This window comes from Ahaetulla prasina, chromosome 3, assembly GCF_028640845.1.
Source record: "Ahaetulla prasina isolate Xishuangbanna chromosome 3, ASM2864084v1, whole genome shotgun sequence".
Lineage (NCBI taxonomy): Eukaryota > Metazoa > Chordata > Lepidosauria > Squamata > Colubridae > Ahaetulla > Ahaetulla prasina.
Genome location: NC_080541.1, coordinates 19,403,800 through 19,514,434, shown reverse-complemented (window position 1 = coordinate 19,514,434; position 110,635 = coordinate 19,403,800). Strand labels below are relative to the sequence as shown.

General features: G+C 41.6%; 4 protein-coding genes and 1 non-coding gene across 10 annotated transcripts in view; 1 reads left to right on the top strand and 4 right to left on the bottom strand.

Moving 5' to 3' along the window:
• TBC1D31 (TBC1 domain family member 31) overlaps positions 1-19,283 on the top strand; it is a 41,034-nt gene extending 21,751 nt beyond the window's left edge. Inside the window, exons 15-23 of one of the 2 annotated variants that reach the window (XR_009154276.1) lie at positions 270-422; positions 1,999-2,134; positions 3,366-3,458; positions 3,580-3,720; positions 6,792-6,986; positions 15,834-15,984; positions 16,977-17,102; positions 18,400-18,731; positions 18,949-19,085. Coding sequence is in view for 1 of the 2 variants with exons in the window: in XM_058175977.1 (XP_058031960.1) it covers positions 270-422; positions 1,999-2,134; positions 3,366-3,458; positions 3,580-3,720; positions 6,792-6,986; positions 15,834-15,984; positions 16,977-17,102; positions 18,949-19,091 (1,138 nt within the window). In the remaining variant the exon portion in view is untranslated. Of the gene's footprint in view, positions 1-269; positions 423-1,998; positions 2,135-3,365; positions 3,459-3,579; positions 3,721-6,791; positions 6,987-15,833; positions 15,985-16,976; positions 17,103-18,399; positions 18,732-18,948 lie in introns of both variants that reach the window. The other variant, XM_058175977.1, reaches the window with a different exon arrangement.
• Positions 19,284-21,576: 2,293 nt separating this feature from the next.
• TRNAM-CAU (transfer RNA methionine (anticodon CAU)) lies at positions 21,577-21,649 on the bottom strand. The gene has a single exon. It is a non-coding gene; the product is annotated as a tRNA-Met (tRNA).
• Positions 21,650-28,133: 6,484 nt separating this feature from the next.
• Positions 28,134-41,403, bottom strand: C3H8orf76 (chromosome 3 C8orf76 homolog). Its single transcript, XM_058175983.1, has 6 exons — positions 41,100-41,403; positions 39,065-39,160; positions 37,719-37,862; positions 36,226-36,725; positions 32,815-32,947; positions 28,134-30,080 (listed from the first exon to the last, which is right to left on the bottom strand). Exons 1-6 carry the CDS (start codon positions 41,217-41,219, stop codon positions 29,907-29,909), a joined length of 1,167 nt encoding a protein of 388 aa, XP_058031966.1. The 5' UTR covers positions 41,220-41,403; the 3' UTR covers positions 28,134-29,906.
• A 6,335-nt stretch (positions 41,404-47,738) lies between these two features.
• On the bottom strand, positions 47,739-63,327 carry ZHX1 (zinc fingers and homeoboxes 1). Of its 4 annotated transcripts, XM_058175980.1 has the most exons (5): positions 63,205-63,327; positions 59,736-59,888; positions 56,210-56,323; positions 55,959-56,096; positions 47,739-51,540 (listed from the first exon to the last, which is right to left on the bottom strand). In XM_058175980.1, exon 5 carries the CDS (start codon positions 51,330-51,332, stop codon positions 48,729-48,731), a length of 2,604 nt encoding a protein of 867 aa, XP_058031963.1. In that variant the 5' UTR covers positions 51,333-51,540; positions 55,959-56,096; positions 56,210-56,323; positions 59,736-59,888; positions 63,205-63,327; the 3' UTR covers positions 47,739-48,728. The 4 variants fall into 4 exon arrangements, with proteins under 4 accessions (XP_058031963.1, XP_058031962.1, XP_058031964.1 ...); XM_058175979.1 differs by lacking the exon at positions 56,210-56,323; XM_058175981.1 differs by lacking the exon at positions 59,736-59,888 and having other exon boundaries at positions 63,205-63,294.
• Positions 63,328-68,191: 4,864 nt separating this feature from the next.
• Positions 68,192-108,837, bottom strand: ATAD2 (ATPase family AAA domain containing 2). 2 transcript variants are annotated; one of them, XM_058175975.1, is made up of 28 exons: positions 108,368-108,837; positions 103,704-103,855; positions 102,967-103,016; positions 101,255-101,423; positions 99,811-99,907; positions 99,279-99,363; positions 98,510-98,620; positions 97,193-97,310; positions 96,382-96,489; positions 95,978-96,086; positions 95,605-95,720; positions 92,821-92,995; positions 92,657-92,745; positions 91,914-92,073; positions 90,389-90,479; positions 87,871-88,185; positions 84,528-84,651; positions 83,750-83,936; positions 82,566-82,751; positions 81,972-82,107; positions 81,687-81,883; positions 78,298-78,457; positions 77,536-77,658; positions 76,871-77,023; positions 73,405-73,791; positions 71,594-71,727; positions 70,143-70,271; positions 68,192-68,855 (listed from the first exon to the last, which is right to left on the bottom strand). In XM_058175975.1, the coding sequence occupies exons 1-28, from the start codon at positions 108,584-108,586 to the stop codon at positions 68,805-68,807; spliced, it is 4,131 nt and encodes a 1,376-aa protein (XP_058031958.1). In that variant the 5' UTR covers positions 108,587-108,837; the 3' UTR covers positions 68,192-68,804. The 2 variants fall into 2 exon arrangements, with proteins under 2 accessions (XP_058031958.1, XP_058031959.1); XM_058175976.1 differs by lacking the exons at positions 101,255-101,423; positions 108,368-108,837 and having other exon boundaries at positions 103,704-103,779.
• Between the last annotated feature and the right edge of the window lie 1,798 nt (positions 108,838-110,635).

Here is a 110,635-nt window from a genome sequence, read left to right as displayed (position 1 = left end):
AGAAGAAAGTGTTTGGGTGGATTATTGTCAGAAAGAAAACGAGTATCACTCCCCATGCGTGCTATGAATTGCTTCGGTCAATGTTCTCCAGTGTGGAGAAAGTTGGCTTTGACCCTGTGACCCAAATATGTATCATGTGGATCAGATGAAGCATGAGTTATTCATGAGTAGCTGAAAACGATTAACCTCCTTTCCCTGCTCAGTCTGGAGAGGGCCACATGCAGCAGAACCTTGCAGCAGAACAACACCGATTAAATGCTTCCTTGCAGGCAGATGCTGCATGAAATGGAAGCCAAAGCAATCGAGCACCGAGTAGAAGATGAAACATGGTATCGGAAGCAGGAGCTGCTTCAAGAAGCTGAGGAGCAAAGGAGGAAGATTCTCCTCACCGAAGAAGAAAAACTAGCGGAACAGAGGCGGCGGTAAGGTTCAGGGTTACATTTTTTTTGCTCCTTGTGGTAGTTGTCCGGAAACTGAATGCTGAACTTCAGGGGAAACAACAACAACAACAACAACCCTGTTTCAGATAGTCCTCAACTTACAACCGGTCGCTTAGCAACCATTCTAAGTTCAGATTCTGAGCTCAGCATGGCAAGATTCACTGGGTAACCGAGGCCCAACAGGCACACACAAAGTCCAAGAAAGCAGTCCATGATTCAGAGAGGACAGGATACATGGCACGAGCACACAAGGCAACGTTCAAGTCCCTCGCGGCAGGATTAAGTAGGCGACGCCTGTGCAGCCATTCATGAGAGGCGAGGTTGCCTCCTCATGAGTACTCTAGCTCAGGGGTCTCCAACCTTGGCAACTTTAAGACGTATGGACTTCAACTCCCAGAATTCCTCAGCCAGCTTTGCCAAGTTGAAGTCCACACATTGAAGTCCAAATTGAAGTCCACACGTCTTAAAGTTGCCAAGGTTGGAGGCCCCTGCTTTAACTGACCAGTGTTCTGCCTGTCCTTGAATCGGGAGAAGGTGTGGATTCCTCATTGCAACTGCTCCCGGTCATTTTTGGAGCCAACTCAATGCAGCTGCAGCTCCCCTTCCTCAGCCTCAGCCTGTTGGTCGTCTGATCCACCCAGCTGAAGTTGCTCTGTCAGGCTAGCACTCTCCGAGCCCCAGGCCGTCACTTGGCTCTGCTCTTTCCTCCGCTGACTCAAACTCCTCCTCCTCCGAACTCATGTCTGGAGAGGGGTCCGGGTGCAGACCTATGCAGATCTGCATTTTTAGCTGTCTCAGTAACGTCATCAGCATGGGTTCATGATGTTTCTTCCTCCGATTTTAAAACCAAGACAGAACGCTCCTCAATTATAGTTCACTGGAGCACATGATCATTTATTTTTATTTTGTGTTTGATTGTATTTGCATCATCTCGTCAGCATGACTTTGGGCAGCAAACAAATTTAAAAACAAGAGTATAAATTTAAAAAAAAAGACAAAATCACACAGAGCAGAAGAATGCCCACCAAAGGTAATCTCCCGAACAGTAATAACTGGGCCCTGCTAACTCGGAACAAATGGCCAGCAATATCAGATCCCATTTGATTTCATGAGATAGGTGCTTCCAAAGGGCAGGCACCATGGCTAAAAATGTCCCCTGCTAGATGGCATTCTTGAATCAGTGGAATGCCCCCACTCCTGCTGGAACTCATGCATGTGTAGAGACAACTTCCTGGAGGCAGGCAGTCCCTCAAATCTGGCCCCAACTCATGAAGGGCTTGTACAACCAACACCACCTGTAGTTGCACCTGGAAGCTTAATGGGAGGGCAGTTTACGAAACCAAAGTGTAAATCAAGAGCGAGATTTATTGTCTTCCTTCTTCTTCTCTCTAGCATTCTCAGAAATCTGATTGGCCACTAACAGAATGGAGGATCATGTGGGTCTTTTGCCTCCTCCAACGGAGCTAACTTAGGATGAGCTGCCCAAAATTTGTATCCATCCATCCATCCATGTGTTCCTGACCTTCTCAACTCCCTCTTTTCTGTTTGGCCCATGAAGGTTAGCTGCCGTCAAGAGAGAACTGAAAGTGAAGGAGCTGCAGTTGGTGGAAACCGCACGGAGACGCTTCCTAAAATACCAACAAAATCAGCGGGAAATGGAGGTTAAAAGACTCGACGATGAAATTGCAAGAAAGGTAACCTGTCCCACTTGTAACTTGTAACCTGTAACCCAACCTGTAAGCAAGAGAACAGGGACACCTGCAGTTCTGGCATTTTTGTTTGACCGGCTTCCTTCGTTCCTCCCAGAGAACAAGTCGAGATCACATTTTCCCTGTTCCTGGATTCTTCCAGGCTTATTAGACCACAGCTCCGATCATTGGCCATGCCTGCAGGGAGTTGGAATCCAACAGATCTCAAAAATGTTAACCAAAGGTTTTAGGATTTTTTTCCATAGGTCCTCCAGGAAGCTGAAGGGTGGTGTAGTTTAAGGACAGATTAAAATGATACTACTTAACACCATCCATAGAGAAATTCTGACATTCATTGAAATGAGTGATGAGCAATTTGCCTGGCATTCAACAAGGGGCAAATTAAATTCCTAGTTGACAGGTGAGTGGCCATGATGGCTAGATACAAATTTCCAGTGTCACGGAGTGGAGAATAAGAGCAGGAAGATGTGATTATATTTCTGTCTAGCTGGTCATTTCTAGGACTCCTGATAATTATTCTAGATTAAAAAAAAGTGGACCACAAAGATTTTCATCTGATACCCCAGGACATTTCTTAGGGGTTTTGGGCATCAGTTTCTAGTTGCAGACTGTCTACTTTATTTGGCTTCCTCTTATTCACAACTCTAAAGCAGGGGTCTCCAACCTTGGTCCCTTTAAGACTTGAGGACTTCAACTCTGGGAGTTGAAGTCCTCAAGTCTTAAAGGGACCAAGGTTGGAGACCCTTGCTCTAAAGTGAATATTTTTTTGACCCAAGCTGACATTCAGCCACAGAATTTAACTTTGAATTCTGTGGAATATCGAGCAGCCGGAAGAGGTGAGTGGCGACAGGCCGGGCATGGGTAAGGCCAAGGAGGGGTAATTACTACCGGTTCAGCAAACTGATGCCCATAATCCCTAGCGGTCTGCCCGAACCGGTCTGTAGACGTAGGATTTCACCCCTGGTTAATATACATACACAAAGCTGCCCACGTGCATTGTGAGTCACACGCCTGTGAATAACAAACTTCCACCTCCATTCCTGGTTTAGAAATGGTGAAAAAACGTGTGGCGAAATACTTTTCACAAGAGGCAAGAATGCAACTCCCGCCATTTTTAATATTTTTCTACCGGAAAAATGAGACAGGGTAGAAAAAAAAAGTAGAAAAGGGTAAACAATGTTGCTTGCTTTGGTGTGACCACCTGCGTTTGCTGTAGGCGTCCATGCGAGAAGAAGAAACAGCAGCTACCATTCGAGACGTCGAGGTGCGGCAGATGGAGCTCGAAACTCAACGGCGACTTTTTGAACAGGTATGTGACCAGAACGTAGGTGTTCCAGAGGTCAAATAACCATTTGGGGGGGCGGGAGTATCTTTTTAGTTTTGATTTGTAGTTCGTTATCCCACTACTGTCTTTTTTTTTTTTTAATCAGAAACTTGTCAAAGAGCAGGAAGCCATGACACAAGAAGTCAAAGGGGAGATGGACACCAGCCGGAGGAAAGCAGATCTTGAAGAACGTTTATTTCAGAGGTTGATTGAAGCAGAACAAGGAGGAAACCAGAAAGCTCATGAAGTAAGGGCCTCATGCATATTGAATACGCTCCAGATATTTGGGGCTTCTGTTCCTAAATTCACTGACCATTGGCCCAGGGGTGAAATCCAGCAGGTTCTGACAGGTTCTGGAGAACCAGTAGAGGAAATTTTGAGCAGTTCAGAGAACCGGCAAATACCACCTCTGGCTGGCCCCAGAGTGGGGTGGGAATGTGGATTTTGCAGTATCCTTCCCCTGGAGTGGGGAGGAATGGGGATTTTACAGTATCCTTCACCCTCCATGCCCACCAAGCAACACCACGCCCACCACGCCCACGGTAGTAAAAAAATTTGAATTCCACCACTGCGATTGGCCCCACCAGGCAGGATGAATAGGAATTCAGAGATCTTTGCTGTCTTCATTTGCAGGAGGAATTATTTTCATTATTGGCATAGGATTATCTTGTACAGGTAGTCCTCAATTAACGACCATATCTAAGCCCAGATTTACAGTTATAAGTGGTGGTCATTAAGCAGGTCACCATGTAACTGCCCAATTTTATGATATGTTTTGCGGCAGTTGTTAAGCCAATGCCGCAATCATTAAGTGACTGCCGCAGTTCTTAAACAAACTTCATTTTCTTTAGTGGATGTTTTTTTTGCCAGACACCAGAAGTAAATGCTGGAAACCAACAAAAACTGGAAAAATAGAATAGAATAGAATAGAATAGAATTTTTTATTGGCCAAGTGTGATTGGACACACAAGGAATTTGTCTTGGTGCATATGCTCTCAGTGTACATAAAAGAAAAGATACCTTCATCAAGGTACAACATTTACAACACAATTGATGATCAATATATCAATATAAATCATAAGGATTGCCAGCAACAAGTTATAGTCATACAGTCATAAGTGGAAAGAGATTGGTGATGGGAACTATGAAACGATTAATAGTAGTGCAGATTCAGTAAATAGTCTGACAGTGTTGAGGGAATTATTTGTTTAGCAGAGTGATGGCCTTCGGGAAAAAACTGTTCTTGTGTCTAGTTGTTCTGGTGTGCAGTGCTCTATAGCGTCGTTTTGAGGGTAGGAGTTGAAACAGTTTATGTCCAGGATGCGAGGGATCTGCAAATATTTTCACGGCCCTCTTCTTGATTCGTGCAGTATACAGGTCCTCAATGGAAGGCAAGTTGGTAGCAATTATTTTTTCTGCAGTTCTAATTATCCTCTGAAGTCTGTGTTTTTCTTGTTGGGTTGCAGAACCGAACCAGACAGTTATAGAGGTGCAAATGACAGACTCAATAATTCCTCTGTAGAATTGGATCAGCAGCAAATCATGGTGACATGACTGCGGAGTGCGGCAAACAGCCATAAATGAGAGCCTTGCTCCCATAAATGTGAGCTTTGCACTGGTCCCACTTGTCAGAACTCCAGAACCAGGCCATAATTAGCTCTGGGGAAATCTATCATAACTTTGAACATTTGCTAAGCGACCTGTCATTAAGTGAGGACTACTTGTAGCTCTGTGTGGTACTTTGGCTTTAAAAGCAAAAAAAAGTTCTTCAGAGAATGTGGGGAGCATTCACACAAACCTTATATGCAGTTCCTTCAAGCCGAAGCAACATTTTAGCCGAAATTCCTGCATATCCAAACTAGTTTCTCACTCACTTTCCTTGAATATTCTTATAAATATCTCCTATGATGGGAAAATGATTGTTGTCTGTCTCAGTCTCACAAAATACCCAGTAACTATCATCTCCCAGGTTTTTTTTTTAGACCATGCCAGGCTACGGAAATAATTTGTAGATAAACTAATTCTTCTTGATCACGTGAGGCAGGTCACAGACGATCGAACAATTGGCAGTTCATAAGCATGATGTCCTGCTGGTAGGAATCCCAAAGGTTCTTTTTCAAGAAGCAACTGGGCTTTCTGGTTTCTCTTTGAAGACATTTCTCTTCTCACCCAAGGAGCTTCTTCAGTTCTGACTGGAAGGTGGGGAATGGAAGGATGCAGACAGCTGGTCATTTGCATTCTTTTAGAGCAGGGGTGTCAAATTCGATTTTATTGAGGGCCGCATCAGGGTCGTGTTTGACCTCATGGGGCCGGGGTGGGCGTGGCCAGCTCAATGTCACTCGTGTCAGGGGTGCCTGTGGCTGCCTGAGTGCTCTGTCAGCAAAAACAGGCTCCCAAGCTCTGTTTTTGCCTGCGATGGCCTCCTGCAACCCTCTGCCAGCAAAAACAGAGCTCAGGAGGGCCGCCTGTGGCCCTCCCGAGCTCCATTTTCGCTGGCTGAGGCACTGCAAGCTGGTCTTTCGCTGTTTCCAGGGCGGCCCTGCTGGCCAGATATAAGCACCCTGCAAGCTGGATCCGGCCCCCAGGCCTTGAGTTTAACACCCCTGTTTTAAAGAGTCATTGATGCCACTTGGAGATTTATCTGTGTCCTCAGGGCCACCTGAGTGGTGTAAATTGGTGTGGATCCTTCTTGGAACTGTTGAAAGGACTGTGTTGTAGACTGGAGATAGATGATGTCGTATCCCCCCCCCCCTCTGTTGAGAAAGGGCTGTTCAATTTTGACAGAAATGGCCTCTTTGACCCTTCTTTCAAACCAGCGGTCCTTTGTCCAAAATGTGGACTTTGCTCTCTTCAAAAGAGTGGCCTTTGTCTTTTAAATGCAGATGGACTGCTGAATCTTGCCCTGATGGGTTTGTCCTCTTATGTTGTACCATGCATTTGTGAAGTACCGTGTTTCCCCAAAAATTAGACCCTGTCTTATTTATTTATTTTTTAACCCTGAAATAAGCGCTTGGTGTTATTGCCATGCGCTCAAAAGCCCAATTGGGCTTATTATCAGGGGATGTCATATTTTGGGTGGAAACAGGGTAGTTATGAAGAATCCTTCCATTCCACACCATCCAGTCAGAGTTGAAGAAGCTTCTTGGAGGTGAAGCGAAATGTCTTCACAGAAAAACCAGAAAGTCCAGTTGCCTCTCGAAAAACCACCTTTGGGAAAACCATGACTTGGGTGAACTGAGAATCTCCGTAGACATTTGCTCGAAGGAAGATGTGCAGCTTCATGTCTGGTGCTCTCCGACACGATTTGTGTCATTTTAGGTGCTTGAAGAATCTTTGGCTAGAGCCCATCAAGAAAACATTGACGTGAATTGGCAAGCGGAGCTCCTCCACAAGCGAATCTGTGACGACATGGACCGGGACCAGCGATACCAAGAGGTGGCCGAACTCCTTCACAAGACCAGAATGGCGGAGGTTAAGCTGCTTGAGGCAATGAAGGAAGAGTTGACCGAAAAGGTGAGTGGCTAAAAGTCTTCTACAAATTGGCCTCTGCTGTTCTGTCCGCAGCAGGGTGAAAGGATGAGAACCTAAAATCTGAGGGGGTCCTTGGTGGTCTCAGAGCTTGGTTGTTTTCTTGCAGACAGTTCATTACCCAAACTAGGTAACATCATCAGTGTTGGTAATGTTAGTGATAGCAGACTAGCACGGATGTGGTAGTTAGTCTTCAACTTATGACAGTTCATTTACTAACCGCTCAAAGTTACGACAGCACTGAAAAAAGTGACATGGCCATTTTTCACAGTGGCAACTCTTGCAGCATTCCTCTGGTCACATGATCAAAATTCAGCCTCTTGGCAACAGCTTTCATCTTTATGACGGTTGCAGTGTTCCAGGGTCACGTGATCAGTTTTTTTTGCGACCTTCGGACAAGCAAAGTCAATGGGGAATCCAGATTCACTTAACAATCTGGTTACTAACTTAACAAATGCAATGATTTGTTCTTTATAGAAATGGCTTGTTTATATTATTATGAAAAAGCCAAAAGTTGTGATTTGATGTTAATGCAAATCACAAGTAAGATAATACAGTTTTCTTACTGTAACAGAGAGAGTCGGAAGTTAATGCATTTTCTTTTTCTTTTTTTTTTTCTTATCTTTCCTCACTTCTTCTTCCCCTTCCCATCCACCCCCTACTGCTTTCCTATTTACTTTGTATTTTGTATTTTACATTGCTTTATAACTCAATTAAAATATTAATGGGGAACAAATGCTTAACAACCATGGCAAAAAAAAAGTCCTAAAATGGGACAAAACTCACAACAAATGTTACACTTAGCAACATCAATTTTGGGCTGTATTCTGGTCGTAACTCAAGGACTACCTGAACTTAGTTTGGGTAATGAAACATCTGCAAGAAAACAAGCAAGGACCCTTCATTTCAACCCTGAGCTACAAATATTCTCCTTTATTGGCACCTGAACTCTTCTCCACTGCTACTATGGTGTTTGACGAAATCCATGAGGCCAGTTCACATACAACCTCAAAGGAACTTGTGGCTTTCATTTTGGGGTGTTGTAGTTAACTGTGTGATTAAACAAGATTTGGGTTGCTCTGTCCCCCAAGCAAATGAGTACTTGGCCTTGTTCGTTTCTTTCTTCTTCCTCATCTGATGCCAAGTGACCCGGCTATGAGTTGGATCAATTGGGTATCTGCCTGCTACACTCCCACTGATGATAGGTTTTGAATATTCCAAGGAGGCAACTGGACTTTCTTGGGGTTTTTTTCTTTGAAGAAGACAGATTAATAGAGTTGCAAGGTACCTAATAGGTCATATAGTTCAAACCCATGCTCAAGCAGGAGACCCTATACCATTTCTGACAAATGGCAGTCCAATCTTTTCTTGAAAGTCTCAAGTGATGAAGCTCCCACAGCTTCTGAAGGCAACTTCTGTTCCATTAGTTGATTGTTTTCACTGTCAGAAAGTTCCTCTTCATTTCTAGGTTGAATCTCTCATTGGTCAGTTTCCATCCATTATTCCTTGTCTGGCTTTCGGGTGCTTTGGAAAATAGCTTGACCCCTTCCTCTCTGTGGTAGCCCCTCAAGTATTGCAAGATGGCTATCATGTCTCTCCTGGTCCTTCTCTTCACTAGACTAGCCATGCCCGCTTCATGTAATTGTTCTTCTTATGTTTCGTTCTCCAGTCCCCTAATCATCCTGATTGCTCTCCTCTGCACTTTTTCTAGAGTCTCAACATCTTTTTTATAGTGTGGTGACTAAAACTGGATGCAATATTCTAGGTGTGGTCTTACTAGGGCTTTATAGAGTGGTATTAGTATTTATTTATTTATTTATTATTTTATTTATTTTATTTGTCACAAGAGTATATATAAGCATAAGCATGAAAATAACTATATAATATATAAGCATATATATGAGCATAAGTACCGTATATACTCGAGTATAAGCCGATCCGAATATAAGCCGAGGTACCTAATTTTACCACAAAAACTGGGAAAAACTATTGACTCGAGTATAAGCCGAGGGTGGGAAATGAGGCAGCTACTGGTCAATGTAAAAAATAAAGATAGAGCCAAGTAAAATAACATGAATATTTATTTGAACGAAAAACAATAAAAGTGCAAAAGGGGGTCCCCAAAAAGAATATGGTATCAAAAATACAGTATCTTTAAAAGTAACAGCAACCAAGCTAACGAGAGCTAAAATGCCTGAAAACTGGAGTTCTCCTCCTCATCATCTGTTTGTCCAAACAGAGCTTCAGCTACTTCAGCTTCTGTGATGTTATCCGCATATCGTTGTCGTCATCACTGAGTTCACAGTCGTCATCATCACTGCTGTCACTCTCATACAATGCGCTGTCTTCACTGCCATCCATAGCATTACTAATGCCACATTTCTTGAAGGCACGTTGCACCATGTCCTCTGGAATATCTTCCCATGCATCACGAACCCACTGTGCTATTAGTTCTATGTCTGGCTTTCTCAGATTTCCAACTTTTGTCAGACGAGCTTGACCAGATGTCATCCATTCATGCCACATCCTTCGCACATGGTCCTTGAAAGGTTTATTTAAACTGACATCTAGGGGCTGCAATACAGATGTAAGCCCACCTGGAATAACGGCCAAAGTGACTTGAGATGACTTTGCCAATTTTTATGTCATCAGATGTGTGGGCTCTGAACATATCCCAAACTAACAGTGATCTTCTAGTCCAGTCCCCACTCCTCAAGCAAGAGATCCTATACTGTTTCAGACAAAGGATTGTCCAGTCTGTTCTTTAAAAACCCTCCAGGAATGAAGTGTCCAATAAGGTTCAAATTGCAAGTACCGGTAGTTCTCAATTTAAGACTGCAATTGAGCCCCAAACATTGTTTTGTTATTTTCCCTAACCGTGTATGTATCCCCTGCCCCCATTTCGTCAGGCTGCCATCAAAGTAAGCACGGCTGAATATTATTATTATTATTATTATTATTATTATTATTATTATTATTATTATTATTATTATTATTATTATCATTATCATTATTATCATCATCATCATCATCATCATTATTATTATTATTATTATCATTATCATTATTATCATTATCATCATCATCATTATTATTATTATTATTATCATTATCATTATTATCATTATCATCATCATTATTATTATTATTATTATTATTATTATTATCATTATCATTATTATCATCATCATCATTATTATTATTATTATTATCATTATTATTATTATTATATGATGATGATGATTTTTTTGCATTGGACAGAGCGAGCTTCAGTTTACCAAACTTTGTATCTTTTAATGAAACGTGTTAGTCTGGAAGGGACTGTTTGAACTCACAAAACACTTGCAACTTTTAGTTCCGTGCTGAGGATTTTTGGAAAGCAGCCCAGCAATATTTATTTATTGCTCGGACTGCTCTTATTTTCACTCCCCCTTTTCTTTTCCTTCCCTCCCTCCCTCCTTCTCTGCCTCTCTTTCGTCCCCCACCTCCCGGGATCCTTGCGGGTCGAAGGTTCTGCCCTGCCTTACACCAGCCGCCCACCTATGCCAAGGTCTCCCTGGCTCTTTCGCTCTCTGTAAGCAGCGGCTTCTCGGCAGCGTCGCCCCCCTCCCCTCCATGGATCGGCTCCTTCCCCAGCACTGAAGGCATCCTTAGGAATACACCTCCACCTCCAGGAAAATAAAAAGAGGCAGAGAAGGTAAATCGCCCGCCCCGTTCGGAAAGGAAGGGGAGAGGACTCCAATGGAAGAAGGGAGAGGAGAATTACCAATAACAAACACAAAGCGCTGGGTTAGAGGTGCCTTGTCATGTACAAGGAGATCAGAGAGGGCAACCACCGCGAAACAATAATCAGACTCAAAACGGGCTGCTTATTTGCCATTTGCTCTGGGTAGAACGGGTTTTTTTTAAAAAAAAAAATTGGTTTGGAGAAGGAAAGCTAATTTGCTGATCTGCGCGAGGGTCGGTTTCTTTTGCCTCCCTTCTTCTTCCTCCTCCTTCTTCCCACCCTAGCTTGCAATGCCCCCATCTCTCCTCCTCCTCCTCCTCCTGCCCCCCTCTCGGGGGGGAGAAATTGTTTGTTCTTGCCGTATTTCTCCGCTTTCCAAGAGGCTTTTCTTTTTCACCTCTTTCTCCCCACCTCCCCAATTTCCATAGGGGGGAAAAAAAACCCTGGGGAAAACTTGGCAAAAAATAAAATAAAATAAAAAGTACTGAGTGCAAATGTTTTTTTTTTATACTGTAGTTGGAGTTTTCCACGTTTCTTTCACATTCAAGGCAGCATTCTCCCCATCCTCGCTGCTTTTCCAAAACATGCTTTGAAACCTTTGCATTTTATTGGGATGTATTCAGGACAACGCCCCTCCGCCTCCGAGGCGAGAGGAGGCAGTAAGAGGAGGCGAGTGACAAACAAATAAAGAGAGTTCTTCGCCTTGGCGTTGACACCTCGCCCTCCTCTCCGGCCGAAATTGAGTGCGGCGGCAGTGGGGGTGGGTGGGTGGGTGGGGAGGCCGCCGTGAAGTGCCGGCTGGGGAGCCGGGATTGAAGTGCCGGCATGCTTTGCCAGCTCGGCCGGCTCGTTTTGGGCGGCGGCTGGCCTCCGGCGTTTTCTTCCGCCGCTTTTGATGGCGGCGGCGGCGGTGGTCGGCGGAGGGGCGTTCGACATTTCGCCCCTCTCACTCGTCCTCCTCTTGCCCGCGGTGGGGGCGGAGGCGTTGTCACCTCGCCTCCTCTCCGAAAGCCGAAATTGAGTGCGGCGGCAGTGGGGGTGGGTGGGTGGGTGGGGAGGCCGCCGTGAAGTGCCGGCTGGGGAGCCGGGATTGAAGTGCCGGCATGCTTTGCCAGCTCGGCCGGCTCGTTTTGGGCGGCGGCTGGCCTCCGGCGTTTTCTTCCGCCGCTTTTGATGGCGGCGGTGGTCGGCGGAGGGGCGTTCGACATTTTCGCCTCTCACTCGCCCTCCTCTTGCCCGCGGTGGGGGCGGAGGCGTTGTCACCTCGCCTCCTCTCCGGCGAAATTGAGTGCGGCGGCAGTGGGGGTGGGTGGGTGGGGAGGCCGCCGTGAAGTGCCGGCTGGGGAGCCCAGGAGCCAATCCCGGCCCCCAGCCGGCACTTCACGGCGGCCTCCCCACCCCCACTGCCGCCGCACTCAATTTCGGCTCGGAGAGGAGGGCGAGGTGACAAACGCCTCCGCCTCCGAGGCGAGAGGAGGCGAGAGTGACAAACAGAGTTCTTCTCGCCTTGGCGTTTGTCACCCTCGCCTCCTCTCCGGCGAAATTGAGTGCGGCGGCAGTGGGGGTGGGGAGGCCGTGAAGTGCCGGCTGGGGAGCCCAGGAGCCAATCCCGGCCCCCAGCCGGCACTTCACGCGGCCTCCCCACCCCCACCGCCGCCCGCACTCAATTTCGGCCGGAGAGGAGGGCGAGGTGACAAACGCCAAGGGCGAAGAACTCTATTTGTTTGTCACTCGCCCTCCTCTTGCCCGCGGTGGGGGCGGAGGCGTTGTCACCTCGCCTCCTCTCCGAAAGCCGAAATTGAGTGCGGCGGCAGTGGGGGTGGGGAGGCCGCCGTGAAGTGCCAGCTGGGGAGCCGGGATTGGCCCGGCCCCCAGCCGGCACTTCACGGCGGCCTCCCCACCCACCCACCCCACCGCCGCCCGCACTCAATTTCGGCCGGAGAGGAGGGCGAGGTGACAACGCCTCCGCCTCCGAGGCGAGAGGAGGGCGAGTGACAAACAAATAAAGAGAGTTCTTCGCCTTGGCGTTGTCACCTCGCCCTCCTCTCCGAAAGCCGAAATTGAGTGCGGCGGCAGTGGGGGTGGGGAGGCCGTGAAGTGCCGGCTGGGGAGCCGGGATTGGCTCCTGGGCTCCCCAGCCGGCACTTCACGGCGGCCTCACCCACCCACCCCCACTGCCGCCGCACTCAATTTCGGCTGGAGAGGAGGGCGAGGTGACAACGCCTCCGCCCCCACCGCGGGCAAGAGGAGGACGAGTGAGAGGGGGGCGAAAATGTCGAACGCCCCCTCCGCCCCCCGCCCCCTCCGCCGACCACCGCCGCCGCCGCCATCAAAAAGCGGCGGAAGAAAACGCCGGGGGCCAGCCGCCGCCCCCAAACGGGCCGGCCGGGCTGGGAAAGGATGCCGGCAGCATTTGCTCGCCCTGCCGCCCAGCTGTCCCCGAGGGCAAAAAACCCTCTCCCTGGGTCGGCTCTGCAAGGGTAGACTCGAGTATAAGCCGAGGGGGCGTTTTTCAGCACAAAAAACGTGCCGAAAAACTCGGCTTATACTCGAGTATATACGGTATGTGATAACTGTATTAATTGGATTTAATGAAAGGAAACATTAAGACAGGAACGGTAGGCACGTTTGTGCTCTTATGCACGCCTCTTATAGATCTCTTAGAATGGAGTGAGGTCAGTAGTAGAGAGTTTTTGGTTAAAACTTTGGAGATTTTGAGAAGCACTAATAACTCTGTTACAGAAGTCATATTTTCTGTAATCAAGATTGAAACGATTAACATTGAGTTTAAATCTATTGTTTGCTCTTGTATTGTTATGATTGAAGCTGAAGTAGTCTTCAACAGGAAGGACATTGCAATAGATGATTCTATGAGTTAAACACAGGTCCTGTCGAAGGCGGCGGAGTTCTAAGTTTTCTAAATTCAAGATTTCAAGTCTGGTGGCATAAGGTATTTTGTTGTATTCAGAGGAGTGGAGAACTCTTCTTGTAAAATATTTCTGGACACGTTCAATTGCATTGATGTCTGAAATGTGGTATGGGTTCCAGACAGGCGAGCTGTATTCAAGAATTGGTCTAGCAAATGATTTATAAACTCTGGTTAGTAGTGTAGTGTTTCTGGAGAAGAAGCTCACTTCTTCTCCAGAAACTTACTTCACTTGAAATCAAGTACCTCACTTGATCTTGATTGTATCTCTCTCTGTTAATGCAGTTTAGGATTGCATTGGCTTTTTTGGCTGCTGCAGCACACTGCTGGCTCATATATAGCTGATTGTCCACTAAGACGCCAAGATCCCTCTAACAATCACTGCTATTAAGCCTGGTTTCCCTCAGTTGATATGTGTGCTTTTGGTTTTTCTTACCTAAGTGTAAGACTTTACTTTTCTCTACATTGAATTTCATTTTGTTAGATAGGGCCTGGTGTTCAAGTCTGTCAAGATCCCTCTGGATCTTGAGCCTGTCTTCTAGGGTGTTAACTATTCCTGCCATCTTAGTATCATCTGCAAATTTGATGAGTTCCCCTTCTAGTCCCTCATCTAAGTCATTTATGAAGATATTGAAGAGTATTGGGCCGAAAATGGAACCTTGTGACACCCCACTGCTTACTTCTCTCCATGTAGACTTAGACCCATTAAGGACTACCGTATTTTTTGGAGTATAAGACACACCTTTTTCCCCAAAAAAAGAGGGTGAAAATCTGGGTGCGTCTTATACTCTGAATGTAGCCCCACCCAGCTTCTCAAACGGAGGTTTCAGAAGTTTCAGAAAAGAAGCTCCCAAACAGAGCTTCAGAGGCTTTTTTTCTGAAGTTCTGTTTTGGAGGCTTTCAGAGGCAGAAAAAAGTTTTTTCTGAAACAGAGTTTCAGAGGCAGAAAAAAAAAAGCAAGGCACAGAGCTCACAACCAAGGAACCTGTTGCTAAAATTCATCTCTGGGAACAGCTGATTGGTGGTATTCCGGGAGGCCAATCTATCTGCCCATCAGCTTTTTTCTTATTTTCCTCCCCAAAAACTAAGGTGCGTCTCCGGTGCATCTTATACTCTGAAAAATACAGTACTCGTTGAGAATGGATGAGAAGACATTTGGCTTCTCATCCATGAAGCTTCTTCAGATCTGACTGGATGATGGGGAATGGCAGGATTTATATTCCTTGCAGACAGCTCGTCATTTGCATTCTTTTTAAAGAGTTTTAAGCAGAGTTGGGCTTGTTACTCCCAAAATTCCCAAGCTGTGTTTCCATTGGAGAATTCTCGGAGTTGATCACAACATGCTGGAGCAAATTGTTGTGTTGGTAGCCCTTGACTTACGACCACAGTTGAGCCCAAAATTTCTCTTGCTCAATGAGGCATTTGTTAAGTGCATTTTGCCACATTTTTTATGACTTTTCTTGTCACAATTGTTAAATGAATCATTGCAGTTGTTAAGTTAGTATCACGGTCGTTAAGCGAATCTGGCTTCCCCATTGACTTTGGTTGCCCCCCCCCCAAAAAAAATCACAAAAGGTTATCGCATCACCCTGGAACACTGCAGCCGTCATAAAAATGAGTCAGTTGCCAAGCGTCCGTATTTTGATCACGCAACCATGGGGATACTGCAACAGTCAGTAGCGTTGGAACTCGGTCACTAAATGAATTGTTGTAAATCAAGGACTACTTGTGCTCCTCTTTTTTTCCCAAAGAGGAGGCAACAAAATGTACTCCCAGTTTTGAGTTTATCAAATATTTCTGGTCTAAAGATCTAATATGTGTTTCTTGTAAACAGATAATGTCATTTTTAAATTTTAAATTTAAATTTTTAATGTCATTTTTAAATTTTAAATACATTTAAAACATTTAAATCATTTTTAAATTTTAAATAATGTCATTTTTAAATTTTAAATACAGAAGAGAAGGAAATACTTTCCTTCTCTTCTGTAGTGAATTAATTCACGACTATTTGTGCTCCTCTTGAGTCATGGTCACATTTCTTGTGTCCTTTTTTTTTTTTTTCCCTCATACGACGACGACGGTGTCACTTTGAGGGGCTTTTAGTTATGGAGAGAACCCTTCTCTCTTCCTGCTTTCTCCTTTTCTAATGGAAATCTCCTGCTTTTCTATCCCATTTTAGCTGGATGAAACCATGGGGAAAAAAGAGCAGCTGACAGCACAGCAGGATATCGCTGCTGCTTTGGATGCCAACAGGAAGCAGTTTCTGAACCAAGAAATGAATGATGCCATAGAACTGGCAGTAAAGCTTCAGGACGGAGATGGCTATTTTGGTGAGTGGAGGAGCTGTTTGTACATGGCAGAACAGAACTACAGAAATCTCTATGATTTTTTTCGTGAGGCATATATTACGGCCGCTGGGACTTCTGGGAGTTGAGGTCCACCCATCTTAAACTTGCCAAGGCTGAGAAACACTGCCCTGAAGGCAACCTGATGGCCGTGGCCCACTACCAGGCCATGGGCTATTCACAACCGGGCTGTGTGAACCACAGGCTGGCACGTACTCGCAACCCCGCTTGCACAAGCTTCCAGCGCACCTGGTCCTCACACGCAACCTTCCTCCCCTCCCCCCATGTTGGACCGCCAGTCCAGAAAGATTGGGGAACGCTGCTTTAGAGAGAACAATCCTCCCCCTCACTTTTGCTACATTCACATTACAATGGGTAGCATCATGGGTTTTTTTAACTACATCTTGCCAAACATTATAGCTATTTGAGAGGGTATTAGAACCATGATGGTGAATCTATGCCAGAGGTGGCCCGCAGCGCCCTCTCTGTGGGCATGCAAGCCGTCGCCCCAGTTCAGCTCTGCCGCGCATGCGCGCGCGCCTCCTGCAGACCAGCTGGTTTTCAGGTCTCTGCTGTGCATGTGCGGGGAGAGCGTGGCACATGCGGGGGGCGCGTGCATGTGGGGAGGCGCGTGCAGGGGGCAGGGCACATGCACGGGGTGAGCGCGTGTGCAGGGCAGCACACGCATTGTATTTTGGAAGTTCGGGGGGGGGCTGCACACATGCACGCACTTTGGGCACTCGGTTTGGAAAAGATTAGCCATCACTGTATTGGAACCTTTAAACAAATACTTAATAAATTTATTACGGCCGCCTACTCCAGAAGATTTTAGGGCAGCTTATGTATTATGAATTAAATTGGGGTTTTTTTTTAAAAAAATAAGTGGTTTATAAGCCAACCCAAGGACTCCCCTATACATAAAAATCCAAAGTACATTATCTGGCCGAACGTATTTCAAACGCGTCCGCTTTCTACAGAGCGACTGCGGGATCTGAGAACCTCCAAGACTCCCGAAGGTTCAGAATGGCATCGGGAACCTCGGAAGACGCAACATGGCAACGCCTGTTTAAACGAATCCTCTGGGGCAGATTCCTCCATCCACTGTAAGTGGCAAAATGTGGGTTTCTTTTGAAGGAGAAAATATTGAAGCGTGGCAGTCTGCTCTTGCACCTAGTTGTTGTTGGTAGCCATAAATAGGGCTTGCAATCAAATAGCTTGCTGAAGGTGGAAAGATGTAGACCAAATTAGGAATCATCCCCTCAGGAAGGTTAAAGCTATTTTTTATTGAGAGGAGCTGTAATAAGAGATCTGATTGGGGGTTGTACTTCCGCCCCTTCTTATACTCATGTGAATTAGGGGAGTGTCTCTCTGAGCCTCTGCCACATAATTTCTGCTTCTTCTGAACTTAAATTCTCCATCAGGGCCATCTTCCTGATTCTCTGCAAAGAAAAACAAGATTGAAACCAGGGTGTAGTCAGTTTCCCCACCCTGGTGCCGTTCACATGCACTGGGATTACAAAGGCTACAGCGCCTCAGATCCAGATGTGACGCAAGCTTCTGAATCAACAATGGAAGGGGAAAACAGTGATTTAATTTTTTTTAAAACCGGCCCTGAATAAATGTATAAATTTCCCTTGCCTTCTAGCGTCCATTTGGATGGTTAAGTTCTGTTTGCTTTTACTTTATTTATTTATTATATACTCATTTATATGGCCGCCTAACACACATACAGGTAGCTCCAGGCGGTTTACAACATTAAAAACCCACAAAAATAAAAACCCATAAAACCTCCCCCTCTTCTTGCCATGGTAGCAATCACACAATGAAATCAACCAGCTGATCAGCTCCATCTCCCTTTGGGGCCTCAAGCCCATTGACAAAAACCACATCTTTGGAAAAGTAACAAGGTGGGGGCCAATCATAGCTTGGGGGGGAATGATCTTTCATAGAGAAGGTACACCCCACTGAGAAAGCCCTTTTTCGTGATCCCACTAGTTGTACATCCATAACAGATGAGAACCCACAATATACCCTAAATCACCTCAGCTGTGAGATGGGCAGCAAATAACTATAAATAAATAAATAAATATCCTACCTTATAGAACCCTTATAGGCAGTGATGGGATTCAAATTTTTTTTACTACCTGTTCTGTGGGCGTGGCATGGTTTGGGCGTGACAAGGGAAGGATACTGTAAAATCTCCATTCCCATCCCACTCATGGGGAAGGTTACTGCAAAATCCCCATTTCCTCCTGATCAGCTGGGACTCGAGAGGCAGAGAATAGATGGGGACGGGGCCAGTCAGAGGTGGTATTTACCAGTTCTCCGAACTACTCAAAATTTTTACTACCAGTTCTCCAGAGCTGATCAGAACCTGCTGAAACCAACCTCTGCTTATAGGGATTGCCTATAGCCGTGATGGCGAACCTATGGCACATGTGCCGGAAGTAGCACACAGAGCCATTTCTCCGGGCACGTGAGCCATCGCCCGTTGCTCTTCCGGGTTTTGGTGCACCGGCCAGCTGATCTTCACACATGCAGGAGCGCTGGAAACCGGAAGAACAGCCGCATGCACCCGCCAGGAAGATGATCTTCCCGTTTCCAGTGTGCACATGTATTCTCCCGTTTCGGCACACAGTGCCAAAAAGGCTCGCCAACACTGGCCTATAGAATCCCTAGGGACATTTGTCCTCTCAGAATAAAACCGCTGGCTGCTTCTTGGATCTTCAAAGGTATCTTCACTGAGCTTGTGATGCTGATGTTGTAACCCAGGGGTCTCCAACCTTGGCTACTTTAAGACTTGTGGACTTCAACTCCCAGAATTCCTCAGCCAGCAAAGCTGGCTGAGGAATTCTGGGAGTTAAAGTCCACAAGTCTTAAAGTTGTCAAGGTTGGAGACTCCTATTGTAACCGATCATTTTTTTAAAAGGTCTCCTTTTACCTTTCCAGTCTCTTTAGACCGAGGACGGCAGGAGCTGGAATCGAAAGAACGGGAAATAATGGCTGAAGTTAGACAACTCAGAAAGAAGCTCATGTCCCACGCTCGGGGGGAAGGAAAGTTTACCAGCAGAAGCCCAGTGAAAGAGAGCTGAAGAGGCCCCGATCCGGCTCTCCATGGACTTGTTCAATGAGATTCCAACAAAAAAAGCTTGATTTTGCATCATGTTTTCAAAATACCTTTTTAGAATTATTTTTGTATATAAAAATAAAAGCTTTGAACAAAAATTGGACCTTTTAAACTTTTAGCCAGTATTTCAAATACATTTTAAATAAAGAGTTGCAACTTATCTTCAGAATCGCAAAATTGTTGGTGAGCAGGAGCTGAAAAAGCAACGGATGGGGGTGGGTGGGGTGTTCCTTCATAGGGAGCCACAGCAGAGGGCCCAAAGAGCCACATACGGCTCCAGAGCTGCAGTTGCTGACACACGGTGTAGGGTCTCCTGCTTGGCTGGGGGTGGGGAGGGCTGAACTAGATGACCTACAACAGGGTTAGTCAACCTTTTTATACCTACCGCCAACTTTTGTATCTCTGTTAGTAGTAAAATTTTCTAACCGCCCATCGGTTCCACAGTAATGCGCCGTGTATCGTCGTCTGCGCATGCCTCTCGCGCATTGTGGATTGGGTTGGGGGGGGGGCGCCGGCTACCAGCTCTGCTTGTCTGTTACAACTGGATGGTGTGGGGGGAGATGCGCGAGCTATTCTGGGACGAGGCTCTTTTGTTTGCGGTCGCACTATAGCGCCATTTAGTTTCACTTACGTAATGTCAACTAAACTTACGCACGGGCTATACAAATAATATATTTTCAGAAATTTAAATTGTCACGGGGAATTTTATGAAAATCTAATGAAAATGTTTTTAAATAATGCTATGAATTTTTTTAAAAAAAGTCAATTAAATTAAAAAAAAGGAAAGTGCTTCAGTATCGGACAAAACCCCTACTGTCCACCTTGAAAGCTGGAACGCCCACTAGTGGGCGGTAGGGACCAGATTGACTACCACTGACTTACAAGGTCCCTTCCAACTCTATTAATAAACACTGCTATCATGTCTCCCCTAGTCCTTCTTTTCATTAAACTAGACATACTGAGTTCCTGCAACCGTTCTTCATATGTTTTAGCCTCCAATACCCTAATCATCTTTGTTGCTCTTCTCTGCACTCTTTCTAGAGTCTCAACATCTTTTTTACATCGTGGCGACCAAAATTGAATGCAATATTCCAAGTGTGGCCTTACCAAGGCATTATAAAGTGGTATTAACACTTCACGTGATCTTAATTCTATCCCTCTGTTTATGCAGCCCAGAACTGTGTTGGCTTTTTTGGCAGCTGCTGCACACTGCTGGCTCATATCTAAATGGTTGTCCACTAAGACTCCAAGATCCCTCTCACAGTTACTACTATTGAGCAAGGTATCACATATCCGGTACCTGTGCATTTTGTTTTTTTGGCCTAAATGTAGAACCTCTGGAATGTTGGCTATTTCTGCCAGCTTGGTGTCATCTGCAAATTTGATGAGTTCCTCATCTATCCCCATGTGCTGATCTTGGTTCATGAATCCTATTTTGATGGTTCACTCAATCTTACAGATGGCCAGAGGGAAGGTTTTCATGCACGGTGTCAAAAATTAGCCACAATTTAGCACCGCAGGCTAGCCATCACAAAAAGTGTGGATGTGGGTGTTCTTTGGGAATGCAAGCTGCAAGCTTTACAGATGTATGGACTTCAACTCCCAGAATGCCCAAGTCAGCCATGGAAGTTGAAATACACCTGGCTTATAATTGTTGAGATTGAAAAATCACTGCTTTAATTCATTGATCACAGGTTTGTTTGTTTTTTTGCTTAAGAACAGCCAAAGGAATTCTGAGTGTACTTTTTGAATAAAATAGGACCATGTGTCTAAAAAGATTCAAATACACTTTTTTTAAAAAAAGCTGGCACTTTGGCTGAAAATCACAAACTGCCCTGTTTGAAGGAAAAGCAATCTTGAAATTGCAGCACATCCAAAATTCTGGTCCCTAAAATAAATGCCAGTATTTTAATTTTTTATTTATTTACTTATTTATTAAATTTTTATACCGCCCTTCTCCCGAAGGACTCAGGGCGGTGTACAGCCAGAGATAAGACACAGGATATATACAATTAAAAACCAACAATTAAAACGTAACAAATTGCAAAAGGCTGATAATTTAAGAATTTGAATTTAAAATTTTAAAAATATCAATAAAACCCCAAATTAAAATCAAAACTATTATGCCAGTCCCGCTTGAATAAATAAGTACATTTCAAAGTAAATTTGAATGTAAGTGCAGGTGTGCCCAGAAGTAAATGTATAAGAAATATACTTAATTAAGCACAGGTTAAGTTCTAAGGACAGGATTGGAAGAGGGAAAGCAATCTTTATAGCTAGTTCATCTTTTGTCTCCTTGCCGTCCTCCCGGAAGTAGCCTTAGGCGTTTTGCACCCGAAAAATAAGGCCGTTTGGATGGCATCAGGGGGTATCCTGACCTAAGGTGGTCCAACGAGTGGGTTGGGGGGGGGTTCTTTCTTCTTTCCTTGTTCGGGGCGAAAAAGTTGCTTTGCCCCGTGTGAGGCTCGAACTCACGACCTTCAGATTATGAGACTGACGCGCTGCCTACTGCGCTAACGAGGCGCATGGAAAAAAGGGCCGAAAATCGTCTCATAAAGAGGAAAGAAGTCTGCAGAGGCGACGTCCTACCTAGTTCCTTTACTGAAAAAAACAGGGAGTGGGATCGTAGTGTTTAAGTATGAAGGAGAAAAACAAAAGTTTCTCCTCCGTATAGAAATTAATTGCATCGGTAAGAAACAAGCTCGGACTGAACGGAGGGGAGGAGGAGGCAGGCAAGATTTCCGCCTCGCCCGCCCTCCCAACAAGCCGTCCCCAAAGGTTGAGGATTCTGTCCAGGTCTACTTAGACCAGGGGTCTCCAGCTTTGCTGGCTGGGGGATTCTGGGAGTTGAAGTCCTCCAGGCTTAAAGTTGCCAAGGTTGGAGACCCCTGACTTAGATCATCATAGGGACCCCCGGAGCAGAGGGACGGGTCAACGGGGGAGAGGAATCTGGCTACCCAGCCTGGGTTTTGATAGGCAAGCCAGGGGGTCGACCAAGGGCTAGGGGGAGCAAACAATAGGCAGCACAATTTTGAATGGTCGCTGGAGGGCAGCCGTGAGAGGACTTTGGCGCTCTGCTGCCCTCTAATGGTCACACCAGATAAAGCAGCTTTGCGAAAGAAAGCTAGGGTAGAGGAAGAGGGAGGGAGGAGGGGGATGATGATGATGATGATGATTTTATTTACACAAAATGACAGTATCTACAGCAAACGAGATAACTATCCTGGATTTTGTATCACAGATCACTAGTCAAACACTTCCCAAGCGTTTAGGACTGTGTAATGTATCGGCGAATTATGCGAGCAGATCCCAGTAAGGTGGCCTTCTGCAGCTGACCAATGGTGATCTTGTCAGCGCCAATTGCTTTTAAGTGCTTGCCTAGGTCTTTAGGCACAGCTCCCAGTGTGCCGAGTACCACTGGAACCACCTGCACTGGTTTATGCCAGAGTCTCTGAAGTTCGATTCTCAAATCTTGATATCTGGTGACTTTTTCAAGTTGTTTCTCATCGATTCTGCTGTCACCAGGTATAACAATGTCGACTATCCACATTTTTTTTCTTTTCCACAATCGTGATATCCGGGGTATTGTGTTCCAAAACTTTATCAGTCTGTATTCGGAAATCCCACCGTAGTTTTGCATGCTCATTTTCAATCACTTTTTCAGGCTTATGATCCCACCAGTTCTTTGCTACAGGCAGATGGTAGTTGTGACACAAGTTCCAGTGGACCATCTGAGCGACTGTGTTGTGACGTTGTTTGTAGTCAGTCTGAGCTATTGTCTTACAACAGCTCAATATGTGATCAATGGTTTCATCCGCTTCTTTGCAGAGTCTGCCTTTGGGATCATCAGCAGATTTTTCTATTCTGGCTTTGATTACATTTGTTCTAATGGCTTGTTCCTGGGCCGCAAGAATTAGGCCTTCTGTTTCTTTCTTCAATGTTCCGTTGGTCAGCCATAACCAGGTCTTTTCCTTATCTACTTTTCCTTGGATCTTTTCAAGGAACTGTGCATGCAGTGCTTTGTTACACCAGCTGTCAGCTCGAGCTTGCATCGCTGTTTTCCTATATTGATACTTGGTTTGCTGTACTTTTAGCAGCTTCCTCTTGTTGACCTCCATCAAAGCTGGTGCAACATTGTCTTTCACATAATCTGCCAGAGCATGTTTCTCTTCTTTGACTGTCTGCTTCACTTGCAAAACTCCTCTGCCACCTACCTTTCTGGGCAAATATAGCCTGTCAATGTCACTACGCGGGGGCAGCACATAGTGTATGGCCATCAGTTTTCTTGTTTTCCTATCCAGACTGTCCAGCTCTGCCTGTGTCCAGTTTACAATTCCAGCAGCATATCTGATAACGGGTATGTTTATAGCCTTGATGGTGTTACCGCCATTCAGTTTACTTTTTAGAACTTTCCTGACCCTTTGCGTGTATTCTTTGCTGACCACATTTTTCACTTGCCCATTATTATTGTTATTATTATTGTTATTGTTATTATTATTATTATTATTATTAGTAGTAGTAGTAGTAGTAGTAGTAGTAGTATCTTTATTCATTAAACATGAAACTCAGTCAACTGAACATTCAAAATACATCACAAATACCATTGACTGGTGTTAATGGTTGATATAGGTTGCTGCCAGCATCTTAAGTATCAACCAAGTACCTTGTTAAGATGTACGATGCTCCAAGTAGCGCAGTTTTCTGCTGGTGTTATTGCAGGAAGCTGCAATTTGTTGATATAAAATTCTTGGACATGGTACCGAGTGCCCCGACAACAATGGGTATCACTGTTACATGTTTCAAACATAGCTGTGTAGTTTTGACGGCCAGGTTGCGATATTTTTTCAACATTTTGACTCTGGCAATATTATTATTATTGTTGTTGTTGTTGTTGTTGTTGTTGTGCCAGTGTCGGGTAATTCTGGGTAACTCCCAACCACCAATGAAATAAATTACAGTAAAATCTATAAAAGGCAAAATGTGGCATTTTTAATGCTTCCCACCCTGTTTTTTTTCAATGATGGTTATCAATCTTAGTACCTGGTATTGTTCCATCCATTGATATTTGCATAATAGGTTTAAAAATTGTTAACATTTGATTGTATAAATAGCTTAGACTATTGAGACTAGAAAAGGGAAGGGAAAAACTATTCTGTTGATGTACGTTACAATTTTGAAAGTCAATATCACAAGCATGGTATTATTTAGTTTTTCAATCCAAATTTGAGGATAAGATTGGACGGCGAGGTGGAGAACCACAACTTACATCAAAATGAATGTTATAGACTAGAGAGGTACCAATCTTTTTTTTGTTTTAAATAAGTTTTATTAAACATTTTTCGAAAAACAAAAAAGAATCTTTAAACAATAGTTTCTTTCCAACAATTTCGCAACGATTAAACATTTACTTGTCCATTTTTTCTCCCTTATTTCAATGTACCCTTTATACATACAACTCTAATATTAATTTATTTACATATATACATATAAAAAAGTGTACCCAATTTCATTTCTACAAACTACACTTTTTCTGTTTCCTCTTGTTGTTACATTTCTACTCCTATATCTTCCTTATTTGATCTTTCCTTGCCTTTTATAATAATAATAATAATAATAATAATTTAATTTGTATACCGCCCTTCTCCCGAAGGACTCAGGGCGGTGAACAGGCAGATAAAATAAAAACGATACATTTCAATAAAAACAATATTTAAAAAACTTATTCCAATAGCCTAAATTTAAAATACAATACAAAATATAAAAGAAACCCCAATAAAATCCATATAAAACCCTATTTAAGCCAGTCCTGCTCGAAAGAATAGATATGTTTTAAGCTCGCGGCGAAAGGTCCGGAGGTCTGGAAGTTGTCGAAGTCCTGGGGGAAGCTCATTCCAGAGGGTAGGTGCCCCCACAGAGAAGGCTCTCCCCCTGGGGGTCGCCAGCCTGCACTGTTTGGCTGACGGCACCCTGAGGAGGCCCTCTCTATGAGAGCGTACCGGCCGGTGGGAGGCATGTGGTAACAGAAGGCGGTCCCGAAGATATCCCGGTCCTATGCCATGGGATATCTCTCTCCTCTAGCCATTCGTACCATTTCTCCAGTGGTAGGATTCACGTAATTTAACAACCGGTTCTCTGCCCTAATAATTTCTTCCAACAACCACTTTGCCAAACTGCTCAGTAAGTTAACAACCGGTTCTCCCGAAGTGGTACAAACTGGTTGAATCCCACCACTGCATTTCTCCCAAACTATATAATGTTCTGTTTCCTCTTTTTCTTGCATCTCCTTTGTAAGTTTATCCATTTCTGCACATTCCAAGACTTTTCTAGTCAAATTATCTTCGGTCGGTATGTTATTGTTTTTCAAATTCTGTGCGTATATTATTCTTGCTGCTGTGATAATATGGATGATTAAATATTGTATTTTATTTTCATTAGACCCTGGGAGCATTCCTAATAAAAATGTTTCTGGTTTCATCTCAATATGTTGTTTGGTTATTTCTTCTAATTGTAATTTAATCTTACTCCAATACTGTTTTGCTTTGGGGCATGTCCACCACATGTGGTAGTACGTTCCCCTTCATTGTTTGCATTTCCAACACGTTGATGAAGTATTGGGAAACATCTTAACCAGTCTTGCTGGTGGCAAATGCCACCTATAGAACATTTTATATATATTTTCTTTATAGGGTACAGGCATTGTCAGTTTATAGTGTTTATTCCAGGGGTCTCCAATCTTGGCAACTTGAGACTTGTGGACTTCAACTCCCAACTTTGCTGGCTGAGGGATTCTGGGAGTTGAAGTCCACAAGTCTTCAAATTGCCAAGGTTGGAGACCCCTGGTTTATTCCATAATTTCTCCCATTTATATAATATAACAACAGAGTTGGAAGGGACCTTGGAGGCCTTCTAGTCCAACCCCCTGCCCAGGCAGGAAACCCTACACCATCTCAGTCAGATGGCTATCCAACATTTTCTTTAAAATTTCCAGTGTTGGAGCATTCACAACTTCTGCAGGCAAGTCGTTCCACTTATTAATTGTTCTAACTGTCAGGAAATTTCTCCTTGGTTCTAAGTTGCTTCTTTCCTTGATCAGTTTCCACCCATTGCTTCTTGTTCTACCCTCAGGTGCTTTGGAGAACAGCCAGACTCCCTCTTCTTTGTGGCAACCCCTGAGATATTGGAACACTGCTATCATGTCTCCCCTAGTCCTTCTTTTTATTAAACTAGACATACCCAGTTCCTGCAACCGTTCTTCATATGTTTTAGCCTCCAGTCCCCTAATCATCTTTGTTGCTCTTCTCTGCACTCTTTCTAGAGTCTCGCAATCTTTTTTACATCGTGGCGACCAAAACTGAATGCAATATTCCAAGTGGGGCCTTACCAAGGCATTATAAAGTGGCACTAACACTTCACGTGATCTTGATTCTATCCCTCTGTTTATGCAGCCCAGAACTGTGTTGGCTTTTTTAGCAGCTGCTGCACACTGCTGGCTCATATCTAAATGGTTATCCACTAGGACTCCAAGATCCCTCTCATAGGTACTACTATTGAGCAAGGTACCACATATACGGTACCTGTGCATTTTGGGTTTTTTGCCTAAATGTAGAACCTTACTTTTTTCACTGTTGAATTTCATTTTGTTAGATAGCGCCCAATGTTCAAGTCTGTCAAGATCTTTCTGTAACTTGAGCCTATCTTCTGGAGTGTTGGCTATTCCTGCCAGCTTGGTGTCATCTGCAAATTTGATGAGTTCCCCATCTATCCCCTCGTCCAAGTCGTTGATGAAGATGTTGAAGAGTACTGGGCCTAAAACAGAGCCTTGGGGTACTCCACTGCATACTTCCCTCCATGTGTATGTAGTTCCGTTGAGGACTACACGTTGAGTGCGGTTGGTCAGCCAGTTACGAATCCATCTGGTGGTGGTGCTGTCTAACCCACATTTTTCTACTTTATCTAGTAGTAGGTTATGGTCTACTTTATCAAATGCTTTACTGAAGTCCAAGTAAATTATATCGATAGCATTTCTCTGGTCTACTAATTCATTGTTATATCCAAATTGTTTTGCCCAGGTTATCATATGGAATTAAGAAATAAAAGAATTCTAACCTTAGAGGGGCACGATTTACAGAGAGGGTGGCACGCTTTTTTATGGGAAGGGAAAAATAGACAACGCAGTTACTTTCAGAGACACGTAATTAGAGTCCCATTACTACAAACATGGCAAGGGATAAAAAAGAATCATTACGATAAAATCCCAGAATGGTTATCTACAATGGAGGTGCAAATTTATCCGAATGTTCTGGACATCGACAAAATTAAAAGATACAAGGATTTATTAAATAGTCAAGGCAAATTGAAATCATGGCAAAAATTAAAAGAACAGGGTACAGACATTGATTGGTGGCCTTACATGCAAATACAATCAAGATACAAGACAGATTTAACACAATACGGATTCCAAAGAGAATTAGATAAAATTCTTCAAGGCACGGAAGATAAATTAATAAAAAAAAATTTTTAATTATTTATTAAGATACAAAATGAACGAGGAGGTACAGATGTGCCAATCTTAAAGCTCATTTCTCAATAAAGTCTCCCTTGAATTGTTAATAAGGGTTTGTGTCTGTGTGTTTGTGTGCCAGTGTATGTATGCAGGTAGTCCTCGACTTACGACCAGTCACTTAACAACTGTTGCAAACGACCCAAAAAACAGGACTCATGTCCTGAATTCAAAATTCTGACAGTCAGTCGCCCTTTGTGATCATGTGACCGAACTTCAAACGTTCCGCAATTTGTTGCATCCTGCGGTCACATGACTGCATTTTATGACAGTGTCTGAAATTTGATCATGTGATCATTAGGATGCTCCAACTGTCAAGAGCATGAAAACCTCATAAAGTCACATTTTTCAGTGTCATTGTAACTTGGAACAGTCACTAAATGAACTGTTGTACATTGAAGACTATCTATATGGAATAAACCTAACTTACCTGCAGGGCTGTCTGTTCAGGGGCAGCCTACCTCATACTCTCAAGTCTTCAACTGCTTTGAGACTTTTATTCTTCATTAAAAATATTAGTGTATCACTTCCAAGGTGTTGTGGCTCCAGCCCCCGAACCTGGCCCCATGCCCGAAAGTGCCTTGGAGCCGGGCCTGCTGCCAAAAAGTGACTTGGAGCCGGACCTGCTGCCAGAAAGTGACTTGGAGCCGGGCCTGCTGCCAAAAAGTGACTTGGAGCCAGACCTGCTGCCAGAAAGTGACTTGGACAGTGAGGGGGAAGGGCCATCAGGACTTACCTCGGAAGCACCGGCCTCCCTGGCTCAGCTCCAGGAGCCAGAAGCAGGCCAGGTGGAAGAACTAATGAGGCTTCCATCCCGACTCTTCCCCCACCCCCAGGCCACACCTGCAGACCCAGCTGACAGCAATCAGGCGTGGTTGAATCCTAGGTTTCGTAGGCAGGAGAGAAGGGAACAACAGAAGCAGGGGAGGGGCAGGCCTAAGAAGTGCTGAGTCATGGAGCCACACCCCACAGGATATAAAAGGCAGCAAGAGCTGGTGTGTCTCTTTGTATCAGGCAAATCCACTGATTGACTAGAGCTGAAGGTTGTGACTCACCAGCATCTTGGCAGCTAACGAGGGCTCTTGGCAGACACTGGCTCTTTTGCTGCCAAAGCTGATAAGAGCCGGCTAATTAAGCCATCGTTCAGACGGAGGCGAGGAGGACAGAACACAAAGCAGTAATAGTATTTAAAAAAACTTTATTCTCTGTTGGCTAAGGTTTTTCAAATGGTGGTGAATTAAAAGTCTATTGAACAGAACTATACACTCCAGGTATGAAATGCTCCCGGTTCGGACCGGATCACATGATCCGGTAGCGATGGGGGCAGGTAGTTTGGAGAACCGGTAGCAAAAATCCCTGACCCCCCCTCTACCGCTGTTCCTCTTCTCTGTCCCTGAAGCTCTCAGTGGTGATATAGCTGCAAACGGCCTTAAATGACTGCCGTGGCGCTTCAAAGGGCCGCACTACAGCTGATCAGTGCTGTAGGCGGCTAGTAGACCGGTGCCTCTATTTTTAAAAAAGGTAGACTGGTGCGCTCCCAAGTTTTGTATACTTTATTATTTTTATTATTTATTATTATTGGCCATGCCCATTCAGTCACCTGACCACCAAGCCACACCCACCAATTAAAGCCACGTCCACAGAACCGGTAGGGAAAATTTTTAGATTTCACCCCCGATATACTCCCCCAGAAATTTTGATGCATTTATTTACTTATTTGTAAAATTTATTGGCTGCCCATGTTACCCACAGGGTAACTCTGAGCGGCTTGCAATCTGAAAAAGATAAAAACCATACAAAACCTAAAAGACGTGAAGAAAATACAGTCACGATCCAATTACTAAGCCTTAATTAAAAGATGGGGAGGGAGGTTGGTCAAGGTCCATGAAGAAACAGTGAGGGCACCACAGCTGGCAAAAACAGGTATAAGAAGGGCCAGATGTTAAGGTGAATTTCAAATGAAGTGGGTCATCCTTTTCAATGGAAAAAAAAAACACCACTCCAGAGTGTGAACTGCATGAGCTACAATGAAAGGCTCCATTCCTGTTCACATGTTCTCTTGGCAAGCTAAATCCTTTGTCTGAAATGACACAGAGTCTCCTGCTTGAGCAGGGGGGTTGGACTAGAAGACCTCCAAGGTCCCTTCCAACTCTGTTAAAATACAGATAGGATAAACAGAACCGAAAAACCGAAGAAGTGCTTCAGCGCAGCCACATGGCGTTACGTCGGACAGTCCCTGTGAGGAAAGCCGCCTTGCAGCTTCTGGAACCATTTTCTTTCAAACTCCACGGTGGATGCAGTCAGGATGGGTGGCAAGGCTTCGGCAGAGAAACATTTGACCTCTTCCTGAGCTTCTCCTTTTAGCTTTTCCGGGACAAGATCTTCTCCCATAACCTACGAGGAAATGCGTGTACAGGAAGCAGAAATATCAGTTTTGCACTAGCTTAAAAAAACCGTTCAGAAAAGAACCAAGCTGTAGCTTCCCATAAAAAAAACAATAAATTAATCAGGTTCATGGCCCTAATCTTAATTCCTATTTATACATCACGTACTTTCAAATGTATGTTTGTTTTCCAAGTAAAGCATAGAGAATTTTGTGTGATTAATATTGTTTAATACAGTACATTGTTTAACTAAACCTTTGTGTGATTAATATTGTTTAATACAGTATGATTAATGCTGTAACTAAACTAAACTTTGTATGATTAACATTGTTTAATACAGTACACTGTCATGTCCCATTGCCATTTTAATCACTATTTTACAGCATACTGTCATTTTTTATGAGTCTCAGGAAAAAAAAAAAACACTTTACGGATACTTTGTTAGCTCTGACCGAAAATATTTCTCCCCTCTCACATCAGATTGACAGAGTTGGACATTTGCCAAGTAAAAAAAACAATCAGGATTAATATTCTGAAATTATAGCTATTAATAGATTTCTAATTTGGTTAATGCTATCTAGAAAGGGTGGCTCAATTCATGCAATCTTTAAGCATAAAAAAAAATGTCTGACCTTGTTAAGGATTTATAAGAGGCAGCGTATTTGTTTATGTTAATGACCAGGGATGTGTTGTGACCCAGGCTCAAGTAGGTAGTAATAAACTTAGTCCGTTGTTCCAGCGTCGTTCAACTCAAAGTAAAACAAATGCCTCCCAATACAAATTCCTCAGTTATCTCACAAACCTTAGTCCAATTAGGCAAACTGCCAAAGACCCTTCCTGGTAAACGTATATGAAGCAGAAGATGGAGCAGAAGATGCAGCTACAACGCTGTTTTCTGGCAAAGGCCAAATGCCAGTGCTGGTCTGTTTTAAGCCTTATGGGAGGGGCCAATCATCTCTTGGCCCTACTGCCAAGTTGTCCTCTTTATTTGAGCTGCTCTTGCCTTCTGGCAGCTCTTCTCATGCGTGCATTAAGAACAGGCTTCTCCTGTTCCTCTGCCTCATTACTATCAGGCTCTGGAGTCCGCACCTCACTCCCTGATGGCCCTGGCCTCAACTCAGCCTCATCGCTGAGTCCTTCGGGAGAAGGGCGGTATACAAATTAAAATATTATTATTATTATTATTATTATTATCGCTGACCGACTCCGTTGCCAGCTCCGTAGGCTTCTGACAGACCACAACAGGATGGTTTAACACAGTGCAGAAGCATCCCAAGCAAGAAAAATTTGAAAATGTTTCCACGTTAACCCTAATCTGCCTATTCAAGTGGGACTGGCTTAATATTTTTAAATAATTTTAAATTTTTTAACTGGGGTTTTATTATTTTAGGGTTGTAATTTTTAATTTTTAATTGGCCATTTTCTAATATGCTCGGTTTTAAATTGTTGTTTTAATTGTATATTTCTTATGTTTTTTATCTTTTGGCTGTACACTGCCCTGAGTCCCTAGGGAGAAGGGCGGTATAAAAATTTAATAAATAAATAAATAAATAATCCTGGCTCAGAACTTGCTGAGCTCCCTTCCACTGAAAACACAGGCAGTCCTCCACTTACAAGAATTCACTTAATGACCTTTTTCTACCTGAAAAAATGGAACACGACCCTGATCCAAAGATTCAATGATATGAACTCCTCCGCAGTCACATAAAGGTGTTTATAGCCATTTGCAGTGTCTGATGGTGGCATGACTGCATTTTATGCCAAAACCCAGTTTGTTTTCAGCAAAATGGCACGTTTGTGAACAATGTGAACAATGGGTTTGCACTTATGATCGTGACGTTCATTTAATGACTACAGTTTAGTGACTTACAATCGCCACAAAAAAATATCCTGAAACCATAAAAATGATGTTTTTTGCAGAGATCATAAGGGCAATTGCTAGGGTCGTTAAGCAAGCACCACGGTCATAAGTGCGAATCCACTATTTTACAATCATTGCGACTTACCACCGTTATGGGCAGGTTCATCTTTCCACAACACCATTATATTTGTGAACTCAAGGACTACTTGTATTTAAGCAGAGACAGAAGACATTTTAATGGGTCCTATAATTACAGAACTCTTGCACGGAAGGGGTGGGTAGAGCAGATGACCTCTAGAATAGCTTTTAACCCTAATTCTAAAATTCTACCCATATTCTGACATTTCTGGACAGGAATCCCTTTAAATTACTGTCACCATCACAAAGACCCAGGGGTGGGGTGGGGGTTCGGCAGGGTTCGGATTATCCTCTAGCCAAGGATCGCTGGGGTTTGGCAAACCCCCAAATGCCACCACTGGTCGGCCACGCCCACCCCGCCCCTCCCACCCCTTCCAGGAGTCTCCATGCGGCCCGTTCATCATTCCAGGTAAGTGCAGAGGCAGCGGAGACGGTTTGGGAGGACAAAAAACGGGCCTACTAGAGGTTCCGGAAGTCCGGAAATGGGCCTGAATTCCCGAAGGATTGAGGGGGCCACGCCCACCATTGACTAGGCCATGCCCACCATCGCCACACCCCCAGCAACGGGGCAGCGAACCCATTGCTAAAGGATCTGAAGCCCATCCCTGCATCATCTCTTATTCTTCCTAAGGGCTAATAGGAAAAAAAACAATAAAGCAGTATCTGCAAATTATTGTATATTATTTCTTCATGATTCCTACTTAACGGAGAATGTTTGCACAACCCTTGCTGAATTGTGACTGACCTCAGTCATCAAGGACAAAATATCTGCCCCCAATTCAAAACATCTAATTTTGTCTTCAATTTCCCGTTGCATTTTCAGATTATTCTCTAGAGCAAAAGAAGATTGAGTCAACTGCGTAAGCTGAAATAAAAGCCTGGAAATAAAACAGAAAAATGAACAATTAAAATCAGCATACGACAATAGTTTAAAGTCACTCTTTTTTGTTTGTTTGTTCATAGGCTCTTTTCCCATCAAAGAGGGGAAAGTATTTTCAAACTGAGCCATTGGCTTATAAATATGAACCAGATGAGTGAATCTTTGGCTTAGATCAGCGTTTCTCAAAAATTTAACTACTTTAAGATGTGTGGCCTTCAATTCCCAGAATTCTGCAGCCAGCAAAACTGGCAGAGGAATTCTGGGAGTTGAAGGCCACACATCTTAAAAGTTGCGGTGTTGGAAAAACACTTGGCTTAGACCGACATCCAAACTGCCTTGATGTGCAAAACTATGCCACTGAATAAATCACAATTTTGAGATAGATTGTCAGTGCAACATTCCAATTTGCACAGCACAGGGTTATTGTTGGATTTCCAGAAGATTGTGAAGATCTGGCTCTTCCCCTGATAATGGGGTGTGGATGCTGCAGGAACTCTGGTGTGGAAGTAGCTTGTTTGATGAGATGGTAATATGATTTTTAGTCTTGATCCAGGTTCTTTTTCATAGGACTGCAGAAATGGATTGTTTTGATTTTTCTTAGCCACCCAGAGTTCCTTGACTAATTGCAAAGCTATATAAATTATATTTACAGATATTTACAGATATTTACAAATTTACAGATATTTACAAATATTTACAGATCCCTCACATTCTGGACATAAATTGTTTCAACTCCTACCCTCAAAACGACGCTATAGAGCACTGCACACCAGAACAACTAGACACAAGAACAGTTTTTCCCCAAAGGCCATCACTCTGCTAAACAAATAATTCCTTCAACACTGTCAAACTATTTACTAAAACTGCACTACTATTAATCTTCTCATCGTTCCCATCACCCATCTCCTTCCACTTATGACTATATGACTGTAACTTTGTTGCTGGCAATCCTTATGATTTATATTGATATATTGACCATCAATTGTGTTGTAAATGTTGTACCTTGATGAACGTATCTTTTCTTTTATGCACACTGAGAGCATATGCACCAAGACAAATTCCTTGTGTGTACAATCATACTTGGCCAATAAAAATTCTATTCTATTCTATTCTATTCTATTCTATTCTATTCTATTCTATTCTATTCTATTCTATTCTATTGAATTGAATTGAATTAAATTGAATTAAATTAAATTAAATTAAATCAAGCTAAATAAAGCTTGTAAGTTGACCATGGGCCATTGTACACAGGAACAGGGTACTTTTGAAAGATCAAATTTTCTTGCATCAAAACCTTAATAACTTCGGTCAGTTTTAAAATCACTACCTCATCCTAAACCATAACTTCAATCTGAGCAGGCTGCAGTAAACTAGGATTTTGTACTGATTAATATCCCCAGTCACCTTTGCAATAAACTAGGATTCTGTATTGATTAGCATCCCTAGCCAGATTTGCAATAAATTAGGATTCCGTATTGATTAGCATCCCCAGCCAGCTTTGCTATAAACTAGGATTCTGTACTGATTAACATTTGACCTCCACAACAAATTGTTCTTTCAATGATGAGGAGGCTGGGAGAAGATCTGATCATAGGTCTCTTGTGAGAATGCAAAGAATAGATCGTCTTATGACCAGAATTGGAATTGGAACTTTCGCTGCTAAACAATGCGGACATTAAGTGAGTTGTACACGACTGTATGACTTTTGCTGTGATTGTTACGCAAATCACTGCAATTGTTAAGCAAATCAGTACAACCCTTAAGCCGAATCTGACTTTCCCCTTTGACTTTGTGAGTCAAAAGCCCCCCCAGAGAAGATTGCAAATCATGTGACCACAGGACCCACAAACAATATAAATACAGGTGATCCTTGACTTATGTCCACAATAGGAGCCCAACATTTCTATTGTTAAGTGAGACATTTGTTAAATGAATTTTTTTTCCCATTTTGTTGCCAGTTGTTAAGTGAATCACTGCAGATGATACGTTACTAACACGGTTGTTAAGTGAATCTGGCTTTCCCATTGGCTTTGCTTGTCAGAAGGTCACAGAAGGAGATCAGATAACCACGGGATACTGCAACCGTCATAAATATGAGTCAGTTGCCAAGAGGGTGAATTTTGATCAGATGACCACGGGGATGCTGCAACGGACCTGTGAAAAATGGTCATCAGTCACTTTTTTCAGGGCCGTTGTAACTTTGAATGGTCACTAAATGAACTGTTGTAAGTCAAGGACTACGTCTACATGCCCGTTGCCAAGTGCCCAACGTCTGATCACATGACCAAAGGAACACTACAACAAGCGTAAGTCACTTTTTCCATCACTGCTGCAAATTTGAACTGTTGTTAAATGAATGGTTTTTAAGTCAAGGACTACCTGTATTCAGTGGTGAAATCTAAATTTTTCCCCTACCAGTTCTGTGGGCGTGGCTTGGTAGGTGGGGTCATGTGACTGGGTGGGCGTGGCTATGTGACTGGAGGATCAAAAGACAGAAAGTCACTAACAATCTTCTGCTGGAGCAGGGTTGGACTAGATCAGTGGTAGTCAACCTGGTCCCTACCACCCACTCGTGGGCGTTCCAGCTTTCATGGTGGGCGGTAGGGTTTTGTCAAATTATAAATTTTATAAAGTAAAGTTACTTCCCTACTTTATAAATCACCATTACTGTGGAACCGGTGGGCGGTTAGAAAATTTTGCTACTAACAGAGATACAAAAGTGGGCGGTTGGTATAAAAAGGTTGACTACCCCTGGATTAGATGATCACCAGGTCGCTTCCAGCCCTGGATTATCCTCTGAAGCTGCGTGTAGTGCCAGGTTTGTAGTCCTTCCTTCCTCTCCTTTCCCTTCCTTCCTTCCTTCCTTTTTCTTTCTCTCTTTCTCTCTCTCTCTCAAAGGAATCCCTCACCCTCCATTTTTTGCCTACACCCTCCATTTTTTGCCTACACCCTCCATTTTTTGCCTAGCAGGCTTCAACTTTTTTACCTTTTAAACAATGCTTTTAAAAGTAAAAAAAAAAGCCTCTGACAATCAGGCACCTAAGCTGGGATTGTCAGAGCTTTGTTTTAACCCTTTAAAAGCACGCTTTTAAAAGAAAAAAAAAGGGTCTTACAACAGCATGGCGCAGCTAGGCATGGGGGGGGGCAGTGATTTTTGCTACCGGTTCTCCAAACCCACCCGCTGCCATTGCTACCAGATCGGCTGATCCGGTCCGAACCGGGAGCATTTCATCCCTGACCTGTACTTTATATGCAAATAAGGATATGAATATGTACCTGGCTCTAACAAAGGAAGCACACGCATAGACACAAATATCTTTCCATCTTCGCTCCCCTAAGGAAGCTCTCTTTGTTGTGGGTCCTGGCCCTGAATTTTCCGGGGTACAGACAGGCTTCTGCACGCTTTGGGATTCCACACATGATCCAAAGCTGCCATTGGTGCGGACGGTCCACCACGAAGGAACATCCTTCCTCTGGCTGTTTGTCTGATGACACCCAAAGCTGACCTCTTTGGATGATACCCGAAGGCAGCCGCCTGCAATTAAGCCATGGCTTTGCCACAGATGGGCTTTGGTTGCAGACAAGGGGACTGGAAATTGCAACAAACCCGTGTAAGTTTCAGCCAGCAAATTCCACGTTTGCGGATGAAACGGGTGCAACGAGATCAGTTTCTGCAAGCACCCGATGACGTTCTCAATATCCTCCAGAAGGCGATAAATGGCATAGAGCAGATTAAGTACGGCTGTTACATGGTCGGTATTCGTTGCCCCGTTTCTCTAGAAACAAAGAAAAAAGAGCGAAGGGAGAATTAAAGAGTTATTCCAATGTGATGTTTCTTAACTTCATTAATTAAGGTGTTTTGACTTCAACTCCCAATATGTCCCAGCTAGCATAAATTGACTGGGGAATTCTGGGAATTGAAGTCCAGACATCTTAGTCAGAGAGCCATGGTGGTGCAGTGGTTAGAATGCAGTACTGCAGGGCTAATTCACCGCTCACTTCAGTTCAATCCTGACCTGCTCAAGGTTGACTCAGCTTCCATCCTTCCGTGGTCAGTAAAATAAAGAACCAGATTGTCGGGGGCAAGATGCTGACTTTGTAAACCGCTTAGGGAGTGCTATAAAAGCGCTATGGAGTGGTGTATAAGTCGAAATGCTATTGCTATTGCTATCTTAAAGTGGCCAACCTTGAAAAACGCAGTGTCAACGTCTTCTTACCCTAAACTCTGGAAATGACAAAATATACTTTCCCCAATAAAACAAGTCCACAATTTACTGAAATGGCAAACTAAAATAATCTTCCAAGAATTTTTCTAGTGTACAAGTGGGTCCAGAAGCATTCCTGAAAACAGAAATTAAGCTTAATGCTAGCACTTACTTGACCGTTATACTAGTTTCTCTTATATATTCTTTTAAATCAGTGGTGAAATATAAAATTTGTTACTACCGGTTCTGTGGGCATGGGTTGGTGTAGGGGGTTAATGTGACTGGGTAGCCATGGCCAACTTTTTTTTTTTACTTTTAAAAGCATTTTTTCTACAACCTTTTCAGCCAAAGAGGCTGTAAAAATGCTTTTAAAAGGCTCTGACAATCCCAGCTGAGTTGCCTGATCGTCAGAGGCTTTTCTTTTCCTTTAAAAGCATTTTTTTTGCCTTTAAAAGAAAAAATGGGACATGACAGGCATGAAAAGAGCCCAAGATATACTGACATGTATATGTTGAGGATCCAAGCTGAGCTATAAAGAGAAAAGTCACTTAGAAAAATACCAACCAGGTTTTCTGCAATTCTCAGGGCTTCCTCATGTTTCCCCAGATGCGCTAAACAGCGGGCCTGGCTCTCTTTTAAATCTCTTCTCATGGCAATATTACTGGAAGGTACAAGGGCAAGACAACTGGAATATTCCTGAAGAGCCTTCTGAAATCATATTTACCAAATTTTAGTGTCACTCCAAAAGCATGAGCGGGTTGTGAACTGTGCCGAATTATTCGACATAAAGTAACAACTGCATGTGATTAAAAGTAAACGTAAGCATCCCATGGACATTTTCTTGATTTTTAAGTTACATCAAACTCAAAAAAGCTCTTTTTCCTAGAACTGGATTATTAATTAGAATAGAATAGAATAACAGAGTTGGAAGGGGCCTTGGAAGATCTTCTAGTCCAACTTCCTGCCCAGGCAGGAAACCCTACGCCACTTCAAACAAATGGTTATTCAACATATTCTTTAAAATTTCCATTGTTGGAGCATTCACAACTTCTGGAGGCAAGTTGTTCCACTTATTAATTGTTCTCACAGTCAGGAAATTTTTCCTTCGTTCTAAGTTGCTTCCCTCCTTGATTATTTTCCACCCATTGCTTCTTGTCCTGCCTTCAGGTGCTTTGGAGAATAGCTTGACTCCCTCTTCTTTGTGGCAACCCCTGAGATATTGGAACACTGTTATCATGTCTCCCCTACTCCTTCTTTTCATTAAACTAGGCATACCGAGTTCCTGCAACCGTTCTTCATATGTTTAAGCCTCCAGTCCCCTAATCATCTTTGTTGCTCTTCTCTGTACTCTTTTTAGAGTCTCAACATCTTTTTTTCAACCAAAACTGAATGCAGTATTCCAGGTATGGCCTTACCATTATGAATTATGCTACAAATAATTCACTTTATTTATTTATTTATTTATTTTATTAGATTTTTATACCGCCCTTCTCCCGAAGGACTCAGGGCGGTGTACAGCCAAATAATAAAAACCCCACAATATACACATTAAAACAAAAACTTAAAACCAAGCATATTACATAAATGGCCGAAATTTAAAACAATTTAAAACCCTAAAATTCATAAAAAACCCCAATTAAAATTTAATAAATTTTATTAAAATAACCAAATAACAAATAACTTGCCAAATATCATCATGGCCTTTCCAGAATAAATATCTATCCATCCATTCATCCATCCAAAGTTGAAATAAAAGCAACCAGACAGATTGTTTCAGGAATGTACAAAATAATCTTGTTGAACCTGGATTGTGATGGACTTTTCCATCTGATGGATTTCCAACACATTAGCTTGAATTTTGGAGGGCACCAATTTTACAAGGTTGGTTCATGAATGCACTACGAAAATACCTGAAATTCTTGTTGCTTGTAGGCCAGATCTCCTCTGAACTTTTTTATGTTGATCCTTTCAAGATCATCCTGGCAGTCTACCTGTTCACAAAACCACTGTCAAGAGGAAGGAGGGACATTTTGTTGCATTACTACAAAGGAATAGCAGTATCATGCAGAATAAAAGTTAAATCAAATTTTAGATAGTCTCTCTTAAACACACATGGATGCTTTATTATTAGTTACTACAATTTCCTCCAATCAATGACACCTCCCCCTCAAAGAGTTTTGTTTAAATTTCCTGAATTTACAAGAACTTCCAACTTGAATAGAATAGAATAGAATAGAATAGAATAGAATAACAGAGTTGGAAGGGGCCTTGGAGGTCTTCTAGTCCAACCCCCTGCCTAGGCAGGAAACACTACACTATTTCAGACAAATGGTTATCCAACATCTTCTTAAAAACTTCCAGTGTTGGAGCATTCACAACTTCTGGAGGCAAGTTGTTCCTCTGATTAATTGTTCTCCCTGTCAGGAAATTTCTCCTTAGTTCTAGGTTGCTTCTCTCCTTGATTAATTTCCACCCATTGCTTCTTGTTCTACCCTCAGGTGCTTTGGATAATAGTTTGACTCCCTCTTCTTTGTGGCAGCCCCTGATATATTTGAACACTGCTATCATGTCTCCTCTAGTCCTTCTTTTCTTGGCAAGACAACCACAGAACTCTTCCCTTCTATCCCACTTTTTCCTCCCACCATCAAGAAAGATAAAGGGTTTGAGTGGGATTTAACTTCGAGTAAGGCCATTGAAAAAGGCTGTCAGAGGTTAGAGCCCAGAGAGGATACGACCAAGAGATCACATATGTTTGATTAATCAAAAGCCAATTTGATATAGTGGTTATCAGTAGCTGGCTTAGAAATCAGGATGCTGTGAGTTCTAGTCCTCCCTAAGGCACAAAAGCTGGTTGGGTGACTTTGGAGAGTCACTATCTTTCATCCCAGTCCACCTTACAGGGTTGTTGTAGCAAAGAAAACAGAAGGCAGGACTGTTAGGTGTGTTTAACCATCTTGAATTATTTTACGTACGCTATAAAAATGGCAGGATAAAAATATAATAATAACAAGGTAACATCCCAGACTCAATGATTCTCACTAAGAAAGACAAAAACGTCTGGCTAGTGGAGTTTGCGATTCCTAGAGGCAGCAGAAGAGAAGAGAAAGAACCTGAGAAGGTAACAAAAGAGAAAGACCTGCAAACAGAAGTAGAACAACCGTGACAAAAGAAAGCAAAGATAGCATCCAATAGTAATAGGTGCCTTTAGGTGCAATCCCAAAACAACTGGAGCACTACTTGAACACCATCGGCATTGATAAAATCACCATCAGTCAATTGCGAAAGGCAGCTTTACCTGGGACAGCTTACAGCCTGCAAAAGACACCTTTAATATTGTCAAACAACAACTACCTATTCCAGATGTTTGGGAGGGGCTGGATAAGATAGGCAAAAGTGCCAAATCCAGTCTAAGCATCTGGCTGACTGTGCAACCAATCAAATAATAATAATAATAATAATAATAATAATAATAATAATAATAATAATAATAATAATAATAATAGTAATAGTAATAGTAATAGTAGTAATAGTAGTAGTAGTAGAAGAAGAAGAAGAAGAAGAAGAAAAAGCACCCTGAAAAAACCCCGCAGGAAGGTTTTTAGATGGCTCGGATTGAGAGCATCCCTGGGCTGACCTCGTGGTCTCCTTTCCAGGCGCTGACCTCCAACAGCCTGCTTTGATCTCAGCACGACGATCAATGACAGCAGCATTGAATCCCAGCTTGTTCAGATTTGCAAGGATTGGGACGGTCATCTAAGTGGAGCAATGCCTCCCCCTCTCCCGCCGACACTAAATTAAACCCAGCCACATCTGTCCTCCGTTTCTGCAGGGTAGCAGAAGAACAGCTCGCCCCAGAGCATGTGCAGAGTGCAACACGTGGGGCTCCTCCAACACGTGGGGCTGGAGGCACGAAGGTCAGTGAACCTCCCCCACCCCCAGCTTCACCTCGGGCTCGCAGCACCGGGCGCTGTAGGGGGAAGTGAGGGGGCCGCCAGCCCTGGACGTTTCCTCTTCGGTTTCCTCTTCGAAGACCGACTCCTCGAAGGCAAAGGGGAGCAGCGCCATCCTCGGCGCCGGTGAGCGACAACCTCCGGAGGCTTCGCTGCTAGAGCGGCTTCCCCCGGATCATAGATGACGCCCACAATCGCGGCTAGATCGTCTCGTGTCAAACGATGCTGCCCTAGACTTAGAAACACTTCTTACCTCCGTTGCTTCGAGTTTTCGAGTTCGCTTTAGAAGTTTTTTTTCCCCCGGTAAAGAAGGGAGAGCTATTCATTACACATCAACTCTTTGGGATCAATATTTTGGGAAGCAACTGATCAACTCTTTGGGATCAAAACTTTGGGAAGCGACAGAGCTCTTTGGGATCAATATTTTGGGAAGCGACAGATCAATTTTTTGGGATCAATATTCTGAGAAGCGACAGAGCTCTTTGGGATCAATATTCTGAGAAGCTACAGAGCTCTTTGGGATCAATATTTTGGGAAGCGACAGATCAGCTCTTTGGGATCAATACTTTGGGAGGCGACAGATCAGCTCTTTGGGATCAATATTTGGGAAGCGATGGTGTTTAGTTGTGGCTGGGCTGGCATTCCCATGTGGCCGAACCAGTCCAAATTCATGCAACCTGTTAACTTGTGGTTTCTTTATTATTTTCTTTATTAATTTATTTGTCAAGCATATATAAGATAACGGGTAAAAGTATAAACATAACTTGAATATATGAAATTCATTTACATTGAAATTATAATTGAAATGTAAATGAAACTCATTTACAGTGAAAGTTCATTTCACTGCACTTCAAATGACTCAGTGGAGCCGGTTTATATAGCTATAACTGTGTTAAAAATTTAATTCAATGTTTCTTGAGCTGGGCGACTTAAGAATTCCACAGCCAACATGTTCAGTTCACTTCACACAAGCTAATTAAAACGTGATTGGGTGAAAGACAGCAGTCTCCCAGCCTATAGAGCTGAAGAAGCTTCTTGGATGAGAAGCAAAATGTCTTCAAAGAAAAACCAGAAAGTCCAGTTGCCTCTTGGAAGGAAAAAAAAAGCACCTTTGGGACTCCCATACTATAGTTCCTGCTTTCTCTTGATCAGTATTCATGTGAAATCATTGGTATGGAGATCCTAAAGCAGGAGTCCCCAACCTTGGCAACTTTAAGCCTGGTGGACTTCAACTCCCAGAATTCCCCAGCCAGCTTTGCTGGCTGGGGTATTCTGGAAGTTGAAGTCCTCCAGGCTTGAAGTTGTCAAGGTTGGAGACCCTTGCCCTAAAGCACTGCTTCTCAACTTTAGAACTTTTAAGATAGGTGGACCAACTCCCAGAATTCCCCAGCCTATTCCGTTATGCCCAATGAAGATTCTGTTGTAGGAGGCTTGAAAAATCAGTGTATTCCATAACTATAGTTCCTTTCTCTTTTCTTTTCCTTTTTTCTTGCTTTTTCTTTAGATTTGCTTTTTTATTTCATGCAAAATGCATAAGTAGTAAAAATACATTTTAAAAAAGATACGTTTTTCAAAGTTATAGAAACAGAATGCTGTTGGCCTTCCAGTTCAGTTATTGTGGAATCACGGTATTATTATTATGCATAACAATGTGATTATCATTCAGTGGATCAGTTGATAAATCAGGCACAGATGACCACACTCACATATTATGCAAAGGATAAATCTGTGAAAAAGACGGTGATGGGAAAGGTGGAAGGAAAGAGAATAACAGCAGTAAGGAGGATGGTGTCAGTCCAGTGGTGAAATTCAATTTTTTTTACTACTGGTTTTGTGGGCGGGGTTTGGTGGGCTTGGTGTGGCTTGATGGGCGTGGCTTGGTAAGGATACTGCAAAATCCCCATTCCCTCTCCACTCCTAGGGGAAGGATATTGCAAAATCTCCATTCCCATCCCACTCTGGGATCAGCCGGAAGTGATATTTGCCGGTTCTCCAAACTACTCAAAATTTCCGCTACCGGTTCTCCAGAACTTGTCAGAACCTGCTGAATTTCACCTCTGTCAGTCAGTGGCCATGACTGCATTTGGGAAAAACTAGGTGAGGGACAGATTATCATGGAGAAAATATGTGATCAATAAGTCAAAAATAACGGGATGGCACATATTATTTGTATTTAGAGTCACTTGGTTGAGTTGGGTAGCTATAGAAATTAAATAAAATTTTATCCCATTATTTTTGCAAGAAATGAGTTCTGATCTCTGAAGAGAGCCTTTTTATCCTTTCTCTGCAGCTTGGGAATAAAAATAAACTATTAACTAAATGGCTTACTCTAACCATTTTTTAAGGGACGTGGTAGCTTAGTGGCAAAGACGCTACTTGTCCCAGCTCCTACCAACCTAGAAGTTCGAAAGCACGTAAAAAATGGAAGTAGAAAAATAGGGACCACCTTTGGTGGGAAGGTAACAGCGTTCCGTGCATCTTTAGCGTTGTCATGCCCACCACATGACCATGGAAACATCTTCGCACAGCGCTGGCTCTTCGGCTTTGAAACAGAGATGAGCACTGCCCCTTAGAGTCGGGAATGACTAGCATATATGTGCGAGGGGAACCTTTACCCATTTTTTGTCCACTTAATGCTTAAGCCTCGGTTCCCATATAGATTATTCTGCTTAATTTAAAAAGATCATCATGTGATTGTAACATTTTTGTTTTTTGCAGCAGTCATAAAATGAATGCTATAATCTTGAAGTGAATGCTATTTCTACCATAAACTGGAAATAAACATGTTTCTGGTAAAAATATTACCAGGACGCTGCAAATAGCTATAAATGTAGGCCAGTGGCCAAGCACCTAAAATGCAGTCATGTGACCATGGGGAGTGGCCATCGTAACTTCAAATCTGGGTTGTAGGTACCCTTTTCAAGTTGTAACTTCATCAGTCTCTAAGTGATGGTTGTATGCAGAGGCGGGTGGCTACTGGTTTGCTCGTGGGTGCTTGCACATGTGCTCAACACTTCTGCGCATGGGCAGAAGCATCTGGGCAGGTGGGCAGAGCCTCCCGCTGCTGCTACCGGTTCACCCGGTACAACCCACCACTGGTCGCAAGTCGAGGACTACCTGTATTCTGAAGCTGACTCTTCTAAAATTCAGAGAAAACAAAGCTGCCAACATCGACATTGAAACCCGTAAAACAAATCTTCCCAACTAGATTAAATGCACACTGGGGGAAAAGCTTCACTTAAAAACAACACTAAAAGAAACTATGACCAATTGTATCGCATAAAAAATTAATTAAGGGCCGCGATGTAGCTCAGGCTGTAAGAAGCCTGTTATTAAAACACAGCTGCCTGCAATTACTGCAGGTTCTAGTCCCACCAGGTCCAAGGTTGACTCAGCCTTTCATCCTTTATAAGGTAGGTAAAATGAGGACCCAGATTGTTGGGGGGGCAATAAGTTGACTTTGTAAATATACAAATAGAATGAGACCATTGCCTTACACACTGTAAGCCGCCCTGAGTCTTCGGAGAAGGGCGGGATATAAATGTAAACAACAACAAAAAATTCCATCCCCTTGGTTTGATAAAAGCCTGTTCCAACTAGTTGCAGAAATGAACTTGAGCTAGTAACTGGAAAGGAAAGGGGATTAAGCAATAATGAATTGCATGAAATACAGGAATGATGTAGTAATATGCTAAAGCCCAAATAGCAGGAAATGTCATTGTATTTTACGTTTTCCAATGTTGTATCTATCAAAAAAAAAAAACACCCTCTTGTAGGAATCTGTTACTGCTTTTTTTTAACTCAATCTCTGCTGTAAATCTGAGGTTTCAAGATTGCACGGCTGACTGAGGATCTCTGCTAAGGGTGCTCCTGGATTGAGTCACGAATCTCCACCCTGTGCACATCTTGGGCGCATGACGTTTAGAAACTTTTCATTACAACCTTTAATTGCAATTACAGTCTATGAGACTACTATAGGTAGTCCTCGCCTTACAACAGTTCCTTTAGTAACCATTCAAAGTTACAAGGGCACTGGAAAAAGGGAGTTATGACCAATTTTCACACTTACGACCGATGCAGCATCGCCGCAGTCACGTGATCAAAATTCAGATGCTTGGCCACTGACTCAAATTTTATGATGGTTGCAGTGTCCCTGGGTCATGTCATCCCAGTTTGCGAACTTTCAACAAGTGAAGTCAACGGGGAATCCAGATTCACTTAACAACTGGGTTACTCACTTTAGCAAGTGCCATGATTCAGTTAACAACTGTGGTAAAATGGGGCAAAATTCACTTTAACAACTTACTCGCTTAGCAACCGAAATGTTGGGTTCAACTGTGGTCGTCAGGTAGTCCTCAATTTACAGTATTGCCACAATAGGGGCCACAATTTCTGTTCCTAAGCGAGGTTGTTCATGACTTTCAGTGAGATCATTTCTTTTTTGGCCACAATTATTGAATCACAGCGGTTGTTAACGGAATGACATGGTCATTAAGCAAATCCAGTTCCCACCGACTCTGCTTGTTGGAAGCAGCTGGAAAGGATGTAAATGGTAATCGCATGACTCAGGGACTCTGCAAGTATCGTAAACACCCATTGGTTGACAAATTTTGATCACGTGACCCCGGGGATGCAGAAACGGTTGTTAGATGCAAGGACTGGTCATAAACGATTTTTTTCCGGTGCTGTTGTAACTTTGAACAGTCGCTAAACCAATGGTTGTAAGTCAAGGACTACATGTATTGCAATCTTTGGACATTAAGTTAATCGAAAGGACCAATTCTCCTTTGCTTTGCTCTTTTGTCAGTTTGACCGTCCACGAATCTGCAAGTCCAGACTTAGTAAAGCCAGCTGAATCACTTATGAAGTCTTAAATTATGCCAAATTATGGCCAAAGCTCATATGGTAATTTAGGCAGCAACATTTGCTGGTTCTTGCCGTTGTAACCATGACAAAAGCAACACGATTGCGCCTTTTCTTTTTATAGGTGGTGATGCACAAAAAAAAAAGGAACAAGGTGTGTGCTACAACTCTGCTTCTGTCAATCTGCCTCTACTTTCCCCCTCTCCTTATAGGAGTAGTAGGATTCAAATCCTGGCGCTACCGGTTTGCTACTGGGAGCGCGCAGGTGCACAGAAGTTTCTGCACATTTGCAGTGCGTTTTTGATGACGTCCGGGCAGGTGGGTGGAGCCTCCCGCCACTGCCCCTACCGGTTTGACCAAACCAGTGCGAACCGGTAGCAACCCATCCCTGCCTTATAGATACCACTGAGGGCAGGGCCCAGATATTTGGGGGAAGAGATCTTGCATGAAATTACAAAAATGGTTATCTTCTCAGGGTAAGAATCCAACAAAACTACAATCCTGCAAGTCTTTGCATATGTATAAAAGATTCTGATTATTTCTGGGAGAAAAAAACTTTATGGAATCAAGGGCTAGCCAGGCAGGTGCCTTACTGACATCCTGTTAAGAGAGACCTGACCCACCAAGATTAGCTGTCAACCTGCTGAACTGGTTTCAATCCCAACCTTGCATTTAGCACCTTCCAATCTTCTTTGGCAGGCAGAAATAGAATAGAATTTTTATTGGCCAAATGTGATTGGACACACAAGGTATTTGTCTTGGTGCATATGCTCTCAGTGTACATAAAAGAAGAAGAGAAAATATACCTTCATCAAGGTATTAAATGTTAAGGAATTCCAGCTGGTAGGTACATTTGGACCAGGGAACAGAGATATTCAGCTGGAAATGACTTGGTAGGAACCTGTGATTTATGGATTGTTTTCTGTTTGGGCAGAATCACTACCTCCTTCAGGTGGACATTCAGTGGTGGGTTCTAACCAGTGTTGCCACCGGTTTGCTTCGTGCATGGGCTTTGTGCGCGATCGGCATGCGCGTGCTCACTTTGCTGGCACGCATGCCACACTTACGCTTTGTGCAAGTGTATTCATTTTCTGAACAGCTGAGGCAGAGCAATCTTCAGCTGGGCTAAAAACGGAGGAATAAAGGAAGGTATAGCGCAGGGGTGGGCAGGAGGGCCCAGATGACGATCAGAGCGAACCGGTTCACTGTCACTTCAACATCTCCGCTACCAGCTCTCCCGAACCGGAGAGAACCGACAGCAACCCATCACTGCGGACATTCATCTTCTCTTAGGAGGGACACCAAAACCAAGTTTGATTGTCCAAAACAGAGGTTTTTCAACCTCGGCAACTTGAAGACACGTGGACTTCAACTCCCAGAATTCCCCTGCCAGCCATGAATTGTGGGAGTTGAAGTTTACACATGGAGACGTCAATGTTCTGGGAAGTGAAGCCCACACATCATCAAGCTGCCACAGCTGAGAAACACGGCTCCAAAGAGTCTTGACACAAGGGGGTAGAAGAGGACAACTGAAGGCATTCTGAAGACCAAAAAAATAAATAAAAAATCACGAGTCTTTGCTTTGCATAAGGCCCCTTGGGTGACCTCTCAGCCACGAAGTTTTCATTAAAGAAACTGTCCTGCAGAACTTTAGGGAAAATGGGTTTTCCACTGAAAACGTTTCTTTGAGAAGACGGAAGGAAAAAAAAGAACTGCACAATCAAAGCCACGTTTTTGGTATTGGCTGCATTAATTGATTCTAGTATTTAAATATGATATACACTGATTAGTTTTAATATAAAAACATACTTCGGACCCCAATTCCCTGAACACAGCTAGAGACGCACATTCGACAGGAGTTCTGTAAACCTAGTACACAGGCTCTTGTATGTAACAAAGATAGTCCTTTCCTCTAATTTCTTTTTTTTTAAAAAAAAACTCAAAAACCACAAGCAACTATCACCCTTCCATGGTTTCCCACCTTTGGTAACCTTTCTCCCCAAATCGTCTTATTTTTCTAGACTCAAGAGAGCTAAAGGGGTCACTGTGGCCAGCCACCTTCTCAGGGTAATAATAATCCAAATTAATGCATGTCCAACCGATGGTGGTTTAGTCTCAATACACCCATCGCTTCTCTGGAGAAATAATGAACTTACTCTTATCTATGGGGTTTTATCTCCCTCAACCTTCTACCACAATCTTGTCTTCCAGTAACTGAAATCTGTGATTTATCATCTTGCATGCTGGGAAGATAGCCAACAAATCTGGATTCTCTTCTTAGGAACCTAAAGTTTCTTGTGAAGGCTTTCTTATGTTTGGAGGGAAGAAAACTGACATGCAGCTTAGCAAGAGGGACGCCGTGAGCACTTTTCATTCAGTGACAATCCTTTCAGCCCAAAAAAGGTTATCATTTTCTTTTAAAAAAAAACAAAACAAAACCCCGAACCTCTTTCCTGACAGGATTTTTGGAAGCAAACGTAAGGCAATTGAGCACATAAGTCCCTTCAACGTGCCTCTATCAGCAGATATGGACAACGGCTAACTTTCTGGCGACTTGGGAAGTCATATGTTCCAAACTTGCTTTTTCCATTCCTGCCCCGCAAGTTTGCATGGGATTGCAAGAGTCAATCTCTCAATTCTGCCTTCAACGCGGAGCAAACTCAAAGTAGGCAATTGCTAGGCATAGAAGGTCAGCACCAATTGCTTGGCAAGGCCAATCACGTGGCAAGGTTGCATTCTGACAATGCCAAAGACGTCCACGTCAGTCTGATTTTGGCAACCTACGCCTAACGTGCCGTGGTGGCTCCCAGTTGTCGCTGTCATCTGTTTCTTCATCCTCCTCCTCCTCCTCTTCGTCCTCCTGCTCGTCCACCATCTCTTCTTCATCTTCTTCGTCAAACAGCTCAAGGCCAAGGTCGGCTCGCCTCTGCTTCTCTCCAAACCATTCCCTGACCTGCTCGTAGCCCATGTGCGACCTTGCAACCAGTTCGTCGAGATCCTGCTCATTAAGAAACTTATGTTTCAGGTAATAATCCTTGAGGATTGCTTTTCCAGTTTTAAACTTGATGACCGGGGTTCGGTCCCAAGATTTGAGCCTTTTATTGGACGTCTGCTGCCCGCGTGTCCGACCCCGACCCCTCCCCTTGGACCTTCCCCTCCCCCTCCGCCTGGAATGGCCTTGACCATTGGCACTGTTTGCGTTGTTCCCTTGATAGTAGTAGTACCATTTCAAGCCGCCATTTTTCCAGGCGTAGCGAGTGTCCCCAAACCAACTCACAATGTCCGTTCGATGAAGCCCCGTTTCTCGGGCCAACTTGTCATACTCCTCGGAAGAAGGCCACTGAGTTCGGATGAATGACATTTTGAGCATGTGCAATTGCTCTGGTGACTTTTTGGCCTGCTTCCCTGCCTTCAGAACTCCAAAGACTTCCCCTCCAGAGGTTTCCGCAGCAGCAATTTCCTTCTGACTCTCAGCATGACCTTCAAACAATTCCTCACCTTCTTCTGCAGAACCACTAGTTTTTTTCTGTTCTGCAAACCAAGCTTCTATCTCTTCCCTCACCAGCTTTGTTTCCGAACTTACCCTGTTCAGTTCGTCCTCAGAAAGGACTGGGTGGTTGTGGAAACTGTCCTGGAGGACTTTAAGTTGCTCCACAGTCTTGTCTTTGAACTTCTGAGAGCTCAAATCCGAGGTTGCAGAAGACTGCTTCTGGGGTGGCTGAACCAGCATGGGGGGTTCACTCGTTTCGTCGCTGGAGTCAATAACGATAGTGCAGGAATCGCTGTTCTGATGATTGTGATAATTGTGCTTTGAATTCCTCTGATTGTACCTGGTATCGCTGAACCATTTTTTAATCTCCCCTTTGGTCAACCCTGTGGTTTCCATCAGCCGGATTATCTCCGAATCGAGAGGGAAGTGACTTTTCAGATAGCTGACTTTTAATTCCATCAGCTGTTCCTTCGTCTTCTTCGCCCGGACAGCAACCGCGTCAATGTTGGTGGTGGCTGCGGCCGCCACCACCTCTGATTTTGTAAGCTGGGGCGCGGGAACAGCCGCTACTTGCTTACTTTCGGGAACAGGCTGCGTAGCTTGGCCCTGGGCTTTCTGCAGTTGAGCTGGGTTTGGAACGCCTGCCATCGCCAAGGCAATGGGGGCCGTCACAGGAAGCGTGCCAGTTCCTGTCACTTGCGTAAGGACGAGGCCTGGTTGGCCGACGATTTGACAAGTCTGCAAAATGGAAGGCAGACCGTTGCCGGCTGCCGAAATATGCGCTGGAATCACCGTAATTGTCTGAGGAACAGTATGCACCGTGCCGTTAAACTGCTTCCTTCTTGCCTCCTCTACTTCTTCCGGGGTCCAGCTCACCCCGTGTTTTAAGCGTTGGGCGGAGAACCAGATTTTGATTTGTTCCTCGGTGTATTTAGCTTGAGTAGCCAGAAGCGCGATTTCCGACACAGTTGGATATGGGAATTTATTGTAAGTGTTCTGCAGGAGAGGGTTGTTATCCAAAGCGGTGTTATAGGCTGGGATGCTATTAATAGGGATCAAGACTTTAGAAATTAAATTAGATGTCGGCGGAGAGGCGAGGGTAGTGATCACCTGAGCAGGCTGAATCACTGCGGTGGGGTTCACAACTGTGGGGGCTGCTTCCCCTGCTGAGGAATTATCTGTGTTGGTATCTGAACTTGCAGTGGCTCCTTTTTCTACAATTTCTTCACACTCCGCATCAGTGTCGCCACCATCTTTTTCTTCCGTGGGATCATCCTCAGTGGCGTTGTGAAAAACCACAATTCGCTTTGTTTCATTCTTATTCTTCATCATTTTCATTATGGGGGTTTTGCTGATGGAGATGCCGGTCAATTGGCTTTCTGAGCCTTCCGATTCTTCTCCCGTTTTCTCCTCCTGGACAAAACTCCCATCGAAAGTCAGGTCATTCACCGTTTGCTCGAAGATGGTCTGGTTGTTGCGTTTGACCATGTTCAGCTTAAAGTTCTCCTCTCCGGGATGGTATTTGGTATTATGTTCCGAAAGAGCATCATACCGCTTGGTCACAAATTTGCATTCAAAGCAGACGTAAGATGAGCTGAGGACTACGTTGGGGTGCTCAGAATCCACGTGGAAAGTAAACATATTTAAATCAGGAGTCTGGAAGGTACAGTATTTGCATTCGTAGCCGCCTTCAACTTTTTTATTTAGCTGGCTGTCTGAATCGGCACATTCTCCAGAGTCCTCATCGCTTGACACGCTTCCTGCAGAGGTCATCACTGGTAAGACCTCCTCAACATCTGATATGGCTTCTAGATCCATATCCGGCTCTCTCGCCGGGACCATGCAAGGCACCGTGGATTTTCGTTTGCTCGCCATTTCGTCTCCGATGAAAAGGCAATGAGCCAAACCAATTCAAGTTTCAACCCTTCAAGCTTTCCAGAGGCTCTGGGCACTACAGCCCTGCAGGGTGGCTTCTCCCAATTTCGGCCTTTAGCAGCATCGCCATAGTGCAATTCAGTAAGACAACTTGCCGTCCGAAGGAAAAGGCAATGAGCAGCAACTTCTTAACAACTCTCCGTGCACCCTGGATTTAAAAAAAAAAGAAAAGGGAAAAGGGGGAAAATGAGGTACATTTTTTAAAAGAGTTGTTTTCATTATATGAGGCCATATGCATTTGAGTCAATCTCATTCAGACTCTGAAAACCAACTGAGGTTCTTCTAAGGCTGGGATCTTAAACCCTCCTGGGCCACGGCCGATTTGGAACTGGGCCATGCAAGCAGCGGGCAAGCATACACACACAAAAAGCTCCACTTGTGTGACTGCTGGGCACCTGGGCAAAACTTCATTTGTGCACACGGAGGGCGCACGTACCCACCACTTGTGCAAATGGAGCTGTGCGCACACACAAAACCATCTCCTCTTCCCCTCCCTGCCAGTCCACAAAAGCTGGAACAGCTTGTTCTGTCCCCCCACCTCAGTCCGGGAGGCATGCGAAATGACTCAATTAGCCAGCAATTTAGTCCACGGCAGCTATCAGCTCTGGCAGCAAACCAGGAAGTCAGGAACAAAACAGCAATCCAAGCCAAATGCTCAGTCAAATCGTTCAGTTCAAGTTTTCTCCAGTCAGTTTGATTTGTCCGTCACAAAGTAGTAGAGCAGCCCCTCCTGCTTTTATACCCTGTGAGGTGTGGCTCCGTGACTCAGCACTTTCTAGGCCTGCTCCACCCCTTCTTCTGTTGTGCCCGCCTCTCTTGTCTATGAAACCTGGGATCTAACCAGGACTGATTGTCCACAGCTGGGTCTGGGAGCATTACCTGGGTGGGGGGAGATACAGGAGACAGAGGCCTCGTTACTTCCTTCACCTGGCCTGCCTCTGGCTCCTGGAGCTGAGCCAGAGAGGCTGGCCCTGCGGAGGGGAGCCCTGACGGACCTTCCCCCTCACTCTGAGTCACTCTCTGGCAGGGGGACAGAGCCACAACACAGCTGTTCTAAGCAGTTTCCTTTATTGTTCCTCATGTATGGGCAGAAATCTTGCCAAAGTAAAGCAGAAGTCTTGCACCAATAAAACACTTACTCTGGGAACTCGTAGGAAGGATTTTCATCTGGCATGCAACATGTGTCTGCAAAGAACTTAATGGTGCGCATCTTTAAGGAAGCCTGAATTTTAACTAGCCTAACAAATGTGATCTTAAGTCTGAAATCTTGCTTCTATTAAGGGATGGGATGGAATGGATCTGGCTCGCAGGGTGCTTGATCTGGCCCGTGGGGCCGCCCTGGAAACTGTGAAGGACTGGTCCACAGTGCCTCTGCCAGTGAAAACGGAGCTCGCAAGGACCACACATGGTCCTCCTGAGCTCCGTTTTCCCTGGCAGAGGGTTGCAGAAGGCCGTCCCAGCCAAAAACGGAACGCATGAACCCGTTTTTGCTGGCAGAGCGCTCGAGCCAGCACAGGCACCTTCGACAAGAGTGACGTAAAGCTGGCTATGCCCACCTCGGTCCCTGAGATTAAACACAATCCTGATGCGGCTCTCAATGAAATAAGAGTTTGACACTCCTGTGCTAGCTGGACAAACTGCATGTCTGGTAGATCAGTGGTCTCCAACCTTAGCAACTTTAAGCCTGGAGGACTTCAACTCCCAGAAAGCTGGCTGGGGAATTCTGGGAGTTGGAGTCCTCCAAGCTTAAAGTTGCCAAAATTGGATACCCCTGTGGTAGATCACTGTGTCCTTCAGTCTAAGTCACAATTTAGAAGAAGGAATGTCTTCTACAGCAGTTCCCCGGCATTTCTGGGTTGGCGGCCTGGAGCAGGGAGAGGGGGGAAAGAGGAATGGTTTTGTGGGAAGGTCATGCACATGCGCATGCACATCGCAAACACCCATTGCTCTCCCGAGTGGGGCTCTGAGAACCTGCCACAATACTTGTGTGAGTGGGGCCGCAGACGTTTGCATGAGTGGGCTGCTTGTGTTCCTGTGCATGCATGTGCACATGTGCGCACTCCTCCCACAAAACCGTTCCCTTTTTCCCCCCTCATGCGAGGGGGGGTTCCCCCTCGCACTGCCTCGCACCAACCAGTTATTCACACGGCCCAGTGGCCAAAAGGCCGCAGCCCTGTAGTGGGCCGTGGCCCGCAGATCGGGGACCCCTGTCCTACAGATTTCAAAATACAATCGCTTCCCCTTTGATAGATGTTTTTGCCTAAGAAATAGGGCTCTGGAATGTGTGCAAGTGTTAAGGTAATACTGGCCAGTAATTCTTTGAAGCGCTTGGTTTCCTTTAACAAGATTGAGATAATATAATTAGCCTGTCTTACCTCCAGTCTCTGTGAGAGAAAAGAACCTGCCCTATCATTGTTTAGGAGGGGTTTAGCCCTGGAAGTTGTAAATAATTATCTGTGAGCTTCTGCTGCCTCTAAGATAAGGGCTGAGTAGCCTTATGTACGCAGATACAACTCTTTGGATGTTTGGAAGCCAATTTTTTCACTCCATTCTTCTGGATCCGTTTAGAGAATGAAGAAAATAAGTGAAGGATTTCACATTTTACCACAGCTGTAACTACAGTAGGAAATAGCAGATTTCAGACCAAAGCAACAGCAGGAAGTTATGATCCCAGCTGATGGCTTTTCTAACTCAAGTTTTTTTCCCGTTTGTAGACAATTTTTAAAACTAATTAAACCGAGGCAAACAACCCCATCAGTTAATCTGTACAAACAGTCCTTGTTTACCAATTACTCTTTCAGCAGCTGTTCAAAATTACAAGGAGAGCAAAAAAAAAAAAAGGAGACTTATGACCGGTTCTCGAAGTTGTGACTGTCACAGCCATGTAATAACAACAACAACAACAACAACAGAGTTGAAAGGGACCTTGGAGGCCTTCTAGTCCAACCCCCTGCCCAGGCAGGAAACCCTACACCATTTAAGACAAATGGTTATCCAACATTTTCTTAAAAATTTCCAGTGTTGGAGCACCCACAACTTCTGGAGGCAAGTTGTTCCACTTATTAATTGTTCTAACTATCAGGAAATTTCTCCTTAGTTCTAGGTTGCTTCTTTCTTTGATCAGTTTCCACCCATTGCTTCTTCTTCTACCCTCAGGTGCTTTGGAGAATAGGTTGACTCCTCCTTCTTTGTGGCAGCCCCTGAGATATTGGACCACTGCTATCATGTCTCCCCTAGTCCTTCTTTTCATTAAACTAGACATACCGAGTTCCTGCAACCTGCAACCGTTCAAAATGTAATTTTGATATGGCTGCTTAGCAACTACAGCATAATCATGTGATTGTTACTTGCGATCTTCACAACCAGCTTTGGACGAGCAAAGTCAATGGGGAAGCTAGCAAGAAGTCACAAGTCACAGTCCAGTGACGTTGTCCTTAATGCCCATGAGGGATTCACTTAAAAGGCCACTAGTGGAATGGCTGTTGTAAGTTGGTATGGTCATGCAATGTTTTGCTTTATGATGGGCATCATTTAGTGACCAATTTGCCAGTCCCAATTACAGTAATTAACTTAGGCCCACTTATATTAAAAGTGGTATTCGGGCAGAGGCCTTTGAATTAGTCCGCTGTTGATGCTTCTATTGCTGGAAACGAAGATGCTCTTCAGGTAGTCCTTGACATATGACCATGTCATATGTGCCTCTGTGGCTCAGACTGCTAAGACAGTCTGTTATTAACACAGCTGCTTGCAATTACTGCAGGTTCTAATCCCACCAGGCCCAAGGTTGACTCAGCCTTCCATCCTTTATAAGGTAGGTAAAATGAGGACCCAGATTGTTGGGGGCAATAAGCTGACTTTGTATATAAATATACAAATAGGGTGAAGACTATTGCTAACATAGTGTAAGCCGCCCTGAGTCTTCGGAGAAGGGTGGGATATAAATGCAAAAAAAATAAATAAAAAAAATTGAGCCCCCAATTTTTCTTGCTAAGGTGAGACATTTGTTAAGTGAGTTTTGTCTTATTTTACGACCTTTCTTGCCCCAATTGCTAAGTGAATCACTGCAGTTGTTAAGTTAGTAACCCACTTGTGAAAATGAATCTGGCTTTCCCATTGTCTGCAAAAGGGGATCACGTGACCCCGGGACACAGCAACCGTCATAAATCTGAGTCAATTGCCCAGCATCTGAATTTTGATCACGTGACCATGGGGATGCCACAACGGTCCTAAGTGTGGGAAATGGTCATAAGTCCCTTTTTTCAGTGCCGTTGTAACTTCAAACATTCACTAAATGAACTGCTGTAAGTCAAGGACTCTCGGTACTCGTTATTTTGCATTTCTTCTGAATAAAGAATAAATAAAAGAGGAAGCTGTGAAATCAGGAGATTTAAAGCAAGCCTAAGGAAGGAAATCAGGAGGTGGAGTAAGATGAAGAGCGTTTATGGTGTAAAACTATCTTATTTACTTAACAGAAGTCTTACTAATCATAAAGCCCCATAATGGGGCATTTTTCTAAGTCAATTAACAAGATTTGCGGCTATTAGGTTGAATTCTACACACATTTACCTGAATTCTATAGCACTTGCCCCTGAAGAAGTGGTTGAAGTCAATGAAAACATATGCAGTAGTCCTTCATTTAGCGACTTGCAACAGTGATGAAAAAGCAATTTTGTGACCAATCCTCATAGTATGGTCTTTGCAGGTCTGTAAAGCAAACGAAAGGTGAAGTAAGACGATAAGCACCGTTGTGGTTTCAGTTAGAGACTGCTTAACAACTAAGTTGCCAGTCCCATTTGTGGTCACTAAATGTGGATTACCTGTATCGCATTGTATTTGTTGTTCTTCAAAGGGCCGTAAGACTCTTTTCCTTTTTCTGAAGCATAGACCCAACACTAGCACTGATGATGTTACCTAGTTGGGTAATGAAACATCTGAAAGAAAACAACCAAGCTCAGAGGATACCAAGGATCCCTCAGACCTAATACTGTTTTTCCCTCCAAGAAGTCATTTCTGAATATAGATGGGATAGATTCCCTATAGTTCTTCTAAGCTGATAATCATGCAGAAAAGGGAGATGTTTAGCTCACGGGTGAAATCCAGCAGATTCTGACAGGTTCTGGAGAACCGGTAGTGGAAATTTTGAGCAGTTCGGAAAACTGGCAAATACCACCTCTGGCTGGCCCCAAAGTGGGGAGGGAATGGGGATTTTGCAGTATCCTTCCCCTGGAGTGAGGTGGGAATGGATATTTTGCAGTATCCTTCCCCTGGCACACCACCAAGCCACGCCATGCCCACCAAACCACGCCCATAGAAGAGGCAGTAAAAAAAAATTGGATTTCATCACTGGTTTAGCTGAAGAAAATGAGAGACTGACTTTTTAAAGTCTTTCTAGCATCAATGAGAGTAGTTGTTCCTGATCTTCATAAACCCATTTCCTGACAGTTAGAACAATTAATGAGTGGAACAACTTGCCTGCAGAAGTTGTGAATGGTCCAACACTGCAATTTTTAAAGAAAATGTTGGATAACCATTTGTCTGAAATGATGTAGGGTTTCCTGCCTGGGCAGGGGGTTGGACTAGAAGACCTCCAAGAACCCTTCCAACTCTGTTATTATTATTATAACCCCTTTTCTTTCCCAGGAATTCCACAAGTTCAATTTCCAAATGGGTTTAAAATAGGTCTTAATCTCTACTGTACCCTCATGTAAATGGGGGGGATGAAAAATACGAGTTACCCAATCACATATTAAGGATACAAATCTTAAAATGTTAATAGTATCTATAATACGGATCGTTTCTTAACTTATGACCACAAGTGAGCCCAAAATTTCTGTTGCTAAGGGAGACATTTGTTACGAGCTTTCTTGCCACATTTGTGGAGTGAATCACGACAGTTGTTAAGTTAGTGACAAGACTCCCACTTGTCAGAAAATCGCAAAAAGCGATCACATGACTCCAGGACCATGCGACCATTATAAATATGAGTAATTTGCCAAGCATCTGAATTCTGGTCATGTGACCACGGGGAAAAGTTAAAATGGTTGTTAAGTGTGAAAAACGGTCATTAAGTCCCTTTTTTCAGTGCTGTTGTAACTTTGAACGGTCACTAAATGAAATGTTGTTGGAAACTACCTGTAAATTACTTAGTCTTGGGGTTTGTATAACTGAGAAAAGAATCCGGAAGTTTCAGTTTTGGAACTTCATTCATCGTATGCCAGTTTCCTTATGCTAGTAAAGAACTTTGAAAGACAATGGATTTCAAAGTTCTTTACTAGCATAAGGAAACTGGCACATGATGAGTGAAGTTCCAAAACTGAAACTTCCAGATTCTTTTCCCAGTTATACAAACCCCAAGAGTCCCACCCCACTAACCCCTTTGCCGGTCACATGGTCCAACGTTCTTCCACTTTATTCGAAACCTCTTCTTGCCACTCCTGCAGATGCGAACACAATCCAACCTTGACCGCTTGAAGAATGTAACCATACCCATCACACCCCCTTCTTCCCCTCAGGGGAGAAATGTGGCAGCGTCTGGAAACCTACGGCTTAGTATGGTTTCCAGGCCTGACACTTAGGGTATCTCAGGCAGTGGAAGGCCTTAGGCCAGACTATTCATATTTGTCCATGCAGTATTGTTTTCCTGTCCTACTGGGCTGAGGTAACAAAAGGGTTCTGTGAGGCGATGTTACTACAGGCACGCATCCTTGAAGAGTGTGAACTTCATTCTTTGCCCACTTGCACAAACAACAGCTTCTGTGACGATGTTTTTGATGCTGAGGCACATAAACACGTTGTGTGACCAATGCCATCTAAGCTCCCTGTTGGGGTAAAGTGCAGAATCCATCATGGCCTTGAGTGAACATTACCTACACACTCAGGAAAATCATGCTAGGAGTCAGGGGTGTCGAACTGGATTTCTTTAAGGGTCCGATTAGCATTGTAGTTCTCTGCCATGGGCCTGCCACGGGGAAAAGGGGCGGGGGGTTGGTCTGGATACCCTCCTGCAGCACTTTGCTAGCCAAAACGGGGCACGGGCAGGGGTGAAATGCTCCTAGTTCGGACCGGATCACCCGATCCAGTAGCAATGGCGGCAGGTGGTTCGGAGAACCGGTAGCAAAAATCCCTGCCCCCCCACATGCCCAGCTGAGCCACATGATCATTAGAGGTTTTTTTTTACTTTTAAAAGCATTTTTTCTTCAGCCGAAACAATGCTTTTAAAAGTTAAAAAAAAAAGCCTCCGATGATCACGCAGCTCAGCTGGGATTGTTAGAGCCTTTTAGAAGATTTTTTCTACAACCTCTTCGGCCAAAGAGGTTGTAGAAAAAATGCTTTTAAAAGGCTCTGACGATCCCAGCTGAGTTCCCTGATCGTCAGAGGCTTTTTTTTCTTTTAAAGGCAAAAAAAAAAGGCTTTTAAAAGAAAACAAGAGCCTCTGATGGTCAGGCAACTCAGCATTTTTAAAAGCATTTTTTTACAACCTCTTCAGCCGAAGAGATTGTAGAAAAAATACTTTTAAAAGTAAAAAAAAAAAAAAGTTGGCCACGCTCACCCAGTCATATTACCTCCCACCAAGCCACGCCCACAGAACTGGTAGTAACAAATTTCACCACTGGGCGTGGGGAACTGCCTGTGCCAACCCCCCGTGCCCTGTTTTGGCTGCCAGAGGCACCGCGGGCCGATCCTTTGCTATTTCCAGGCCAGATTTAAGCACCCTGGGGCCCGGATCTGGCCCATGGGCCTTGAGTTTGACACCCCTATACTAGGTGATCTTTCTTAAATATGATAAGCACCTTTCTCATTGTAGAGCCAATAGTGGCCTCTTTTTCGATTTGGTTTTTCAAGACAAAAATGAAAAGCAATAGGAGATGAGGAGAAAAAGACTGTAGGATGAAAATGATTTTTGTCCAACACAGCACTCAACTTACGACCTGTCGTAACTAAGCCTGTCGTAAGTCGAGGCTTTGAGTGACCAGACCCAATTTTTCAGCATTTTGGTCATTAAACAAACACTGTGATTGTTAAGCAAATACCACAATCGTTAAGCAAATCCAATTTCCACAATGGGCATTTTTTCCCCCAGAAACCAGAAGTAAACACCCGAAGCTGGCAAAAAACACCACAAATCATGGCCACGGGGATGCTGCAAATGTCTGTAAATTTGAGCCGGTTGCCAAGTGTCAAAATGCAGAGATGTATGTGAGACTTTCATAACTTTAACAACAGACCCTAAGTAACTTTTGAGGGTCCTTTGTAACTTCAAACGCTTGTTAAGTGACTAGTCGTAAGTTAAGAACTCCCTATAAACCCTGCCCTCAAATTAAGCTAGTTGTAGCCCAAGAGTACCTATCATGAGTTCAGGTATTTTTCCAGAGTTCTAGAACTTTCTGTTTGCATATGCTTGATTTAGGTCTCCTCCAAGGTTCCAGCTGTTTCTATCCGTCAGTCCTTGGGATGAAAGCATGAGCATCATTTATCCCACAGTGATCATCGCTTGGTCTGAAAAACAAAATGGCGCACGCTTTGCTGAAAAATAGCATGACCAGGCTACATTAAGTCCAAGAAACACAACTTGGCAGTGTAGGAACAAAGAACCATTTCCCCCTAATTTATGGGAAAGATTTCTGTCAGCTCAAGACAGAGTGACCGGACAGATTTTTATTTATTTATTCTGTATGACGTAATAGATTTAACGCATAATGCATAAAATTCACAAAAACAACATATAAAATGTGTATCGAAATACAGGCAGTCCTTAACTTACAACAGTTTGTTTAGTGAACGAACTGAAAAAGTTGACTTATGACAGTTTTTCACACACCCATTGCAGCAGCCCCATGGTGACGTGACCAAAGTTTAAACTCTTGGCAACTGACTCATATTCATGACGATTGTCGTGTCACAGGATCATCTGACAAGCAAAGTCAATGGGGAAGCCAGATTCATTTAACAGCCATGTTACTAATTTGACAACGCAGTGATTTACATAACAGCTGTGGCAGGAAAAGTCAACCATGGCCCAAAATTCACTTAATGGCTGCCTCACTTAGCAACATAAAATTTTGGGGTCAATGTTGATCGTAAGTTGAGGGCTACCTGTATAAAACACCAGAACTGTGAATTGTTTTAAAAACTGACACAATGTGAATGATGAATTAAAATGATGAATAAAATTAGATTATGTATGAGCAATTAGTAGAGTGGTTAAACCTCTGCCCAGGTATGTAGATCGTTTAGCCATTGGAGAACAGCGCCCTCAAGATGATGTAGTTCTTGCTGGGATCTAGGGAAACTTCTGAGGGGGCATCCCCCGTTGCAATATGATATAGTTTGTGGGACATTCCCACAGCCACAGTGCCATATAGACTAGCCTCCTTGTGATGCATCCTTGGGAATGTGACTTTGTCACAGCTAAATAGTCTACACGAGGTTTGGAGAACCATGGCCCTTTTATGACTTGTGGATTTCAACTCCACAAGTGGAGTTGAAGTCCACAAATAATAAAAGGGCCATGGTTCCCCCACCCTTGGTTTACACATACTGGCCGCTAGGCCTCACAAGGATCTTCCAGCAAGAGGCAACAGCATGAATACTGACTGGACAGAGTGTGAAATGTGGACAGGGTTTGCCCCACTCCATCCTCTTGTGCTTCTCTCCGGCAACCTAAATCTTAAAATTTCCCATAGTCCATCTTTACTTTAATTCTACAGTCTCCATGGTTGCCATGGTAATTGTGGCTTATTATAAAACACTTCCCTTCTAAGAGACAAGAAGTTGCTTTCGATGGCCCAGATAATCAAGTAGCATCCCAGCCTGTTTCTTCCCCCTTAGGTGGGTGGGCACCTCAAGAAAATGCTGACTTCTACCAGGATTATTGGTCTAAACATCAGCACGGCCCAAGCAGCCCAGAAAATATGAATGAATGACTTGTGCACTTCAACTCCCAGAATTCCTCAGCCAGTATGCTCTGGCTGAGGAAATCTGGGAGTTGTAGTCCACAAGTCGTAAAGTTGCCAAGGTTGGAGACCCTAGTCCAATCCCCTGCCCAAGGCAGGAGACCTTATTCCATGATAGTGGTGATTCCCATATACTTTTTAAAAAAAAAATGCAAAGAACCTTTTTGGCAAAAGAGTGACCTGGAGGCCATAGGCAGGTGGATGCCCAAAAGGGAGGGGTCCTATCTGGCCCCCCAGATTACAGAGTTGGAGGTGGGAAGCCCATCTCAAAGCCCTGATTGAGCACTATAAGCGTGGAGAAATTCTTCTGCCCACCATCTTGATACTCCAGAAGAAATAGGAAAACCCCTACAATAAATTTGAGTACAGGCAATCCTCGATTTACAACAGTTCATTTAGTGACCATTCAAAGTTGTGACAGCACTTTAAAAAGTAACTTATGACCATTTTTCACACTTACGACCATGGCGGCATCCCCATGGTCACAGGATCAAAGTTCAGATGCTTAGCAATCGATTCATATTTAGGACTGCTGCAGGTTCCCAAGGTCAGGTGATCTCCTTTTGCAAACTTCTGACAAGCAAAAAGTCAATGGGGAAACCAGATTCACTTCACAACTGAATTACTCACTTATTAGTAAGATTAATTATTAGTATTAGTTATTATTATTATTACTAAATTAAGTTATCAACTGCAGCGATTCACTTAACAACTATGGCAAGAGAGATCATAAAAGGGGGCAAAATTCAGTTAACAAATGTCTCACGTCACAACAGGAATTTTGGGCTCTATCGCGGTCGTACGTTGAGGACCACCTTTGTACAGTGAACGGATCGCAGAAAACCATTCACGGAAACTATATTCAATTTATGCCAGCCCTGTTCACCTCCCCTCCAACCTGGGGGGTGGTGTGTGTGTCAAACTCACCCACCTCTCCTTGAAGCCTGTGGATACTGCAGAGGGCACCCTAAACTGCAGCAGCTACCACACGTTTTGTCTTCCAGGTGGAGATGCACCGTTGGCGTTGGCCAACCCAACAGCCCGATGTGCAAGGCATCCCCGCATCGATCTCTTTTCTATTTATTTATTCCCCACCACCACCACCAAGCGAACCCAAAGGGGCGGTGGGAACATTTCTACCACGGCTTAGTTAGTTCTCGCTTCCTTCCCAGAACGGGCCTGGATCTGGCCCCACCGCCACCCTCTCTCTCTCTCTCTCCCTCTCGTCCTTCCAGTTTCCTCCACCACCTCTGAATCATCGCAAAACCAGTACACAACCCGCTCCAAACAATAGAGGCGGCGGGCTGATGGGGAGCTGGGTGGTGGTGGTGCTTTTTTGCTTGCCAAAGGAGGCCAACTCTTTGGCAATACTTGCTGGGATCCATCCTTTTTTTTTTTTTTTGGCTATTAAATTCTCTAAATTTGGGGTTCTCCCCCCTCCACTCTTTTCCCTACTGGGGTTCCCTACCCAGTTCGGTTCCCAAGGAGGGGCAGAAAATCTGGGGGGTGGGGAGGAAAGTGCCGCCCTTGGCTCTTCTCGCCCTGCTTCCCAAAGCGATTCGGGATCTTAGGGATCTTCCCGGGGCGTGGGGGGGGCGGGGGGAGAAGCGACCCTCCTCGCCCTCGTCTCTCTCGGCTTCGAGATCTCCGGTTGTTTGTATGGAAGGAAAGGCGGGCGAGGGCTTTTGCCTTCTTCAGCCCGCCGTCGTCCCCGGGGTGCGGGTGGGTAGGCGGGTGGGTGGGGGCACGGGGATCCCTCTCCCGACCACCGGACTCGGTTGATACGTCCAGCGCCAAAGATCCGCTGCAAAAAAAAAAAAAAGAAAAAAAAAGCGAGCGAGAAAAAAAAATATCCCTACCTGGCAAAATGTTTTTGCAGGCTGCGGTGGAGTCCTCGGATTGTGCCCGTTCAGGGAAAGTCCGCCATCTTGCATTAAAAAAAAAAACCCTACTGCACTTTTTGGGGAGGGGAGGGGGGGGAAGTGATGCTTTGTGAACTTTGAACTGGAATCCAGCTTTTTTTTTTTTTTTTGAGGTGGGGGGGTTGAGGAGGAGGAGGGGAGGAAAAAAAAAAACCCAACAAACAAACAAACTTCCTTCCCCGAGTCACTTTTTTTCCCACCCAGCTTGCAAAATCCGCCTGGGAAAGTAACGCGCCGTCCGGAGCTCTGAAACGCATCTGGTTTATGAAGCGGGGAGGGAGAAGGAAGGGGGAGGAGGGAGGAGCGAGCGCTTCAAGCGGCGGGGGAGAATGAGGGGGCATGTCGGCATCCCGCTATATGGTCAATCCGGAGGAAGGACGGGCGGGGGCGGGGCCAGCCCTCCTTTGCAAGCGTCTCTAACTGTGCCGTCCCCCCCCCCCCGAGTGTGGGAAACCAGGCAAGGGGGGGGTGGGGTCGCCGCCTCTCTTGCAGCCACCCGGCGCAAAAGAAAGCAAGGGCCTGATTGCCCGCGGCGACGTTCGGCGGGGCGGGAAAGGAAAGGAAAGACAGGAGGAGAAGGGAGGGGAGGGGAGGGGAAAGGAAAGGAGGGGGAGTGGAAACGGAAGAAGGAAAGGAAAGGGAAATGGAAGTGAGGGAAGGAAGGAGAGGGAAAGGAAAGGAGGGGAGGAAACGGAAGAAGGAAAGGAAAGGGAAATGGAAGTGAGGGAGGGAAGAGGAGGGGAAAGAAAGGGAGGGGGAGTGGAAACGAAAGAAGGAAAGGAAAGGAAAATGGAAGTGAGGGAAGGGAAGGGAGAGGGGAAAGGAAAGGAGGGGGAGGGGAAACGGAAGAAGGAAAGGAAAGGGAAATGGAAGTGAGGGAAGGGAGGGGAGGGGAAAGAAAAGGAGGGGGAGGGGAAACGGAAGAAGGAAAGGGAAATGGAAGTGAGGGAAGGGAGAGGGAGAGGGAGAGGGAAAGAAGGGGGAGTGGAAACGGAAGAAGGAAAGGAAAGGGAAATGGAAGGGAGGGAAGGGAGGGAAGGGGAAAGGAAAGGAGGAGGAGGGGAAACGGAAGAAGGAAAGGGAAATGGAAGTGAGGGAAGGGAAGGGAGAGGAGAGGAGAGGAGAGGAAAGAAGGGGAAGGGAGGAAGGAAGGAAAGAAAAGGAAAGGGAAATGGAAGTGAGGGAAGGGAGGGAAGGGGAAAGGAAAGGAGGGGAGGGAAAGGGAAGAAGAAGGAAAGGGAAATGGAAGTGAGGGAAGGGAGAGGGAGAGGGAGAGGGAAAGAAGGGGGAGTGGAAACGGAAGAAGGAAAGGAAAGGGAAATGGAAGTGAGGGAAGGGAGGGAAGGGGAAAGGAAAGGAGGAGGAGGGGAAACGGAAGAAGGAAAGAGAAATGGAAGTGAGGGAAGGAGAGGAGAGGGAAAGAAGGGGAGGAAACGGAAGAAGGAAAGGAAAGGAAGGGAAGGGAGGAAAGGAAAGGAGGGGAGGAACGGAAGAAGGAAAGGAAGGGAAGGGAAGGAAAAAAGGAAAGGAGGAAAGGAAGGGAAGGGAGAGGAGAGGAAAAGAAAAGGAAATGGAAGGGAGGAAAGGAGAAGGAAGGAGAGGAAAGGAAAGAAGGGGAGGAATGGAAGGAAAGGAAAGGAAATGGAAGGGAGGGAAGGGAGAGGAGAGGGAAAGAAAAGAAGGGGGAAGGGAAACGGAAGAAGGAAAGGAAAGGGGAAGGGGAAGGAAAAGGGAAGGGAGGAAAGGGGAAGGGAGAGGAGAGGGAAATGGAAGGGGGAAATGGAAAAGGAGAGGGGAAGGAAAGAAGTGGGAGGGAAAAGGAAAGGAAGGGGAAGGAAAAGGGAAGGGAGGAAAGAGGAAGGGAAGGGAAGAGAAGAGAAGGGGAAGGGAGGACAGGGAAAGGAAAGAGAAATGGAAGGGGGAATTGGAAGAGAGGAGAGGGGAAGGAAAGAAGAGGGAGGGGAATGGAAGAAGGAAGGGAAAGGAAGGGAGGAAGGGAGAAGGGAAGGGAGGAAAGGGGGAGAAAAAGGAAAGGCAGATCTGCTAGCTCTGTGCTGTGGGGGATCCCTAGTGGCTGCTGGCTTTCTTTCAATGCCCAAACCTAGCGGGAGGATTCCCAAAGCTGCTTTTTTTTCCCCCTAGAGGCAACTGGACTTTCTGGTTTTTTTCTTTGAAGATGTTCCACTTCTCCTCCAAGAAGCTTCTTCAGCTCTGACTGGATGGGTGGAAAGAAGACTGCAAATGACCAGCTGTCTGCAAGGAATATAAATCCTTCCATTCTCCCATCCAGTCAGAGCTGAAGAAACTTGGAGAAGTGAAACGTCTTCAAAGAAAAAACAAGGAAGTCCAGTTGCCTTTGGAAAAAGCACCTTCAGGACAACTAGGACCTGGATGACTGAGAATCTCTATAGACAAGGGGAGGATCGGAGCAGTCCCGGGAAAATTAGGGCAGCAATTCAAAGCTTTCTGGAAGTCCATTGGAGCCACCAGACTGGGGTTGCAAAAATTCAGGTGACCCTTAAGAAATTTTCAGTCTTGGAGTTCACCCCCTTGTGTCAGGTTTTTGTGCTTCAGGTCATTTCTAAATCCTCTTCTGCGGGTTATGTATGCTGCCTTTTCGGATAGGAAAGAAGCTGTTGCCTAAGGCAGGGGTCTCCAACCTTGGCCACTTTAAGGCTTGTGGACTCCAACTCCCAGAGTTCCTCAGCCAGCTTTGCTGGCTGAGGGACTCTGGGAGTTGAAGTCCACAAGCCTTAAAGTGGCCAAGGTTGGAGACCCCTGGCCTAAGGTACTTTTTCAAAAGGCAACTAAGACTTTGGTTTTTCCTTGAAGACGTTTCGCTTCTCATCCAAAGAAGCAGAAGTGAAGAAGCTTCTTGGGTAAGAAGCGAAACATCTTTTGAAAGCACCTTTGGCTTTTTGAAAAAGCACCTTTGGGACAACCGTGACTTGTATGACTGAGAATCTCCAGACATCTGCTCCCTGCTCGTGGGTCGTTGGTTCCTCCATGCTCTGGCATCAGTTTGGGGGGAGATTTTGTCAGTCACTTCATCTGAAGACCATCAGATTGAAGCAGTGGTGAAATCCAAATTATTTAACTGCCGGTTCTGTGAACATGGCGTGGTGGGCATGGCAGGGGAAGGATACTGCAAAATCTCCATTCCCAACCCACTTCAGGGGAAGGATACTGCAAAATCCCCTTTCCCACCCCACTCCAGGACCAGCCAGAGGTGGTATTTGCTGGTTCTCTGAACTGCTCAAAATTTTTGCTACTGGTTCTCCAGAACCTGTCAGAACCTGCTGGTTTTCACCCCTGGACTGAAGATCTCCAGCATTTAGGACAAATTTAGCATTTAACAACAAAAAAACCCTGTCAGTTTAACCACATGCCATGGTTTGCAATAAATTGGAGTGGGGGGCAGAATCTGCCCTAAACTATTCCACTTTAACTATCTCCTATATTTTGCACACATTTTCTATTGGTCTATGAAATTTTATAAAGCTTTCTCATGGCTCTGGGTGGTGTACAATATGAAAGCCAATTTAAAACACTACAAAAGAACAGTGCCTGGGGGGAAAAAACCCAAACACTCCTAAAAGCCATTTGTGGCCCAAAGGACCCACCGTTCATTCTAGATGCAAACTGGATTGCACTGTTATACATCAATATTTTACCCTTTTCTAAATAATTAATGTGAAGGCAGTGCCAGAAGCTCTGGGAATGGTCTAGCTAAAACATGATGGCTCACTTAGAAAAGCCAAGCTCCAGCTGGATACTGTACACAGATATGCTGACCTGGATTATTTACTTGGCTTTGGATTAGCGTGTTGTGCAAATTCAGCTGTGCTTTTTTTTTTTTTTTGGTGAATGTTGAAAGCTTCACAATCTTGCCAGTTTTCACATCCCAGATGAGAAAATGATGGCATTTGCAGCTGTGTTTTCCCCCCCCTATCCACACAATCCTGAGATCGCTTTCCTAGTTTTCCATCCAATTAGATTACATATTTATGCACTCCAAATGTAAATTTACTATTTTACTTAAAAACAATGTAAAGCTAACTCCTACTATACTGACCTCCATAATCTAACAAAGTTGCAGATCCCATCTTACTTAAAAACTAGACTTGGACATGAACCTTTTTTGTTAAACAGCAGAGGGGCAAAATCAAAAGGAGAATGTATAGTTTATAATAAATCTTGAAGAAACGCAATGAAGATTAAAGACAATTGATTGCACGTTATGCTCTAATGGAAAACAAAGGTTCTTTAGCATTTCTCATGGTTCTGGGCAACCTTCATAGCCTTCAAACAACTGGGATCACATCCGTTATACCCTTAGCCTCCATGCTGGAAATTTCAGAGTGAAACCAATGGAAGAATTCCCCCTTTTTTCCCTGTGGAACAAAGAATACTGGGGAGTGGAATAACATTTCATGTCAGGTAGTTCTCAACTTACAACAGTTCGATCAGTAACCAAAATCACAAAGGTACTAGAAAAAATGACTTATGACTGTTTTTCATACTTATGACTCTTGCAGCAGTCCGATGGTCATGTGATCAAAATTTGGATGTTTGTCAATGGGTTCCTATTTATGGTGGTTGCAGTACCCAGCAATTATGTGAATCCCCTTTTGTGACCTTCTGACAAGCAAAGTCCATGGGGAAGCCAGATCCACTTAACAAACGTATTAGTAACTTAATAACTCTAGTGATTCACTTAAGAACTGTGGCTTAACAAATGTCTTACTTAGCAACAGAATGGTTATGGGCATAATCTCCATAACTACACAGGATGGAGTTCTCCTCAGTACCAATTTAGGAACAACAGTGATTATTTTAATCTTCAGCAAATGTGATTTGGGGCTAAGATTGCAACTTCAGTACATGTAACTGAAAAAAATGCCATCTATCATTAGTATCGGCAGTAATTTATTTGTCCATTACAATTTTAACATATTTATATATTACATAACATTTGGACCATTACAAAGATTGTACAAACAGTATTAACACTAGAAATTAGTGCAACCCCCCAAAAAAACCCCCCACGAATGCTGCTTCAATTGAGCTAATAGAACCAAAAATATTGTCTCCAAAGCAATTTGACGATACAGTTAAAACATCACGTGCAATTCAACATATATACATGATTTGATTAAAAAACGTTGGGATAAATTAATATTTTTATTCAATTTACAAAAAGTTTATGTATGTTTCAAAAGCTCAAAATCCTCCCCGCATAAGTAGCTTGACAGATTAGACTGTTTCTTTTTTAAACTCATTAGATCCTAATAGTTGTAAAGAGGTTCAGTTCCCCAAGGGAGGCAAAAACAAGCACACAGTAGGAAGACTGTCAGGTACATTGGCCCATCCATTTGCCTGCTGTAATTCTTGTTCTCGATGTATTAAAATACTAGGGCTTGTCCTCCATATGGCTAAAAATCTAGAAATGCTACATCAGAAAAAACATACTGCGCATGTATAATATTTGGTCTCACATTAATTTCCAATAGGATTTCAGGGCTTTGAAAATATTATCAACTTATGAATTTGGATGGATTGAAGGCTGCAATTTCTCTTCTCATTGCCTGAAAATGGAAAAGAGAATACATAGCTACAATCAAACAACACTTTAATTAGCTGTGTAACTTCCTTCTATTGTTGAAGTATAGTTTTGAATTGTAGTTTGTGTTGCAGAGGTTTGGTGGGGCAAACAATCATTATTCAAGGACAGATTCCTTTCTTATCTCATGAAATTGCCAGCATTTGCATTTCAGGTGAAGCTAGAATTCTGAAGCATTTTGGCCTAGCATGAATGAGCTTCATCACTTCAGGGTGGCTCTTCTGATAAGCCACAATATTGGTTCACTGGCTTGTTGCCAGATACCAAGCCAATTGCTCAAGTTTCCAGCTCTGACACATTAAAAGAACAATGGAAAGTTCTGCTATTTATTCACAATATGACAGCTATCAAAGCAATGTCATTTCCAAATTTTCAACATTTAAAAGAAAAAGGTATAAAGAAACATTATTTTGAAGAAATACACCAAGTTTCCCCAATTTGGAGGCAAATGCAAATCATGAGACAATTTTTGATCAATTAGCACCTATAACTAAAACAAAGGCAGTAAATTTTAACTCTAAACTTAAAACACATACTTTGTTTGAATGGCAGGTGCATGTGAGCACAGGCTCCCACCACTTGCACAAATGTGAGCACCCACCGCAAGTGGAGGTGCCCGGTTCCAAATGGCCGCAGCCCAATAGTGGGCTGCAGCCCAGGAGTTGCCCCCCCCAGATATAAAGCAATCTCATTTAAAGGCATCAATTCTCAGTAATGTTTTAAAACTGAAGATAGTTTTGTTATAGCAAAGGCTTAACTAACATCCACACGGAGAACCAAATAGTGCTATGGAATAGTTCACCACACAAGGAAACAAAATATATGCGAATATAAGAGAGCCAAAAAGGTGTTTATAGATTGTAAGCAGCACAACTGAAGCATGCTTCCTCCAAATGTAAAATGACAAACCTGGAATCACATGCCCCAATAAACACTTATGTATAATTACTCTTTTGACTTTTTTTCAAACAACAGACTAATGCACTAGTGCAGGGGTCTGTAAACTTGGCTCTTTTAAGACTTGTGGACTTCAACTCCCAGAGTTCCTCAGCCAGCTGGCTGAGGAACTCTGGGAGTTGAAGTCCAAAAGTCTTAAAAGAGCCAAGTTTGCAGACCCCTGCACTAGTACAACAGGAGAGCTGTGATAAAACACAATGCAAATTTTGATATCTACTATGAGAGAATACTAGTAATATATAATCAGATGCAGACTTAAATTATCACTAGAATACATTCATGCAAAACATTGTACCTCAATCAATTTGCTTTTGTCATAGTCTCCACGATGTCGGTAAATACACTGACTGAGTAAGGCATAGAGTTTCTCCAACTCAAGTATAGTGTAGGCTCCACTTTTGTCAACAACCATATTCAGTAATTTCTGGAAAAAACAGAGTACTACAATTTATTCCTTCAAATAAGACCAAGCATTTATTAAATCATTTTCTTCAAAAGGCTGGCTATGCTTCCATACATTCTGTATATATTTGCAGATAAGAATTTTCAGTAACAAAATATTGTACATCCCCCACCCCCCCTTTGTTTGGTTTATATGTGAACAGGCTTATGAGCAAGTATGTAGAGCAGGGGTGTCAAACTCAACGCCCAGGGGCCAGATCCAGCCCACAGGGTGCTTAGATCTGGGCTGTGGGGCTGCCCTGGAAACAGCCAAAGACTGGCTTGTGATGCCTCTGCCAGGAAAAATGGAGCTCGGGAGGGCCGCATGCAGCCCTGTTTTCACTGGCAGAGGGTTACAGGTCATCCCAGCCAAAAACAGAGCTCAGGAGCCTATTTTTGCTGGCAGAGCACTTGGGCCACTACAGGGGCTCCCGTCATGAGTGACGTTGAGCTGGCCACACCCACCCCATCCTTTTGAGCTCAAACACAACCCTGATGCGTCCCTCAATGAAGTTGAGTTTGACATCCCTGATGTAGAGTAATACTTTTTAAAAGTACTTGTATATTTTGTATATATTAGAGGATAAGTCTATTCGTGGATAAGCAGATCTTGAATTTTTAACCAAAACACCATAAAAAATGCATCACTCATGATAGGCCAACTGTCAAAATTAAAACACATGAATATTTGAGGGTTGGCATATCTCAAACATAGGAGCAATTTCCTATATGCAATAAAAGGACATTTAAAAAATAAAATAGGTTTCCTTTATGATCTCAGCAGTGAAGCTATTTGTAAACCTGAGTGTCTGTTCTCCTTTCCCAAAACTATTTAACATCTTAGTTTGTAACTTCCAAAATATTGTTTTGGTTTGAGTCCTAACACATTTCAATTCATGGAACTGGAAAGTTTTACTGTATAGAAAATACACAGCATAATTTATACTCCATATATCAGGAGTCTCCAACCTTGGCAACTTTAAGACTTGTGGACTTCAACTCCCAGAATTCCTCAGCCAGCAAAGCTGACTGAGGAACTCTGGGAGTTGAAATCCACAAGTCTTAAAGTTGCTAAGGTTGGAGACCCCTGCCATATATGATTATTATAAACTGTGACCTAATAGCAATGTTAATATTTAACAGATGTTGCTTTATAAATTATTCAGGAAAAAAGACCCACCCATCCCCACGCTCACAACAGAAGGCAAGACACTCTGCACTCAGGTGTCTATATTAAGATACACAAAAGTAAATAATGGATAAGGAAGACTGCCAATTCAGTAACAGATTCTCTGTACAACATACATTCAGCTTGTCTTGATCCACAATGAGTGTTGGTGTTTGCTCTGACAGAATTTCCATGGCTTTCTCAACATCTATGAGGTGCTGCTGCTCTACCTGTGAACGCCTTGCACGGGTCATACGAAGTATACCTATACCTAGGATAATAAAAGGAAAAGTAGGATTTATTGCTGCTAGAAGACATAATAAATATACAGTAAATGAATAAGCCTTGTGATGCTTAGAAGTAATATCTAGTAGTAGATAGTGGTAACCTATAGAATAGTTTAGTCTACCTACAGCAATATCCTATAATATCCCATTTGAAGCCTAGCAATATATAGGGTCACATAGAATAATTAATTGTCGAGACAGTGGTGAAATCTGAACTGGTTTACTACCAATTTGCTGGCTGCGCAGTATGCACCAAATGCAAGGTGCATGGCAAAAGGAGGCATTGGGTAAGTAGAACAGCTCGCGTGCAGGGGAGGGGGGATGATCAGCGGTGGTGCGCAGTCTTTTTTTTTACTTTTAAAAGCATTTTTTTACAACCTAGTCAGCCGAAGAGGTTGTAACAAAATGCTTTTAAAAGTTAAAAAAAAAGGGTCTGACAATCACGTGGCTCAGCTGTGATTGTCAGAGCCTTTTTTTAACCTTTTAAAAGCATTTTTTACAACCTCTTCTGCTGAAAAGGTTGTAGAAAAAATGCTTTTAAAAGAAAAAGAAGAAGAAGCCTCGATCAGGCAGCTCAGTTGGGATCGTCAGAGCCTCTTTTTTTACCTTTTAAAAGCATTTTTTCTACAATCTATTCAGCGGAAGAGGTTGTAAAAAATGCTTTTAAAAGTAAAAAAAAAGGCTCCGACGATCGCACGGCTCAGCTGGCCATGGGCGGGGAAGTTCTCTGAACTACCCACTACTATCACTACCGGATCAGCTGATCTGATCCAAACCGGGAACATTTCACCCCTGCTTTGAGATGATTCATCTTATCTTATTATCAGGGTTATATCCTAGGGAGCCACAAGTGGCCACAATGTCATTGTGATATATATAAAATGAAAAATAGTTTTAGAAAAGCAAAGTTGCAGACCACATGGATCAAGAAGCTTCTGGGATACGTATTTTGATACCCTTTCTTAAAATCTTGGCAGCAAAATCTGCCCACCGTATTGCCAAATTTCACTAAAAGAATTTGGAAGTGTTCTACAGTCAACAAATGGGGATATTAGGGATTCCCAACCAAAAGTGCCCTTACTTTCCCCTAAGGCTTTCTTTTCAATGATTCAGGTGTTGGTTTCTGTAGTAGCAGTTTTCGTGGGAAGGTCTTCTACCTCAGTGGGCCATAGAGATTTTGGTCATCACATATGCAATAAAATCATCCCAAAGCAAAATATTTTAGAATACCTTTTTTTTCTTTTTATGCTATTCTGTAACGACCTCACAAATAAAACTCTAATTGTAGCAATACAATTCTAATAAAATAATCACAATTTCACTGAATAAAACTAATTAACTAATACCATTGGACAGACACTGCAATGTGAATTTAAACTTAGCTGGCAGAATCACTAAAATAGAGAGAGCACTACAACGTGAGGTAGAATTAAATACTCTCCTTAAAGCATGGGTCCCCAACCCCCGGTCTATAGACCGGCACTAGTCCATGGCCTGTTGAGAACCAGGCCATGCAAGCAGCGGGCGAAGGCACAAAGCTTCATCTGTGCATGTGTAGAATCTAGATTGCACATGTGAAACCACCTCCCTACAGCCGGTCTGTGGAGCCAGAAAGGTTAGGGACCCCTGCCCTAAAGTATATTTTGATACTTTCCACTCACCATTAGCATCCCTATCTAATGAATGTTCTGTTGCATCACCATTACATGCTTTTTTTGGTTCTGAAAGTTCGGCGTCTTTGTTGCTCTTGTGAAATTTACACTTGACATCATTGTGAATGGTTGGCTCATTTTCTGCATCAGATATACTGATATACTGCTCTGGAGGCCCAGGTTCAGAGTCATCCAGAGATGTCTGTGTTATTTCAACTTCAGTCTGCTCCATACTGGAGTTATTATTTTCCATACATTCTTCTCCATCACTCTCTGCTTCATCTGGCTCTTCTCCTGGGGCTTTGTTCTCCTTATTGAAATGCAAAATCTTTTTCCGCTTTGCTAGGTTGCCCAGGCACCATCGACTCTTCCTTCTTAGTCTTCTCTTTGATAAGGCTACATTAAAAAATACAAACAAATTGACTAGTTTTTCCTTCTCTTAAAATTAACAAAGTCAGAACAAGTTTGGGGAGTACTAGGGGAAATCACCATGGTACTTACGTTACTAAAGATGCAAAAAAATAATAATAATCTGCATATGAATTTGCACATAAAAAGACGATTTGCCTTCTCTGCTATATTGTTTAAACAGTTTGATATAACTATAAGACGCTAGACCTGAATCTCAACATCTTCCTTGTCTGGGAAAAAAATGTATTGATATTGTTTAGATAACAATTCATATCTTCCAAAGACATATAATAGTGGCATGCTTCATAGATGCCATTTCTAGGGTCAGCATATGAATATAAAGACATTTTTAATGATGTTTTTTTAAGAAGAGAAATTTGGAAGAAGGGTAAAATAAGAAACAAACAACAGACAGACATACACTCTTCTTCAAAGTGCCTCAAGCTATGGTTTCTGCTTTCCTATTCATTTTTATGCATTTTTCAAACTAAATATGAAGAATTGTGTGCTTACAACACTATCAACACAATGTAATAGTGCAGAAAAAGAGAAAAAACATTTTAAATTCTTAAAATACAACTTTAAAAATTCTCGATCCCATTGCTTGAAATATTTTCTTGTCCCTCTCCAGAAAAGCTGAAAATTAGATATAGATTACTTCTTTGTGTTGTAACAATGTTGGAGCCATTTTCCCCACACAAAAAGGCTACACATATTAGTGCAGATAAATTCCAATATAAGCACATTCCAACAAAACCACATTCATTTCTGATACACGATTTCAGAACAAAATGGAATAACAGATGGAAAAATACAGGCTATTATGTTAATGTTTTCATTCCTGAATCTCAACTCCATCATCAAGGTGACTGCAACTAATTATTGTGAAAAGGCCATGCAATGTCATTGTTTCACAACTGCCAGAAAAATACTATGGGTTATGTTGTTTAGCTGCTGCAGCAGCTGCTTGCAAAACTCTTTTGCAGCTTGGAAGTCCCTTGGCCTTTCCTTGGCTGAATAACCAAGCATTGTGTCAGAATAAGTAATTGAAGAAATGCTGCTACTAGTGTCATGCAGCTGTCACTTTGAGGCCTAAGGAGGGCTACTCTTTTGCCATGAGGTCTTAGCAGGGGGTGAGATTGGGGTTGATTCCTCCCCACCACTGGAATATGACATCCAGCCAGAAGAAAAGAGATTTTGACAACCTGGTAAGAAAATGAAAGAGACTCTAAGGAACTCTTTTACATTCTCTGAAAGAACCAGATACATTCCATGTACAGTAGTGGCCACAATTGTGGAAACCTTTTGGGAAATGTATTTTTGAGGGTTGATGGCTAATAACACCACTTTTTTGGGAGTTGCAAAATAATCATATTCCACTGCTGGAATGGCTTGGGAATAGTCCAGACCATAACCCAACTGAAAATCTATGGAGCCAACTAAAGAAATTTGTTAGTCAGAAGCAACCTAGCAATAAAACCCAGTTAATAGAAGCAATCATTCAATCTTGGTTTGACATTATAACAGCTGCAGAACTAAAAGACTTGGTTCACTCCATGGGAAGACTTAAGGCCGTAATTCATCCTAAAGGTTACCCAACTAAGGATTAACTGACATGGTCATAATTTTTGTATATCTCGTTTTTTCTATGTGTTTCATTTTTCATCTTTCTACTATAACTGCTATTCTAATAGCAAATTCTTCATAAAAGTTATTGCATTACATTCTTAATTAAATTATCTTTCCATTGATATATAATTTTGTGGTACTACTCCAAAAAAAAGTGATGTTATTAACTGGTTTTAGAAAATACACTTTTCCCAAAAGGTTGACACAATTTTGGCCACTACTGTAATTTGTTTCATGCTTTATTCCGTTTCATTATTGCTCGTATATTTTTTATAGCTGGGTTAACTGAATGCCATCTTGAGCCATTTACCAAGAGAGTGGCTATACAAGAGATCGGATCTGGAGAACACCAGGCCTCCCTGATCTTACTAAATGAGCAACAATAATTGGAGTTAGGTTATAAAAAATTATTGACTGTTAATAAAACTTAGAGATAACTAATCTTTTTATTGAGATATAATTTTATGATACTACTACCAAAAAAAAGTGGTGTTATTAGCTATTTAGAAAATACACTTTTCCCAAAAGGTTTCCACAATTTTGGCCACTACCATATACCCTGCTTCTCTGCTTTTTAGTTGAAGATAAGGTTTATACAGGTAGTCCTCAACTTACAACAGTTCATTTAGTGACCGTTCAAAACTACAACGGCACTGAAAAATGTGACCCATGATCGTTTTTCCACTTACGACCATTGCAGCATCCCCATGGTCACGTGATCAAAATTCAGCTGCTTGGCAACTGACTCATATTTATGACGGTTGCAGTATCCCACAGTCAGGTGATCCCCTCTTGCATCCTTCGGACAAGCAAAGTCAACAAGGAAACCAGATTCACTTAACAATCATATAACTAACTTAACAACTGCAGTGATTCACTTAACTGTGGCAAGAAAGGTCGTAAAATGGGGCACAACTCAATATTTCTCACTTAGCAACAGAAATTTTGGGCTCAATTGTGGTCATAAATTGAGGACTATCTGCACATTTTCAAAGAATGTAAAGATTTGAGAGATGGTTTTTTTGGGAGGAAGCACAACCTATCAGCAACCAAATATTCATGCAGAATAAAATGCTTATTGGGAGAAAGCACTTAAAAGTTTTCTGCAGGGTCTAATGGTCAATTTCCTTTCTCAAATTATTCACATAGCAAAAAGACAGCATTTCAAGAAAGGAACCAGAAGAAAGCAATCCAGTAATCATTTTTGTTGTCGTTTGTAATGTGACTAAATAGTAAAATGATTCCAGAGTGGCATCAGTGGGATAGGAGTACATGTGGGATATAAAAAACTTTCATGCAGCCGCTATCTATAGGCTAAGAAAGCAGAGGAGAAACCATCCACTAAATTAGTGATTAGTAGAAATAGACAGTAAGAGAAAATTCAAGCATGCCCATTCTTAGCTTACAGTGCAAGACCAGATAAATTAGCATTTACCATTAGGAATGAAAGGAGAACTAGAATCCAGAGGCACTGGTGGGCTTTTCATCTTGTCACCACATTCAGAATCCAATCTCTTCTCCTGCAATGTGGCATTTTGCTTCGACATGACATGGTAATAGGATGGAGCATATTTCGAAGAACTACAACCTTAAAAGTAAAAATACATTGTAAGAATCCTTTACCCACTTTGTTGAATTATTCTAATACGTTGTGTAGAACAAATACATGTGGGGATGATGCTACATTCTAAAGACAGGGATTCTGGCAGAGAGGCATCTCATACCGTGGTGGCATGGTGGTAAGAATGCAGTATTGCAGGCTAATTCTGCCAACTGTTGACAGTTCAGTTCTCATGGACTCAAGTTTGACTCAGCCTTCCATCCTTCTTAGGTCAGTAAAATGAGGACCCAGATTGTTGGGAGCAATATGTTGATTCTATAAACCGCTTTGAGAGGGCTGTAGAGCACTGTGAAGCAGTATAGAAGTCTAAGTGCTATTGCTATTGCTAGTTTTAAGTCTTCTAGCCTGAAATAAATGCTTCTTATACTCAGAATATTCACTCTATTTCAGTCACAGCAATGCAATTTATTATTATATGTGTTAAAATCATACTGTAACTGTTTTTTTAAAGTCCCAAATCTAATTGTGAGAAAACCCACCTCTCTTTTTGCGTGATTCCTGAATTTCTTCACAAAGTTGTTCAAAATTTTCATCCATTTCTTCCTTTATTATAGCATAGGCTGTATCTTTGAGAAAACAAGCTCTATGTCTAATTAAACGATCTAAAACAAATACACAAGAAAATACTTTGTCATAAAATTATTAGTTTTGCAGAAGTCTATGAATATTTCATAAATAGTATGAAGTTTAATACCTTTTTATAGTACAATTTCAGCTTTAAGTTATACTACTCTTAATTCCTTCTTTTTTAACCTGATAGAGAACAAGTTGGATACCGCAGGCTTTTAAAACAACATCTGCTTATTTAACATAATATACAGGTGGTCCTTGACTTACAAGGTTTGTTTAGTGACCTTTCAAATTTACAATAGCACTGAAAAAGTGACTTCTGATTGTTTTCCCCAATTACAATTGTTGCAGCAATCTCCATGGTCATGTGATCAAAATTCAGATGCTTGGCAACTGGTTCATACTTATGATGGTTCCAGTGTCTCAAGACCACGTGATCACTCTCGGTGCTCTTCTGACAAGCAAAGTCAATGGGGAAGCCAGATTCCCTTAACAACTATGTTACTAACTTAACAACTGCAGTGACTCACATAACTGTGGCAGGAAAACACTGGGGCAAAATTCACTTAACGACTGTCTCACTTAGCAACAGAAATGTTGGGTTTAATTGTGGTCATTAGTTGAGGACTACTTGTATAATAGTTTGCTTATGTATAAATATTAAGGCTTACCTCCAGGATCTCTATCAGGATTGTACTCTAACGCATTGCTACAGATGAGATCAATATCTTTTAGATAATCTTTGGCAGACAGATACAGGTGAAGATCAATTTTTGAAATAATGGTTGAAAGATCCATCGGCTGCTTGATAACTGTGACATAGTCTGGTACCTACAGGAGCATTATTAAAAAAAAAAGCCTGAATATATTATCTGCCTTCCAGAGTAAAATAAGTTTACACTTCTGTATATTGTAAGAATGGTTGATACTGAAAATGTTGGCTTTAATGTTTCTGAACCACCTTTTAAAGATCATATTTTGTATTCAGTTTTTTTTGGGGGGAAACCAAAAATCTTTTAGTCAACTTTGTTGCGAAGGTTGTTGAGAGTGTGGTGGCATGGCAGCTTCCCTGGTACCTGGAGGAAACTGTCCATCTAGACCCGTGCCAGTCCAGCTTCTGGCCAGGGTACAGCACGGAGACAGCTTTGGTTGCGTTGGTTGATGATCTCTGGAGGGCACGGGACAGGGGTTGTTCCTCTGTCCTTGTTGTATTAGATCTGTCAGCGGCTTTTGATACCATCGACAATGGTATCTTGCTGCGATGGTTGGGGGGTTTGGGAGTGGGGGTCACCGTCTTTCGGTGGTTCTCCTCCTATCTCTCTGACCGTTCGCAGACGGTGTTGGCAGGGGGGCAGAGGTCGACCGCTAGGCACCTCACTTGTGGAGTGCCACAGGGGTCGATTCTCTCGCTTCTCCTGTTCAACATCTATATGAAGCCGCTGGGGGAGATCATCCGTGGTTTTGGGGTGAGTTGTCAACTGTACACTGATGATACTCAGCTGTACATCTCCACCCAGAACCACCCCAACGAAGCTGTTGATGTGATGTCCCGGTGCCTTGAGGCCGTTCGGGTTTGGATGGGGACGAACAGACTTCGACTCAACCCATCCAAGACAGAGTGGCTGTGGATACCAGCGTCCTGGCACAGTCAGCTAATTCCATCGCTGACTGTGGGGGGCCAATCGTTGGCCCCCAGGGAATCGGTGTGCAACTTAGGCGTTCTCCTGGATGTACAGCTGTCTTTAGAAGATCATTTGACGGCCGTCGCCAGGGGAACTTTTTATCAGGTTCGCCTGATTCACCAGTTGCGTCCCTTCCTGGACCGGGACTCTCTATGCACGGTCACTCATACACTCGTTACCTCCTGCCTGTATTACTGCAATGCTCTCTACATGGGGCTCCCCTTGAAGAGCACCCGGAGGCTCCAACTGGTGCAAAATGCGGCTGCGCGGGGGATAGAGGGAGCATCTCATAGCTCCCATATAAGACCTCTCCTGCATAGACTGCATTGGTTGGCGGTGGTCTTCCGGGTGCGATTCAAGGTTTTGGTCATCACCTTTAAAGCGCTCCATGGCATGGGACTGGGGTATTTACGGGACAGCCTGCTGCCATCAGTAGCCTCTCATCGACCTGTGCACTCTCTCAGGGAGTGCCGTCGGCCAAACAATGTCGGCTGGCGGCCCCCAGGGGGAGAGCGTTCTCTGTGGGGGCTCCTGCCCTGTGGAATGAACTACCCGTGGGGCTACGCTTACTCCCTGATCTCCGGACCTTTAAGCGCGAGCTTAAGACTTTTTTCTTTCATCAAGCAGGGCTGGACTAATGATAAATTTTAATTGAGGGTTTTTAGCGGGGTTTTAGTGGGATTATTTTATTTTATAATTTTATCTTCCCATTTTAAATTTTCAGCTCATGGAATTAGATTTTTAAATATATATTGTATTTTAATTTTTTTGTACATTTGTTTTATCTATGCTGTACACCGCCCTGAGTCTTCGGAGAAGGGCGGTATAGAAATTTAAACAATAAATAAACAAATAAACAAACAAACAAACAAAACTGCAGTTCTGGAAATGTAGCCAATTACATATGACAACCTGGGAGAACAGGAGTCCACAGGCCACATATAACTACAGCTCCTATTTTAAAGCTTCCAGAGAAACTATCAAGGAATCCATTTTTTAAATGTAAAATTTTCCTGATTTTAGAATAAAAATAAGAGAGCTCTCCAATCAGGTCAATTTTTCCTTTTTTAGAGGAGAGAAGCAAAATGAGTATCTTATACTATCCTTTGGGGAGCCTAGGTGGCTCAGTGGTTACAGTGCTGTGCTGCAGGCCACTTCTGTTGATTATAGGCTGCCTGTAATTTGGCAGTTCAAATCTCACCAGGCTCAAGGTTGACTCAGCCTTCCATCCTTCCGAGGTGGGTAAAATGAGGAGCCAAATTGTTCGGGGCAATATGCCGACTCTGTAAAACTGCTTAGAGAGGGCTGTAAAGCACTATAAAGTGCTATTGCTATCCCTCAAAAGCTGAAGGCATTTATTTCATCCAGAAGCCTGCCTCTCAAACTGGTTGAAAAGTTTGATTCTCCTATTCAATTGGAATCATTTTATCACTGGTTATGATCCCTACAGCTCCTAAGCACAAGGAAATTGCTCCCCCATAACATAAGATATATAAAAATTGAATAAAAGGGGAGAAAAAAATAGGACAAGAAGTGGGTAACTGTCCTGCTGGATTAGTAGGATTTGTAATTTTTAATGTCTGTCAAGCATATAATTTTTCAGAAAAAGAGCTTCATCAAGAACTGTACAGGTTGTTCTACTCAGATATATTTGAGTCCCTATATTTATGTTTTGAAAGGAGATATACAAAGCACGTGCCAAAAACCCTTTCTCCTCCAATTCCCAAGACTTACCCACTCTTCCTTTGAGAAGAGAGAAATGAAAAACATTCAACCTATGAAGTTCTAAAAAGAGAAATAAGAGAGCAGACAAAAGGTAGAGGATGTAAGCAGAAATGAAGAGCAAGGAATGCTAGCAAATGAAAGATGGGAAAATGCCAAGCAGGCTATGATCAGATGGAAAGCGACAGAGGGAGAGAGAATACTTTTAATAATTCGAGATCTCTTGATGCCTTTAGTGAAGATGCACCCCCCCCAAAATTGCTTTCAAATTTTGATATTTTAAAATCATGTGTACCATTTACAGTATTCACCTTGAGCAGTTGTCTGTATTCATTACTTTTTCTAACTGATTCAGTTATAACCATATGATACAGTGATCCCCAATCCTGGTCCACACCAAGTGCCACAGTCCGTTCAGAACCAGGCAGCAGAAATGGTGGGCGAGCACACAGGCACAGCTGCATTTGTGAAAGTGGCATCACACTCACACACACACAATTCGCCACTACTGCTGGTACGTCAAGCCAGAAAGGTTGGAGACCGATGGTCTAATAGCAAGATTTGGGAAATTTCAAGCTTAATATAATCAACAGTAGTCAATGATTGCACTGAGGGATGTACAAGGGAAGAAAAAAAATTATTTTGAAACTTGTTACCTCATGCAAATCAACGGGTTTTGAAAAGGCTCTGAAGCGTTTATCAATGGCAAGTCTGTGTGTCACATTTCTTAAAAAAATTCTGAGTTCACGTAGAGTATCTTCTTCCTGCTCCTCAAGTTGCTTGACCTCCTGTTCTGTCAGCTGCCGTGGTTCAGGTGGGGGAGCTACTGGCAATACCTCTAATGCCTGCAAAACTTAAAAAGGAAAACAGAATTGTAAACATGCAGCTGCTTACAAATCCACCTACAATAACTTTATCTGATGTATTTGCAGCACATCTACCTGCTTTCTTTTTTGACACCGGTGGTTTAATTGCTTGATGGAGAATTAAACTCTCAAAGAATTTTCTTATTTCTTCAAAACTAGGCAAATCAACATCAAAAACTTCTCCAAAACCATAAACAAATAATTCCTTTACCTAAAAAAGATGCATCATGGAAAACAAATTAACAAGAGAAGAAATGTATAAAACAAAAACTAAATGGTAATGGAAATGACTGTATCTGTAGTCTTGCAAAATTCTAGAACTATTGAACTACTATTGCTTCCTGCAGAAAGTCTGACAAAAATAGAGAGCATTAAAAATACAATTGTGGGAAACATTTAGATAATTTAGCAGTTTATTATAGATTATCAATCTTTGCTGCAGTAATGCAACAACAATTTTTGATAAGCAAGCACCACTTAAGTATGAGGCAGGAATATGTGTGTATACGCTTTTTTTTTTAAAAAAAATTCTCTTAAAAAACATTAAGGTGTAAATTAGGATGGATTTTTTTTAATTTCCTTATCCTAAACTTGACTGCGCTGCTAGATAAGGACAAAATCAGATACAAAAAGGTACAGTGGATTATCCCATGAACAAACTGCACATACCTCATCTGGCAGAGCTTCATGATGTGTATCTGATGTTGCAAGAAGAAAAATAGGAGCAAAGGATGGAATGTTCTGTAATAGTGTAGTAAAGGTTGCTTGCAATGTGTGTCCAAGGGTACCCCACCATATATGAATATTTGGAATGTATATTATACTTGGTGCTGTTCTCTTAGCTTCACAGATCAACTAGAAAAAGAAGATATTTTAATCATTTTTTTAAAATGCAGTTGTCCATTTTACTAATTACCTAGTCATTTAACAGATTGTAATTTCAATTATACTTATATCCCCCTAGAATTCATGACATAGCCAATTATGATGGCTTCAGTTGATAAAATCAAGTTTTTAAACGCATGAAAGACTCTGGAAAAATGTAATGGAACAGACCAGTTTAATTTAAGATAGGCAACTGGTCCAGATGCAGAGCTATGGGAATGAAGCATTTTAAAGAGACTTGGCTTCATAGTGAGTCAATTAAGCCTGCTTAGGAATTTACACTTACAATTTCCCAAGATTATGGTTTTACACGTGGCTAACATTAAAGATACCTTTCTCAAATCATTCTAGTTCTCACTTATTCGGTTTATCAGCTAGGCTTGACAAATCTGATCCATATCCTATTTTCGGATGCTAAGTTCAAGTTGTTGCTTTGTCTTATTAGTGAAAATAACAAGCTTGACGGATGGAAATGAATCTTTGTTTTGAACCATTCAGTGGAATATAGCCACAATTTTTGGAATTTGAATTTCCATCTAGTTAGATAGTATCAAGATAGATAGTAACAGACTGGGCAAGTTAAAACCAACAGACATCATCTGGGTTTCAGTCAAAAATGACTCTGATGTGACAAAAGACACTGGCATGGTAGAGACAAATTCTCCAACCTCCAGCATCTGCCCTCTTAAGATTGCAGGCAGAATTACTAAGAAGTTGGAAGAAGCAAACACTGTATGTTGGGAAATGAAAAAACTGACTCTGTTCTCCAATCCATTCATACTGAAATCTTCAGGAAGAAGCAATTTCTACTCCCTTGAAATTTATCTTGGTAACCCCTAGAAGAGAGATAGCATCCGTTTCCAAGGTTGATATTCTCCATAGAAATGTTTATAGGTAGTCCTTGACTTACAAAGGCCACTGGAACCAACACTACTTAAAGAACTAAACAGTCCAGGAGAATGAAATACCTGTGCACATGTTTCTTCAGGGGTTTTGGAACTGACACCAAAGAGGATAGAAAGGTCTAGTGTATAAACAGGAAACTTTTCTAAAGCATGTATAACTGCTGGAGCCAAATGCGAGGCTTGTCCATATTCTGGCTTCCCACTAATTAAGAGTCTTGGTCGGCAAGATGTTGGTTGGTGATAAGCATTTCTATTAAAAGAAAACAGAAAACAAGGAGCTCCAAACTCAATTCACATATTACCTGTTCAATCATGTAAGATCCAAGATCAGCTTGAAACTTCAATTATTTTTACTTAACTAATTTTAAATATTCAAGTCCCACTTTTAAATTGAAACAGTAAAGGGTATAATAAAATATTTCAGTTCATTCATATATATAGATATATGTAGTGCTTCAACAACTAAGCAATTAAAAACTGGCAGAAACTACAAGCATATATGACCTGTATAGTTTTAATAAATAATACCCATATGCACACCAAACATTTGAAGCTAAATAGCTCCGTTTTTTCTCCCTAAAAATTAATCTGTGATATCATCACTAAATATTCTTTTCTCACTCTGCTTTTCAATGTTCTAATTCAGATTTTTATGTACAAGTTCATCCAAAAACTCTGCAAAATAATATCCTTCTGTTAAAGGAACGGAAGGCAACAAATAAATCCTATTCAGTAGGGAAGAAAATCCTACTGAAACATGCATGAAAATAGTAAATGTTAGGGTTTACTATTTTTGTTTTGTTTTTTTTGGGGGGGGCAAAGATTGCCATTGATCACCCACCTATTAAAATTAAGAAAATGTGTCTGCTTTTCAGAGCCTTTCTGAAAATGTCCAGTTTCAAATATTGTTGGTCCTTCTTCATCGCTGTATAGCAGATCAGGTTCTGACACATGATTAGCAAAATCTTTAAATGAAACAAAAAGAGGCAAAGATTTTCATGTAAATATTGTATCTTATTTCTAAAGCTAAGATTTTTTTTTTCTCACTAGGTCACTGAATCTTTTTTTTTTTTATTGAAAGAGTTTTAAAAAACAAAAACATTTTCCCCCTTTTCCCCCCCTCCCTCCCAAAAAAACCCCCTTCCCCCCTCCCACCCACCCCCCGGCTTCCCGGGTCAATCACAAGGTATTGTTATACATAAACCAAACATAGAATAAAATTTTCCCTTCCAATCCAAATAACCATATCCAAAGCTTTTCATCTCCCAACCCCTCCCCATTACATAAAATAACTTTTCTAATTATTCAAAGGCAATCTGATATTTCTTAATCTGATATCTGTTTTGTAGATAATCAATCCATTTTTCCATTCAATTAAATATCTTTCCTGCGTATTGTCTTTTAAAACGCTGAGATTTTAGCCATCTCAGCCAAATTAATAACTTTCAATATCCATTCTTCTATTGTAGGTATCTCTTCTTCTTCCAGTATTGTCCAATCAACAGTCTTGCTGCTGTTATTAAATTCAGAATCAATTTAGTCTCAATCCCTGTACAATCCGTTATAATTCCCAAAAGGAAAAATTGTGGCAGGAACTTTATCTTCTTCTTCAGTACATTTTGAATAATCCACCAAATTCTTATCCAAAAGACCTTAATTTTCTTGCAAGTCCACCAAATATGAAAATATGTAGCATCATCACAATCACACCTCCAACATTTCGCTTGGATATTAGGATACATACATGATAATTTTTTGGGATCTAAGTGCCATCTATAAAACATCTTATAAAAATTTTCCCTTAAATTCTGTGCTTGTGTAAACTTAACATTTCTAACCCAAATTTTCTCCCATGTTTCCAACATTATTGGTTCCTGAATATTCTGTGCCCATTTTATCATACAATCCTTTACCAAATCCTTTTCCGAATCTATTTCAAGCAACACATTATACAATCTCTTTATATGCTCCTGGGTCTGAATTCTAATTTGCTTTATTAAATTTTCCTCCCTTTGCATTATACCAATTTTTTGATCTTCTTTCCATCTAGCACTTATTTGCCCCCTGAATCTTATTTTTTATTTAAACACATGCAATTAAAGGGAATAAGTTTTCAAGAAGCCTGATACCAACTTTTTAGTGAAAATATAAATAAAATGAAAAAAAAAGGCCTCAGATAGAATTATAGGCTATTAAATTACAGCTCAAATGTACATGTTTTGGTGACTTATCTTTGTTTGCTCTTACATTTTAAATAGCCTGGTTTATTTAAAAGAATATGCTATTCCACAAAATAAAATGTGCCTGTAATTTTGATGGAATAAGAATCACCTTTAAATTAGTTCTCATGGTTTCTATGTAAAATAGCAGGATAACTGATCTTGGGAAGCAATTATTCATTAAGGGCCATTTTAGCTGCAGAGGTTTTCATTGTAAGCTAGTTCATAACTCTTCTAGTTTCCCCTGCTGTGTGCTGCATTATGGGAAAAAGGAACAACAGACAGAGCCATTTGTTTCACTGGCAAACCTATTTGGCTTAATCAATGTTATTTTGGTTTCTTATATCAGTTTTTTCCTTCCATTGATAAAATACAGCAATATATTGGTGAAGGAATAATTGAACAATGGAACATGCTATTACGTATTATCCCTCTAGCTTGCCAGGAATTATCATCTCCATTCTTTACTCAATATCCTGGTCTTTTCAACTTGAGTTATTATCACATTGATCTCATTTTACTCCTTTGCAAGTAATATTTCTTTAAAATACTGTTTGAATACTGTTCTGTAGTTTGCATAGAACTACAGTATTCCTTCTAACCCTTTTTAGTTATTTTAAAGGTTTCCCTGTCCAGTCATGACTCACTCAAGGGTGTTCATTTCTGATTCTCAGCTGAGGGAGCCCATGTTGTCTGAGATGTTTCAATCATCATGTAGCCAACATACAGAATGCAGTAACCTTCCTCCAGAAGTGGTACCTATTTATCTACTCGCATTTGCATGCTTTTGAACTGCTAGTTTGGCAGCAGCTGGAGCGAGTAATGGGAGCTCACCTGGGGCTCAACAGCACTCAGGCCTCGAACCTGGGCTGTCAGCTTTCCAGTTCATAAGCTCAGTGTCTTAACCATGGAGTAATCATACACCTCCTTAAATATTTATTTTCTTTTTTATCCTAAATAATTGTGATTTTTTTTGTTTTATTTGTTGGTCAATGACCACAAAATTGATTAACGGATTGTACAATATACATTCCTATTATTAGATCAATATTGATAAGAAATGAGGTGGTGGTGGTGGTGGAGGAGGAGAAGGAAGGAGTTTCAGCTAGCAAAGAGGGCATGCTTACTCCTTTGTCAGTCTATGCTTTCTTATGAAAGTAGGTATCCAGTATGGGTGACTGAGATGATTAAAATAATTCTGGGATAACTACACCAGATAATTGAATTAAAATATCCAGATGAGTTTCATTGTTAGTTCTCAGCTAAAATTGATGCTACCTTATTTATTTACTTATTTCTATCCTGCCTTTATTATTTTTACAAATAATTCAAGGCAGAAAGCATATCCAACACACTTTTCTCTCCAATTTTCCCCACAACAACAATCTGTGATGTGGTTGGGCTGAGAGACCCAATCTGTGATGTGGTTGGCCTAGTCACCCAGCTGGATTTCATGGCTAAAGCGGGACTGGAAGTCATGGTCTCCTGCTTTCTAGCCTGGTGCCTTAACCACTAATCCTTAACCACTAGACAAAAATGGCTTTATTGTGCAGCATTTTGAGTCTATTAGTAACTTGTCAATGGCTACCATTAAAACTTCTCCAATTGTGTGGCTTTCATGTTGCTGAGAAAGCCACAAAGCTGTTTTCTTACGGTAAAACATCTGACTTTGAATTAGGAAGGATATGTTAACATTTTAGCTTGTACAAAACCCATTCTGTAGCACCCATACATACCTCTATCCAAAACTGCAAGTAAATAAACTTTATTGAATCTTAAGTGTTTTTATGAATTAATCTGGTTAACTAAAAGATTGATCTGCACTGATTCTTTTCTGCTCCTCTTTAAAGTGAAGAAAAGGCAAAGTCTTTCAGTACTAGTATTCTATCAAAATGAAGGTGACTTAACGATCAGTCCTAAATTTAGATAAAATATTCTGTTTCAGAAAATAAGAAATTTAAATACCTGATTTATTTCTTCCTTTCTGTGCCAGTTCTGCATGTGGAAATACATTTTGTACAACTTCCATAATTCTTTGCAGCACATTTTCAAGCAGTGGTTTTGAAATTGGGGAGAGCGCTTGGCCAGGTGAAGTTACTGCCCGCTGAGAAGCAGGTATAGTCCTTTGCATAGCAACCACAAAATCCTTAGCAGTTATGTTAATAGAAGAGATATCTAATTGCAACTTCACACTGCTGGTGTAAATCTGAGGATAACGTCGCCGCAAGGCACACAAGGCTGCCTCAGTACATATCGATTTAATATCAGCCCCACAGTACCCTATAAAGAAAAACATTTGTATTAAAGTATCTTTCAAATAAGCAATTTAAAACCATTTAATGATATATGTACCATGTAAGAAATTGGAAAAGTTCTTTTCTCTCTGAAACAAAGAACCGACCATCACAAAACCTACAATCGAGTATAGAAATGCTTTATCTTTTCTTTTTTTTAAAAAAAATCCACCTGGGCATTATACTTTCCAGAAGTTTTTAAAATGGTGTTTCCCAACCCAGGCAACTTACAGGTGTAAAAAGTGAGAATTTAAAAAATAAAAAGGAGTATGTATAAATTTGTGAATGGATCCAAAAACAATAGGTGTATGAGGCTAGAAACCAAGAGACTGAATGTTGCCTGAGGCACAAAGCGAGCTGGGCGGCTTTGGGCCAATCTCTCTTTCTTAAGACCTAGGAAAAAAGGAAAGAACAAATCCCTTCTGAAAATCTTGTGAAGAAAAATGCAGGGACTAGTTCAGGCAGCTGTGAGGAGCCAAGACTGACAAAAAAGAAAAAAAGAAAGAAACCTGCATAAGATTAGTAAATAACCCCCCTCCCCTTTTTTAAAGGTACAATGATAAAAAAGAAAAGGAAAAAGGATAGTTACATTGACTATACTATCCTGCAAGCCATTCTTGCTTCTACAATGCATTTTAAAAACTTCCTTCCAAGGAATTCATGAACTCCTTCAATTATTATCTTCTTGATCTTAATTCCTTATATGTGTGTGTGTGTGTGTGTGTGTGTGTGTATAATCATATATATCTATGTATATGTATGCATGTGTGCATGTGTGTGTGTGTGTGTATGTATATATATATATATATATATATATATATATATATATATATATATAAATTCAATCCTAATTTATTCTCTTAAATAATGAAATTATTTCAAATATTTCTTTACACTAGTCACTTGCTATTTGTATTTAGAGTTCATATTTAGTATTTATTTCTTTATGATTCCCTTGTTTAACGATACACATTTTTTATATCTGCCAAGCCATCAACATACAAGTCATTTTTATGGTTCCCCTAACATATCGAACTTCCATTTCACTATAACAAATTGGATAGAAAGATGGTCTCATGGGCTTTAGCATTCTTTAGTAAGCCTTCTACCACAATTAGGTACATTTGTCAAATTGTGCTGCTATTTATATATAATCATTTCATTTCATAACCACCATTCACTCAATCTTCTGTCAAGCACTGAAGAATAAAAGCAGGCATACACTGCTTCCTGGAAAAAATTAAACCCCACTGCAATATATTAGAAATTCTTCCTTGTATTCTGTTTAATATGTTTAGTTTACTAGGAAAAGTTCACAGCATCCACCTTTATCTGTTGGAATCACCATTGTCTCTCTGCCCTCACCCTCTGTATGCCAGGACTGCACTTTCGCCCAGCACCTGGATCCCAGATCACCAGCAAAAGGAAGACGACGGCAAAGGTCAGTTGGGCTGGGGGGTGCAGCAGTATTTGTGGCAAAGTATAAGGTACCCAAAAGTGTAGAATTTGGGGCCCAAATTTTAATCATGTGATTGGGAGCCAGTTGTCACTTTAAACAATTACTGGACAAATGATCAAAAATCAAGGGCTACCTCCATCTCTTGCCTAATTTTTTTTTGTTAAAAAAAATACACTTCTACAAATTATGGCAGAAATTATTCTGACCTTTCTATGCACATGGCTAGTTTCCAGCTAATACTAGAAAAACTCTTTACAGCAGAAGCAGGTCAAGAGTGGGACAAATTGCTTATGCAGCAGTCTTTCATTAATGGATTTAAGGAGAATCAACAGTTATTATTACTATATGTATAGCCCATCTTTATTCTCTACAACTCAAGACATACTACTTTCCCCTCTTATTTTCCTCATAACCACCATCCTTCCAGTGAGGTGGGTTCGGCTAAGAAAAATACTGGCCCAAGGTTGGTTGGCTTTCATGCCTAGGGGGGAGGACCAGAATTTATGGTCTCCCAGTTTCTGATCCAGCACCTTAATCACTGCACAAAAATAGATGCTCAGAGATGATGCTAATCATTAACTTGTGCAAGTATATAATGAAGTACCTGCACACAAATTCTAAATAATTACAAAAATCAGGTCAAAGCAAAATATGTACAGCTATATTTCCAAACAACTATACAAAACAATACTATTTAGAAATGGATTGTGCAAAATATTCTTGTTCTTACCAACACATTTTTCAGCAACCTCCTGTAGAAACATTTCTGATGGCTTAGGGGTCCATTCGCGTGTGTGGATCTTAAGGATCTCCTTTCTTGCCTAGAAACATAAAGGGTTTTTCTTTTTAAAAAAGCTTTTAAGATTTCTTAATCTTAAAATATCAAATATTCACGTTCCCATTCATGAATGCTCTATTGCTTATATTAACACCAGTTTTTATATAGACAAAAACTACTATACTGTTTATTATTATAATTCCTCAATATAATTGTAATTATATAACAAAATAACTTTGGAAAAAGGTAACAGACTCTAAGCTTTATGTGATTTTTATCTTCATGCAAGAGAAAAACTCAAATGGGCAGAGATGTTTTCCAGAAAAATCTCTCAAACTAGAGAAATAAGCAAAACAGTAGCAGGTGCAGGAGCTATGAGTAACATGGCTCCAATATTAGAATATTAAAATAGACTGAAAAATGGGACTTCCTGCATTATAAGCCCATTATGCAAATCAATTATATAATTTGGAATATGAAAAGATAATTGGGCCATAATTTAAAACAATGGGAACAAAACAAAAATGATTAATTCAATTCTTTATACTTTTGTTTAACATAATAAATGTAACATTGATAAGACTGCTCTCTATTTTAAGTGTAATTATATAGCTATATATATAATTTTCAGTTGTAGAAGATTGAATATCTGTTGTTCAGAAGTGAAAGAAGATAGAATTATTTTGATCTTCCCAAAGGTATTTAGTGACCCACAGTGGTATACAGATCTGGATGGAATTACAGTATGAACAAGATTGTTTCCTGTGATGCCCTATAGCTTTCCATTCCAGTCTAATTATTTTCTTCATAAGTTAATTTTTAATGGACTTATGTCTAACTGAAGAGTTGTTGGGAAATGCAAAGAAACGCAGCACCAAGTTAAGTACGCTACCACTTTAGGATGAAGCAGTTCAGAAAACCATTCCACTAGTGTATTTTGATGCATCATGTGTTTTGATGAGTAGATTGATGGAGCAAATACAGGATAGTGTTAACTCTTCTTCTAGGAGGCAGGGGGATCTCCTGGGGAGAAGATCCCTTTGAGCAGCCAACTTAAGAAAAACATGCAACGGATCTACAATCACAAAATTGGTGGCACACCAAAGAGCAGAAGAGAATGCATACCAATAGCACTTAGACTTATATACCGCTCCATACTGCTTTACAACAATTTGAGCAGTTTCAATGTCAGCATAAAAGCATACTTTCTTGATTTGTGATGACGAACGAAATGAAAAATAAAAGACAACATAGGAAATGTATTTATCAGAAACAGTGATATATCACTCTGCACAACCCGAACTTGTTTCTGTCATAATTATAGACATCCAGTTCAATTCAACTGAATGCTGTAAATTCCAGTCCCTAATTGAAAGACTGATTTAGACACAGCTGCTTTGTAGGCCTAATGTTTATTGCTCTATACAATGCTCCATCGTACCGACGCTAATTATTCATCGGTAGTGGAATTTCTTACCTCTTTATCTGGTAATGTAAATAGGAATTCTCTGTCAAAACGTCCTGGTCTTCTCAAAGCAGGGTCTATGGAATCCAATCTGTTTGTAGCACCGATCACCACAATCTCACCTCTATTATCTAAGCCATCCATCAATGCAAGCAACGTAGATACAATTGAGCTGAAAAACAAATTTTTTAAATGTTACCCGTTACACGGTAGAATCCACAGGTCTTATATATAATTATTGTTAAATATCAGACTATAAAGGAAATGATAATGTATTTTTGCAACATTTTATTACTATTTTTAATGAATCAAAGAAAATCTACCTGCATATTACTTGATCAGAGTATGTTATTTGTGTAGGCAAGTAACTAAATACTATGTTTTCTTGCTTATTTAACTATCTCTGTCCTAATCTTCTCAGAATGGATCCAAGGTCAGATTATACCCTTTACAATCTTTTGAATTTAAGATTTCATATTGAAGTTGGCTTAGATTTTTAAATTTAGAGGGGTTTTAAATTGATTTTAATATTTATATTTGATACTTATATTTCTATTTTTAATAATTCGGGCGCTAGAATAAGTTTTTTAAGGATTATTTTAATTTGTATATTGATATTGATGTTTTATATGCCTGTAAACCGCCCTGAGTCCTTTGGGAGATAGGGCGGTATATAAATTCGAATAATAAATAAATAAATAAATAAGTTCAAAGAAATGTTGAAGAGCTGTAGTTTTTAATTACAAAGCACATACCTGTGAATCTGATCTTGTCTGCTGGACCGTACAGGAGCAAGGCCATCTATCTCATCAAAGAATATAATTGAAGGACGCATTTGAAAGGCCTAAAAAGAGAAATTCAAATTAACTATGATTCAAATAGTTGTGCAAAACACAAGACACAAAGAAAGCAAAATTACCTGATCAAAGAGCAGGCGAAGCTGTCGCTCAGATTCGCCTACCCATTTACTGAGACAATCAGCACCTTTTCTCATGAAAAATGCTATTCTTCTCTCTCCGTGGCTGCACTCATTAGCAAGTGCCCTGGCAACAAGAGTTTTTCCAGTCCCCGGTGGACCGTAGAAAAGACAGCCCCTGGAAGAATTCAAACCGGCAGTTGAAGTAATTATTTTAGCATACTCTACCTAATCACTTTAAGACTTTGGCAACCAGGTTTTTAAGAAACACCGACAAGCAGCACACAAAAGAGCTTATTACACTGATGTTCTTAGTGATCAATATCAGTGCCTATGAAGTTGGAGATATAAGCATGCTAATTAATAATATCCTCAATGGTCAAAAATGCAGCAGGCTCAGGGCACATTTTTTCATAGACACAAGAATGTCCTCACTATTGCTCCCATTATTTTCCATAAGTTACTCATTTTAATAAAGAAATCTCACTTCTTGTTTTGAAGTTTAACTTCTGGAATGCCACAAATCAACTGTGGAACAGTAAGTCACATATATTTATCTTATTTATACAGCCACCCATCTCACAAAGGCAAATCTGGGCAGTGTAAAACAAACAATTAAAACAACATATAAAAAAACCAACAATATAGGCAATATATATAAATGACTTAAGAACAAATCAATATTAGATTTGTCTGAAATGGTGTAGGGTTTCCTGTCTGGGCAGGGGGTAGGACTAGAAGGCCTCCAATATCCCTTCCAACTCTGTTATTGTTGTTGTTATTATTATTAGATAATGTAGAAATCTTGGTGTAGAAATAATAAAAATAACGAGCTCAGCAATGGAGCTATCTGAATATGTCTCCATTCAAAAATTTCCCAGAATGCTAGATTTTATATGTACATAATCAAGAGATCTCAGAGCCGGCTTCGCCTTCTTGCGCCCCACCCGAGCCATCTGTTGCAAGCCGAGGAGGACGCAGGGGAACAATTGTGTCCCTGTCTTGAAATCCCCTCTCAACTCCGGATGGGTTGTGTAGTTGTGACCCTGAGCCAACACCGGGGAAGGAGCAGAAGGGCAGCCGGCTGCCCCACCCACTGCTCCTTCTCTGGCATTGGCTCGGCCAGCGGCGCAGCAGTGGGCATGGTGGAGATCAGGCGATGGGTCCAATAGCAGGCGGTGCGGCACCCCCGCCCGACCCCTGCCACTGAGCCAGGCTCTCCGGCCACAGGGGGCGGTGGTGATGCCCACAGTCCAGGGGACACAAGCGGCTGGCCAAGCAAGCCAAGAGGGTTGTCAATATGCCAATACAATATGCTATGTCAATATGCATACCTGCGTAGGCAGCCCATTCCCCCCCCCCCCGGCTGCTGGTCTGCCAAATCCCTGCCAGCCGCACCTGCTTGGCTGATGGCTCCCAGCGGGAGGAGCCCAGGCAGGGTGGCGGAGGCCATGCATTCAGAGGCCAAGATGGCCCGGCCGAGACACTGCCGCCACCACCCGCACATACGTTCCCCCCCATCCCCTTGCCTTGTTTTGGGTCTGGAAACGCTCCTGCACCAAACTTTACCAGCACAAATGGTCTGCCGCCGCCGCTCCTCCTCCTCTGCCAGCCTCAAGCTCTGGGCAGCATCCAGCATGGTTGTTCGCACCAGCAAAGGTTGGTGAAACCCTCTCCAGCCACTTCTTCCAAGGGAGCATGACCACTTTCCAGCCAGTGCATCTCTTACCACTCTCTCCTCTGGTCCTCCTGGGGGCAGCTCGCTTCCCCACCGGAACCCAGAAGAGGAAAAGAAGCAGAGCTGCCAGCTAGGCTGGGACTTTCCTGTCTCCCTGCCCAAGCAGCCCCAAGCCTCCAGCAGGGAGAAGAGAAGCCCCAGGCCGCTATTCCTGCTGCTGCCAGGGAAGCAGCAGTGAGAGAAACCCCATTGCCAGGGGCAAGGGGGTGGGGTGGGGGTGGCAAGGACAAGCAGGGCCGGGCTTCTTTCCCTCCGTGCCGGAGGCTTGGTGCCACACCAGAAGCTCATTCGGGTGGGGAGACAGGGAAGCTCTCAACTCCAGTGGCAGGAGCAGCCGGCAGAAAAGAGAGGGCGGCGGCAGCAGGTCATTTGCGCTGGCTAAGAGGCAGCGGTGGTCCTCCTCCTCCTGCCAGCCTCGTGCTCCAGGCAGTATCCAGCCAGCAATGCCTGGCATTCCCCTGCAGCAGCCCATGTGGATCCTTGGCAGTGTAGCTTCGGGACCCTTCCTTGTGGTGTCGGTGACAAGGTGGGCAGGCGCAGGGGAGCGACGGGGGGAGTGCTCCTGGCTGGCAAGGGGGTGGATGTCCCAGGGCACGTATGCATACCGGCCAGCTAGTCTTCTGTTTATTGGCACGCATGCGTGCGCAACAGCTGGCTGGCTGATCTTCCCGTTTCTAGCACTGCCGCACATGTGAAGGTCAGCTGATCATCGCGCGTGCATGTGCACCAGTAACCAAAAGACTAGCTGGCCAATGCTCATGGGTGCGCCGGAAACCCGGAAGTGGAATGGGCAACACCATGCATGCCAGGCAAAATGGCTCTACATGCCACTTCCAGCATGCGTGCCATAGGTTCGCCATCACGGTACTGTGACTATAGTAAACCTTGTCAATTTTAACTTGCAAGACAAATTGATCTAAACAGTGCATCAAAGTGATAATTATTAAGAAGTGATCTTGTCTAAAGATCTTAAGAAACTATCTATCCCAAGAAAGTCCAAATTTTAAAGACTTTAACTTCCAGTAAAAGGAAATAATTTAAAGAACTACCTTGGAGGCTGAATCTTGAATCTCTCAAACACTTCTGGATAAAGTAGTGGGAAAACGACCATCTCCTTTAAAGCTGAAATATGATCAGAAAGTCCACCCACACAATCAAATCGCACCTAAAAAGGGAGACAGTTAGCAAATGAAAATAATAAAAATCCTAGCCAAAGTAAAAGCTAAATATCACCTATGCTGTTCTCACAAGTTTAAGTTTATTATCAATATATTAAAGACAGCTCAACCTACACGGTGTCCAGGAGTCAACAATGACTTGCTGTCACATAATGAATCAACCAAAAAACAGTTACATTAATTTTAAAGTTAAGGTTAACTACATTCAATTGTTATGTCAGAACGCAAGACATAAAATCCTTACTGAAGTGTCTATTTGCATTGGATCAACATCAGCCAGGCTTGCTCCAATTTTCATTCGATCTCTGTGGATTCCCTTCAATTCATCTTTTTGAAAATTTAGCGGAAGGCACCTAATGTGAGAATTAATAGTTGTTGAAGTACTGAAGTAGAAAGTACAATTTAATTTATCCAAAGTTTAAAACCCTGAATAGAAAAATAGATGTAGATTCATAGTTAATGTTAAATTTGAAATCTTGTTTTATATATCAGTGACTATACAATTCCAATGTGACATAAAACTGTTAAATCCTGGTAGTATTTAATTATGGAAAGCCAGAATTTACCTTTTTCTCACTGACAATATTTTAGACAGAATCCTCCAATGTAATCTCTGGAAAAAATACATTACCCACGTTGAATAAATACCTGCTCAGTGCTTTGTTGCGACTTCTTTTCCTACGTCTCTCAAAGCGTTCTTCATCATCAGATGATGATGAGGTTGTGGAATCGCTGTTATGAATTGCATGCTTTCGCCTATTTTTTTTAAAAAAAATAAGTATGAAAATGCATGTTGTGGAAATATTAATCTATTAGTAAATATATGCTGAATATAAGTGTAGATATGAGTGGTTTAGCTGAGTAAAAAAAGGGTGGAAGAATAAGGAGGTGTAGTTAAAATCCATATTGGATTTCCTCCATGAATCTACGTTGGCTGGATACATAGTTATGGTTAGTCACTCTGACATAGACTGACAAGCAAAGCATAATTTTAATTTATACTAACAAGTTGATATTTGGCTCTGCATAAAACAGTATGTAAACCAAATATCTCTTGAAAACAACGTTATGAGGAATATATGTAGTTCTCATTTAGCAATCATTCCATTAAATGGAGCTGAATAAGGAGACAACAGTCCTCAAAAATTTTGAAAAATGTACAAGATACTTTCAAGATTCACACGAAACCAGTATCTTTCTTATTTACGCTGACTGGTATTTGTGATAACAAATACAGGTAGTCCTCAATTTCCAACCATTTTCAGCAACCATTTGAAGTTATAATGACACTGAAAAAGTAACTTACAACCATTGCAGTGTCCCCATGGTTGTGAGATCAGACAATAAAGTTTATTCTGTAATAAACTATAATACACGTTTGCTAAATTAATCATCACGGGGTACAAGCAGCATCTGAAGTATTGCTACTATTGTATCTCTTGCATGCACAAAAACATACCTATTTATCTTTTTACAGAAAGGGCTCCGTGGTCCTGCAGGACTAAAAGGAAAACCTCGTCTTACTGGAGAGGCTGCATCATCATAAAATAATTTAGGCTTCTTCTGATGCCTGGGCTCTGTTAACAATAAACATTTTTTTTTAAAAAAAGGTTAATATTCTTGCTTGTAGAATAGAGAATCAGAAAGCATAGAATAGAATAGAATAGAATTTTTATTGGCCAAGTGTGATTGGACACACAAGGAATTTGTCTTGGTGCATATGCTCTCAGTGTACATAAAAGAAAAGATACGTTCATCAAGGTACATTTGTTTACAAAAAGCCAAACATGCCTAATTTTAACTTGTACAAAGTTCATTTGTCAACCTCCTGAAAGACAATCAGAAAATAAATCCCAGGCTATATTGGCTGAAAAGTTACACAATAAAGATGTACAACTGCATGAAATGTTAAGATGGCAGTTCCCCCTCCCCCAAAAAAAGCAAAACAAAAACAGATTTACAGTACAAAGAAACTTTTCCAAGTAATATATTCACAATTCATAGAGAACATATGAACCGAATTTAAAAATAACTCAGAATGTTTTTTTGAAACTTCCAATCAAGCAATACAAGTAACAATTAAATGGATTCTAGCAATCTGGCTAGTATGTACAATTACAGAACAGAGCCAAGAAAGAGCCAAATGAGTTAATTTCTGCAGCCATGATCACGGTTATAAAAGCAAAACCGAATTTTTCTGGTTAAAGGCTAGACATCTTCCTAATTAACATGGTTGCACAATACAGTTCTGCATTTAATCAGGCCTACAAAAACAAAGCCCAATAAATCTTTATGAAATCCACAGGTATTTTATGCTTTTGCACTTGGAAAACTTCCATGAGAAAAAAAGCATACCACACAGGTACATAACATTACAAGTCACAAGTTCTAAACTTCCAAAAAAAAAACGTTAAAACTGCAAAATTTACTAGAAAAATTGAAATCTTGTGACCAAAGCAGTATGTTCAGTCCTTAAGTATGTGCTTAACCAACTCACTCCCCCATCCTCTTTAATTTCAAGCAGAGAAGGAACAGAATCTGCCATTGATTTATTAATGACTTTTTGAAGTTTCAGTAAGAAAAAAACATTTTAAAAAACTAATCATGGACCTTAAAATAACATGGAATAAAATGCCTCTTTTTGCCTTCAACAATATTTATTTATGAGGAATTTGGTTCAATATCAACACATATCAAATAGATATTTTGATCTTGGAAATTTGAAAATTTATAATAAATAAATGAGACTTTCAGGAATGGTATAAAAGAAACCTACTTTCTGGTGGGGCTTGATAATGTACAACAGTTTTTCGCTGTCGGAGATCATAGCGCTTTTGGTTTTCTTCTCCATCTTCATCTTCATGGTCCTCAACTTCTTCTGAAGATTCTACTTAAAGAAAATAAATTGCTTTAACTTTAATAAAGGTTCTGAACCCATAACAAATTTCACTATTGTTACATATAGCTTTATTACCTACTTTGGCCAGGAATATAGACATTTATCAATTTTATTTTTTGCTAGAAAGAATTCAGTTTTCAATGTCCAAATCAAACAAATTCAATTTGACGCTACCCCAAAGTTTTAATAATGATCTGAAAACACAGATAATTTCAACCCTTGGAAAAAGGTAATGGCAAACCATTTCTGAAAATGTTGCCCCCCCACCACTGAAAATACCATCCAAAAACTGCAGAGACTTGGTCCAGGCAATTGCCAGGAGTCAAAACTATCTTGAAAATAGGTGTAGGCACACATATGCAAAAGTGAAATATAGTAAGAAGAGTTTTAGTGAATTCTCTGAGAGGACCACCAATGATTAACCTGAAAACTTTAGATAATCAATTTGTAAGACCAGCTGTAATGACAGGACCAAGACCTATTCTATTTAGATGTTCCTACAGAAGCTAACCAAACACTTCTCAGAAGTTTCAATCAAAACATCTTTCATTCATTTTCCCCGCATGTATATCCCTCACACTTTACCCGCACTTCAAATTGTCATATCTAACAGCACAGTTCTAAAAAGTAAAAGCAGTACAATGACCTGCACTTCCATCCTGATTGTCAGAGGTTTCTTCATCAGTCCTTTGGATAGCTGGTTTCCCTCTGGAGTACATATCAAGGTTTCCCTGGAAATAGCATAAAAGTTCATTCAAGTAATCTGTCATTACATTATACTTCTATGTCAATTTCAGTAGATACATTAAATGAAATCAGTACAATTATTGGACTGTGCAAATCTGTTGAAAAAGATGTTTCATAATGTACAGATGCACACCTTTCTGAGCTGTATTTATTTCACGCAACTGCTTTGGAAATCACAACTGGCTGCTTGCATGTGTTTGGCCTTTGGCCTGATCTAGTTTGAGGATGCCGAGAGACAGCTCACAGCCGCTTCCAAAGCCTTACAAACAGCACTTCTATGCTGATTTGGGGAGGGGGGGGAGAGAGGAGAAATATCCTGCAGTTATAAAGTGCATCTTAGAATTATTTAGAATTTGCTCAGGTTATGTTCAAATTATCAAAGCAAAAGCAATAAAATATTGGTACCTCCACAATAATGAATATGCACTTACTCCTTTTCTACCATTGAACACTCCAAGGTCTTCCATCATTCGTCTACGGCGCATCTTCTTCATATCATCCATTTTTTGTAGTACAGCTTCTGCAGTACTGACAAAGTATGCAACATATAATTAAATAAAATAGTAACGAAGAATCAGTCAAACAAAGAATGTCGCAATATTGTACCTTCAGTTCATAGAAAGCTAGAACCATTAATAAATTCAGATCCAATCCTGTGTACATACAAGCAATAATGTCCCTATTTGTTTGTTTCTTTGTTTATTTGCATGTTGCCTATTCCAGAAAGTTTGCCCTTTTCCTTACTCTTGGAAATACTTTATCATAAAAAAAAAAACAAAATACAAAATTCCCTGCCATTTTGGAGTGAAAAAAGAAAAACTAAAATTGTAATGCAGGTATATGTAATATTTTCCAAAAGAGGTATATTTGGAATTTTGAGAAAATGTGGTAGGTACTCTGAATGATTACCATGGCAGGTATTGTGTCATAAGCACTCATTTACCAGAAAATAAATAATGTGGATCTGCAAAAATCAGGAACCTTCTAAAGCCACTTTCCAGACATCTCCAACTACTTCCCAGTCAGACAAACTAGTTCAGAAAAGTGCCAAACTACTCCCAGAAAAACATAATCAGAGGGTAATGGGGGAATATTCCAGAGGTATCCAGAATATTCCATGCTCAAATCAGCAAAGCAGCTATTGGTGTTTGCTATGTAGCATTCAAACATCCTACTGATTTTTATTTTATTAGAAGCTTATTTAAGTTAGATGGTGTAAGGACCTTCTACATCAAACAAAATATCTTGTGAAAAAACCAATGTCCGCAGGCACCACGCTAAAGGTAGTCCTAGAGTTACAACCGTAATTCAGCCCCAAATTTGTTTCTAAGTGTCAGTTAAGTGAATTTTGCCCCATTTTACGGCCTTTTTTGCCACAATTATAAAGTGAATCACTGCAGCTATTAAGTTAGTCATGCAATTGGTTAAGTTTCACCATTGCCTTCGTCAGGTCTCAAAAAAAGGATCACATGATCCCAGGATTCAGTAACTATCATAAATATGAAGCAACTCCCAAGCATCTGAATTTTGGTCATGTGACCATGGGAATATACTGCAATGGTCGGAAGTATGTAAAATGATAAGTCACTTTTTTTCAATGTAACTGAAACAGTCAAACAATCACTAAATGAATGGTAAATCGAAGACTACCTGTATTTAGTTCTTAAAAGTATCTTTTTAAGAAGCAAAGAACTGCACCTGGAAGCAGAGATCTGCCCCTCCATATGATATGACCTCATTTAGTTTGTGGTTTTCCAAAATGCTTGCCACTTCCAATATTAAAAAAAAAGGAAGACCAATTAATCAACTGGAGCTTCCTATTTTTTTGAGAAGGAATCAATTATGGAGGAAATAAAAAGATAAAAACAACCTTACTTTGTAATTAGTCTGTCAAACAGAACCGACTGGTTCATAGTACTATAGCGACTTTGTCTAATTCTGCAACTGCGACGGACTTCAACATCGCCATTTTCTTCTGCAGCCTGTTTTTCAGACTTCCCATCTACTCCTTTTTTCAGGGACCTGGTTACGGGAACTACAGCTCCTAAGGGAAAATAAAGAATTTTCCTTTGCTGCACTCAGCTTATTTCCTAAATTAAGGATCATCTCAATTAAATTTCACTTCACTTTCAATCTTTATGTTGAGATCTTTTTAAAATTGTGTCTTCAAGGATACAGTTTCCCAGAATATCTGAATTGCCTGTAAGTTTTGCAAACATTCCCCATTCACATCTCATCCATGTAATAAAATTAGTAGCATTTCAGTTTAAAAACTCTATTGAGTTTTCTCAATGGAAACAAAAATACTTTATTTATCACAATAATGAAGTAACTATGTTTCTAAAAGAATACTTTTCTTTTCCAGTCTTTTCTTCTATTGCACGCTTCTACTTAACCTTTCACAAAGCTGATTTATCCTGATTGGGGGGAAAAAAACTTGGTTGAAGGGCATAGCACAAGGCACTAAAGGTTGCCATGGTGGTGGGAAATCAGAAAACTTTAGGAACTTGACACTACATGAATGGAAGTGCAGGTAGGAATAAACATACATATATTTCACCCTTATGATTTTTGAGTCTACTTTTCAGTTTCAGCTGCATATCTCCACATGAACCCGTTTCCATGCCACAACATTAATTATCCCTACCACTTTGGCCATTTGCTGTGAACCTTCTCTGAAATATCTTATTTCCTTTTCAGAAACTCATTCACATAAGTTCTTTTATTAATTAAATTAAAATGCATCCATTTGTATATGTATTTATTGAATCCTGGAAAATAATATCAAACTCATTAAACATTAACAAAGTGTTATTTTAAAAAACTCTTTTTAATACCAAATAAAAATCAGAAGAGTGACATTATTTTAAATTTTTGCAAATATCTTTAATTCTTGGCAAATGATTTTGATATTGTGAACCTTTGTGGAGGGACTCAGGGGTTCTTTGACCACACTAAGAAAAACTGTTCTAAGGTATAAGCTTTGGTACAAGAGGATGAAAATAATACATAGTAAGGTATCTGAGAGGACAAAAATATGATAACATGTAGACTGATCATTAACCAATGTATTGATAAATTTATTAAGAACTCTGAAGCCACATTTTGGCACAAGCAAATCCCAAGAGGTTTTGGCCAATTTCCAGATTTCAGATGAAACAACATTCAGTTGAGCAAGGAGTGACAAGGTTGAAGTATAAATGTTCCTTGTCTCCCCTCTCCAGTGCTGGGGGGCATATCCTTCCCTCTTTCAGCTACTGCTGTCACACCATGTCTCCAATCTTTCCAGAGACTTCCTTTCCTCTCCCTTTTGCCACCCAACTTCTGTCTGGGGAAAAAAAAATCAACCTTTATATTTTATACAAATTAAACTACTGGAAATGTGCATCTCCCCCCCCACCCCAAGTTTGAACATAGTTTGGCAGAAATAGAATTTTTTGCATATTTCAGACCTCCAGTCACAAGGCCACAAACACCAACGATGTTTTGTAAAAACGATAATTCTCTGAACAAGAAATTTCAGTCAATGTATTTGAACTTCTGCAACCTATCCACAACCAACAGAATGTGTATTTTACTTGATTTACCTTCTTCACCATCTTCATTCTTTCTACCCGCCTGCATCCTAGCCAGTTGTCTGCACAGAAGCAAAGATATCAAGATTTTATCAACTTGACATACAATTTATAGCTTTCATTTGAGTCAGTACTGGAATAAGATTTAGTATCAGAAGAGTCAAGGGGACTTAAAATAAAATGGTTTGTGCTGTTTCAGTTTTTATATACCTCCTTACTTATTATGATTATTCCATTTTTTATTTGCTTTGTTACATTGCCTCTACTATATATTTTCTTTTAATTCTGTTTTTTCAGAGTTTTTTTCTGGTTTGGGGAGCAGTTTTTGTTTATTCAAAAACAAAAAATACCTTACTGAAAATTAGTTATTTAGTTTTACTTTCACTGAATTACAGCTGTATTGCAGAACATGGACTTCCAATTTGAAACAAAAAATAAGAAATGCAGCAAAGGTGGGTTTTCAAAGAATACAATAAAATTAAAATGTTCTAACAGTATTGTAGAAGATAAAATAGGAAGTATTATTTTAATTTGCTAGTCTTCCAAACACCCTTTTAAAACATTTGTGCTTTTTTTAGTTACTATAAGCACTTATTGGAATGTATTTTTTTTATTTCTGTAAGCTGTTCTTAGAAAATAAGTAGGTTTTTAATCAGAAAATTATTTCCAAGCCCTATAACACTGCTGTGCTCTAAAAGATCCAAGTACAACATAATTTTACCAAGTGATCTGTAAAAGAAAAAAAATACCTTGTAAAGTGTTTCCTGTTAATCCCATTCTCACTCAGTGTTGACATCTTTTTGTCAAAGCTAGGGCTTGAATAATGTGGATTATTCTTCCTCATAGATCTTAAGGTGTGCTGCCTTGTGAAATACCCACGTTCTTTGTCTGAAGAGAACTCCTGAAGCAGTACAATAAGGTAATTAAGAACGCAGTTAATTATGTTCTAACTCCGATGTGTAATAACTTTATCTGAAATATTTATGCACATTAATTCTGATTTAATACTTGTGTAAATTATTAAAACAAAGTAAGGATAGCAGAAGTGATCTCTCAAATGATTATGTCTTAAGCTGCTTAAGTTTAAAAAGACAAATGTTCATGTGATTTATATTCGAATGGTTGGTTCATATTTATAATGGTTGCAGAGTCCCAGGCTCATATGATTTTTTTGAGACCTTCTGACAAGCAACATCAATGGCGAAACCAGATTCATTTAATCACCGTATTACTAATTTAACATCTGCAGTGATTCACTTAACAAATATGGTAAAGTGGGGGAAAACTCACTTAACAAATTTCTCACTTAGCAACATAAATTCTGGGCTCAATTGTGGTTGTAAGTCGAGGATTACTTAGTCAATGGGACCGCTGTGTACTTTACAACCACACTGCTTAGCAAGAGAAATCCAAGTCCCAATTGCCATTGTAACTCAAGGATTACCTGTACAGTTGAGTAACCTATTTTCATTGCATTCAACATTTTTCTCCTGAAAGATCCCCGACTCATACGTAGCCAATATAGAAGACTAATTATTTTTTTGCCTTTTTGACATTCGTCCCTTGCAACAACCAGAGTACCTACTTTGTTTCTACCAGCATTGACACATCTTGAAATCTTTCTATTCATGTTACCATAGTGGAAATGTTCACTTAGCCTCTTGTTTCACTTTATAGAAAATGGGAAGTTATTAGCTTTTAAATTAATGATGAGCTTTAGAATCCTTTTCCCCAATTCACATAATAATGCAACAAGTAATCCAGTATGTTGCCATTTGACAGATTAACTGTAGCAATACACTGGAAAATCAGTCAGCAGTATTTAAAACTGAGAAATGCCCAACTAAAAAACAAAAAAGCAGAAAAGACACTTCAACTCTATTTACATTTTGATCAAAAATTGCTTTATTCAGATTTAGTATCCATTATTTAGATATATAAGCAAACTAATTATTCAGAAAATATCTATTGAAGTTGAATGAGCTTAAAAGATTTCTTTAGACAGTATCTTTGTATACTATTTCTATGTACTTATATTTTCAGTAACATACTCAATTTATGGTAGCTTCTCTGATATATTGTGTTCAAATATGCTTGACCACTTTTACCCTTTATGAATTAGAGAAACTGCTTAAATTACTTTTAAGGGAACTAGAAGCTTCTAGTTAGTATTTGCATTAATGTATATTTGTAGAATATTGTCAACTGAAGAATTAAAATTTGGATTTAAATTTTATTGATAAAATTTCCCATCTCAAATGACGTTTAGTTTCTGTTGCAATTAACATACTTTTTCATAATTACAAACCATTTTTCACTCAAAGTAGTCCTTAAGTATAGCATGTTTTATAAAATATATTTCTGACTACAACCTTTTCTAGAGAATGATATAGTCCTACACAATTTGTCTCTTAATATTTCTTACCCCTTTGTTATTCTTCAGTCCTGCTATTCAGAACAAGAATTTGTAATTACTTAGTTTTCTGAAATAATCTCTTCCTAGAGGCAGATAGCAGATTGGGACATATATTTTAAGAACTTTAGAAATAAAATACAAGTTGGAATATTCTCTACAATAGAAATGTGTATTAAAAATTTCAAAAATTAACGCATATTAATTGTATGAGTAGTATGTCTTAAAATTAGTTTCCAGTGTTCTGTGCTTAATTTTAAATGTACCATTGCATATACATTACTGTTTAAATCTGTTCATGGGCTTTTTCAAAATTTCACACATGCAAGACATTGTAAATTTCTAATTAGCTTTATTTAACAGTCATACTATAAATTGCTGAAAATAAAGACCTTTAATCACAATGCTTTAAGTTGAATTCATTTTTCCTAGATGTATAAATTTCTTGTTTTTCCTATCATTTCATTGTCAGTATTTATAATTCCAATTCAAATTCCATAGCAGATATTGCAATATAGAAACATATTTTGGCACTCTAAAAACAATGTAACCTTGTAGTGCTAGGAAGTTTTACTTTTAGCATGTACAAAACTGCAACCTAAAAAGATTATTATAAAATTGTAGATCAGAAATCAACCTCTCTTCTCCACAGATTAAAATATGAATCTATTTTACTACTTCCATGAATTGATGTGTATCTTTATACATGAGAAAAAGTAGGTGGAGGACAGTTCTTAAAAGCTGTAAAATAAAGTTAAGTGTGTTATTCCTATGGGATGTTTTATAAGCAATTGTATCAAATTCTATTATATGCCCATCACATATAACCCATCACAATAAAATTAATATTGCTGAAATAATTGACTGCGGTAATTTTTGGCTAACCAAATTATGCTGACTGCTGTTTAGCACTTCCTGATAAAAACGTTCATTTTTAAAAAATGAACTATCACAAATTCCCTGATGGAACAATAAAGTTCTAAACATACCAATTCAGAGCCCATAGAGGCAATATTCTTGTTAGGTAAATAAGCTAAGATGTGTGTACCCAATAAAACCCCAATTTGCATGACTAAAGGCTCTTTAGTGATTCATGCAACCATGTAAATTGAAACAACTGCAGCTCAATTGCAGCTTGGAGGCACATTAACCACCACCCCTTTTCAAATCTATATTCTTGATGAAAAATTCTTCAGATAAAGTTACAATCCAGTACTTCTGTAGCCTAACACAAATATTGGATCCCTTGTCTTTCTTTTTATATCTAGCACTTTGTTTAAAAAAAAATTGAATCAAAAGGTTTCTAGCTGAAATCATCACTCCAGCTATTAAGAAGTTAGAAGATTATGGGAGCGGAGAGAATAGCTACAAAAATAATGCCAACAACAGAAAAGTTAGTAAAAGTTCTAACCAAACAATGCCAGCGAAGCTGGAGAACACCACAATGGTTAACAAACTGGAAGTTATTAGAGTAAGAAAAATGGCCTAGATGGAAATATTAAAAATTACCTATGCAAAGAGGGCTGAACCACTTTTTTTTGACTGCAGTGAAAGGAGATAATATTCAGAACCAACTAAAGCAGATGTCTCCCAGATTCATCCTAATATAAGAAGTTTATCTCACAATCAGATCTGCAGGATTCTGTTATTACAGCCTACGCCAATAAAGTAGTAGTCTTCCTAAGGAGAGGATTTCCAGAACTGGTTTCACCTGGGAGAAGCTGACATCACCATACCTATCAATACACCCCCCCCCAAAAAAAGCCATAAATATTACAAATACAATATCCTTAATTCCACAAACTAGCAAAATAAGCTTAGGACCATCCAAAGGCTGATGAGATGAAACTGGAAAGGGAAGATGCCAGATGTTCAACCAGATGTTAGAAAAGGCATTATGGCAATAGAGAAAGCCAAATTATACCCAAATGAAGTCACTGTGAGCTGTGCTGCCTATACAAAGGCCTCTGATTGTACCCATCATGTTAAACTATGGAAAGTGCTCAGGAAAATGGAAGCTCATTCCAATTATCCTCATGGAAACCCATTGACAGATCAAAAGATGCCGGACTAGATGACCTCTGGTCCTGTTACTGGGCTGCTGATCCAGTTCTACAGAGGAATTATTGAATCTGTCATCTGCACCTCTATAACTGTCTGGTTAAGTTCTGCAACCCAACAAGCCAAACAGAGACTTCAGAGGATAATTAGAACTGCAGAAAAAACAATTGCTACCAAGTTGCCTTCCATTGAGGACCTGTATACTGCATGAGTCAAAAAGAGGACTGTGAAAATATTTACAGACCCCTCACCAGAACAACTAGACACAAGAACAGTTCCCACCCCCCATCACTCTGCTAAACAAATAATTCCTTCAACACTGTCAAACTATTTACTGAATCTGCACTACTATTAATCTTCTCATTGTTCCCATAACCAATCTCTTTCCACTTATGACTGTAACTTTGTTGCTGGCAATCCTTATAATTTATATTGATATACTGACCATCAATTGTGTTGTAAATGTTGTACCTTGATGAAAGTATCTTTTCTTTTATGTACACAGAGAGCATATGCACCAAGACAAATTCCTTATGTGTCGAATCACACACTTGGCCAATAAAAAAAAATCTATTCTATTCTAAACCGACTGGCACCAGACTGGCCACGAGTGAGACTATTTATTTATTTGTCAATCATATATAAGATAACAGGTAAAAAGTATAAACATAATTTGGATACATGAAAATGGTAAGTAAAAAAGAATATTAGGATAGGGACGGTAGGCCCAAAGGTGCACTTATGCACGCCCCTTACTAAGAATAATTATTTAATTGTAATTCTTTATATACCCATTTTTGTACCCAATAACTCCTCAACCGCAGGATTGTCGTCGTCGATTCCTGTCCCCCCACCCCCACCTCCAACCCTGGGATCCGCCGGCCTGTATTTTGAACCCCGCGCGCTCGTTCCTGTTGTGTTCTCCTTCTCCAAACTCACCGCGCGGGCTTTCCGACCGGCGGGTGGATCCCCAGTGGCCGGTCCGAGGGATCCATTTTCCGCAGAGCGTTTCCTCCGAGACGAAGTCGGGGTGCTCAAAGTGAGAAACTCCGAGCTCGATTCCATCGTTTCGTAGAGAGACCGCGGGGATCTCGAAGAGGTCCCGCCATGAGGATCGGGGCGGCCAGAGCCGCCCGAACCGCTACGGAGCATCACCATCGCGCCCGCCTCCCCTCAACTGCCTCTGAATTCTGGCGCCACAACCCCGAGCGCCATCTCGTCACCAACCATCCTCGGATCCCTCCGCAGTTCCGTCCTTCTTTCCCGGCGGGGTTAATTTTCATCCAAGGCGCTGCTCAGTGATACACGTCCCGCTTCAGAGGCCCGAGACTGCCTTCTGCTGACGAGGTTACGCTCAGCGGGACCGCTTCTATTTCGGTGGTAGGTTCCCCCCTCCCCGTTAAATAGACCCACTGCCGCGGAAGGACACGGCGCGCGTCCTGCGTCTGAAAGTTTTTGGCGCGTGGCAACTTGGAGTGCGGCTTGTTTTCCTTCGCGCTGATTGGTCGCCGCTCTGGCGCGCGGCGGTTTGCTGCTCCTGCCCGCGAGGAGCTCAAATAGAAAACGTTTAAAACTTGCATGACTCTTTGAGAAAGGCGCGTTTTCTATTATCAACGCGACCAGCTCACTCTATGCTTGGAAACTCCTTGAAATTCACACGTGTACGTCCTCTAAGAATACACATGAAGTTGCACTTGTATGTGATGTACTCCCAATGGAAAGACAAAACAACGCCACTATTCTGATGGAACAATCTTATGCAAACCGGGTTAAAGCTTGTAGTAAGCCTCCCTCCAACCTGGATTTCAAAGCCCTATGCACTGCAATCTCCTGCCCGCGGAGCTAATCAATTACCATAGGAAGCCTATTTGCGCTCTTTTTGCCATATAAAAAGCGATCCCAGGGAAAGGGATCAGCAATGATGCCTTCTTTTTAAGCGCGGTTCTTGGCATTTTGAACTAAGCGGGTAAATGCTTCAAGCTGTTTTCCTCGTCATCACTAAAATGGAAGAATTTTAATGAAAATCTTCAACCAAAAACTGTCTAAATCTTCAACCAAAAACTGTCTATTATTGACCTCACCCCATTCCTAAGAGGACTATAAGGGGCGTGCATAGGAGCACAAAAGTGCCTACTGTTCCTGTCTTATTGTTCTTCATTATATCAATTTAATATAGTTGATGCATATTTTTTTACACACACACACATATATATATATATATATTCTTCAAGATATGTTGCTTTATTTATGACAATGTTTGTGTATACTGTTATGACAAAAAGAAAGAAAAAAGAAAAAGAGTCGCATTTCCCATATAATTTTGCTTCTGTTCGAGGAGCAGAAGGGAGAGAATGCAATCCTTTACTGCAAACGAAAGGTGCCAAGACAGCTTGCATCTGGGGGGGAAAAACCCGTTCTGGCTTTTTAAAAAAAATCCAGCTGCAAAAATAAAATCACTCTTAGGCCTTTTTTTTGCCTTCTCTAAAGGTACTCCAGTGGTGCTTTCCCTTGAGGAATCAACGACCATTTTACCTATTCTTTTTAACAATTGCACCGAGATTATAATCAATTGGAGGATCAACTCTTATATACCAGGAGGCCCAATTTCCCTATTGGCCTGTGAAAAGTCAAAATAATTTTGCTTCTTGGTAGTACAGCAGAATTGTACACAGCGCTGAAGTGGACTAGGGTGACCCATGAGAGTTAATTTTCTGCTAAAAAAAAATAAACCAACTCCTCTCTAAATATACAACAGCTTTATAGTCCCACCATTGGAACCCTTGGTCGCTGGGATTACTACATCTCCTTACTGCTACTAAGCCAAGTACAGCTTGCATCCAAGGGTCTCGCACAATATATATGGAATCAGGGCACTAACACAGAGAAAACCCTGACGTGTCCCTTTAAGCAAAGTGGCATCCCCTTAATTTTATTCCCTGATCAAGCAGTCCTCCCCACCACAGTAAAAAATGATGGAAAAAGTTTTCTTACTGAAGAGACGTTGGCGGAGTCAGGAACGTTGATTCCCAATGAAAGGTTTTTCTTAATCCAATCAGAAAGCTGACTCTTTACAACCCCAGGAAGAGCTTTGTTCTCTTTCAGGCAACAGGCGGGACTTGGCTAATCACTTTACCTTTCTGCCAGGAAAGGCTTCACCTGTTTGATTTCTACCTACCTGGCTATTGTTAAAGGCAACGCCTTCGCCTT

Bases quoted from the DNA above. Each gene is read 5' to 3' on its own strand.
- ZHX1 (XM_058175980.1), bottom strand. From the start codon at position 51,332: ATGGCGAGCAAACGAAAATCCACGGTGCCTTGCATGGTCCCGGCGAGA.
- C3H8orf76 (XM_058175983.1), bottom strand. From the start codon at position 41,219: ATGGCGCTGCTCCCCTTTGCCTTCGAGGAGTCGGTCTTCGAAGAGGAA. The intron at 37,863-39,064 runs GTATTTTCGTAG...ATATGATTTCAG, and splicing joins ACAAGCAACAAGAATTTCAG to AAGGCTCTTCAGGAATATTC. The intron at 32,948-36,225 runs GTACATATTCAT...TTTTATTTCCAG, and splicing joins GCTTCCTTTGTTAGAGCCAG to GCTTTTATTTCAGCTTACGC.
- ATAD2 (XM_058175975.1), bottom strand. From the start codon at position 108,586: ATGGTGATGCTCCGTAGCGGTTCGGGCGGCTCTGGCCGCCCCGATCCT. The intron at 99,364-99,810 runs GTAAGTGCATAT...TGCTATTTCCAG, and splicing joins TGTTCAATGGTAGAAAAGGA to GGAAACCTTGATATGTACTC. The intron at 96,490-97,192 runs GTATGTTTTTGT...TAAAAAAAATAG, and splicing joins TTCTGTAAAAAGATAAATAG to GCGAAAGCATGCAATTCATA.